At 46.6% G+C, this 138252-nt stretch overlaps 17 protein-coding genes across 19 annotated transcripts in view; 13 read left to right on the top strand and 4 right to left on the bottom strand.

Annotated features, from left to right (window-relative positions):
• Positions 1–1503, bottom strand: part of p2rx2 (purinergic receptor P2X, ligand-gated ion channel, 2) — a gene marked incomplete at its 5' end in the record, with an annotated part of 4477 nt that extends 2974 nt beyond the window's left edge. The window contains 2 exons of the mRNA XM_083674249.1: positions 1–102; positions 1364–1503. The exon at positions 1–102 is cut by the window's left edge and continues 34 nt beyond it. Of these exons, the coding sequence (XP_083530375.1) occupies positions 1–102; positions 1364–1503 (242 nt within the window). The remainder of the gene's footprint in view (positions 103–1363) is intronic.
• A 2508-nt stretch (positions 1504–4011) lies between these two features.
• On the top strand, positions 4012–11674 carry pes (pescadillo). The gene is made up of 15 exons (XM_083672872.1): positions 4012–4168; positions 4537–4616; positions 4781–4934; positions 5104–5213; positions 5332–5503; positions 5818–5907; positions 7082–7198; positions 7379–7456; positions 7782–7871; positions 8230–8360; positions 8552–8677; positions 10177–10361; positions 10461–10627; positions 10730–10897; positions 11260–11674. Exons 1-15 carry the CDS (start codon positions 4145–4147, stop codon positions 11341–11343), a joined length of 1776 nt encoding a protein of 591 aa, XP_083528998.1. The 5' UTR covers positions 4012–4144; the 3' UTR covers positions 11344–11674.
• Positions 11675–16422: 4748 nt separating this feature from the next.
• Positions 16423–17879, top strand: gal3st1a (galactose-3-O-sulfotransferase 1a; the record flags this gene model as incomplete). Its single annotated transcript, XM_083673769.1, has 2 exons — positions 16423–16550; positions 16724–17879. 2 exons carry the CDS (start codon positions 16423–16425, stop codon positions 17877–17879), a joined length of 1284 nt encoding a protein of 427 aa, XP_083529895.1.
• A 2224-nt stretch (positions 17880–20103) lies between these two features.
• On the top strand, positions 20104–28821 carry lztr1 (leucine zipper like post translational regulator 1). The gene is made up of 20 exons (XM_083673696.1): positions 20104–20385; positions 20473–20535; positions 20632–20688; positions 20774–20853; positions 20953–21061; positions 21193–21276; positions 21375–21432; positions 21556–21695; positions 21853–22054; positions 22760–22804; positions 23275–23385; positions 23491–23583; positions 23735–23830; positions 24013–24202; positions 24530–24699; positions 24785–25068; positions 25402–25551; positions 25805–25910; positions 26351–26431; positions 27030–28821. The coding sequence occupies exons 1-20, from the start codon at positions 20234–20236 to the stop codon at positions 27144–27146; spliced, it is 2388 nt and encodes a 795-aa protein (XP_083529822.1). The 5' UTR covers positions 20104–20233; the 3' UTR covers positions 27147–28821.
• Positions 28822–30578: 1757 nt separating this feature from the next.
• cldn26 (claudin 26) lies at positions 30579–31393 on the top strand (the record flags this gene model as incomplete). The annotated part of the gene is given in 3 exon segments (XM_083672822.1): positions 30579–30618; positions 30621–30718; positions 30722–31393. Coding segments are annotated over 3 exon segments (810 nt in total).
• Positions 31394–39764: 8371 nt separating this feature from the next.
• Positions 39765–50375, top strand: aifm3 (AIF family member 3; the record flags this gene model as incomplete). Its single annotated transcript, XM_083673457.1, has 20 exons — positions 39765–39795; positions 43024–43237; positions 43484–43593; positions 43714–43823; positions 43925–43969; positions 44059–44155; positions 44416–44528; positions 44982–45068; positions 45183–45274; positions 45410–45540; positions 46034–46149; positions 46483–46554; positions 47835–47898; positions 48383–48459; positions 48606–48723; positions 48917–49015; positions 49492–49567; positions 49762–49866; positions 50160–50180; positions 50339–50375. 20 exons carry the CDS (start codon positions 39765–39767, stop codon positions 50373–50375), a joined length of 1815 nt encoding a protein of 604 aa, XP_083529583.1.
• Positions 50376–52260: 1885 nt separating this feature from the next.
• On the bottom strand, positions 52261–64620 carry LOC310806564 (uncharacterized protein; the record flags this gene model as incomplete). Its single annotated transcript, XM_083672712.1, has 12 exons — positions 52261–53733; positions 53889–53976; positions 54096–54208; positions 54719–54890; positions 55035–55180; positions 56177–56275; positions 56549–56709; positions 56913–57053; positions 59893–59947; positions 61344–61437; positions 61981–62092; positions 64506–64620. 12 exons carry the CDS (start codon positions 64618–64620, stop codon positions 53680–53682), a joined length of 1350 nt encoding a protein of 449 aa, XP_083528838.1. The 3' UTR covers positions 52261–53679.
• Positions 64621–65871: 1251 nt separating this feature from the next.
• On the top strand, positions 65872–70798 carry slc2a11b (solute carrier family 2 member 11b; the record flags this gene model as incomplete). The annotated part of the gene is made up of 12 exons (XM_083674035.1): positions 65872–65958; positions 66932–67030; positions 67466–67626; positions 67759–67883; positions 68241–68370; positions 68537–68685; positions 68967–69154; positions 69344–69454; positions 69832–69933; positions 70041–70116; positions 70289–70416; positions 70598–70798. 12 exons carry the CDS (start codon positions 65872–65874, stop codon positions 70796–70798), a joined length of 1557 nt encoding a protein of 518 aa, XP_083530161.1.
• Positions 70799–71770: 972 nt separating this feature from the next.
• rbm19 (RNA binding motif protein 19) lies at positions 71771–80607 on the top strand. Of its 2 annotated transcripts, none has more exons than XM_083673444.1 (24): positions 71771–71895; positions 72087–72269; positions 72402–72524; positions 72708–72740; positions 72969–73206; positions 73721–73974; positions 74200–74259; positions 74403–74481; positions 74804–74875; positions 75107–75310; positions 75491–75621; positions 75752–75876; positions 76026–76122; positions 76237–76347; positions 76522–76722; positions 76959–77028; positions 77165–77313; positions 77427–77487; positions 77746–77825; positions 79275–79330; positions 79446–79559; positions 79637–79748; positions 79956–80076; positions 80206–80607. In XM_083673444.1, exons 1-24 carry the CDS (start codon positions 71860–71862, stop codon positions 80286–80288), a joined length of 2793 nt encoding a protein of 930 aa, XP_083529570.1. In that variant the 5' UTR covers positions 71771–71859; the 3' UTR covers positions 80289–80607. The 2 variants fall into 2 exon arrangements, with proteins under 2 accessions (XP_083529570.1, XP_083529569.1); XM_083673443.1 differs by having other exon boundaries at positions 77153–77313.
• Positions 80608–81044: 437 nt separating this feature from the next.
• plbd2 (phospholipase B domain containing 2) lies at positions 81045–86323 on the top strand (the record flags this gene model as incomplete). Its single annotated transcript, XM_083674034.1, has 12 exons — positions 81045–81244; positions 81502–81595; positions 81708–81866; positions 82152–82252; positions 82669–82883; positions 83076–83170; positions 83351–83511; positions 83914–84009; positions 84296–84367; positions 84526–84678; positions 84821–84983; positions 85152–86323. The coding sequence occupies 12 exons, from the start codon at positions 81045–81047 to the stop codon at positions 85320–85322; spliced, it is 1680 nt and encodes a 559-aa protein (XP_083530160.1). The 3' UTR covers positions 85323–86323.
• Positions 86324–86807: 484 nt separating this feature from the next.
• Positions 86808–91303, top strand: LOC310807634 (insulin-like growth factor-binding protein 3 receptor). The gene is made up of 7 exons (XM_083674185.1): positions 86808–86881; positions 88115–88303; positions 88437–88701; positions 88917–89025; positions 89480–89630; positions 89744–89884; positions 90129–91303. Exons 2-7 carry the CDS (start codon positions 88145–88147, stop codon positions 90147–90149), a joined length of 846 nt encoding a protein of 281 aa, XP_083530311.1. The 5' UTR covers positions 86808–86881; positions 88115–88144; the 3' UTR covers positions 90150–91303.
• Positions 91304–91464: 161 nt separating this feature from the next.
• On the top strand, positions 91465–104064 carry morc2 (MORC family CW-type zinc finger 2). Of its 2 annotated transcripts, XM_083673836.1 has the most exons (28): positions 91465–91498; positions 92287–92443; positions 94811–94864; positions 95041–95075; positions 95230–95298; positions 95523–95613; positions 95709–95817; positions 96155–96314; positions 96534–96645; positions 96853–96978; positions 97204–97283; positions 97367–97449; positions 97587–97672; positions 97820–97960; positions 98092–98246; positions 98353–98481; positions 98865–98970; positions 99095–99227; positions 99390–99476; positions 99572–99850; positions 100063–100314; positions 100944–101108; positions 101675–101732; positions 101833–101971; positions 102067–102234; positions 102330–102423; positions 102830–103018; positions 103119–104064. In XM_083673836.1, the coding sequence occupies exons 2-28, from the start codon at positions 92376–92378 to the stop codon at positions 103185–103187; spliced, it is 3237 nt and encodes a 1078-aa protein (XP_083529962.1). In that variant the 5' UTR covers positions 91465–91498; positions 92287–92375; the 3' UTR covers positions 103188–104064. The 2 variants fall into 2 exon arrangements, with proteins under 2 accessions (XP_083529962.1, XP_083529963.1); XM_083673837.1 differs by lacking the exon at positions 100944–101108.
• Positions 104065–104464: 400 nt separating this feature from the next.
• On the top strand, positions 104465–110024 carry LOC310807663 (acyl-CoA dehydrogenase family member 11). Its single transcript, XM_083674225.1, has 15 exons — positions 104465–104535; positions 105078–105451; positions 105631–105854; positions 106171–106270; positions 106404–106521; positions 106814–106956; positions 107103–107255; positions 107340–107434; positions 107539–107638; positions 107753–107893; positions 108027–108119; positions 108349–108456; positions 108797–108968; positions 109155–109221; positions 109460–110024. Exons 2-15 carry the CDS (start codon positions 105092–105094, stop codon positions 109572–109574), a joined length of 1989 nt encoding a protein of 662 aa, XP_083530351.1. The 5' UTR covers positions 104465–104535; positions 105078–105091; the 3' UTR covers positions 109575–110024.
• A 405-nt stretch (positions 110025–110429) lies between these two features.
• slc8b1 (solute carrier family 8 member B1) lies at positions 110430–117201 on the top strand. The gene is made up of 15 exons (XM_083673737.1): positions 110430–110845; positions 111388–111540; positions 111973–112025; positions 112796–112853; positions 113027–113132; positions 113510–113677; positions 113931–114044; positions 114154–114219; positions 114346–114476; positions 114655–114796; positions 115187–115308; positions 115735–115888; positions 115982–116062; positions 116153–116217; positions 116479–117201. The coding sequence occupies exons 1-15, from the start codon at positions 110711–110713 to the stop codon at positions 116662–116664; spliced, it is 1734 nt and encodes a 577-aa protein (XP_083529863.1). The 5' UTR covers positions 110430–110710; the 3' UTR covers positions 116665–117201.
• A 604-nt stretch (positions 117202–117805) lies between these two features.
• tpcn1 (two pore segment channel 1) lies at positions 117806–130683 on the bottom strand. Its single transcript, XM_083673024.1, is given in 28 exon segments — positions 117806–118507; positions 118614–118694; positions 118857–118996; positions 119542–119638; positions 119761–119829; positions 119933–119979; positions 120182–120297; positions 120588–120677; positions 120801–120872; positions 121394–121501; positions 121613–121685; positions 122346–122375; positions 122378–122398; positions 122492–122548; positions 122647–122691; positions 122778–122841; positions 123017–123065; positions 123163–123287; positions 123374–123490; positions 123618–123717; positions 124001–124059; positions 124233–124267; positions 124454–124542; positions 124751–124881; positions 125248–125361; positions 125482–125658; positions 126440–126573; positions 129861–130683. Coding segments are annotated over 28 exon segments (2493 nt in total). The 5' UTR covers positions 129973–130683; the 3' UTR covers positions 117806–118366.
• On the top strand, positions 129894–133464 carry drc10 (dynein regulatory complex subunit 10). Its single transcript, XM_083673025.1, has 6 exons — positions 129894–129934; positions 130706–130823; positions 131154–131839; positions 132139–132372; positions 132609–132680; positions 132861–133464. The coding sequence occupies exons 3-6, from the start codon at positions 131156–131158 to the stop codon at positions 133140–133142; spliced, it is 1272 nt and encodes a 423-aa protein (XP_083529151.1). The 5' UTR covers positions 129894–129934; positions 130706–130823; positions 131154–131155; the 3' UTR covers positions 133143–133464.
• Positions 133465–133826: 362 nt separating this feature from the next.
• Positions 133827–136776, bottom strand: cfap73 (cilia and flagella associated protein 73; the record flags this gene model as incomplete). Its single annotated transcript, XM_083674033.1, has 7 exons — positions 136724–136776; positions 136384–136489; positions 135720–135824; positions 135300–135497; positions 134892–135113; positions 134110–134268; positions 133827–133919 (listed from the first exon to the last, which is right to left on the bottom strand). The coding sequence occupies exons 1-7, from the start codon at positions 136771–136773 to the stop codon at positions 133827–133829; spliced, it is 933 nt and encodes a 310-aa protein (XP_083530159.1). The 5' UTR covers positions 136774–136776.
• Positions 136777–138252: the final 1476 nt, after the last annotated feature.

Here is a 138252-nt window from a genome sequence, read left to right as displayed (position 1 = left end):
ACGTGGTCCCCCTGCAGCGCTATGCCTTTCATCTTGGTGTAGACGGAGCTCTCTGGCCGTGTCTCACTGTCCTGATACGCCTTCTGGCTGATGAACACGTACCTGTAGGACCACACTCAACATTCATATAGAACACGTACCTGTAGGACACACTCAACATTCATATAGAACACGTACCTGTGGGACACACTCAACATTCATATAGAACACGTACCTGTGGGACACACTCAACATTCACATAGAACACGTACCTGTGGGACACACTCAACATTCATATAGAACACGTACCTGTAGGACACACTCAACATTCATATATAATATATATGCCATTTAGCTGGCGCTTTTATCCAAAGCAACTTACATTGCAGTGAGTTCATACATTTCAGTATAGATGGTCCCAGCGGGAATCAAACCCACAACCTAAGCGTTGTTAGCGCCATGCTCTACCAACTGAGCCACAGAGGACCACATCGGTGCATTTAGCATTTCTCACTGATTTCTTCAGGTTCTGACGGTGGATGAGGGATTACTTAGCAATATCTTCAAACACAGTATACTGTATGCCAGTTATTGGGTGTTGTGTGATACTGGAGGTATTTGAAAATTAAAAACTCTGGTCCTCCTCAGTTTTTCTACCTTTTCTCTTGATTTACTGTGAAATCCAATACGGAAACCACTTGTACATAAGAAGACTGACCACTTTCAATACAATTCAGGATGTCCTCTGACAGTAATCTATAACAATGGGATTGGGATCATATTACACAATAATGATCATTAATGGCCAGGGAAGCTGCGCCATCCCTCTAGACGACAGCAGGGACTCAGCAGTTCCATTTCCATCAATTATGCTGTATATTTCTTTGTGAGGTAATTATGCTGTATATTTCTTTGTGAGGTAATTATGCTGTATATTTCTTTGTGAGGTAATTATGCTGTATATTTCTTTGTGAGGTATATTGTAATTATGCTGTATGTTTCTTTGCACTCTAGTTACTCCAAGAACCGAGATTCTCTCTTGAACATATTAAAAAGTCATAAAATAAAGACAAGCATTCTGTTGAAAATGTTGACTAATAAGGACAAGGGGGAAGGGTTGGGAGGGAGGGAGGGGAGGGTTGGGGTGGGTTCACAAGTGTGTAATTATTTTGATAGTGCAGCTGTCCTATACTTGCATACAATGTCATTTAAACTATATGCTGCATATGATTGTATGTTAATTCAATTGAAAAATCAATAAAAAACTGTTTAGCAAAAAAAACCCTCATAAAATAAGATAATTACATCAATATAATTGCATGCTGATTCAAATATATATTTGCTCTTTAAAAAAGGCATGCATAAACAGGAGGCTATAGCTTACCAGATGAAATAGGTGATCACAAAAAACTGAACTGCCCTGTATATGACTCCAAGAGTTTTGTTTTTAACCACCATTACCTTTGGGGTTTCATAATCCCAGAAACCAATAAAATAATCCTTTATAAACGCACGCAGTCCCATTATGATTGATCAGTTTGGAGCTGTCTGTACAGATGTGATGTCCGGTGTTCAGGGTGAAAGGAGATGTTTGGTCGTACGGTACCTGCTGCATTTGCACGCGCGTACATGCACGTGCACGAGAGTAGGCTTATGATAGGTCTGGACTGAAGTATGGAGCGATGTTTCAGCTCAGGGTATGGCAGAATAAACATAATCATAAGATGGGCGGGCGGTCTGGGAGTCCTCCCAGGAAAAATGTGTCACTCTATAAGCGCATTTGATGCAATTCTACATCATTTTCAGCAACATTATAAGCAGCAGTTGGCCAAGCCACAGCACTGTATGTCGTGCCAAGTATCATGGACGCACGCATATTTTACTATTTAGAGGTAGCTTCTCTTTTATTGTTGCTTTGGTTACACAGGACCCTCTCCATGAACTGCTCCAGTGAGGCTGCACAGGCTATTCCATGTAAGGAAGTATGCTATATAATAGGACTACAGAACCGACATAAACAGGGATTTTCAAAAACGATGTGCATAATAACCTAACTTTACGCACACACACACACACACACACACACACACACACACACACACACACACACACACACACACACACACACACACACACACACTCATGCCATGGACTAAAGTGTTTTAATTAGCCTAGACTACTTTTATAATTTGTTCCGGTAGGTGGGTAGCTGCGGGCTGTAAACTTCACCGGTTCTTACCGCTGCGGCTCAGTGCGCCTGGCGCGCCAACAGCTGCGCTGATCCTGGAGACCACCTGTCAGACAACTACAGGGACTATTTCAGACAACTACAGGGACTATTTCAGACAACTACAGGGACTATTTCAGACAACTACAGAGGGCTATTTCAGACAACTACAGGGGGCTATTTCAGACAACTACAGGGGGCTATTTCAGACAACTACAGGGACTATTTCAGACAACTACAGGGGGCTATTTCTAAAAGAAGATTACATCACAGAGGGGAGTGAGACTGTATACATTTATTATTATTGTTGGTTCTCGGAATTCGTCTACTATTTAGTCGGTGTTTTTACGGCGTGGCCTATACCGCCACTATGTATTTGACGGGACGCCGTACCTTACCGGACCGAACAAGTGTCGGGTCAGATATAGTCTTCCCCTGTGAGATAGTGTTCCCCCTATATTAATTGTGGCTTGAAGACCAGGCTAAATTGATTATTATATAGTTGATGTTATAACAATTTGTCAATTTAACACCAACACGAATCAAAATGTTTGACTTGGATGATATAAGATTACAGATGCAATCAATAAAATCTGCAAGCATCAGCAACTTTTTACAGATGAATAAATGAAAAATATGCATATTTTGAATACATAATTATATTCATAGAGACGATCTAAAGTGCATTGGAATATCAAAATCACTGTTATAATATTTACAAAAATGTGATGAACACGGGTATTGACAATAATCCTAAAGGGCATGAATGGAAGCACACTACTGTAATTTCTCACCCCTAAAGTATGTCATCTTAGCTGCATCTCTGATATATTATTTTAAAAGACCTCTCGCCCTGTCCAAACCCCCAATCCAGCCAGGGAGCTATTATGGGATGGACTCTTGATGGGAGACGAAAACCCCCCAAACATTCACTTGTGTCTGTCTGCTACAATGTAATGACAAATGTTTTCCTATTGAGGGGATATTCTCTTATGTAAGTTGATATGCAAAGACAAACACTAAGTAAATGTTCCAAAGAATTCTTACAGGTTACATATGCCCTAAACGAGTCCCTATTGAAGTTACATGGAAACCCCATTGGTTACATGGAGTCCCTTCAGGTTACATGGAAGCCCTCAAATTTGTTACAAAATGTGTTTTTTTTCTCTCTCTCTATGCTTTCATGTGTTGATGTGAAATTAATTTCCATCAGTTTTCTATTAGGCTAATCAATTATTATTTTCCATGGAAACAGAAAATAGTAGTTTAAGTATTGAAGTATAGTGAAAGCCGTTGATAGAAGAGAATATAAATATAAGCACATCGTGGTGGTGAGTTTGCTTCTGTAAAGACCACCAGAGATCAACAGAGAGAGTATCTCCTACCAACAGAGATCAACAGAGAGAGTATCTCCTACCAACAGAGAGAGTATCTCCTATCAACAGAGAGATTATCTCCTACCAACAGAGAGAGTATCTCCTACCAACAGAGAGAGTATCTCCTATCAACAGAGAGATTATCTCCTACCAACAGAGAGAGTATCTCCTACCAACAGAGATCAACAGAGAGAGTATCTCCTACTAACAGAGATCAACAGAGAGAGTATCTCCTACCAACAGAGAGAGTATCTCCTACCAACAGAGAGAGTATCTCCTACCAACAGAGAGAGTATCTCCTACCAACAGAGAGAGTATCTCCTACCAACAGGCGCATCCAGATGAAGCGCAGTTTTATTCAGGCCAACAGCGGACAGCTCCAACCAGCGGGGTCCTGCGGCTCAGTCCACGCATGTGCGGCTCGTCTTCCACGTGTGTCAGAGGTCCGCAGCAGCTCCGGAGGCTAACAGCTAACCGCTAGCTGTTTACATGTCGTGTTGAGAAGCAAGACCGTCTAACAAGCAAAGTGTTTAATAGAACAGCGCCGACATATCATTTGTAAATGGGGGGTCTACAGAAGAAGAAGGTAAGTACATGATGCAGTAATGTCAACTGCTCAGGATAGCTCAGTCAGATCTGTTTCCTAGCAGGGTGAGGGTCAGTAAGACAGGAGGCCACTGCGATGTGAGGTTGAAGAAATAATGATTACCACAATCAGAATCAGAACCACAATCAGAATCAGAACCAGAACCACAATCAGATCAGAATCAGAATTATTTTATTTGGCCAAGTATATTTGCACATACAGGAAATTGACTTGACTTGGTTTGCTGTAATGATGCTACTCAGATATGAACCTGTAATTAGCTAGCCAGCTACATTTCTTGCCAAAGTTTCTTGCCTAAATCCAGGCAGCGTTAACTAACGTACATCTGTCCTGGTATCTGTTACCAGTATGAGAGGGGCTCTGCCACCAACTACATCACCAGGAATAAGGCTCGGAAGAAGCTGCAGCTGAGCTTGGCAGACTTCAGGTAGGCTCCACGTCTCACCCAGAGCGTGCTTGGTTTTTACTAACGGTAACAACACATGGTATTATTTGATTTCATGATTCTTCACCAGCCACTGTATTGTCAAATTGACCGGTTGAAACCCACTGCAATGTTCTAACTTTCCCTCTGTTCCTGTTGTTCCTCAGGCGACTGTGTATTCTGAAAGGCATCTACCCCCACGAGCCCAAACACAAGAAGAAGGTGAACAAAGGTTCCACAGCTCCTCGGACCTTCTACCTGCTCAAAGACATCCGCTTTCTCCTGCACGAACCCATCGTTGGGAAGTTTAGGGAGTACAAGGTAATGTTGATGTCTTGTGGTTAGATATAATTAGAGTTACATGTGTTTTACTGCTCCCCCACATGTGAAGTTAAATTGTCAGTGTCTTAAAGGAAACTGAGAGTTTCATCTGAAGAGTTTCAACTCTTTCAACTCATGTTGTAACATCTCTTGGTTCTGTCATTGGCAGGTGTTTGTGCGTAAACTGAGGAAGGCTTATGGAAAATCAGAATGGACAGGAGTGGAGAGACTGAGAGAAAACAAGCCTGGTTATAAACTTGACCACATCATCAAAGAGAGGTGAGGCTCCATGCAGTGCCAACAGCCAACAGAAGAGGGCGTTTTCGAGCCAACCTGATTGTGGTTGTCTGACGAGTTGCTTGTAGATGTCTCATATGTGTGTTCATGTTTCTGCCAGGTATCCCACATTCATAGATGCTCTTCGTGACGTCGATGATTGCCTCTCCATGTGCTTCCTGTTCTCCACATTTGCGCGAACAGGGAAGTGTCATGTCCAGACCATCCAGCTGTGCCGGCGTCTCTCTGTGGAGTGGATGAACTACATAGTTACGTCTCGCTCACTGAAGAAGGTAGGAACGAGGAACGTCTTCACTGAAGGCTGATGTAGTGCAGGGATATTGATGAAGCGAGGATGATCCTGACTGTGAGCTGTAGAAACGCCTTTCAAATGGATCAGTTAATCAATGAAGGCATGAATGTAACAACCAAGCAGCGTCAGAGAGAGTCTGTTTGGTTGAGAGCTCTGGAACTTGATTGCTTTTAGCACTTGACATTGGATATGTTTGAACAGATTTGCAATTTGGCATGGATTTTGAATGCTTTTGGGCGATGGATAACTGGTGGTCAGATGTATTCCTAAACCCTATTTTGCTTCTCTTGACAGGTTTTCCTCTCCATCAAGGGTATTTACTATCAAGCAGAGGTCCTTGGACAGCTCATCACATGGCTGATTCCCTACCAGTTTGCTCATGATGTAAGTGCTGATTGACAGTATAGCAGCCTAAAGCCTAAAGAGCCAAATTCAAATGCAGTTGTCAGTTTGTCAGGGGTCTTGAGAGTTTAAGATGTTCTTTGTGAAGCGTTAATCACCATCATTCTCCCTTTACTATGGCTCCCATGCAATTGTGTTTTATCAGCCAAAAGAACGGGGTTCAGCATTAACAGATGTGTCGGGACAGTGGCCCAATCGGACCAGTAACTTTCAGCGTGACTTTGGCATTCAATTTCACGAGATTAACAGGCAATGACAGAGGCCTACTGTTAGAGCTAATAGAAGCAAAAGTGCTTTCTACAATGCAATAAAGAATGAAGTCATATTTTTAGAAATTCTACATTACAAAATGTATGTGAGAGACTGCACACGAACCTAAAACCTTGCACGGCGTCCGATGTCGTCCGATACCTCAGCTCAGACGTTCAGTTTGATGCATCAGCTCAGAGTTCAGTTTGTGCCAGTAGATTTCAGGGTTACTGGGTCAGGTTAACGTTGAACCCTGCAGTGACAGTGATACTTGATAGTGATATTTGGCAAACCTTGCTTGTTGACTTAGCATTGATGTTTCAATTGATCTGATCTTGACCTAAAAAGGTAAAAGATAGCAACAAAGTTATATGAAAGACGAGCGAGCCTAACCCTAACCCTTACCCTTATTGGTAAAAGTGAGGTTTGTGACCCCTCTTTGTAAATGGTTGATGGGATGCTTTCCCAGACAGAAAGTGCTGCATTTTGCTTTGTGTAATGTCATGTATTTAAGCAAATAAAAGGACCACATTTTCACTATTAATTCACTAAAGGGAGTTGTGCTTCTAGCACAAGCAGAATCCATAAGACCTCTTCACCCCCACTACCCCTAAGTTTCTCTCCTGTTAATAAATACTAACTAACTAAATAAATCCTTCTAGCATTGTGACTGCCTATGGCCCCTGGTCCGAGCATAGATTACTTTATCTTATGATGACTGATGGATAGATGATTCACTTACTTAAACAAATGTACTTGTTGTAAGTCACTTTGGATAAAGGTGTCTGCTAAATGCCGTAAATGTAAGAATCCCCTGTCCTGTGTTAAACATGCCTTAGGGAACAACCAAAGACATTACATTCAAATGTCTTTAGCCATTAGTTTGAATTGCTTATTTCTCCTTCAGCATCCAACAGATGTAGACTACAGAGTGATGGCCACCTTCACAGAGCTGTACACCACCCTCCTGGGCTTCATCAACTACCGCCTCTACCAGACCCTCAATCTTGTCTACCCACCCAAGGTACACAATACAGCACCGCAGTCTCTGGCCCATTCCAGCAATGGCATTTCACAGCAATTGTTGTGTTTTAAACCATATTTTGTTTAAGTATTACTATATTTGTATTTATAAACTGTAGATTATTGGTCATTGGCCATTTTGTTTCATCATGGCTGTCGCTAATTCCACCACTCTCTTCAGCTGGACAGCAAGGCGGAGTCTGAGGTGAAGGCGGAGAATGAGGAGGACTATGCCATGGATTCTGAGAGTTACTTAGAGGTGGGACTTTGAAAAGTTGTATGGTTTGATAGTGTAATACTTATATTTATTTATTTATATATATATATATATATATATATATATATATATATATATATATATATATATATATATATATATATATATATATATATATATATATATACACACACACATACACACACACACATACATACACACTTGCTGTGTATCTATGACAAACCCGTCTGTATTGTTGTGAGTTACTGGGTATTAAGGGTAGATGTTAATCAGTCTGGAGAGATGAGCAGGTTTGAAGCAGTGTAAACTTGGTCAGTGTATTTCATGTTCTCCTGTTCCCTCCCAGAAACTGTCGGCCCTGAGTGCCAGCCTGGCACGGGTGGTGTCCACAGTCGAAGAGGAGGAGGCTGCGGTCGACCAGTTCCCTTCTGAGGAGGTACAGAGATGCTGGTTAGAAGTACCAGGTTATTCGGATTGTATTCCGACAATTTGGACACACTTCACCTTAATGGACTGGATTTACATATCTCTTTGGTGGATTAAGTTTTTAAAGTGAAAGGCATGTTATGATGAATTATTGTTAGAAAACTTGCAGATAAGATGAAAATCCCTGATAAACTAATTGCCCTCAGAAGGCAAGATTGAGAGACCAAACACCCCTTCACCAAAAGCTTACCGTTATTAGAGGTGTTAGACTGGGGAGCTCAGCTCCATGGTTGCCAGGGGAGAGGTGTTTGTAAACAAAGTGATGAAACTAATCAGATGTCTCCACCTCCTCCCTTCTCTTCCTGTAGGAGGACCTGGGGAAGATGGAGGCCAGAGAGAGGGAGCAGAAAGAACAGGAAGCACAGAAGAGGCTCTTTGAGGGGCTGAAGTTCTTCCTCAACAGGGAAGTGCCCAGAGAACCACTGGCCTTTGTCCTGAGGTTAGTGTTTCTTCCTCTGACCAGGCGCTCTGCCACACGTTGATAAAGGCCACGGAGGGCAAGCGGAACATGCCAAGCTGAGCCTAACCAGGGACTTTTGGACAGATTCCATGCCACTTCATACTTCAAAGGCAGCTTTGATGCACCGTAAATTGAGAGTTCACTTTTCTGTTGATTCCTCTCCTTGTCAGGTGTTTTGGTGCTGAGGTGTCCTGGGACAAGTCCCTCTGCATCGGAGGCACCTATGAGGTGACAGATGAGACCATCACCCATCAGATTGTGGACAGACCGGACATGGACAAGCAGTACATCAACAGGTGTGGGAGCACAATAGATCCTTCAAGTGCATCTGCAGAAGCTTTAAAATACTGCTGTCAGTTTTCTTGCTCTTTCAAATCTCAGTCCAGTCTCAGTTTAAGCTACTCACTCATGCTCTGTGGGGTCCTTCCCTCAGTTCCCTTCAAAGACGGGCTTGGCCCCACAATGCCCCCTTTCAGAGGGACTTTCTGTTCTCATGGCTCAAAGGCTCACTGTTCTCCAGGGCTTCCTTGAGGTGGTGGCTGTGGGTGGAGGGGGTGGTGGCGGAGGTTGTGGAGGGGGTGGTGGGAGGTGGGGGTGGTGGGTGTGGGTGGAGGGGGTGGTGGCGGAGGGTGTGGGTGGAGGGGGTGGTGCGTGTGGGTGGTGGGAGGTGGAGGGGGAGGTGGGGGTGGTGGGTGTGGGTGGAGGGGGTGGTGGCTGTGGGTGGAGGGGGTGGTGGCGGAGGTTGTGGGTGGAGGGGGTGGTGGCGGAGGTTGTGGGTGTGGGTGGAGGGGGTGGTGGAGGGGGTGGTGGCGGAGGTTGTGGGTGTGGGTGGAGGGGGTGGTGGGAGGTGGAGGGGATGGTGGGAGGTGGGTGTGGGTGGAGGGGGGGAGTAGAGTCACACCTGACAGATCTTGACGATGTTTACATGCATATCATAACACAGAATACTGGCCCTTACCAGTGCCCCGGTTTTACCATTTACATATAGTTTTACATATAGTTTTTACATAGTTTTATCATAACATACCCAAATACCACGCCCGCCAATATTCCTGTATACATGATCAAATTGGCTAACATGACTAAGCCCCTCTACGCTAAATATTATGTGGCTGGCTCACAAGCTGCTCTAGGGAGAAGATGCTAGTCTTTGTCAACCTGTGTTTTCCTGTTGGCATTATTGCAGAAGAACAACGATCATGCCGATTCAGAGACAGGCTGAAGCGTGAGGCATTAGGAAATGCATGTTATGAACATTCTGAGCAACCTCTTGTTCATGCCACATCAGAACACTCAGAGACTATCATTACCGACAGACAACTCAACTGCACATACCTGAATCTTCTCTGCCCTCAATGTTCAAACCACAGTTCTTTCTAAATTGTAAGGCTGAGCATGGGCAAACACAAGCTAATTTTCCAGTCAAAGGAGAAACCGGGGTAAGGTGTTCACATGTCTCAGTATTCTGGTTATTAGAGGCATAACCCACATACCTTGGTCTCTCATTACTGGAATAAGGGCTTATAAGTGGTCCTCATCTTCTTTCTTACTGAGCTTAGCTGCACATTGGCTCATTATACCCATCACCTCCAACATGTATTCATGCTTTTGTGATCAATACACACTTTACAAAACATCCTCAACATGACAGTGTGCTTTGCCTTTTGATTTAAGCTAGTGAAAATAATGAAATGCTTTTAAGAGTGTATGATTTGTCTGGGCATACGTAAATGTCAGTGTAAATGTTGACCGTCAGGAAGGCCGTAATGGTTTGTTGTCCCTGTCCTCCTGCCAGGTACTACATCCAGCCCCAGTGGGTGTTTGACTCTGTCAACGCCAAGCTGTGTCTGCCCGTGGAGGACTTCTTCATCGGGGTGACTCTGCCCCCTCACCTGTCGCCCTTCGTGGAGGAGAAGGATGGGGACTACGTGCCTCCAGAAAAGCTGAAGCTCATGGCCCTACAACGAGGAGAAAAGCCTGGTGAGAACCAAGCCCCCCTATGGCAGCTTTATATGGGATCCGTTTTTGTGCATGGATGTATATTGCGTTAATTTAACTTTCACCATTTTCAAACCTCAGTACGAGAACAGGATGAAGAGAGTGAAGAGGAGGAGGAGGATGAAGAGGAGGAAGAAGAAGAAGAGGAGGAGGAAGGGGAGGAGGAGGATGACGACGAGGTAGACAATGAGGAGTTGACAGATGAGAAGAATCTGAAGAAGATGGAGGAGCGGCGGTCCAAGGGCAAGGTAAGAGACTTCTACCCGTCTACCTGTCTACCTGTACACACATTCTGAAACAACATGGTTTCATAGGAGGAACACTTAGTAAGATGATTCTCTCCCCTGCAGTCTCTGCCAGTGAAGGTTACTCCTGGGAAGATGAAGGCAGAGAACCACATGCGTCTGGAGCAGGAGGAGAAAGCCGAGGAGAAGCGCCTGGCCATCATGATGATGAAGAAGAAGGAGAAGTACCTTTACAACAAGATCATGTTTGGGAAGAAGAGAACGGTCCGAGAGGTAAGAGTCCAGACCTGCGTCCCACGGCGACAGTATCCATGGGGATAGATGCTGCAAACTGTGAGCCTGAATGTGGTCACCATGGGAACTGCAGTACTGTAATAAATAGATGAATATACACAGGGGTGTAGAGGAGGAGGCCTTATTATGGGATACAGCCAGAACATTCCATACAGCAACCCCCTAATCTGGTCCCAGTCCCTGCTATGTATCTTGAAGGATAATGGTTAACAGAGTTGGGCCCTGGAAAGCTTGCTTGCTATATGATAGTCCATTTACAGGGCTAATGACCTTGGTGTGTCATACCAACAGGTTCTCTGCTCACTCCACTGTTCATGAACTCTGTCTGCTTTCCCCGACAGGCAAACAAACTGGCCTCCAAGAGAAAAGCCCACGACGAGGCTGGCAAGGCTGAAAAGAAGAAGAAAAAGACCAAGAAACAGTAGTCACCTGACAGGATATCATGGACATGTTTGTATGTAATCAATGGTGTTACATATGTTCATGTTTGACATCAAATGAATCTCATAAGTTGATCATGATACTGGATCCTATTTTGAGTGAGAGGAGTATGTATCATGTGTCATGCAATTAGTTTGCTGGCTGCTTACCATTGTTCCAGAATATTACGTAACCTGTTTCTTTAACCATTGTGAGGAGCATGACCATATTCTGTTTGTGAGAACTCAGATATTCTGGGTAGATTTTCTACTGATACACCCTATTTTAATCTGTTGTATTTGTAATTAAAAGGTGGTCTATGTATGTTCTTCAATAGAAAAACTTGTTTGAGTCGTCTTCTTTTTTGTGTGTGATATTATGTTCTAGATCCTTAGTAGCAAACCAATCACAAGCCCCACAGCCAACAGAGCTTTGAATGCAGCCTTACTTAGAGGGACTCCACCGACTGATTTAGCCATGATTATTCTCCTCATTTTCAAAAAAATGCAACTGAGAACAAGATTTGTTTCTTGGAGGTGTAGTTTTATGAACCATCCAAAAATCAACCTTCAAATTTGTCAGGGAAAGGGGTGCAAATTTGTTAGAAATCTAGGGAGTAAGACTGAACTAGGGAGTAGGACTGAACTAGGGAGTAGGACTGAACTAGGGAGTAAGACTGAACTAGGGAGTAGGACTGAACTAGGGAGTAGGACTGAACTAGACTGAACTAGGGAGTAAGACTGAACTAGGGAGTAGGACTGAACTAGACTGAACTAGACTGAACTAGGGAGTAAGACTGAACTAGGGAGTAGGACTGAACTAGACTGAACTAGGGAGTAAGACTGAACTAGGGAGTAAGACTGAACTAGACTGAACTAGACTGAACTAGGGAGTAAGACTGAACTAGACTGAACTAGACTGAACTAGGGAGTAAGACTGAACTAGACTGAACTAGGGAGTAAGACTGAACTAGACTGAACTAGGGAGTAAGACTGAACTAGGGAGTAAGACTGAACTAGACTGAACTAGGGAGTAAGACTGAACTAGGGAGTAGGACTAAACTAGGGAGTAGGACTAAACTAGGGAGTAAGACTAAACTAGGGAGTAGGACTAAACTAGGGAGTAGGACTAAACTAGGGAGTAAGACTAAACTAGGGAGTAGGACTAAACTAGGGAGTAAGACTAAACTAGGGAGTAGGACTGAACTAGGGAGTAAGACTGAACTAGGGAGTAAGACTGAACTAGGGAGTAAGACTGAACTAGGGAGTAAGACTGAACTAGGGAGTAGGACTGAACTAGACTGAACTAGACTGAACTAGGGAGTAGGACTAAACTAGGGAGTAAGACTAAACTAGGGAGTAGGACTAAACTAGGGAGTAAGACTGAACTAGGGAGTAAGACTGAACTACGGAGTAGGACTGAACTAGACTGAACTAGGGAGTAAGACTGAACTAGGGAGTAAGCGCTTTTTCCGGACCAAAACAGTATTTATAAATGAAACATTCCTTTCAAGGCATACTTACTGTTGCATCAGTCTGTACCACTAGGAGTCAAATCTCTAGGTTGAGAAGGGCAGAATAATTTAGTGGTGCTGGCTGTGTCTCTGCCTAGCAGATGGCAGCCTTCTGGGTTTCACACGTCCTAATGCTGTAGACAGGCCAGCACTGACACCAGAGGTGTGGAATCTGACGCCACGGCCCTGGGAGTCAACACCCTGACAGTGGACAGAGGCTAAGGTCTCCGTGGTGTCAGTGAGAGTGTGTGGGGGGATGAATGATTGGTCAGTGACATGGCCAGTGGGCGGTGACGAGGAAGGAGCGCTACCCCCCAGGCCCTGTGATGGTGCTGTGACCTCTGTGAGCCAAGGCCCAGGCCAGTCATGCCCTCTGCTACTCAATCTCCTCATTCACTGACTGAACCCCCGATCCTCGGCCCCTCCCCACTCACGCGCATGCCTGATCTGCATTCCATGCATGCCCGCCCAGTCCAGGTCTCAGCCTGGCACGCAGGGCGCGTTCATGCAACCCCGCTCAACAAAAGCCTGAGTGTTGTGGTTGGGCAGGGAGGGCGGGATGGTCAGCAGGCTCCCCATGCTGTCTCCCTGCGTACTGGACGGCCACAGTGTGGCCAGAGGGATGGAGCATGACCCCCATACTGTAACGGCCAGTTCTGTATGACCACATCTTGCTACATCCCGGCTCCCTGAGCCAAATAGACTCATCAATCCCTTTCTCAGATGTCTGGCTCATTTTCTGTTGACACCACCTTACTGCAGTTGCTTATTGTATAATGCATAGTTCCAAAGGATAGATAGAGGAGGTGAATAGATGATGTTTTGCCCACTGCTCTAACTGCCTACTGACTGCCCTTTCACAGTATGTCAGTTTCTGTGCATCGCATCTCCTCAATATGGTGTGGAACATTTTTGTTGATGTAACAGAAAATGCAGAATGAATTCAAAACAAAATAATGTTTTTGAACATTCTGTACTGTTCTGTAGCCCACTTACTGTACTCTGCTGTGCTTTGGCTTTAAATCTGTTGGCAATAGATAATGATTGATGTACATTTCAATATTACATAGATCCAAGCTTCAAATAAAATTATCTATACGAAGCTGGCTTGCTAAATAAGCCTTTTAAAAAATGCTGTCAGAGAAAGAGCAGGCTTGATCACAATTGAGGCCTTTGTGTGCAGGCTTTTTGCATTTGTTCTTTTTTTACTATTTACAACTCCTCCTATCAGCTTGCAGTTCAGACTCCAGTGTCTTCTCTCAATAGCCTTCTGTATGCAGCAAGAGGATAGAGCCCATGCCCTCCCCCTCTCTATCCCTCCCCCTATCCATGCCCTCCCCCTATCCATCCCTCCCCCTATCCATCCCTCCCTCTCTCTCTCGCCCTCCCCCTATCCATCCCTCCCTCTCTCTCTCTCTCTCGCCCTCTCTCTCTCTCTCGCACATACTGACAAGTGCAAGTCCCCTGACAGAAAACCTGACGTCACTGGTGACTGGATGAACGTCCCTGTGGTGCTCTGTTCAGCTGGATCAGTTTTGGAATTGAAATTGGAAGAGGCAGTGGTGACCAGAGACGTCAGGTGTGCACAGAGAAAGAGGGAGAGCACCTGCCAGGTGAAGGGGTTCTGGAGTGTCGTACATTAGAAGGAAAGCGCTGGACTATGTGTGGGGTTAATGACAGCATGTGGGACTTGGCGAGATCAGGCAGGAGCCACCAGTGCACTGGACAGCCTATCTGAGACCTCTGGACAGCCTATCTGAGACCTCTGGAGCTGAGAGAGAACGCTGAAGATCATCCCCTTACAACTATGCATTTGGGTAAACAACTGTCATAGGTTTAAACTTCGGCAGCTTTTTCCATCTAACAAGAGGGTAAAGTGTCCAGATATTAATTTTCACAATGAAAGTCAGATACAGTTTGAGTGAGCAAATGAGATTTGCTGTTGACATTGTTGAGTCAACTTTTCTGGTGCATCATTCAGTGTCATTGGAATAAGTAACCAATGTGCCAATGACATGTGTTATGTTATGTTATTCTTGACAGATTATCAAACAGTTATGTGTAATATTCATGAACCACAAATTACAGTACACAGCCCAAACTGTTTAACTAATGTTTACATTTTTGCCAGTTATATCATGCACTCTATGTCAATAATATTCTTGTGTCTGAACTGAAGGTTAGGACATTGGGTACACGTTGTTGGTTATGTGATTCATGATTCATTACTGTCGGCTTTAATACTGTAGTTGCCTTAATCTGAGTTGACTCATTCCTCAACTAGATCTGTACAGTAGATTTGATAAACCATAAAACATTAAAAAATACATAAAAAAAAAACATTCATCTGAGACCTGCCTAAAAAATAATAATTTGTTTACATTTGAATATTGTTTCCAAGGTAAGCAGCCATCTTATCTTAAATGATGACATCAGAGATCTTGGTGTAGGGTAAATCACTGGGGGTTTGCTTTGGAGGCTAATATTCTGTTGTATCCCCGAGGCAGAGGAAATGCTTAGCTAATGAAGCACACATTCATACTGAGGGCCATTTGTGGGCAAAACAGCTCCATCAAAAAACCCTGAATCCAGACTTGCGCCCAAATGCCTCCCATCACCCGGGACTCGGGGGCAGAGAGAATGCCCCCCTCACATTGCCTCTATAATAGCCCCTTCATGGAGCCCAGACAAAGGAGCAGAAAACATGGCCCTTTACTCCATTGCTGCGCCACCAACTTCTATAACAGTCTGTTATCTGTTATAACAATCAAAATGTTTTTCAAATGTTTCAGTTTATGTTTGACCCAGTAGTTCACCATCTCCTATTTCACTTCAGAAACTACTTTTGAAAGAATTACGCTTTAACAAAAAAGAAAACAGATCTTTCATTGGTTTGTTCTATCTCTTGTTCCTCCAGCCTGCTACAGGGGGCAACTGTGTCTCACATGTACTCTGTAATTCTGAGTCAGCTTCTGGGTCAGTACAGATCTGATAACAGACTGCAAGGGGAATGGCTGGAGCCGAACAGGATCACTTTCCATGATACATTATTCATCAGAGAGACAGATGACACAGAAACACAGGGCATACTGTAGTTCACTGCAATTTCAGAACATTTATCTAGCTCTATTAAATAATGAATAAACAAACACACATTTTGTAACACTTGTCCAAGATGAACCCACATGTTGCTGTTGACACACCTTTCACTCATAATAAAGGCAAAACCCAGACGAGTGGACCAGGTGGATGTCTTGAATTACTTCCATTTCAAGAGGCATGATGAGCACCATTTATGCACAGAGTCCTGCCCTCACTGGAAACTTCAATTTGACAGAGCTGCTTCCATTGTCTCATGTGCCCAATCTGTATAATTGGTCACATGAGACCAATAAACCCTCTGACTAATAGATTGTGATGAGCACCTCTCCATGTCCGCCTCAAAAGGAGATCTTTGTTAAAACCTTAGAAGGTTTAAAGACAGCCCTTTACTTTTAGTAAATTGTGATTATGTTGAACTGTTGCCTAATGTTACAATGCTTTTATTCCAGATAACCCTCTATTGGGGACCATGGTTGGCAAGCAAGGGAGGCAATGGAGGTCAATGTGCAAAGGTCTCATCCTGGGGACCCTGCTCACCAGCTGTATGATCCTGCTCTACTGCCTTTCTGCTCCACAAGTCCACTTCAATCAGCCTGAGTAAGACTCAATGTGAAGCATTTTACTGGGCGGACGTTGGTGCAATCCTCCTACTGCAGTAAACTATAGACCTAAAGTTAAAACTATACAGCTGCTGTAAGATGGTATAGGGAATGATTCATGTTAAATTAACGATGGTACTATCAACCTAATTTGTACATCTTTACCTGCAGGGTTCCAGTGCCGTACTCCTGTGCACATCGTCCTGCTCAAGCACACATCCCACCCGTCTCTAACAGCTCCCAGCGTGGTTCTGGACAGGCAGACCTCTGCACTCCTAAAGTGGACATCATGTTCATGAAGACCCACAAGACAGCCAGCAGCACTCTCCTCAACATCTTGTTCCGCTTCGGAGAGAAGCACAGGCTCAAGTTCGCCTTCCCCAACAGTAGAAATGACTTCTCCTACCCCTCACCTTTCCAGCGCTCCCAGGTCAAGGACTACAGGCCTGGAATGTGCTTCAACATCATCTGTAACCACATGCGCTTCAACGGTGCTGAGGTGGCCAAGGTGCTTCCCACAGACACCTCCTACATCACCATCCTGCGAGACCCAGCTGAGCTGTTTGAGTCCTCCTTCCACTATTTTGGGCGTCTGGTGCCTCTGACCTGGAAGATCCCCGGGGAGGACAAGCTGACAGAGTTCCTGACTGACCCCGATCACTACTATGACTCTGAGGGCTTCAACGCATTCTACCTCAAGAATCTGCTGTTCTTTGACTTTGGGCAGGACAACACTCTAGAACCAGGAGACCCGCGGGTGGAGGAGGGGATCAGGTCCATCGCACAGCGGTTCCAGCTGGTGATGATGGTGGAGCATTTTGAGGAGTCACTCATCCTGCTCAAGGCCGCCCTCTGCTGGGAGATGGACGACCTGCTCTTCTTTAAGCTTAACGCACGGAAGGGCTCCACTGTGTCCAAGCTGACACCAGAGCTGAGGGCAAAGGCCCTTGAGTGGAACGCGATAGACTGGAAACTGTACCAACACTTTAATGCCACCTTCTGGCGGAAGGTGGAGGCATACGGGCCTAAGAGAATGGCAGACGACGTGGCCGAGCTGCGGAGGAGGAATGCAGAGATGGCGGCCATCTGTATCGAGGGGGGGCACGCTGTGGAGCCGGGGAGCATCCAGGAGACGGCCATGCAACCCTGGCAGCCCATTGGAGAGAAGTCCATCATGGGCTACAACCTGAAGAAGAACGTGGACAAGGCCCACCACAAGCTGTGCCGTAAGATGCTCACCCCAGAGCTGCAGTACCTGACGGAGCTGGGGGTCAACCTGTGGATCACTAAACTGTGGGGTCATGTGAGAGATGTGATAAACTGGTGAATAGAGAGACATGAGCAAGAGTGGCCAATTCAACATTAAAGAGAGTGTGATGAGAGAGAGAGAGAGAGAGAGAGAGAGTGTGTGTGCATGCGTGTGTGTGTGTGTGTGTGTGTGTGTGTGTGTGTGTGTGTGTGTGTGTGTGTGTGTGTGTGTGTCTACTCTGACCTAAAGGTTTTCGTTTAGTATAGCCTCCTCAATCATAAAAAAAAGTTGTACTTATTTCAGGAGTATTGACTTGTTTACCTTGTACATGATTGTAAAACGTAATGTACTTGATAAGTGCTTCAGAACTGCAAAGTTCACCTCACAATCTGAAGAAAGTCTGCACACCCAGTAACAACATGTCACACTTCCCTGTGTCGCACTACCTGTTTCTGTGGGGCAAATGGTTTCCTATCCTTTTCATCCTATGTACTGATGTTGAACTTGTGTGAAATGAATACTAGTGACTTGAACTTTTCCTCTTCAGTTTTGATCGGTAACAACAACGACGCCAGCAGGTGCTGTTACGCAATCATGAACACATTTTGCAGAAGATAATAAATAGATAAAAAGAGAAATCTTCCTTGCAAAACAAGAAAATACTCAGATGTTCCCCTATCCCATCCACTTTCCCCTCACTCCAGCCAATCATCTGAAATGATAATCTTATTGTATCTTTAAAATAAAAACAAGAAGAAAATAATCTCTGTTGTATCACTTCCAGTAATGTCGTGGAGTGTAAATCCAAGTAAACTTTATTTTTTTGGTGAATAGGGTTTACCCACCTATTCAATTCATGCTGTTCAGGGTTTACCAACCTGTTTGTTTCACCACTACATCCCTGATTACTTCATCAAGAACGTTGTCAAATGTGATATTTCAAATGAGGAGCAGCTCCTTTCACTGCAGGATGAGGAGGTCGAGCGGAGGACAGGTGGGCCACTGTCACTGTGATTGGTTAAACGTTCTTCACTAATAGCCAATGGTAACTTTTGTTATGGTTTCTGGGAAATGGTGTTCTATTGAACATGAGATCCATCAACAACACTACTTAATAAACTACAACTCCCAAAAAAGAAGCTTTTTTAGGGGCGTGGGTGAATTTGTGTTCTCTGAGCTTAAATAAGCGCCATCTAGCAACATTAAGACTTCCGGTGTCGCTTTTCGCCGTTTTCGCGGCTTCAAAATAAAAGCGCGAGTTAAAACATGAATGAAAGTGATGGCATGACAACACTTTATCTTATTTTTGTTGAAATAAGCACACAGTACCCAACAAAAAGTAATTTTGAGCTTTAAAATTTACATATTGGTGGAATTACATGTCATTTTACACATGCCTATTATATTTTTATGAACTGGACTGCAAACTTTTTCAAAGATTGCAATACATCTCTGGTACCACTCTACTCGGGAGCACTTCTAGAATGCATATCAGGTGAGTTTGAATCTAAAGCGATGTCATAGCAAATTTCTCTGGCTATTTACTCGACCATACACCTCAACGTGCCTAATTTGCACCGTGTAGGACATAAAATGGACTGTAAAGAAATATTGAAAAGTAGTGAAATTGTTGGGTAAAGTTGAATTTGTGCTCTTATTTTGAAGAAATCCTCACTTCCACACATTAACGTTGACCGGACGTAGGTGGGCGGAGTTCCACTATTGCAGCTCTGAGAACAGGTCGTGGGCGATTTGGTTGCTAGTTTGTTTTGCTACAAGAAAATGTAATATGCGCGTATTAAATGACTTTTTGATTAATTGCCTCCAAGTCGTTGAAGTATTTTGAGGAAGAAGGTGGACATAGTTGAGCTAACGCTACCATACATTTGTTCCCGATAATGTCATCTTATTTCAGTCAGTGCAGAGGATAGCTAGCTACCTTGCTAATTCCTCCAGTGAGTTCCCAGCCAGTCATCAGCAGCAGGGCTTCATCAGCTTCATCAGCTTCATCAGCTCCATCAGCTTCATCAGCTTCATCAGCTTCATCACCAGCAGGGCTTCATCAGCTTCATCAGCTTCATCAGCTTCATCAGCTTCATCAGCTTCATCAGCTTCATCAGCTTCATCACCAGCAGGGCTTCATCAGCTTCATCAGCTTCATCAGCTTCATCACCAGCAGGGCTTCATCAGCTTCATCAGCTTCATCAGCTCCATCAGCTTCATCACCAGCAGGGCTTCATCAGCTTCATCAGCTTCATCAGCTCCATCAGCTGCTCCTAAAACCATGTAAAACCACCAGACATGGTCGCTTGCTAGGTGCTAGGTGCTCGGTGCTAAGCTAGATAAATGCCAGGCAGCTGGCCGCTTGGCTGTTGATCCCAGCGGACACACCAACAGCTAAGTGGGGTTGAATGTGATGGTCTCCGGCAACCATGTCGTGTAAATCCACCAAAGTCGCCCCGAGTGTTGATTTCGACCATAGCTGCTCGGACAGTGTGGAGTATTTGACACTCAATTTCGGTCCATTTGAGACTGTCCATCGCTGGAGAAGACTCCCACCGTGTGATGAGTTTGTTGGTGCAAGGTAACCAGCTGGAACATGATCTATCTTGACATATTTTTGAAGTGCAGACAGTATTGCTCATCTTTCTACCTCTCTGTTATGATGCAGGCGCAGCAAGCACACTGTTGTGGCATACAGGGATGCCATCTATGTTTTCGGGGGTGATAACGGGTAAGAGGTGTTTTGGTTTGCACTGGCATCCCCTGTGATGGTGGAGTTATAGTTGTGTTTACTAATGTCTTCCCCTTGCCTCAACCCTCCATGCAGGAAGAACATGCTGAATGACCTGTTGCGCTTCGATGTCAAAGATTGCTCGTGGTGTCGGTAAGGATTTTCGGCATCAATTCGTGGAGAAACGTCCCTGTCGGTATTATCATAGGCTTCATCATCTGTGTGATATCTGTTACAGAGCCTTCACCACAGGCACCCCGCCTGCACCCAGGTACCACCACTCTGCTGTTGTGTATGGCAGTAGCATGTTTGTTTTTGGTGAGTTGATATATAGAGATTTCTCTTCCTTTTTCTCCAGTTTGTGCTACATGACTGCATAGGTGTATAATACTGCGTCTTCCATCTAAAACATTTCAGGTGGATACACCGGAGATATCTACTCAAACTCCAATCTGAAAAACAAAAATGACCTTTTTGAATACAAGTTTGCAACCGGACAGTGGACCGAATGGAAGGTGGAAGGCAGGTAATGTATTATCCATAGGAATGTATGCATGTGTCATACACCTGCTGATTAAACCTCAAAATCAGTAGCTGCCCATATAACTTCAGACAGCAGTATTATAACGTTACGACGTTGCTTGGTCTACATTTCAGTTTGCCGGTGGCCAGGTCAGCCCATGGTGCCACAGTCTACAGTGATAAGCTATGGATATTTGCTGGCTACGATGGAAATGCCAGGTAGGTTTGTCTGATGATTTAATATTTATATCTATATTCCTCAACCTATATTTACCTAAAAAATTTAACTTGTCTGTCATTGTTTTCTGTGCCTGCAGGTTGAATGATATGTGGACCATCAGTCTTCAGGATCGAGAGCATGCCTGTTGGGAGGAGGTATGAATCCAGTGCCTTCCTCAGGAGAAGGAACATCTCAAGACTATTCACAATAAATTCAACCACACAAAATGCACATGAGTTGCATCAAGAACTAATGACGTATTTTGGTGTGAACCTCAGATTGAGCAGAGCGGTGAGATTCCCCCCTCCTGCTGCAACTTCCCTGTGGCTGTGTGCAGGGACAAGATGTTTGTGTTCTCTGGCCAGAGTGGAGCCAAGATCACAAACAACCTCTTCCAGTTTGAGTTCAAGGGCCGCATGTGAGTAAGACCCAGTCCAGGTTCCAACTCTTTGGAATTAATTGGCACCCAAGGATGTTTTCTAGACACATTCCTGATTAAAACCACAGGTGTGCTGATCTCAGGGCGTCATGTGTCAGAGATGAGGTTCTTTTCTTTTTTCCATCCCTGTGTTCAGGTGGACACGCATCCCAACAGAGCACCTGCTGCGAGGTTCCCCTCCGCCCCCTCAGAGACGCTACGGTCACACCATGGTGGCCTTCGACCGCCACCTGTACGTGTTTGGAGGGGCCGCTGACAACACCCTGCCCAACGAGCTGCACTCCTACGACGTCGACTCCCAGACCTGGGAGGTGATCCAGCCGAGCCTGGACAGTGAGGTACTGGACGTGAACCAGACGTGACTGAGGAGGGTTGTAGTGACTGCACCACTCACCCGTCTGCTCTGTATCCCAAAAGCAGATGTGGGAGCATGAATCAGAATCAGAATTATTTGGTAGTACATTTGCACATACAGGAAATTGACTTGGTGAGGTTGGTGCATGGCACATAAAAAACAAATGGCAAATATTGACAAGAAATTTACAAAATAGCAAAAATATTAACAAAATAGCAATAACAAATTTACAAAAAAGAGCAGCAGAACAATCCATCTTGTAGGCTGTGTGAGACTAAGTGGCAATGAGGCTAGAGGCTGTGGAGTGGTTATGGGACGTTATTGGTTATGACCTGTGTGTTATCCATGCATTGTTATAGTTTAGGTTGTTTTGAAGAAAGAACCCATGTCTGTGTGTTGGTTAGACTGACGAGACTAAAGAACGTTCCCTACATCCGCTGCAGGGCAGCTTGTTCATTGTGATGTTGTGATGTTGTTCATTGTGACGTTGTTCATGGTGATGTTGTTTGTTGTGATGTTGTTCATTGTGACGTTGTTCATGGTGATGTTGTTTGTTGTGATGTTGTTCATTGTGACGTTGTTCATTGTGATGTTGTTCATTGTGACGTTGTTCATTGTGACGTTGTTTGTTGTGACGTTGTTTGTTGTGGATGTGTTTTGAAGTACTACTGCTCTCTACCTTTTACAGGACCCCTTTGGAAACGAGATGACCTCATCTCAAGGGTCAATCCTGGTAAAAGAGCTTTAATCAAATCTAAAATGTTTCTTCTTATACCTACTTGCTTTCTGTATTTTTTCTTTATTAACATTGAACGTAATCAGCAGCGTATGGTAGTTTCCCCTTGTGAATTACAGACAAGTGGGTTACAGCCTTCAGGTATGTAGTTTTGCCTGATGAAGGGGTCACATTCTATTTTATAGGACATTACCAAACAAATCTGGTCACAAGCTATGGACCACTTAGTCTGTCATTATATGACTGCTCTGTATCCTCCGGACCTGTGTCTATGGATCTGTGCCAATGAGTCACTGCAGGGGATTTTAAAACTAGGCCTGAAGAGCGGAAAAGGACTCTCCTGCCTCTCTTATTAAAGGCTGATCTAATCTGCTGTGCCCTCTTTCCAGTTATTTTGTAAGGATCTCCAGCCAAACCCATGGGGTATTTCCTCTGTCCAGGTTGTTCTGATTTCTGTGTGTCTACAGATGCCCAGCGGCAGACTCTTCCATGCGGCTGCTGTGATTCAGGACGCCATGTACATCTTCGGTGGGACAGTGGACAACAATGTGCGCAGCGGGGAGATGTACAGATTCATGGTAAGAGTCTGTGTAGGGTGGGGTTAGAATTGACAAGCCTCTGCTCTCGGTTTCTACTTTGGTTTCTACTCCTGCTAATCAGTTGTGCTGTTCTTTTTTCTGCAGTTTTCCTGCTACCCGAAGTGCACCCTCCATGAGGACTATGGCAAACTCTTTGAGAACCGGCAGTTCTGTGATGTGGAGTTTATCCTGGGGGAGGTGAGTCCTCATGGCCGTCATGTGCTGTTGGGAGACTGAGCTTCTCTCTCTCTCTCTCTCTCTCTCTTTCTTTCTCTCTCTTTCTCTCTCTCTCTCTCTCTCTCCCCTCACCTCACCTCACCTCCCTGCTGCTGTTTCTGTCACCATGCAGAGGGAGGAGAGAGTCCTGGGTCACATTGCCATTGTGACTGCTAGATGCCAGTGGTTACGTAAGAAGATTCTGCAGGCACGGGATCGGCAGAGACAGGTGAGGCTCCTCCCTCCATCTCATACCGCACCCTTACTGTTTCTCCATGCTTAGAGTTCTCCATCACTGAATGGAAGTGATAAACGGCCAAGACTCAACCACAGCTTGTAAACGCAATCTAGTCTAGTCACTGCTGAAGGCACGTTTCTGTAGTAACTATCTGCTCTCTCCTGTCTCTATAGAAGAGTAAACAGGAGAGCAGTGAGGAGAGTGAGGAAGGGGGGGCCGGAGGTCCAAAGGACGTCCCAGGGGGGACACGGCCGTCTGGGACACAGCCGATGCTGGAGGTGTTCATAAGGGAGGCAGAGGCTCAGCCCTTTGAGGTGCTGATGCAGTTCCTGTACACAGACAAGATCCAGTACCCTCGCCGAGGTCAGCGCTCAGTTACATTTACATTCATGGCATTTAGCAGACGCCTTTATCCAAAGAGACTTACAACAAATACATTTGTCTAAGTAAATAAATCATCTATACATCAGTGGTCATAAGAAAAAGTAATCTATGCTAGGACCAGGGGCTGTTGGCAGTCACAATGGTAGAAGAAGGAAGAAATGTAACACCTGCTCATCCCTGTTGATAACAGTTTATTCTCATATTACTGCCTGAATCATCCAAAGAACCTGAATCATCCAAAGAACCTGAATCATCCAAAGAACCTGAAGTCAAATGACGGCATTTGTCCCCCTCTTGTCTTCTTAGGTCACGTCCAGGACGTCCTCCTGATCATGGACGTCTATAAGCTTGCACTGAGCTTCCAGCTGTCGAGGCTGGAACAGCTCTGTGTGCAGTACATTGAGGCGTCAGTGGACCTCCAGAATGTTCTGAGCGTGTGTGAGAACGCCAACAAGCTGCAGCTGGACCAGCTGAAGGTAGGTCGCTTGAGGAGGTTCAGAACATGACGCAATGATTGTTTCCTGTCGACCCGACCCGACACATTCCCACTTTCTATTTCAGGAGCATTGCCTGAACTTTGTGGTGAAGGAGACGCACTTTAACCAGGTGATCATGACGAAGGAGTTTGAGCATCTGTCCACGCCTCTGATAGTAGAAATAGTTCGGAGGAAGCAGCAGCCTCCACCCAGGGTGTACTCAGACCAGCCTGTGGACATAGGAACGTCCCTGGTGCAGGACATGAAGGCCTACCTCGAGGGAGGCGGCTTGGAGTTCTGTGACATCGTCCTGCTGCTGGACGGACACCCTCGCCCCGCCCATAAAGCCATACTCGCTGCTCGCTCCAGGTACCGTCCAGGTCAAACCTGCAGGCTCGGCTGTTCGGAGTGTGGATGACTCACATTGAGTGACATTGCCTGACTATAGTGGTGTTCATGTATGGAAGTGGTTTGATACGTCTCCTCCCTCTCTCCCTCCCTCCATCTCTCCATCCTCCCTCCCTCCCTCCATCTCTCCATCCTCCCTCCCTCTCTCCATCCTCCCTCCCTCTCTCCATCCTCCCTCCCTCTCTCCCTTCCTCCATCTCTCTCTCCCTCTCTCTCTCTCCCCCTCCCTCCCTCCCTCCCTCCCTCTTCCCATGTATGAAAGTGGTTTGATACGTCTCCTCCTCTCCCCCACAGCTACTTTGAGGCGATGTTCCGGTCCTTCATGCCCGAGGACGGCCAGGTGAACATCTCCATAGGGGAGATGGTGCCCAGTCAGCAGGCCTTTGAGTCCATGCTGCGCTACATCTACTACGGCGACGTCAACATGCCTCCGGAAGATTCTCTGTATCCTCCATCTCATCAGTTTGCAATGAAATAATATGCGGTTATATATATAAACTACGAAGGAACACATATGGAATTATGTAGTAAACAAAAAAGTGTTAAACAAACCAGAATATGGTTTATATTTTAGATTCTTCAAAGTAGCCACCTTTTGATATATATATATAGGCGGTACTTTTACCGCAAATGATGATTCTGTATGTTCTTTAGAGAGGATAAATATGCATATTATTACCTTGACTCTTGTTGACAGTTACCTGTTCGCAGCACCATATTACTATGGTTTCTCCAACAACAGACTACAGGCCTACTGCAAGCACAACCTGGAGATGAACGTCACTGTAGAGAACGTCCTACAGGTACTGGATTTGACAGTCATTACATTACTGTGATCTAATTGCACATGCAGCCAATATGAAATACTCTTCAACTCATTTCCTGGTAAAGATGTTATGTCTGTACAATATTAACTTTCAGGAGGAGGCCCAAGTCATGAGAAGTGTTATTGCTAGACTACATCACTATGCCATGATGTCTGGCAGCACTGTAGTCCTGGTGTTGTGTTTTGAAAAGAATGATCAGTCATGCATCCATGGGCATATTCAACGTAGCACATCCCTCAATTAAATCATTCTGACAAGAGCCCATATCTGCAGAATGATTTAAGTGCATGTGCAGCTCTCTGTGATCAGCTCTCTCTCCTGGTCAGGGCTCACATGGTTCGGTCTGTAGCTATGCAACCTTTGTGTGCCGTTCCAGAGGTATGCAGGTCTTGTCCTCACTCAGTTCATCCTTTCAGATCCTGGAGGCGGCAGACAAAACCCAGGCCCTGGACATGAAGAAGCACTGCCTGCACATTATTGTTCACCAGTTCATCAAGGTGGGTGGGCTGGTGTCTGGAGCCCTGGGGGGCTGCTGCCCCCCACTCTGCAACTAAGCTAGCTAAGCTAACCCCCTAGCCCTTTCTTCCTTGTGGGAAACTGACCCTCTTACCCAGAAGGATTACTCTTCTTCTGTCTGCTCGGAAGAGAGGCGAAACAGCCAGGCTAACCCTAACCCTAACCCAGGCTGGCCTAACCCTAACCCAGGCTAACCCTAACCCTAACCCAGGCTGGCCTAACCCTAACCCTAACCCTAACCCAGGCTGGCCTAACCCTAACCCAGGCTGGCCTAACCCTAACCTAGGCTGGCATTACAAGCCCCTTATCCCTCTCTGCTGTAGGGTCACAGTGCCAATCTGAGCAGAGTTAGTTTAAATGAACCAGTAACAACAGTGCAGTTCTCTTGTTTAACATTATGTTACAGTTAATTCCCTTATGCATCAGCCTTTTTTTGTTTTCTGCAGTTTTCGTTTTTTACCTGCTATATTTTTTACTTTGTCTATCTTTATCTGCCAATTTGGCTTTGCTTGAATATGTTGCTCTCCTGATTGAGGTCTTTATTTACCGTTTTATTTTTGCTTTCCTCCCCCTCCAAAGGTGTCCAAGCTCCCCAACCTGAGGTCCCTCAGTCAGCTGCTGCTGCTGGACATCATCGAGTCCCTGGCCACACACATATCAGACAAACAGTGTGCTGAGATGGGATCCGACATATAGGAGAAGCTGGTGGTCCTCTCAGTGAAGCCCCCCCTTCCCTGTCTCCTTGGCCTTCCCTGTCTCCTTGGCCTTCCCTGTCTCCTTGGCCTTCCCTGTCTCCTTGGCCTTCCCTGTCTCCTTGGCCTTCCCTGTCTCCTTGGCCTTCCCTGTCTCCTTGGCCTCTGCAGCACTTTTCCTCATTCCCAGCTCCAGCACAGATCCTTAGATGTTACTGTGGACCGTCCACTCCTCACATCCTGGCCCTGACATGACCTTTATCTATGCTGGTTTACATTCTATCAGATCTCTTAATTGATCCTGTGTGAATGAGCTGTGGGAGGACTACTGAACTCTGGAAGACGTTACCCAGTACTGTACGTCTGAGCCAGGATGGAGAGTGCTGATCGTGACGATTGCACTAGCTTTAAGGAACCCCCTCATCCTTGTTCATTTAGCTTTGCATGATTTATGACCCTTTGATCTATTTATTCCCTCATTTATTCACCTTATTATTTCAGTGTAAAAACCAAATCACAGTTCAACGGTCCTCTGCACATGTTGAGATGTTACATACACTCATGAAACACTTTATTAGGAACACCTGTACACCTTCTCATGGTGGAGGAACACCTGTACACCTTCTCATGGTGGAGGTGGTGGAATGGTGTGGGGAATGTTTTCTTGGCACACTTTGGGCCCGTTAATACCAATCAAACATCGCTTGAATGCCACAGCCTGTTTGAGTGTTGTTACTGACCATGTGCATCCCTTCATGGCCACAATTGACCCATCTTCTAATGGCTCCTTCCAGCATGATAATGCTCCATGTCACAAAGCTAAAGTCGTCTCAAACTGGTTTGATGAACATGACAATGAGTTCAGTGTTCTTCAGTGGCCTTCCCAGTCACCGGATCTGAATCCAATAGAACACCTTTGGGAGGTGGTAGAACGGGAGATTCACAGCTTGAAAGACCTGAAAAATCTGCAGGAATTGCGTGATACAATCATGTCATCATGGACCAGAATCTCAAAGGAATGAATGAATCAACGCCACGAAGAATTGAGGCTGTTTTGAGAGCAAAGGGAGGCCCTACCCAGTATTAGTATAGTGTTCCTATAAAGTGCTCAGTGAGTGTATATGTATTACCTTTGTCTGACATATGCAGTACAATAATCCATATTGGTTGCACTATAAGAATAATATTCAATATTAAGTTAAGACATACAGTAGTCTCTGTGGAGCTTGTTTTCCCAAGCAGCTGAATCAGAGTTGTTGTTACATGTAATGTACCTTCACTGTTCATTGTAGTATCATGTATTTGTTACCTTTGCTGATGAATGAAGATTATTGCTAGCATTCAACATGGTGATGACAGAATGTGATCACAGCAAGTTTTGAAGTCAAGAAGGCTTCCTGTGAGCTAGCATATGACTCAGCTATTTGTTTTGTTTCCTGTTAGTGGCTTAAATTTACTGAATGTTTGACATTAGCACACAGGACTGATATGTGTCATTACATATAATGAACCAGCTGCTATTACAGTTGGAGGAATAAGAGCTCTGCTACAGTTGGAGGAATAGGAGCTCTGCCCTGTTATTTGATTTATGTCTCTATGACAACAGGATATTTAGTGATGCGTTTGCTCACACTGGCTCCATGTACTCAATGCCTTAATAAATGACCTGTTTAAATTCATCAAGGTACTGTAGCTTTACTTCTGAATTTAGTCCTTGTGTGTCACCCCAACATTTGATTGATTAAACTGTATTTCAGTAGATTTAAACTGTACTGTAAACTGAGGGATAATTTGTTAGGGATAATTTGAGTGGGAAGTCCATGTCCGTGTGTGTGCAGAAGTGTGATGGCTCCTAAAATAGGTGCCCAAAACCCTTCCAAGATAAAATCTGAAGAAATCCCTTTTTTTTAAGAAACCCTGATTCAGTTTAGCTGATCACTTCTAGTCTCTGTCTATTTCACCTGCTGTGTGCTGTCCACCCTGTCAACCGTTCCCTGACCTGAAACATAAGAGTAGAAGAGACTGACTGACTTGATACTAGCACAATGGGTCTCATTCTCTCTGACACAGATGCTCCCGACACTGGTTGCCAGAGTGTGCAATGGACACGGCCTTCAGCCGTCAGGCTGCAGCAATGGACACGGCCTTCAGCCGTCAGGCTGCAGCAATGGACACGGCCTTCAGCCGTCAGGCTGCAGCAAGTGGAGTTATTTGTAATTGGCATCTCTGCTGGCACACGGCAGCCAGGGTCGGGGAGCTTGGTTTCAGCTCCCTCTCCAGATGCTGCCATTCTGCATGACAGACTCATGTGGCATTGAGTTTGACTAAACCCAGAACTATGGGTTCGCCAGTGAGGTGAATATGGTCGCAAACGCCCACTTGAGGAAGATTGTGGACTGATTGTGGACAGCCATTGTCACAGCAGGTGATGGTGGCGTCAGAGCTGAAGGAGACCTCCAACCCAGGTGAAATCATTACCCTTTTTCTCAGCCTATTAGCAATGTCCTGCAGCAGTTTCGGATTCCACAGATATGTGGAAGATAAGCCAGCACAATGCACCTTTCAATGAGGGGGCAAATTCCTGCAATTTAGACCAGGTTATCAAAGGCAAGGCATGGTACAAGTGATCCTGGAACACAAATGTTGATATATTTCTATATGCATGCTGCAACCATGGCAATATCTAGCTAGATCAATCTTAGAGCCAATAGGCAAATCATTATATTCTCTAGTCTGTTCTCCACTCTGTCTAATACGCCTCAGTCCGAGTCTCATCTTCACACTCATCTCCTGGCACGGCTCTTTGAGGATGCTAAATGTGACTCAATTAAAAAGCCCCCAGCTGAATGGCCGGATAGTGTTTCCTGTTCCCTGCCAGCTATACAACAAGATCCCTAAAACCCCACAGTGGACCTCACCAAGTGTTGGGCCCTTTGTAAGTAGTAGTGCTCTGAGCACAAGGTACTATTCATAGTGTTGACACTTGAGCCACTTGGCAAATCAACGGATTTTCTCCAGCTTTCTTAAAAGATGAGAAAAAACTTGACTGCAATTAAGACCCAATCTCATAAGCTCATATCAGTGACTTCAGCACAGAATTCATTTGAAGTAATTAGTGCTACAAGAAGCAGAGTTGAACATTCAACAAGTCTACAGAATTGGGCCGCTCTGGACACCCTTGGGAGAGTTTTTGGCCCTTCATCTTTTTGGTTGTTCCCCATGGCCAAGTTGCTCATGTTTCACTCATTTGAGGCTACTTGTGCAGTGCACACACTCAGCCCATATTCCCACTAGACATATCTGGTTTCATTTAAAAACAGTGCTCATTGTTCTCTATGACGATATTTATCACTACGACAAAACAGTATGTCTGTTGTAATGCCACAGGACCTGGGATAATCTCCCGGTGATCAGGTGCATTTTATTAAGACGCTGGATGAGACGGGCTGACTGGGTCGGTCCAAGTGCTGCCACAGGAGGGGGGACGGGCTACTCAGTCGCTCACAAACCTTTCTTTGGCCCGGACAGAGTAACAGAGAGAGGAGCAGAGAGAAAGAGTGTGAGGGGTGTGAGACATAAGGAGAGACACAGAAGATGGTGTTTCTGACCACGAAAATGATGCAGAGGACTGCACTCTTCGTCTCATTCGGGGGTCTGGTCACTACCCTCATCACCACCTTCCTCCCTCTTTGGAAAACCATGAACTCAGATCTGAATGAGGTGGAGAACTGGTACTCTGGGCTGTGGCACACCTGTATCTTCACTGAGGAGGTTGGAGTGCAGTGCAAGGCCTACGAGTCCATCCTGGTCCTGCCTGTGGACCTGCTGGCTTCCCGGGTGCTCATGCTGGTGTCTATAGGCACTGGTACCCTGGCGGTGGTGGTGGCCTTCCCGGGGCTGGACGGGGTGGAGCTGTGTTCTGGGAGGCAGGGATTGAAGAGAGGGCTCCTCATCCTCAGTGGGGTGCTGTCCTGGGTGTCAGGCCTCACCACCCTGGCTCCGGTCTCTCTGGTGGCCTATGTGACTGTGGTGGAGTTCTGGAATGAGAGCATACCTGACGTGGTGCCACGCTGGGAGTTTGGGGAGGCCATGTTCTCTGGGTGGTTCTCTGGTTTCATCCTGGTCATCGGTGGCACCCTCCTCTTCATAGCTGTGTGCATGGCAGAACATGACCAGCAGCCACCCAGCCTCCCCTACACCCCCCATGAGAAGACAAGGACACAGCACTACTTAAAGACAGAGGTTCTATAGTTTCATTCAAAGATTCAACCATGTGCATGTTGCTAATACCTGATGTAAATTACATTAGAATGCTAAAAGAAGCTATGGTTGACTATGTGAACTGTTTTGAGATGTTCAAAGTCACTTTTGAAATGTTTCAAAGCCATATGTGTACATTTTGATACTGTTGAACATGTATAAAGTATTTCTGATGGAAAAGTGCAATGAAAGCCTTTGTTGGTTCCCTGTCTGCTGTCTTTCATTTGTTATTAGCATGAGCCTGTTGGGTGATGTAATCAGACTCTCCTGCTTCATTCCTGTGAGTCTCTTCTCGTTCATGGAGCTGAATGGATGGTGTCTGTCTCGCTGCGCAGGTTTATCAGCTAACGGGGATAAAAGAGATTGTATCAACTAAATGTCCTTTTAACGTTGAACAGTATTTAAATGAGGTTTAAAGAAAATATGTTCGAAAAAATAGAGGAAAATTAGATAACTTTGAAGTAATGTTTTTCCAGAATCACTAGAACTCTTGATGGTCCCTGATCAATATAACATGATATAGAGGGACTATTTACTTAGCAATGCAAAGCTTTAGTGAAGCCAAGGCCAGTTTGAATAAGCATGGCAATTGCTGAGATTCATTGCACTGGGGAGATAAATCCAATCTCAGCTGAGAACGCCCAGAGTCTGAGCAGTGCCTGTATAGGAGTGAAAGCCCAGAGTCTGAGCAGTGCCTGTATAGGAGTGAAAGCCCAGAGTCTGAGCAGTGCCTGTATAGGAGTGAAAGCCCAGAGTCTGAGCAGTGCCTGTATAGGAGTGAAAGCCCAGAGTCTGAGCAGTGCCTGTATAGGAGTGAAAGGGCATTAAGAGGAGTTTAATAAGAGATGCATTCCAAAGCTGCAGGTCCTGTGTTGTGTTTCGTTTGGGGGAGGGACTTGGTCACACAAGGTTGCCTGGGTTCCTAATGCACATTCTGGCTGAGGGACACTGTACTGCACATTCTGGCTGAGGGACACTGTACTGCACATTCTGGCTGAGGGACACTGTACTGCACACGCTGTGAAGAAACAGTGTAAATGTACAAGAGGAACAATGGCCAAACAATTAAAACATTTTGTCACAAAAAGTGGCATTTGCAACTTGCAAGTTTTACTGTAATGTACAGTTGTGGTTCTGTGTGGTCTAGTATTTGATTCCATTTAGAGAAAGTGACTGTAAGGGTTAACCCCAGACCTCAAGCTGCTGACAGAAGCATTTTGAGAGGCTTTGGTATCATAGCCCATAAATGATTCAATCATGTGGGATACTCCTCTAATCTGGGTTTCTGGAGCGCATGGCGGTCCCCGGGTGACTGTGCGGATTGGAGTACTCCTGTAATTAAATTAAACTGAGTGATGTACTGGTGATGTAATATGGCCCTCCCCCCCCTCCCCCTGCCCCTGCCCTTGGAGAGAGGTGATCAGTCATCTTACTGGCCTTACAGTAACAATACAATGACAGCCACGCGCGCACACACACACACACACCACACACCACACACACACATACACACATACACACACACACACCACACACACACACACATACACACACACACACCACACACGCACACACACCACACACGCACACACACCACACACACGCACACACACACACACACACACACACAGTGGTCCTGTTCTATTCTTTTCTTTGTGACCAGCAGAGGGTACACTGAGCCCAGCCAACACAAGACAAATCAGTGTGTTTCAGCCAAAGCAGAACATGGTTAACATGGTTAACAGAGTTAACATGGGTTCATCTGCAACAATAGGTAGAATGATATAAATGTGTGAGTCTGACAAATCCAACCCCTTTATATAAAATGCTGAATACTTTATGTTTATTTATTACATTAGATATGTAACAATATATCCATGAAAGTAATACCTTTGAAAGGGATGTGAGATTTGACCTTGTCATGATAATATCTAGTAGCTGAATTGAGCACCAACACTGTTCCACTTTATTTCGATGGAAGAAAGCAGAAAGCAGATGCTACCCTGCAGTCAAGAAGAATGATCAATTCATATGATTGGTATTTCCTCCACCCCAATCAAATACACAATGTAATCCACCAAAGAGCCGAGTCCACACCATCCCCTCTTAAATAAACCCTGGCAGAGGCCGGAGGGATTACCTTACCTCGCCATGTTCCCATGCTCTACAGTGAAAATGCTGTATAATACTTTGGTATGGTGTAATATTTTCAAAGCTTGTAGACAGACAAACAAACTTACAGGCAAGTGTCAGTAACAAAAGCTTGAATTTTGGTATTTAAAGTATGTAGACAGTCAGACAAGCTGGTACCGTAGTCAGTCAGATAAGGGTTTATAGTAGGTAGGCAATCCTGCACAAAGACAGGCACACAGGCAGACAGTACACATACACACAAGCAACCCATCAGGCAGGCAGGCAGGCAGGCAGGCAGACCAGGCAGTGCAGGGGGGAGCCCAGCAAGTCTTTGATCAGGCTTAACTGGCAAGTCAGGCCTTTGGCATCTAAAGGCGAGGCTGAAAGGATCTGAGCAGGAGGGGGACTGTGTGTGTGTGTGTGTGTGTGTGTGTGTGTGTGTGTGTGTGTGTGTGTCTGTGTGTAAGAGAGAGGGAGAGAGAGAGAAAGAGAGGGGAGGGGTGGAAAGAAGAGAGCAGAACGCTGTGAGAATTGGTGCTGTGTTAGCATCCCCCAGCAACTCCATCAATACTGCATACAGCTGAGAAACTGGCAAGGGTCCCCTGGTGCTGCATTGGCGGGCGCCGTCAGTGAGAGAGAGCAGCTCCTCCGATCAGCCCTGGTAACTCTGCTGGAAGGGCTTCTCCCAGAGATAGCACCCACCAGAGACTGCTGCTCCCGCTGCATCCAGAGGAAGAGGAGGAGAGAGGGGACGAGTGGAGGAGGGAAGAACAGGAGACACAGAGTGGGAATACTACACAGGAGAGCGAGCCAACCCCAGAGAGGGACGGGATTCTCAGGGGACTGGAGCGCTAGTATGCTACGTTGCGCTGCAGGATAAGCTGAACACTGGGGAGTTTGAGAGGAACTGTATGTACCTGCTCCACACAGGCGACGGTAAGGACCTTTCCTCTTGTTACTGTTTGGAAGAGCTGGTTTTGTGGTTGTGTTTAGTGTGATTCTCTGTGTATCGTTAGACCTGACTGTTTTGTGGTTTGTCTGTGGTACAGCGTTAACAGCCTTAACAAACAGTAGCGCAGTGCCATGGAAGTTACTCCCACCTGCTCCACTTCCACATCTCTGTTCTCTTCCTTGGTGAAGTGGAGCAGCGTGGTGCAGAATATTCATTATACTCAACACAAAATACACCAAACAGCATAGCATTAAAACAAGACTGACTTATTTAGTTTTTCCTCATTTCAACTCAGTGAGTATACTTAAATACAATGTGCGTGCCTGCGTGCGTGCGTGCGTGCCTGCGTGCGTGCGTGCGTGCGTGCCTGCGTGCGTGCCTGCGTGCGTGCCTGCGTGCGTGCGTCCGTGCGTGCGTGCGTGTGTGTGTGTGTGTGTGTGCGCCTGAGAAATTGGTTAATTCAATAGTTGTTTTTGACCGTGGAAGCTGCTCCCCCCAGGAGTGGACACCCCTCTGTAAAATGCAATTCTGGTTTTCCATGACATCACAACTCCTTTGGCCTAATTGAGAAGCAAATGCTGAAAGCAGCACTACAATGCCTGACACTACAATGCCTGACACTACAATGCCTGACACTACAATGCCTGACACTACAATGCCTGACACTACCTGGGACAGTTCAGCTCTAGTACTATTGTAACCTGTCAACCTGTCAACCTGTCAAAAATTCTAATTCAGGCAAAGATTTTCAGGCTTGGCTTATCATGAATAGTAATTTCTTTTTTTCCATGTTGAAAGTATTTGTAGTGATATGGTAAACACAAAGAACTCTCGAATCTATAGTGGAGTATAACTTCTCCAGAATAAAAAATAAGGAAAAGGTTCAACTCTAAATAAAGTTTGGTTTTGATTGATGTATATTAGGGTGCTGTGTAGCCCAAGGTTTATCCAGTAAGTAAATGTCCACAGAGACTGCTGAATATGTAATAAATGATCATTTATGTTTCTATATATGAGACTACTGGCCGTATCATACATTCTCCAGAGCCACGTGGTATCCATGTATTATCCAAAGTGCACTAATGGTTAGCCTCTGAATTCCACAACAAGCTCAACTACATGACCCCTTTAACCTGATAATGGTAAAAACACATTTCAGACATCATACATTACATTCCAGACTTAGCTGTTCTCACCACCTATTGAATGGACGTCTAACTGAGCATTACATATAGTACTGGGCAAATGACACATTTATCATTCTCAATAGATATTATTTCACAAATTAACTTTGATAAAACACGGTACAATAACAATAACATGAGAAATGTTCTATTTTGCTGGGATATAGCTTTCATATACTGCAACAACCTATAGTTACAAATGGTATGAACAAGAACAATGTTTGATTTACATCCTACCTGAAGGACACTTGCAAGAGGCAATAAGCATTCTGGTTTCCTGATGAAAACACATTGAAACAAGCATGCAAACATGTAGTAGACAAAGGGGGAAAGCACATGGTTACAATACAGGCCTGTGATTGCTTCACATGGAAGAGCTTCACATTGGGGAATTTGTTGGGCTATAATTAATCCAATGTTTACACATTAATAGTGTCAGACTGGTAGCCCTGGGAAGTCACTCAAAAGCTTCTTTTCATCCTTTAACAATTAAAACAATTGTTATTATTTCATCAGCTTCTCTGAGCCTGGTCCTTTATTGATCAATCAAGGCAGAGCTACCAGCTAAGTATTTGATAAGCAGGATTTCTAACTTAACAAACAAACACTTCCTGAATGGGTTTAACTTTACAACTTCCTTAGTCCCAGGGCAACATGGTAAACAGCTAATTAACTGTCTTGTACCTAAAGGCTGTTGCTCAAGCAGTGGTTGATGCAATCGTAGGATGATATCTTGTGTTTCACAGCCATTCTGATAGCTGCAGGTGAAAAGGAGGTGGAGGTGTAGTCAAACATTAAGTGGGGTGTTACTTTGTCATGAATGTTGGCCCTTATCAGCTGTGGATCAAAGCACCAGCCCTAATCTTTAACCAAAGGCTTACTTACCTGCAGAACAGGTGTTGCGAGAATGATTGAGACCACTGTTGCCCATGCCATCCAATGACTGAGATGTTCATTCACTCATTGCTAAATGACTTCAGCCATTTGTTTGCTTACCTTGATAACAGTCATTTGGTTTTGTTTACTGACACCAACTGCTAAGCATGCTCTAACCAAAGACCAATAGAAGTCTATGTTTCCTATTTAGCACGAATTTATTTCATGCCCAAATCATCTCAAATTAACTTTGAAAGGGATTGTGTAAATTCTTTAAAGCTTGCTAAATCGGGGGACATTGATTGGTTTTAGTCAGTCAGAAGATGTTAATGTTAGTGGTTGGTGGTCGTGGTTGGTGGTAGTGGTTGGTGGTCGTGGTTGGTGGTCGTGGTTGGTGGTAGTGGTTGGTGGTAGTGGTTGGTGGTCGTGGTTGGTGGTCGTGGTTGGTGGTAGTGGTTGGTGGTCGTGGTTGGTGGTCGTGGTTGGTGGTCGTGGTTGGTGGTCGTGGTTGGTGGTCGTGGTTGGTGGTAGTATGGATTGCAGTCTGTCCTTGTCCATAAACTGCTTTCATGGTGAGGAAATGAATATTACAGTAAGTTGTGCTACTAGGGAGAACTATCCCTTTAATGGACTCATAAATCATCCCACTGATTCACTCCACAGAGAAATATGCTTATATAGAGAAAATGGTTGTATAGAAACCACATCTCCAAATATTCAGTGGTTCAGAATAGAGAATGAGGAGTTTCTGTTTATCTGCAGGGACACACACACATAAACACACATAAACACACATAAACACACATAACCTGTATTTTATCTGTGCTCCTTTTCCTGGAGGGAGCAAAGTTCTCCCTCCCTCTGAGGGGTGGGTGGGGGGGTGGGTGGGCGGGTGGGTGGGTGGTTGGGTGGGGGGGTGGTGATGGTACCTCCCTGAGACGTGGTGGCGTGGTCCGTCCGTCGGGAGCACAACCCCCCAGTTATCAATAGGAGCTGTTTGCTGTTTGCTGTCGTGATGCGTTGCCGCCTCCTCGGTCCAACATCAGGCCGGTCACCACTTACAGCACATCCATACTTAAGGGGGAAACTGCCAAAACATTGAGCCGCAATGGCTAATTCCCTTCTACATTCCAGTAAAAAGTATTACATTTGTGGAGAAGTGAGTGAGACTGACAGCTTGTTTGCAGGAAGGATTATTAGCACTGCTTGGGGACAGGCCCAACGGTGAGAGACTGGGATCTGCGTCATATGTTGTGAGGACCAAATCTGCTTAACCTACTTTGGGTTCGCACAAAATATCTCAGGCTTGCTGCTGGAACCCCAGCAGAGCAGCAGAGCAGCCTTTAGGATCCAATTTTGTGTTCATAAAACGGTCATTTGTATGACATTGTTGACTTGCAACATGCAAGAGGTTTTGAACTGTCATGTTTGATGTGTGTTTGCTGGCTAATTGTTGAGCGTGGTGAAACACTACTCTGCAATGTTTCTCATCAAAGACTTCACCAAGATAGCGTGGATGTAGAATGAACGTACTGTAGGAAAGGATTCATGGTTGCCATGGAGATTTCCATGAATTGTGTAGGAAAAACAGAGACACCCACGTTTGTGCCAGAAGGAAACAGGCTCGTCCACTTGTTTTCATGCTCATGTTGCATTTTAACATTTACAAAAAAATATTTAAAAACATGCTCCTAACTCTCGAGTGTTTCCTCTGAAAAGCTCACAACGTTCCATACGATCTCCTACAGTTCTAGATCATTCTGAGTTATTTTACTGTGACGTGCAGTTTAGTACTTTAAAAATCAACTGAACTAACATTATCACTGTTGTCACACTGACAATATGACAGCAACAGCGGCAGGCCTTTTACTCTATGAAATGTATTTAGTAAATAACATCACAAGAGATCTTTCTATTTATTATTTGGTCTCTGGAACTTTTCTTGAACCACTGCTCCATTCAATAGTGCCCCTTTTCTAACTTCAAGGACATTAGGATGTGATCTGAATATCAAGTACTCCCTTTAGTTGTAATGCCAAAGGATAGTATGCTGGTTAATCACAGTGGTTAATGCTGACTGGTAAACCTGTCCTCTTAATACTGTACTGAATGCTCTCATATTCATATCAACAGCTGTATTGTGGAGTAACTGTGTGGGTGAAATACCATGAATGCTGCCAGGACTGTGTGGGCAATGTGGCAGCAAAACAAGGGTGGTTTGAAACTCATGGGGCCTCTGCTTCCCTTCAAAACACACTGTGACAAGGAAGTTAATAGGTGTCCAAATGGTGTTAATATTTAACAGTTTCCTGTACAACATGCATTCACAAAAGTAACAATGCCCGTGGAAAATGTTTCCAATTACGACCATTACTTCCATGTAAGAGATTTACAAACAAACACACACACAAACACACCACACACACACACACACACACACACACACACACACACACACACACACACACACTTACGCACACACACACACACACACACACACACACACACACACACACACACATACACACACACACACACGCACGTACGCACACACACACACACACACACACACACACACACACACACACACACACACACACACACACACACACTTACGCACACACACACACACACACACACACACCACACACACACACACACACACACACATACACACACACACACACAGACACACACACACACACACACACACAAACAGGGAAAACTTTTTCTCAGGCCTACATTGTTGCCAAATGTGAAAAATAAGTACAACAATATACGTTTCTTGATGAATCAAAGAAGCAGATTGGGGGTCTACCTGCCCTATCACAGACATATCAAAGCATCCCATAATGATCTGTTTACAGCTCAGCGGCAGAGCCTCTCATGAGCTGTTTTGCATCAGAAACAAAGCTGTGAACAGTTCCATTGGAAGTGCTGCAGACAGTGCTGTGAATGCTAATAGTTGTTATTGCTAGCCTAGCGCTGTGCTGATGTTGGGCTCTTCAAACACTGACCTGTTGTTCCGTTTCCCCAGGTGATGTGGAGGAGCTGATGTCTGCTATGGCTGGCCTGGACCTGCAGGTACTGATACCCCCCCTCCAGCACTGTTGTTACCCCCCAACCCAGCAGCCCAACCCCAGGATCTGACCCCCTCCCCCCTCCACCTCCCCTGGGCATCATCAGCCAGGTCTCCTGGTTCTACACTGGGCCCATCATGGGAGGATGCTTCTCCAAACCCAAACCAGGTGACCACCTCCCCCTCGAACCCCCCGTTCTCCTTCAACCTGCCCCACTCCAAATCCTGTAATAATTGGCACTTGTTCTCCAGCTATATATAGGTCATACAAACTGCTCTGCTGACTGCCTTTGTAGGGTTTGTAGCATGGCGTTTTGTCGGGGAGGAATTTTAATGCTCTCAGTTGCATTGCTTTGAAGAGGATTACGTAGTAAAATATGAGTTTCAAATGTAACACAGTATGTCTGTTTCAATACATATGTGATGCTGTTTCAATGCAGCTGATTTGAGGAAGAGGGCATTACATGCTTTAAGTTTAGAACATGATTATTAATATTTATGATAAACAACAGTGCTGCAACAATTTGATCTTGGAGAAAGCGATAGCTTTGGAACAGAATTATTAAAAAACAACAACAACAAAAACAACCAATCCAACACAACACTAACATTGCTGAAATAGTGATTAGTGACTGACGTTGAAGGGGCAGAAAACAGGTCACTAAGGAGAGAGTGTGTCATCAGCAGGAGGAGAGAGTTTGGAGAGTAGAATGACCTGAGTACTAAGGAAAGAGAGTTTTGAGGGTAGAATATGTCCTGCGTCCTCAGGAGAGAGAGTTTTCAGGGTAGAATATGTCCTCAGTACTAAGCAGAGAGAGCGTTGGGGGGGGGGGGGGGTAGCAGAGAGAGCGTTGGGGTGGGGGGGTGGGGGGGGGGGTAGCAGAGAGAGCGTTGGGGGGGGGGGGGTAGCAGAGAGAGCGTTGGGGGGGGGGGTAGCAGAGAGAGCGTTGGGGGGGGGGTAGTGTAGCAGAGAGAGCGTTGGGGGGGGGGGGGGGGGTAGCAGAGAGAGCGTTGGGGGGGGGGGGTAGCAGAGAGAGCGTTGGGGGGGGGGGTAGCAGAGAGAGCGTTGGGGGGGGGGGGGTAGCAGAGAGAGCGTTGGGGGGGGGGGGGGGGGTAGCAGAGAGAGCGTTGGGGGGGGGTAGCAGAGAGAGCGTTGGGGGGGGGGGGTAGCAGAGAGAGCGTTGGGGGGGGGGGGTAGCAGAGAGAGCGTTGGGGGGGGGGGTAGCAGAGAGAGCATTGGGGGGGGGGTAGCAGAGAGAGCGTTGGGGGGGGGGGTAGCAGAGAGAGCGTTGGGGGGGGGGGGGGTAGCAGAGAGAGCGTTGGGGGGGGGGTAGCAGAGAGAGCGTTGGGGGGGGGGTAGTGTAGCAGAGCAGAGGCCCCTCACTGTGGGAGTAAAGGCTCTGAGGTCTAATTAGTCAAAGTCTATTAAACAAATGAGGCCCTGACAGAACCTCTGACCCAGCGGTGACGAGCACTGACCACAAACATTCACTAGACAAAACCTGACCAAAACCTGACCAAAACCTGACCAAAACCTGACCAAAACCTGACCAAAACCTGACCAAACAGCTCCTTACTTTACACAATGTTGTGTGTACGGAGAGGAGGACACAATACCACTCAGTAAGTACAGTAGATACTGTATATTAAAAAATCATATCAGTATGCAAACACAGAGTGAGAAGAATAGCAACAACAACAAGAAAATCTAAATAAATCATAACTTAAACGTTAAACTGGTATCATCCAAGGTGTACTTTGATGTTACTGTGTAAAAAGGCTTCTGAAAGAAGGCCCAGTTGACTGTTTCAGCTCAGTGTGAATCTGTAGTCGGTGAAAAGAGATCTGTCTGTTCATGAGTGGGATCATCTTTACAGTCGTTTATGTTCCAGCTCTGGAAGGTTGTTGCTGATAGAACTCATCATTGCTCAGGAATATGTCACGGTGCTGCTGACTTTACAATGCAGTTATATGTTCATGTTCTTACTCTTTATCTTATATACATTGATATTTGGGAGAGATTTCTCAGCAATTGAGCATATAGTTACTGTAGGTAATCAAGTTTGGATGTGGAACTGTTCTGATCATCCTGTGGATGGGATGGGATGATATAAAGGAATAATCCAAACAAAGTCATTGCCAACGGAAATCTAACACAATATTGAAAATGATCCCACATCTGGTCCTTAATAAGGATCTATCCAGTGAGAGTCTGCCACAGGCAGGAGGCTGTCATCCAGAATAACCCAGGGTGAGTGTGGGGATGGAGTGAGAGTCTGCCACAGGCAGGAGGCTGTCATCCAGAATAACCCAGGGTGAGTGTGGGGCAGGAGGCTGTCATCCAGAATAACCCAGGGTGAGTGTGGGGCAGGAGGCTGTCATCCAGAATAACCCAGGGTGAGTGTGGGGCAGGAGGCTGTCATCCAGAATAACCCAGGGTGAGTGTGGGGCAGGAGGCTGTCATCCAGAATAACCCAGGGTGAGTGTGGGGATGGAGTGCTCTCTCCTTTCCTCTCCTGCAATTGCAGTCACTCTTATGATTTTCCATTGATTTTAATTAAGACTCGCTCAGCAGGTGAAAATTCCAGCCAGATTACTGTGTAAGAACCGGATGGTCAGCACATTTTTCCAGCCGAAGAGATAAAGCTGGCTGCAGTGAAAAAGGGTTACACAACCACCTCTTAAAACGCAGGAATAAAAACCTAAAGGCAACGCGTCAGATGTCATCAGATGCCTCCATATGCCACAGAGACCTGTCACACAAAATGTGCTGAATTTGTACTCTAAAGCTCCAAAGATTTGCACTACATTTACAGTAAATATTCACAATACAGTTTGTCATGGTCAAGTAATTTTAACTTGACAAAGCACTTTCTCCATTAGGATTTTGCTGAATAAAGACCAAAATTGTATGACTATGTAAGCCTGTGTAAGATATCTGTAATGACTGTAGTACGCAGGCAGAGGACTCAAACACACGACTCGGAAACAAAAATCTTGAATCAAAAGAATAGTCTTTACTTTAGAATAGTCTTAAACAAATAACACAAGGATAGATAGCTTTTACGTTTGGCACAAAGGACAAAGATGAACTGGCACAGAGACAGGGGAACACACAGACTAAACACACAGGAGAGGGAAGGATGATGAGGGACAGGTGACACCAGTCAGGGCGGGGTAGACATCACACAGGGGCAGGAAGTGAAGTGTCTGAAACGAGAGACAAGGTGAGAAAAACAAAATAAAACAGGAAACAACAAATGAATGATATGAAACAAAGACAAACATAAACTAAGGAACAGGGCGAGACGTTACAATATCGATTAAAAGGTGTGATTAGGAAAAACTAGGGGAGAGAATAAGAACCTGAGAGGTGATTTTCTAATGTGTCCTACAGTTGAGGTCAAAGTGGAGCTAACCCTCCTGGAGAAAGAAAAGGAAGTGGATGTGATGTCACCAAATGGAAAGGCGAGCCCCTTCTCCGACTGCCGGGCCAACGGGGCGCTGGGACACTGCTCAGACGACGACTCCGCCCCCCTCCGCCTCTACCACCAACCCCGCGACTACGTGGAGGCGTCCGTCTGTCACGTCAAGGATCTGGAGAACGGACAGTAAGATTTATAAAGACAATGTTCTCTATTAACCTGGTACTGATGGGATATCCAGCCAATGAGGCTCATTTACTCCTATATCTAAATCTTTATTGTGCCATGACGTGTGTGTGTGTGTGTGTGTGTGTGTGTGTGTGTGTGTGTGTGTGTGTGTGTGCGTGTGTGCGTGCGTGCGTGCGTGCGTGCGTGCGTGCGTGCGTGCGTGTGTGTGTGTGTGTGTGTGTGTGTGCTCTTATCCCTTTCTAGGATGCGCGAGGTTGATCTGGGGAGTGGCAGAGCTCTGCTAATCAAAGAACATGGAGAGTTCTCTGCCGTTGCTCACAAGTGTCCCCACTACGGAGCCCCGCTGGTCAAAGGTGAGGCACCGTCTCCATCTTATCAACGACCTGTGGAACGTCATCATGGTTTGACTTCTCTGGTGTGAAATGAAGCTTTGGGATTTCATGTTCAGTGGGAAATATCTTCTTGTATTCCAGGTGTCTTGTCCAAAGGGCACGTGCGCTGTCCGTGGCATGGTGCATGTTTCAACATCGCGACAGGAGACATCGAGGACTTCCCTGGACTGGACAGCCTCCCCACCTTCCAGGTGACCTCCCTCGTTTGTGATGTCATTCACATTCCCTGCCTTATCCTGTCTCTGAGCTTCCTCAAAAAAGTGTACACATCGCTCATGTCTGTTTGCTTCAGGTCAGAGTTGAAAAGGACAAGGTGATCATTCGCGCAAACAAACAGGTGAAGACCTTGTGAGTATTTAAACAGATTATTGAGGTGAATTTGGAATCCTGGTTGACCTGCGACCCTGTAAATGTTTCAACCTCCAGGCTCTTCAGTCCCAGAAGAGGTCAAAGCCCATGGCGAGGTGTTCAGCGGTCATCAACTCCAGCACCGGCTTCAGCCACGTTCTCATCATTGGATCAGGTCAGTTGGACGCTCCCATGCTTTGCACTCCCATTGCTAGTAATTCTAATGTCGGTTTTTTTATGTTTGAACTGTTGACATTTGTCCTATTTCCATGTGTTTTGTTGGTTTGTATTCACACCTCAGTAAGAATCTATTACTCTAAATGTGTTGGTTTGTATTCACACCTCAGTAAGAATCTACTACTCTAGATGTGTTGGTTTGTATTCACACCTCAGTAAGAATCTACTACTCTAGATGTGTTGGTTTTGTGTGTCAAGGTCCAGCGGGTCTGGTGTGTGCAGAGACGTTAAGACAAGAGGGCTTCACAGACCGCATCATCATGTGCACCATGGACAAGCACCCTCCCTACGACAGGCCTAAACTGAGTAAGGTTTGTACAGAGACCCAGAACACAACACAGAACACACAGGCTCCTCAGACAGACGCTGTAATCAGAACATTTATTTCAATTGGAAGAATGTTTTGGGAAGAAAACATTGCGAAACCGGCAATGAAAATGGTTTGTCAATCATGCCAACTGTTCATGGTTACAGATTTAATAATCCTCCCATAGATTTCATGCTCAAAGATTCGGTCAATATGATTTTGTTATTGCGACGTAAAATCTTGGTATAACATCATTCCTTGATAGTGTTTATGTTTGGTTACTGTGGGAACAGTCCTTTGATTTTGCAATTCTAATCATGAAAATCACTAACAACTTTACTTTGAGGCTCGTTTGTGTCAGAAAAGCTGCATTTATTCACTCTACGTCACCCATTAGACACGTAGTAAACCACAGGCGTGTGTTGTGATGGGGTGTAACCGACCCTCTCCCCCTCAGTCCCTGGAGAGCACAGCAGAGCAGCTAAAACTGCGCTCCCTGGACTTCCTTCAGACCCACGACATCGAGCTGCTCACAGAGAAGGAGGTGAGACACGGAGGCAGAACTGGTCTCAGACCAGCAGTGAAGAGGAACAAATCCCCCAGTGACAGGGTGGCTAAAAGATGGGTTTTAACTGTGGGATGTCTGAATGTCCTGTAGGCTGTAGCAGTGGATGTCAAAACAAGGGCCGTGACATTTCAAGATGGCTTCAGGATGGAATACAGGAAGCTATTTATTGCTACAGGAAGCAAGTGAGTAACAGTAACAGTTGAAAGTAACAGGTGAACTATCATTCTGTTATTCTGCCTGGCTTACAGAGTATGACCAGTGTTTATATGAGTGATTCCTTTATTGACACTGGTCCACCCCTGACTTCTGTTTGTCAGACCCAAACCAATGAGCTACAAAGGCAAGGACATTGGCAATGTGTTTCACCTCATGACCCCTGAGGACGCCAACAGTGTGGCCAGGCTGGCCAACAACAGGAATGCTGTGGTTGTGGGAACTTCGTTTGTTGGTGAGACACATGACAATATACATGTAAACGGATCTGTAACCATTCAGCTACAATTGAGGAACTTCACATTATGTGCTGCTTATACCTATGTAATAACACTGCAATTACTGTAATAACAACATGGTTAAAGGGGGATCCCAGATGCCCCTTTAATGTGTTGCAATAATTATTATGATTCAGTAACTGCATAGTAATGGAGTTGAGTGAAGACTGTTCCTTGTCCTACTTGTGTAAAGCTGCTCAATACAATTACAATACAATCACAAAGCTTTCACTAAATTGCTATGTTACTACATGTTAATACAATGTTGATACCTGAGTAATATCAGTGTTACTACAACTAACTAACTAACTAACTAACTAACCAAACTGTTCACTAAATTGGTACGGCACACAGAGTGTGGAGTGTGGTTAAGTAGTGTGTGGTTAAGTAGTGTGTGGTTAAGTAGTCACCTGTGAATGTGATACGTGTGTGTGTTCTGTTTTTTATCAGGTATGGAGGTCGCGGCTGCTCTCACAGACAAGGCCCACTCTGTCTCTATCATCGGGATCGAGGCGATCCCCTTCCGCCAAGCTCTTGGGGAGAAAGTAGGGAAAGCCATAATGAAGGTAGGGACACACCCCTGGGAAACCAGGCCGTACACACCCCTGGGAAACCAGGCCGTACACACCCCTGGGAAACCAGGCTGTACACACCCCTGGGAAACCAGGCTGTACACACCCCTGGGAAACCAGGCTGTACACACCCTACTACAGAGCTCATTAGCATTCTTACACAGAAAAAGTGTATTTCAGATAACAATTACATACAGAGTATTCCAGATGAACATAGTAAATAGTAAATAGTAAATAGTAAATAGTAAATGGGAAAAGCCACCATGAGATCAACTTTGAGAAACACCACCGGTGTGTGAACTTTGACCCAGTGCTCTGTGGTTGCAGCTGTTTGAGACGAACCGGGTGAAGTTCTACATGCTGAATGAGGTGGCGGAGATGCTCGGCCAACATGGACAGGTATTCAGAAAGTGAGAGAAACAGCCTGACATGATGCAGTAGGACTCTCTCTCCCCTGACATGATGCAGTAGGACTCTCTCTCCTGACATGATGCAGTAGGACTCTCTCTCCTGACATGATGCAGTAGGACTCTCTCTCCTGACATGATGCAGTAGGACTCTCTCTCTCCTGACATGATGCAGTAGGACTCTCTCTCCTGACATGATGCAGTAGGACTCTCTCTCCCCTGACATGATGCAGTAGGACTCTCTCTCCTGACATGATGCAGTAGGACTCTCTCTCTCCTGACATGATGCAGTAGGACTCTCTCCCCTGACATGATGCAGTAGGACTCTCTCTCTCCTGACATGATGCAGTAGGACTCTCTCTCCCCTGACATGATGCAGTAGGACTCTCTCTCCTGACATGATGCAGTAGGACTCTCTCTCCTGACATGATGCAGTAGGACTCTCTCTCCTGACATGGTGCAGTAGGACTCTCTCTCTCCTGACATGATGCAGTAGGACTCTCTCTCCTGACATGGTGCAGTAGGACTCTCTCTCCCCTGACATGATGCAGTAGGACTCTCTCTCTCCTGACATGATGCAGTAGGACTCTCTCTCCTGACATGGTGCAGTAGGACTCTCTCTCCCCTGACAAGATGCAGTAGGACTCTCTCTCTCCTGACATGATGCAGTAGGACTCTCTCTCCCCTGACATGATGCAGTAGGACTCTCTCTCCTGACATGGTGCAGTAGGACTCTCTCTCTCCTGACATGGTGCAGTAGGACTCTCTCTCTCCTGACATGATGCAGTAGGACTCTCTCTCTCCTGACATGATGCAGTAGGACTCTCTCTCCCCTGACATGATGCAGTAGGACTCTCTCCCCTGACATGATGCAGTAGGACTCTCTCTCCTGACATGGTGCAGTAGGACTCTCTCTCCCCTGACATGATGCAGTAGGACTCTCTCTCTCCTGACATGATGCAGTAGGACTCTCTCTCCTGACATGATGCAGTAGGACTCTCTCTCCCCTGTTCCCTGGTTAATCAAGCCCATTTTTAGAACAAGCATGATTGGCCGAGGTGAAACACAGTGTGTCGGCTAAATCACTGGATTACTGTACGACCAAAACCTCAGTTTGGAGTGTGGCTCAGAAAAGGAGATGTGTGTCAATACTGGTTTAGCAAATATGTGAACTTTGTACCCAGGAACGGAAGTATCACAGCTGTGTAATCTAGTGTTACTGTACGTATGTGGCCTCACTGTTTTTGTCAATGTTGTTTTTACGTTCCACAGTTGAAGGAAGTGGTTCTGAAGAGTGGGAAAGTCCTACGGGCAGATGTGTGTGTCATTGGCACAGGTGAGGCAACCTCTAATCCAGTGGGGCTGGAGGAGCTGAGAGGTGGTTAGGGTTAGGGCTAACCTCCGCAGTCCCAGAGGACACTGACTTCACACACAACTAGATTTGACACACCTGCCACTCAATGTCCATCACTATACAGTACCAGTCAAAAGTTTGGACACACCTTCTCATTCAATGGTTTTTCTTTATTTTTTTATTATTTTCTACATTGTAGATTAATACTGAAGACATCAAAACTATGAAGGAACACATATGGAATTATGTAGTAAACAAAAAAGTGTTAAACAAACCAGAATATGGTTTATATTTTAGATTCTTCAAAGTAGCCACCTTTTGCTTTGATGACAGCCTTGCACACTCTTGGCAAGGTGTGTCCTAACTTTTGACTGGTGCTGTATGTTCTGCTTCATGGCGGTGAAGTATCTAACTTCCCTGCTCTAAGTCATGTGACTATAGCCAATCATATGTCTTCACCCGGCAGGTTCTGGCCCAGCGACGGGCTTCCTGAAACAGAGCGGGGTTCACATGGACTCCAAGGGCTTCATTACCGTCAACAAGGTAAAAACCAAGCAACACCACAACTGTGCATTCATCAAATTTATCTTCATTATCCCATCTTCATTATTACGATGATGTACAGGAATACTATGTTGTTTGCAATGCAGTCATCAACTAACGCAACACTTCCTCTTCTGAACCGTCAGACGATGCAGACGAATGTTGACGGCGTCTACGCTGGAGGTGACGTGGTGACGTTTCCTTTCCCACAGCGCAGCAACAAGAAGGTGAACATCCCTCACTGGCAGATGGCCCATGTGCACGGTGAGAGTTACCATAGAGACCAAACCAGCTGCTTATCTTCTAATGGGCACTGATTAGTATATTGATCATCTGGTTGTCCATAGTTACATTTACATGTACTTACAGTCATTACAGTAAGTACAGTATAAATTACAGTATATATTTGACATGAAGTAGATCATGAGAACACCCTACGCTCGTGTCTGATTGACAGGAAGAGTGGCAGCACTCAGCATGATGGGAAGAGCCGCTGAGATCAAAACGGTGCCTTACTTCTGGTCGGCCATGTTTGGGAAAAGCATCCGCTATGCAGGTAAACAGGCCTTCTCCTCAGGAGAGAAACAACGGCTGTTTTGTTTTTCTACTGTATGATTTCATTAGCTTTCAGTTGGACTGAATATGTGAAATGTAATCTGCAAATCAGTATAAATGTCTCATTGTTTTATGAGTAGTTAAGTAGGCTACACACTCTCTGAATTCCAAATGGGCCCCCAGGCCCCCGCCCCCACCCCTCAGATCCCTCCCCTAGGCACTCCTGGAGATCTGAAGGGATTGGATAGGTATAAGCAATATGGTGAAAACTCAAAGTAGCCTATCAGAGGGCAAGATGTCACCATGTTGCTTACACCGATCCAATCCTTTCAGACCTCCAGGAGTGGCTCAGGGATTGGCCGGTCTGGCCCCCTGATGCATCACTGCCACCTAGCTGTGAGGTCAGAGAGGTGAGTCCTCATGGACATAGAGGTGTGTGTCGGTGTTACAAACCAATTATTCATTTTTATTGTCAAGGTTACGGAGAGGGCTTTGATGATGTCGTAATCCAGGGAGATCTGGACGAGTTGAAATTTGTGGCATTTTATACCAAGTAAGTGTATATATCACCGGCTATCTGCAGGATGGCTGGCATAGAGCAGGCTGTTTCTCCACAGAATTTTCTATTTGTTTTTATGTTTTTAATATACAGTACGCAAGGCATCACTCAGCATTTTTTTCAAAAGATCAGTCATTGCTTCAAACTGCATTTAAAAAATATGTTGCCTTAATCTGCCTCGTCTATAGGGGGGAGGAGGTGGTCGCTGTGGCCAGCATGAACTATGACCCCATTGTATCCCGCGTGGCAGAGGTCTTAGGGTCCGGAAAGACGATTAGGAAGCGAGATGTGGAGTAAGTACATTTCCCCCTCTTAAATCTGGTCTGGGTGACAATGAGGTTTTTATGTTCTTTAGATTTCTCAAGGTTTAATGAGGAAACACACATGCCGATGTTATCACATACTGTAGACATGAGACACTGAAGAGACATGAAACTACTGTACATAACTTCTTCTCCTGGGATACGTCAACTGTACGTGGAACATTGTTTGGATGTTTGTTTAGTGTGTTTCTGTATTTCTGTAAATTGTATTTTTCATGTCTCTCATGTTTATCTCTCATTGTGCATTCACAAAAAAAATGAAGGATGTTAACTCGACCTGGCAAGTATGAAAACATGTGCTTTCCTTGTTCCCCTCAACATGGTTTATGTTCCCCTCAGGATTTATGACAAAGTGCTACCGACTCTATACTATAAACTTCAATGTTGCCTAAAAAGTATAAGCATCCTGTTTAAAGGCTCTTGTCTTCCCTCTGGACTGCAGGACAGGCGATATGTCTTGGTTGATAGATAAAGGCTAGCAGGGACATCTCAAGCTCTCCGTGTCTCTGGGGTCTGCTGGACACAATGGACACTTTTGGTGCTGAGACTCTGAGCAGCTATACTGTGGACTTCCTACTACTGACCCTGTCTGGACCTGTTGGGGTAACCCCCCCCCTGGAGTCAAGGCTGAAACTGTTTGACATATTGTTCTACAGATGTTCTGCATACTGATGGGCTGTACATACTGTATTCTATACTATGAGCCATACACAGTTTTAACATACTCAAATACTGTGGTGGCAAATCTTGTGGTCATGACTGTTTTCTCAGATTTCACAGCGAAGAAATATCAGATTCAGTCTTTGTGCTTCTGCATGATGTATCTACCTGTACACTTTGTTTATAAGGGGCTGGAGAGGGGTATTGACATTTTTTGTACATGCAACTTTGTATATAGCTATAATCCTCAATGCACTGTAACAAAACAGGACTGTACAATTTAAACTGAACTTTTCTAAGTTTGAGATGTTAGTCTTAACATGTAAGACTAATTTGTTTGAGTGCTCATGGGGGTTTTAAAAGGGGATGATTGTGGGATGATCACTTGATAAACCAGGGTGCGTTCCAATTCTCTACCCTTCACCACTACTGCATTGAAAAGCATTCGATTGGTGCAAGCATGGCTGGAGAGTTTCCACCATATTCAACACACCCCCTCATGGACTTCAAAGGAATGGATTGGAGTGTTAGGAGCCCTCAGGAGAAGGGTCGAGAATTGGAACACACCCTGGTTTAACAAGTTATCAACCTGTGATCATCCCCTGTCAAAGTTGGCAGCAATTTGACCCTGATGTTTGCTGAGCTCTAACTAAGATATTGTTATCTACACACTTAAAAACAAAGCTTCAATCAGTCAGCTTTGAATATAGACCTTCAACTGCACAAAGTTCGTCTCAATGCCATGCAAAGTATTGCAACAAGATAAGCTACATAATCTGTAGTTGCAACAGCCACTTGAATGTCCCTTTCCCCATTTGACACACACACACACACACACACACACACACACACACACAAAGCATGACATCCTCACAACACAGCCTGTGTGCTTTAAGATGCTAGCAAATCACTCCTTTTAGTATTATAATGTACCTCTTCCTCTTGGTGACCATTGTTACCTTGCTCGTAGCTTGCACAAATTAAAAATATAAAGGAATTTAAATCTATGTTAATGCTTGCTCAATAGAACAATAGATGTCAGTATTTTCTAACAAAAATGTAATAGTTGTTGTTCTTTTAGATATTATGCAATAGTTGCTGAAGGCTATTTTTGGTAGTTGTCATCTCCCGTGGATGTTCTTTGTTACTAACTCAGGGAACTGAGGTTGAAGGCCTGGTCATATTGGGGTTGGTCCTGTTGCAAAAATATATTAATTTGTTGCTTTTATTTTTTTGCCAGACATTGGTTCTCTGTATTTGAAGTGGTCCTGTCATTTTCATTCACAACTTACTGTTTTCTTTGGTGTGTAGAGGAATAACTATTTCCATTTTCATTTTATTGGCATGTTGAAGATTTCAAAATACTTCAGCCCTAAACACATAATTTTGAAAGGAATATTCTTCATACAGAGAAGCTTGGAATGGTATTTTTATAATGGAAACTTTGAAATAAAAGTATTCAACAATGGCTCCTTACTGCTCATTGAACTGCATGTGTTGATCACAATGACAGCGATTCTTTAAGACAAAGACACAAAGCCTCTCAGTACAGCAGGACGGGCCTGGACACGTGTCTAGAGATGTTGATCAGGATCATCTATTCTGTGTTTTCGTCAATATACTCTACCTCATCATGCATTACAGCATCTATGTAACATCACCACATACATCAGAACAATTATACAAAGAAGAGCAAAAACAAGCTTCAGAAAAAACAGAAAATATTTAATAATCAACTTCAATGACATTGAGGCTTTCTGCGAGGCCTCGTACGTTGAGGTACTGAAACATGTGACAGTTAGCTATCAGTGACAGACAGGTGGGGAGACATTCTATAGGTCAGAAAAGCATCAAAATGCTTCTCAAAAAGGTTAAAACAGAATAAATACATTCACACACAATTAAACAAAGCCGATTATTGAAAAGAGATACTTAGAAAGAGCACCAATACAAAATGAATCCTGAAATACATATCACAGAGATATAGAAGACATATCACAGATATATAGAAGACATTGTTGCACATTTTGTTCACAACTTGTACCACACAAATTCCAAAATATTATTGCAAACAGCCCGAAGAGGCGTTTCTGCATTGTTTGGGTATAAAGTACCTAAAGACTTCCTGTAAGACAACTCTAAATACCAATAAATATAAGGAACTACATGGTATCAATAACTGTCTTAAGTTCTGGTGTTTGAATTGCATTTGATACACTGTCCTAAATAAAACAGGAGAGATTAAGGAAATGTTTACGAAGGAACCAAGGGAAAGGTTAGGGTTCACAAGACATATCCAAAAGATTAAACACACTTAAGTGTATTGAGACTTCACAGTTGACAAACATGAAAACATTTCTCTCACCTTTTTACACTGGACTACTGTGCTGAGTTAGCCATAGTACTGTAGGCTGGACATCTTTATTCTAAAAATAAATACATTATCTTTGGAGGCAGGAGAAAGCACTGGCCATTGTACTTCATTAAGCAGCCATTGGAGAGGTTTAGGTCTGGTAATGATTAGCACTGGCCAGAATACACATGCAAATATCAGTTGAAATTGTGTTTGTGTAAATTATGCTACAAAACAAAGCTTTTTGTGTCTCCATACGATATTTCTGCAGCATTTGTGTTTTTGATTCTTCTTCAGAGTATATAGTAGACATATAACATCACATTAAAGATTGTTGAAGACAGTGAAACACCTTGCTGGCAAATAGGCAGTTGCAAGTGAGTCATGAGGAGAAAGGAGCCTATTAACATGTAAACAGTGTCGTGATTTCAGATGGAAATACACACGCAAAAAAAATAAAAACACATCACATTTTGCTTGTCATAGGAGATTTGCTTGTCATATTTTCACAATCACAGTTTCTATAAAAGGCACGTGGAATCCCGTTCACCTCTGATTACCTCTGAGTGTATTCATATTGCTTATTGAGTCCAGGCTCTAATTTCTTGTTGAGAAAAACTGAAATAAAGCTAATCACAGCTGTGGTATGCTGGGTGTTCTGAGATGGTCCATACCTGTTTAGAGCGTCCAGCTGCTTATGAAGACATCCTACAAAATCACATTCCATGAGAGAGTCCGACATGTAAAGATGACCAACGGATTCCCCCGCGTCACAGGTCGTACTCCGCTGCACACTGCTGGAGGTACTCCTCATACAACTTACACTGTTGAAGGAAGGTAAATACCATGACATGGACCCAGCAAAGCACAAACACTTTTCATGTCTCAGAAATCAATCTAACATCTAAAATACACTGTTGTTTTTTTTGGTTTAATAGTTTCTTCACCCAGAATCAGAATCAATGAAATGAATTCTCACCTTCTTGCCTTTAACGACACCCTGGACATAATCATTATACTCAGCAAGACTCCTCTTCTCCTTCTTCGTAAGAGTCCTATTACCTTGGCTGTGGGCAAAGTCATGTCAACAACTGTCATTCAACAGTGTGTGTGCGTGCGTGCGTGCGTGTGTGTGTGTGTGTGTGTGTGTGTGTGTGCGTGTTTGCATGCGTTTGGTTGTGCTTACCGCGCAAAATACTTGGCAAGAAATAACAAAAGATAGCAGACAGCACCAACAAGGATCACAAACAATATTTGGCCATCCTCTGGTATACAGTCCCATAGAAACACCACTACTGCCTGTTAAAACAAGAACACAACAGAACAGAGCAGAGCTATGATCAATGATCTATGATCTATGAACAGAGCAACGTTTACTCAAAGACACATGTGCAGTAATCATGTACTACACCTGTACTATATCAGTTGTTTGGTCATCTCTAACAGCTGTCCCTCTTAATAAAACAGTATAAATACACCATGTCTTAATAAAACAGTATAAATACACCATGTCTTAATAAAACAGTATAAATACACCATGCCTTAATAAAACAGTATAAATACACCATGTCTTAATAAAACAGTATAAATACACCATGCCTTAATAAAACAGTATAAATACACCATGCCTTAATAAAACAGTATAAATACACCATGACTGCACATTTCTCAAATGCTGCAACAACTGTCGTCTCTTCAGCCTGAACTGCTGACGGGGAGGAAGCAGCACGCAGTGAGAATACGATATGAGGGCTCGGGTCAGGGCTCAGGTCAGGGGTCAGGTCAGGGGTCAGGTCAGGGGTCACATACCGTGGAGAGACTGAGGGCCCGGGCCAGCCCCTCACCCAGCAGGACATCCAGCTCCTCTCTGGAGAACGTGTTGATGATGAAGCTGAGGATGAAGAAGAAGGGCAGGACCACTCCCAGCGCCCCACACAGGAAGGAGTGGAGACGTGTACTGTTGTTGAAGCTCACGTCTGCCCTGCAGGAAGAGGGAGGATGAGGGGGTTCACGGACGTGGAGTGTGAGGGGGTTGTAAATGTATTGGGTTCAATGATCCAAAAATGGGAACTTCCAAAGCCAACATAAGGGAGAGTCACAGAGAGGGAGAGCCTGGCGGTCCTACCTGTCTTGGGCCAGTTTACTGGTGACTGTGGAGCAGATGAGGTCACAGTCCTTCTCCAGCTGGTCCAGCGTCTTCTGGACTGCCTGGTTGATGGTCTTCTCTATGGTCACACACACTCCTTCAATCTGATTCACACACCGGCTCGGCTGGACAAACGGACAGAACGGGAGAAGAATAAGCAACAAAAACACGTTTCAATTGGCCGTGGTTATGAGAGGCGAGGGCATTACAATGTTACAACCTCGAGATTTGACATCATGGACACATGTTTGAAAGTACTGAGGCTGGAAAGTTTGGTGCTAAAATCTAACAAGGGGGTATTGATTGACAGCCTTGTGCACTTTGCAGGGAGAGGGGCTTCAATAACTCAGCGAAAATAAATTGATGCAGGAAGGATACATAAATCCACCAACCACTGCACAGCTTCATTTATGCTTCAGCGCCATTGATCACACGATGGGGGAGCGATTACTCAGGTCTGGGGCTGCTGTTGTCAGAGGTGGCTGATCAGACTGCATGGTTTACAACCACCGTTCCTCCCAGAGACAGCGGACAAGTCTCACAGCTGTCATATCACATGATCTATCCTGTTCTTAGCATCTAAGATCCTGATCTGGAGGAAAATTTACATTCCTGAGCAATCAATGACCACTTAACAGCTGAGATAGCAGAAAGCTTTAAATTCCAACCTTGCCCAAATCTGCTCACAAACTGGAGATCTATTCCAGAGAAGAGTTCCATAACAACTGTACAGCTGGCAGAGGCCTGTGTAATGTGTGATTAAAGCAGAGCATATCCTGCATCATAAAAACGCTTAGTTTAGTAGAGAGATACTGCCAGAAAATGACAAGGGATTCAGTCTCAATGACTTGAATGTCATGTGACCTGCATGTGAGGGGAGCCAATCAGGGGCAGGGGTCAGTACGTCGGCCTGAGTATCCTGTGGAAAGTCCCCTAGCTAATCTTATCATACATTAAAATATCTTTACATACTACACTTTGAGAATGCTGTTCGATCTATATTTGTTACTATACACCGGTTTATAGAATAATACCTACCCTAACTTCTGGAATAAAGACCTCAGTCTAGGGCGAGGTCTGGATAGATTGGTCTACAGTAGTTTTGACCAATGATGTCTTACCTTCTGTGGGTTGGGGATGTATATCGTAGGCATTTCAAAACCACACTTGTTGAGTCCTGGTCGGCGACACAGTTCCTGGACGATCTGCATCATGACCCGCTGTTAGTGAGGACATCAGTTACGGTAAAACAGTTGGAACAGAATGAGTGTTCTAGTGATTCTAGTTATGCAACATTCTCAGCTTGATGTTGTAACACAATTAGCAATGCTGTGTCTAAATGTCTAAATACTACGTCTGTTTGACAAAAATGTTTCACAAGTATTTTCATATGTTTCTAATCTGTCAGTCCAGTCACCCAGGCTACATGGAAAACAAGGATCTGAATCCAGGTTAAATGAGGATGTATTGACAGACAGTTGAAATGTATTGACCTGTCTGTCCGTCTCCCGCCCAGCTTCATCTGCCTTGCTGAGGTAGAAGAGCAGCTTGTCTGCACACTTCTCACTCAGCTTCTCCACGATGTTGAGTGTGCGTTTGCAGAGCGCCTGGCCCATGGGGTCAAAGAAGACAAAGATCAGGTCCGCCTGCTCCCCTGGAGAGACACGTGGGCAGGAAGGACACAGATACCTTTACAGTACACAGCTTGTGATTCATGAAGAGTTGAATAATATGTTATTACAATGTTGTTACCACAATAATAAAAGCATAACATTTTAATAGACTGTTGTTACTACAGTAATTACAGTGTTACTGCACAGTTAGGGGCAACTCCGATGTAAAGTGTTGCACACTTACCAAACGAGGTGATAGCCTTGTTGACATCAAAAGGATAGATCATGTCCCCGTCTACCAGGCCTGGGGTGTCTACGAACGTCACCAGGCTGAACTTCTTCTGCTTGGAGGTGGAGATTTCAGCCGACAGGTAGTCTGTGACACCTACAACACACATAGAGGCTGGTGGAGGCAGAAATCTGATGACAGGCTTGTTGTAATGCATGGAATGGAGCATGGAATGGAGTAAGGAATGGTATCAAACACGTGCCGTCCTCCGATTTCTACCTCCTCCAGCCTCCCTGACAAACTGTGCACACAGTACAGGATGCTAGACTACAGGACCCCTTCAGGAGAAGTTCAGCGCTGAAGGCTGTCAGCGACAATGTCTGTTTTATGTGTTATTCAAAGCCGCAGTGTGGTCAATACTTGAAGCTCGCGGACACAGAGGCACTCGGAGCCAGTGACAGATTTTTCCATTCCCAAAAAAGCCAATCTTTCTGAATTGTTCAGATATAATAAGGCTGGAATGGGTTGACATACATCTGAGAAGTTACATATGTTACGTCCTCATAGATCGACCCTCAATTTGACTCTCGCAGCCCAATTTGTCAGGACTGAATTTCCTGACCATCCTCTCTGCAGAGAGGTCTGTTGTCATGGTTACCCACAACAGCTATTCAACTGGCAGCTTTAGGGTGGAGAGTGAGACATAAAGCTAGCCAGTGAAGAACGACTGTGAAGCAACGCACAGCTCAGCCTGAGCCCCCCCACCCCCACCCCCTCCCTCTGAGCCCCCCCACCCCCACCCCCTCCCTCTGAGCAGCAGAACAGAATGGCTGTTGAAAGACCACATCACCCACCACACCCCCCCTTCCCCAACACCCACACCCCCCCACCCCCTCCTATGGGTGCCTTGGGATGACACTGGGTCTTTTTCATAGCAAGAGGCAGGTGTTAACAACCAGTACAAATCACACCCTTGTACTGCTGCTGCTGCTGCTGTTGTCACACATTAGCATTCCCTTAAGGTTCTCCTACATCATCATGGCTGCTTTGCTAAAGCATCAATCTCCTCCTCCCTGTCTCCAACAGACCTCCGTGCAGAGGCCATCACCGTTTCCCAAAGCTGACTCAAGAGACTCCGGCAAGGCCTGATACAGCTTGACTTAACAACATAATATCTACATAAGAAAGATCTGTCTCCACAGCGCCACAGAGGGGCACTTCAACACAGTGACATCACTCAGGGGGTCCAGGCAGTTACAGTTACAGCATTCAATGGTGGAGGAGATCCAGTTATGAGACATTAAATATGAAACAGTCCCGTCTGCCCCTACAGGCATTGTGGGAGAAGACCTCCGTGACCGTCGTCTTTAGGCAAGAACATCTAAGAATAGCTAACCAGATCCAGACACGCTGCCCCATAGGTGATCCAGCCCATAAGCCTCTTGAAAGGTGAAAAGGTAATGAGAGTGATATCTCTCCCTGCTGGCTCCGGCTGCCTCAGACAGGGATACATGGCATATCCAATGCACCAGGAAAAGGGCAAAGGCTGCAAATAATGCTGCATCACCCAAGACCAGGACCACACGGACACGAGAGACAGCACAGGACAGAGCCTCCCAGGTGAAACCGGATCAAACCAGATCCCTGAATAATGTGGATACCACAACTACAGACTGGAAATGGTTTCAAGTACATCAAAGTTGATACGTGAAGTAAGCTCTTAACGACAGATTGGTACAAGACTGGAACTATGACACCACATTGCTAAAAACCGCTCTGCAGAATTCTACACTTGCTGTTCTAATCCCAAATTCTCAATCATCGTTTACATCAAAGCATACTGGAATGACTTCAGCAAATATAGAAACACACATCCTGATAGCCTATAGGCCAGCAAACAAGCTACGTGAACAAGGCCATATCACAAAAGGATATAAAATAGCATTTTGATGAGTCATCCTGAGGCGCATTGATTGATGAGTTCACATCTTAAGATGTTGTTTTAAAGAGGCGTCAGTGATGTTGGGTTGGAAGGCTGTATCTCCGTCCTCCGCCCTGGGCCTGTGGCTCCTCGGTGGAGGTGATGTTGGGTTGTAAGGCTGTATCTCCGTCCTCCGCCCTGGGCCTGTGGCTCCTCGGTGGAGGTGCTGCTGGAGCTTCTGGCTGCGCGTGCCGTCTCTAATGGCCGTGACATTTCTCAGCAGCTCCTCCTAACTCAACCACACTGCTGTCAGTGGGGTGTGTGAGTCACACGCTATATAACGTTCTCTGGGCACCCAGTGAACTCCCGCTCCTACACTGTCAGCATGGAGCCACACTGCCCTCCTCAGAGACAAGCCAGTCACACCCTGACCTTATCTACATTATCTACATTATCTACCACCTTCCCCACTACACTGGAGCTCAACTATGTATACATTAAGCGTGGATATCTTTTAATCATGTTAGTTGATTCCCACCTTAGCAGATCACACTCCATGAATGACTGTGAAGAAGCACGAACACACAGTCTGCACTGATCTACGGTGAAGTGAGGAACTGATGCCCCCAGAGGCTTTGACTCAGAGTATTAGTCATCCAGAGGAAGCATCTAAGCTCTACCTTCTATCAGAAAGACAGGCCAGGTAGGGAACCGAAAACACATACAGTGAAACTGGCATCTTTGGACTAAGGTGCTTGAGACCAGTTGAATCTGTGTCACAGGCCGTACAAAGAGACATTTGAAAAAGAAAACATTGCATTCCTTACAGATATAATGAAAATTGATATTCAAATGTATGATATTCAAAAATGTCTAATAATTCAAATCAATTACTGTAGTTTTATACAAACTAACATGCCTTATTCCACTGCGAGTCACTGCACCAAAAATATTTTGGTCAAGTAATCTTAACAGTCAATTATTTGTCATGCAGGAAAAAGAGATGAATAGTTCCTCAAACAGACACCCACCTCTGGAACCCTAGAGGGATTTAAACCCTGGGGGAAGTCCTACCTTTAAACTCCAGGAGCGGCCGGAAGTGTGGGTATAGATGTAGCGTTGCATTTCCCTGAAGAGAGAAGATAGTGAGAGAGATGATAATAAAATGCTGAACATGTCTACTTGTGGACTAAGGAGCCCAGCTCCACAGGACAGACTCCTCTCCTCCTCGAACCCAGCTCCACAGGACAGACTCCTCTCCTCCTCGCACCCCAAACGACACCAGAGGTCTCACTGCCAGAGGTCTCACTGCCAGAGGTCTCACTGCCAGAGGCTTTGCTGCAGCTAGCAACTCCTGTGAGCGCCTGCTTTAAGCCCCGACTGTATATAGCAGATAATCCTTCCAGTCAAGACCTTCACTGTAATTATTTCATTCATCTCCTTCATCAGAGTTGGGAAGAGGGAGAGAGATGGAAGGAGAGAGAGAGAGAGATAGAAGGAGAAAGAGAGAGAGAGATAGAAGGAGAAAGAGAGAGAAAGAGAGAGAGAGATAGAAGGAGAAAGAGAGAGAGGGAGAGAGGCAGAGAGAGAGAGAGAGAGATGGAAGGAGAGAGAGAAAGAGAGAGAGATGGAAGGAGAGAGAGAGAGAGAGAGAGGAGAGAGAGATATGGAAGGAGGAAGAGAGAGAGAAAGAGAGAGAGAGAGAGATGGAAGGAGAAAGAGAGAGAGAGCTTTTTCCCTGGTCTTGTTTTACTGCAGAGACGCCTCTCTCTCTTTTCCTATGTGTATGTGTGTGTGTGTGTGTGTGTGTGTGTGCAGCCCAGCCCCTCTGAGGAGCAGCATGCAGACTGAGCCTTCATCACCACATACAGAGAGAGGGGGAGGGAGAGGGAGAGGGAGGGAGAGGAGCCACGAGCACAGCCATGCATCACCTCACCAGGCCACGCAAGTGGCCTCACACTGAAGCTCTTGTTGCATGTCTGCGACTGCTGCATTTCCAACGCATTTAAAGACATTATTCAAGTCCCACACAACACTGCGTCGAGAGACACAGGGACAAAAAGCTGTTCTGAATATGGAATATTGATGATTAACCAGCTCCAGTAATTACAGCCATGGCAGTTATTAGTCTATAGCAGTAATGAAAGCATTGAGATGGAGCCTGAAAAACTAAACCACTGGTAAGCAATCATCATTATTATTATTATTATCATTATGACACTGTAAAGACAAGGCTTACTGTGCTCTTCAAACCCCCCTGAGTGAAAACACAGTGAGTTACGGAGCACGGTTAGAAAGTGCTTAAGTGGGGCGCGTTCAGTGGCGTAGCACACTAAGGTGCATACCATATAATCGCAAGGTTCCTGGTTCGATTCCGGCCATCGACATATCTTGCATGTCGTCCCTCCTCTCTCTCTCTCATCCTTCCTGTCAATCTCTACTATCTCTATCCCAATGAAGCAGAAATGCCCTAAAAACATATTTAAAAAAAAAAAAAAAAAAAAAGTGCTGAAGGACCACCTTACCGTCAGCGATTCTCTTTTCCGTCCGCTTGTGATGAAAGTAAAACCCTGCGTTTCGATGGCGACGCCTGTCTTCTGGATATGCTCTTCCACATACCTGGAACGGCAGCAGTTTGAGATGGCTCAGAATTGGGTGGGTAACAAGACATGTATGACATAATGTGCATTGAACATAATCCAGTGATTCGCACAGATATGAGGTCTACCACAGACTCTTACATCCAATGAGACAATATTGATTCCACATTTCAAATAATAATAAACCATTTAGGATACAGTGAAATCAATCAAAAACTCACTTAAAACAAATGTACACCTAGCAACTAAACCTTTTCACATCTTATGTACAATATATCAAAACAAACACTTGAGCACTTGGTACCATGACTAAGGTTGCTTGACATCTTTTCTATGTCTCAGGTGCTCTCCTGGTTGAGTAGCTACAGTATCTGGGCTCATGTTGCAGCACCTCCATGTCCACTGAGGTCACTGGCCTCCTCTTTTATTACTCATTTAATAGAACACCTCCTCCTTCCATCATTCCTTCATTCCTTCCTGAATTCATTCTCACACACTTCCTCAGCTCCTGATCCTGGCCTGGTCTGGCAGTAATGAAGGTAATGAGGGGTTACAGTATTACCAGTTGATGAAGGAACTCTTTCCAGCAGAGTGGTTCCCCATTATCATCACAATGATCTTCTTCCGGGGAGGAAGGAGGCGGACACCCAGACTGCTTGCAATCTTCACCAGTCCTGAACACACACACACGCAAGCAAGCACACACACATAAATGTTTAGCAGCATGTAGAGGCATGTTTGACAGAAGAGGTTAAAGGGGGAATATGATCACTTCAAACTAAATACTGGGTCAAGTAAAAAAAAACCTGTAGCGTAGCTTTATCATAGAGGAACTAGAACACTGACAAAAACTAAATGGAATTCAAAGTGAGTCGGAAAGTAAGCATCACATAAAGACGACAGAACCCTGGTTGGTGGGCGTCCTCTCCTCTCCTCAGCCAGTTCCCCATATTACCAGTCTTACCAGACAGCCTAAGTGTCTGTGTCAGCCATTGATATGTGTGATTAAGTCACTAGGTGTTTACAGAGACAGGACAGGCAGGTCTCCTCTACAGGAGGTATTAGAGCTATCTACAACAGAAAGGGAAAAAAGAAGAAGAAAATCCACTTAAGGTGATCCAATGAACTACAAATGGCAAGATCATCTGTTATAATACCACTCTCTTTAATCTGACACCTGCTGCTGGCTCGTGGATACAGATCTAGAAGCCAAGGACAATACGTCCTTAAGTCTTGGCTGAGTCAAATACAGAAGAAATGTCTACATGAAATAAAGTCTGTCGTTGAGAGCTGCCTCACTGTTAAACACCACAGGCTGCTGTGTCTGATAGATAGGGTTAGGGTTAGGGTTAGGGTTAGATAGCTGAGCCACTATCAGCATGCCCAGAGATACTCTGACCTAGCCAGCTGATCTGAGAAAAACAGTGAAATAAATTACACATAAATAAGCAACAATGTAATAAAGTGCCTTTGCATATTGAAAATAGGTGCCAAAACCACACTGACTAAACTGACTACGGAATAGAAGAAGAAGCACAGAAGTTAACCACTGTGAACTAGGCCTACTGTTGATTCATGTTAGTCCAGTACTAGCCCTGTTGATTCATGTTAGTCCAGTACTAGCCCTACTGTTGATTCATGTTAGTCCAGTACTAGCCCTGTTGATTAATGATAGTCCAGTACTAGCCCTGTTGATTCATGTTAGTCCAGTACTAGCCCTACTGCTGATTCATGTTAGTCCAGTATTAGCCCTGTTGATTCATGTTAGTCCAGTACTAGCCCTACTGTTGATTCATGTTAGTCCAGTACTAGCCCTACTGCTGATTCATGTTAGTCCAGTACTAGCCCTGTTGATTAATGTTAGTCCAGTACTAGCCCTACTGCTGATTCATGTTAGTCCAGTACTAGCCCTACAGCTGATTAATGTTAGTCCAGTACTAGCCCTACAGCTGATTCATGTTAGTCCAGTACTAGCCCTGTTGATTCATGTTAGTCCAGTACTAGCCCTACTGCTGATTCATGTTAGTCCAGTACTAGCCCTACAGCTGATTAATGTTAGTCCAGTACTAGCCCTACAGCTGATTCATGTTAGTCCAGTACTAGCCCTGTTGATTAATGTTAGTCCAGTACTAGCCCTACTGCTGATTCATGTTAGTCCAGTATTAGCCCTACTGTTGATTCATGTTAGTCCAGTACTAGCCCTGTTGATTCATGTTAGTCCAGTACTAGCCCTACTGTTGATTCATGTTAGTCCAGTACTAGCCCTGTTGATTAATGTTAGTCCAGTACTAGCCCTACTGCTGATTCATGTTAGTCCAGTACTAGCCCTACTGTTGATTAATGTTAGTCCAGTACTAGCCCTGTTGATTCATGTTAGTCCAGTACTAGCCCTGTTGATTAATGATAGTCCAGTACTAGCCCTACTGTTGATTAATGTTAGTCCAGTACTAGCCCTGTTGATTCATGTTAGTCCAGTACTAGCCCTGTTGATTCATGTTAGTCCAGTACTAGCCCTGTTGATTAATGATAGTCCAGTACTAGCCCTGTTGATTCATGTTAGTCCAGTACTAGCCCTACTGTTGATTCATGTTAGTCCAGTACTAGCCCTGTTGATTCATGTTAGTCCAGTACTAGCCCTGTTGATTCATGTTAGTCCAGTACTAGCCCTGTTGATTCATGTTAGTCCAGTACTAGCCCTACTGTTGATTCATGTTAGTCCAGTACTAGCCCTACTGTTGATTCATGTTAGTCCAGTACTAGCCCTACTGCTGATTCATGTTAGTCCAGTACTAGCCCTGTTTATTAATGTTAGTCCAGTATTAGCCCTGTTGATTCATGTTAGTCCAGTATTAGAACTACAGCAACGGCCCAAGTGTCAGTGTCGCCAGCAGGTGACAGACATGTCAGCTTGTTGAGTAGTTTAGATACGAGCCCACAGTAAAGACCTGTAGAAACTTCTGAGTCAGAGGAAACTTTGGAATGAATCTGGCTACTTTGTTGCATAAGCCTGCCAGCCTCCGCAGGCTGTTCGCTGTGTAGGTTACTGGAGATGTGCGTTAGTTAGTTAGTTAGGAGGTCGTTCATTACCGTGTTCGCTGTCGATATATAAACTGTGGCATTCTCTCAGAATCCGTTCACTGGGTGTGGTGATCGCAGATTCCAGAGGGTTTGCTACCGAACGGGGCTTTTTACGGCCCGACATTATGGCAGTAGAAGAACTACCTTTCACCAGGTTCAGAAGGAGAGGGGGAACAGTTACAGTGTTACACCAAACCTGGGTAACTGGACCTACAGCGCCGCCCTGAGACCAAACATGGCAACTACAACCTGGAGAATGGAGATGGTGATTCCAGCTCCAGGGATTCTAGGAGTAGAAGCAAAAGTGCCCGAGATATTGTTCAAAGTTGCCACACTCACATTGTTCAAATACCATTAGCTTTCAAGGGTAAAGTAAGGTGAAACAAAGTATTTCCTCAAAATACTTTGTTGTATAGGCCAATGAAATGAAGGAAGTTGTTTCAAATGTTCTTGAAGCTTTTATTAAAAGGTAATAATATCTCCAGTAACTGGAAGGGTCGGCTGGTGGCCAAGAGGCTTAAAGCTTTGTTGGTTACTTGACTCCAGAAACAATGAGGTCTTTGATCAAAGAAGACTGCACTTATTACCAGAACATTTTGGTAAAATGTGTCAATAATGTAACTTTTAGAATTGTTATACTTGTTATACAGGTCAGATGGAGGTTCACTGGTGTTTTTTCACTCTTTCCACTCTGATTTCAAATGATATTTAGGTCAGTGCTGTGCGCAAAACGAATGGAATGTTTGAGGACTACTTTAGACCACCCCAGGGTGTCTGAATAAAAAATCTGCTACAATAATAAAATCACATCATGTAAATAGGCTGCCCTCGCGCCACACCGTTTTAATCAGTACGCTGGAGAGGCAAAACTTTACTAAATTGAATTTTGCTTCAATTAACGACTTTTAAAATGAATAGCAATATAGAGTCTCCAGAATTAAAGAAAAAGGTAACTGATTTTGTTTTTACTATTATTAGGCTAGAAAATATAAGAAATACTGGCCAACTATTTGATGACTTCACGAAATGGATTATCTGTGGCTGGTGGGAGACGGAGACGCGCCTGTTCTTTAATTGATTTTAATGCTGCGTCTGTAGAGAGCTGAATTACGCACAAGAAACAAATCGTGTAATTCAATGTCATGCTAATAGATAAGGGAAACATCGGTCATGCTCAGGACAAATGATCAGTTGTATCATCCTCGTTATTTATACTGAGCATCCGACCTGGTCCTCGACATCGCTCAGGATGAGCGCCTTTGACAGAGAGAACTGGGTTACAGACTTGTAAGATTGTGGTGGACAGAAAAAAACTACTGACGCGTTTACAAAGTCATCAGAAAAATAGTTAGATAAAACGAAAACAGGGTTCAGAATGACCAAAAGAAATGGGGATACGTATGGGGATACGGAATATCAACCTTTGCTCAAAGATACTAAAGAATCAAAAGGGAAAATTAAGGTATGTATGTCTAATAATAATAATAATAATAATAATAATAATAATAATAATAATAATAATAATAACAACAATAACAATAATAATAATAGTAATAGCAACAATAATAATAATAATAATAATAATAATAATAATAATAATAATAATAATAATAATAATAACTCTAATACTGAGTTTAGGCTACATGTGAATGGGCCTACAAACTGTAATCAGTAGCCTATCGATAATTCCTGAAGGCCTGTGCAGTATAGGCGGTGTAGGCGGTATAGGCGGTGTAGGCGGTATAGGCAGTGTAGGCGGTGTAGGCGGTGTAGGCGGTATAGGCGGTGTAGGCGGTATAGGCGGTATAGGCGGTGTAGGCGGTGTAGGCGGTATAGGCGGTGTAGGCGGTGTAGGGGGTATAGGCGGTGTAGGCGGTATAGGCGGTGTAGGGGGTATAGGCGGTGTAGGCGGTATAGGCGGTGTAGGGGGTATAGGCGGTGTAGGCGGTATAGGCGGTATAGGCGGTGTAGGCGGTGTAGGCGGTATAGGCGGTGTAGGCGGTATAGGCGGTGTAGGCGGTATAGGCAGTATAGGCGGTGTAGGCGGTGTAGGCGGTATAGGCGGTGTAGGCGTAGGTGAACTAAACCACAGTACAGTCGCAGGTCTACGTGTCTTTCTGTGAACTAAACCGTTGAGTCGTTACACAGCAAATGGGCCTCAAGTTAGAATTTAATTATGAAAATACAATCTATCAAATGTCTTGGTTGTAATACACATTAGGCATGTATTGCAGGCTTTTTGACCATTTCAATTTTGAATACCAAATGGTGTCTAAATGGTCAAATATGGTGATGATTATTGCTGCTGAAGCTATTCCCCATCGTTATCATGTTCGGCATGGGACGTTCAACACGCTCTTATTATAGAAATGATATGTGCATATTTTTAATCACTCAAAATGTGATTCTCACCAACTGTATTTATTTGGTTACAGTGTCCTAACAAATCACTTCTACTGGCGGTTTGTGCGGCTTGCATCGGAGGGACCTTCCAGTATGGTTATAATGTTTCTGTCATCAATGCCCCCACAAAGGTAACACATGTTTGTCAACATGAATTGAACATAAGAATATTAATACTATTGAAATGATGATTTCTGCTGAAAGTAATACTTGTTTTCTGTCCTGTCCTCATTTGCCCAGCATGTGTGTGCACATTTACTGAGGCAGTCACATGCAGCCCTTGAGGTTCAGTGAATCTTGGGTCCCACCACATGACCATGGCTTGTTCTAAACATTTGACTCGCAGGCCCCATGCAAAGTAGACTTTTTTTTAAAACAAGAAGAGCTATGTGATTGTGGTGGCCTAGCTGTGCAACTTTTGTTTGTTTCATACATTTCTCACACACATTCAGAGGTACTGTACGATTTGAATACTCAAATCATGCACTTGAAATTCAGATTGAATTGACCAATTAATCTCTTTTTAAATGAATGTTGTATTGAGTGAGTGGTCCTCTTTTGTTCAGTCTATACAGAATTTCATCAACCAAACCTGGCTGGATCGCTATGACTCTGACATCCCAGAGCAGGTCCTGACTCTCCTGTGGTCCACTATCGTGTCCATTTTCACTGTAGGAGGATTTGTTGGAGCATCTATAGGTGGAACCCTGGGCATTAAATTTGGGAGGTATTCAGAAGTATTTTGCAATTTTAAACAATTTTCAGTTTAAGATCTGGCAAATGTAATTTCACTGCTGGCTTTCACATACATGGCACATTTACTATATTGTTAATCAATTGTGAATATTACCTGTCACAGAAAAGGGACGTTGTTGGTCAACAACATACTTGCCTTACTGGCTGCTCTGTTGATGGGCCTGAGCTCCCCTACTGGAGCATTTGAGCTGCTCATCGTTGGACGCTTTTTCATAGGATTAAATGCGGGTAAATATGTTAGTATGGGGATTGTGTGGTTCATCTGTGAAGGGTTGATATCAGCAGTCATTGATGTCTTTATTTCTAGAATATGATGCAGAGGCGTATTTTCTTCTATAAGTAGATTTATTGAATGTTCTATGTGAAATCCCAGTGTAGTTACTGAGCTTATGCACACAGAAGGATAATTCTAAACTGAAGCAGATGGCACATAGTTTGAGAAAAAGCAGAGATATTAGTTTTTGGTTTATTGACTTGCACGCATGTGTAAACAAAAGAGGGACATTTTGAGAGTCATATGCAGGGGAGAGTTAAGAGATCCAACAGAGGCTTATTTATATTTCTTATGATTTTACTGATTGGCAGGAATTGCCGTATGCGTGCAGCCTCTGTATTTGGGGGAAATTGCCCCAAGGGCACTTCGTGGTGCCATGGCGATGGGAACCTCCATTTTCCTCACTGGGGGGATCCTAACTGGACAGGTGATTGGGCTCAAGTAAGTAAAGACTGTACCACCCTTGACTCTTGCAGAGTAGCTGCTTGAAAAAGCACAAACAGGTGCATTATGTTTTGATAGAGGCTTGTGTTCTTTCTCCTACTGAGTTTCTATGGTCCTTTAGTGAGCTTCTATGGTCCTTTAGTGAGTTTCTATGGTCCTTTAGAGAGCTTCTAGGAAAAGAAGAGCACTGGCCCATCCTGCTCGCCACCACCTGTATCCCAGCATTCCTCCAACTCCTCATCCTGCCCTGGTTCCCAGAGAGCCCTCGCTACCTGCTGATTGACAGAGGAGATGACCTTGCATGTCAAAAAGGTACATTAACAGAGGAATTGCATATTTAATCAATTTGAGAACTCTTAAGACAGACGAACAAACCTATATATTTGTTTTTTAGCCTTTATTTGTTTAATAAAGAGGGCTGACGCCCTAAGACCGTTTATAGTGATTAAACATGGTGCACATGACAGGAAGTTCAGATCAGCAGGTCAGCAGATGACAGATGGAGAGAATGTTTCCACTAAACTCAAGCACATGACTGAATACTGAAAATCTGCCTTATTAGACACAGAAATGTTATGCTTTGACCCCCACAGCAATGCAAAAACTGCATGGTTCAGATAACTTTGACAGTGAGCGGGAAGACATGGAGAGGGAGAGGATCAGCGCTATGGGGATTAAACCCAAGAAGCCCTGGGAGCTGTTCTCCGACAGGAACCTCCGCTGGCAGCTCCTGACCATCATCCTGCTGAACTCCGCCCAGCAGCTCAACGGCATCAACGCTGTACGTCAGCAGCCCTGCGGCGCCCCCTCCAGGCCAACGCCCCCTCCAGGCCGACTGATCTATCACTATCAAACACAAGTCACAGACTAGAAATAGAGTATTCTAATCAGTCGATGTAACTTGCTTGACATTAATGTTTGGTGCACCTTTGTTTGATGTGTTTTCCTCTCTGTTAATTCTCTGTTGCAGATTTATTTCTATGCAGATTATGTGTTCACCCAGTCTGGCATTCCAGCCAATATGATCCCGTACGTTACTATAGGAACCGGAGCCTGTGAGTGTCTCACTGCCCTGACCTGTGTAAGTAGCAACGGTCATCATATACACATTTCCTAGTATTCAGAATCCACATGAATTATCCCTCATTTCTTTATGTTTTGGTTTGTTAGCCACCGTATGTCTACCTAGTGTCCTCATTGAAAACAATGATAGTTCTATGTTTGGTGATAGTTCTATGTTTGGTGATAGTTCTATGTTTGGTGATAGTTCTATGTTTGGTGAGAGTTCTATGTTTGGTGATAGTTCTATGTTTGGTGTATGTCATGCATACCAGTGGTGTGATGTTGTCAGTAGATGATATATGTCAGTAGATTACTGATTCTAAGGTCAATTAGAAAACCTCACATTTCTCCATACTTGGTCTGCTGGAATGTCATGTGAGATGGCGTGTCTTTCAGGGCATGCTGATCGAATCTCTGGGAAGGAAAGTGCTTATCATCGGAGGGTACACACTTATGACCGTCTGGTGCATTTTCTTCACTCTGACCCTCACATTTCAAGTAAAACATCTTTGATCTACCAATCCCATTTCATTTTCCACCCTACTGAAATATGTATAAAACGTGGGTTTCTGAGTGCATTGTGGTGCTCTTTTCTCTCCACACAGGACGCCAGCCCGTGGGCACCTTATCTTAGTATGGCATGCGTCTTTGCTTTCATTCTGAGCTTTGGCTTGGGACCAGGTAACTAACAGAACATATCACAACTTTAGGCTAGTATCTCCAAGCTGAGGGTGTGTGTAATCTCCAAGCTGAGGGTGTGTGTGATCTGGAGAAACCATGATTTTACTGTTGGTAATGAGCGATATTGATGAGTCGTTTTAAACTGACGCTGTACCCTTACTGTGTCTTGCAGGTGGTGTGACAAACATCTTGACCACTGAGTTGTTCACACAAACCACACGGCCGGCTGCCTACATGATTGGAGGTTCTGTCAACTGGCTCAGCTTCTTCTTCATAGGCATGGTGTTCCCATTTATCGTGGTAGGTGCCAGCTGGGTTTCTCTCTTCAAGCCTGGTGTTCCCATGAATATTCTACCATTAACATATAGCTTATATGGTTCTTGATAATATAGAATGCTTTTTAAGAAGAAGCGGAGACTAACACAGAGGTAAGATAAATATGTTTAAAGCTGATCCTAAATCTGCTCTTTTACTTCCACAGACTGGGCTGCAGCAATATTGTTTCCTGGTGTTCTTGGTCATTTGTTGCTTGGTGGCAATATACATATTCTTTGTTGTTCCTGAGACCAAGAACAAGACGTTCTTGGAGATCCATACAGAATTTCAATCCAGAGAAAAGAGGAAGCCGTCCAAAGCTGACGCCACGGAGCGCCAGAAGATAACAATGTCAACCCCTCTGTAGAACACAACCTCAGTGCTGCTACACAACAACTGACAATGCAATGTATATTCCACTGTTATAAGAACACAATCAACATTGTCATTTAGACCAAGAAAACAACACAATAACTATTTTAAGTGCTATTCTTTTTGATGTCCAGGTCCTCCAAACATTATAACTGTTATGATAATGGATATACAACATAATCATGAATAAGTTAGTGGTTTGTACTGTTGTTTACACACCTGTGTTTTTAAGTCCTCAAAATGTTCATCTTTATGAAAATATTGAAAGTTGTCAATAATAATGTGTTTCAGTAAATTGCCCTTTGAGATGTCTATTAATATCTTTTAATAAAAATAAAATAACAACTTGTCAGTCTGATATACACTGCAGAATTAATATTGCTTAGTTTATGGTGAAAGTGATCAAATATTAATCAATATAAATGTTTACCAACACCATACATCTAACTAAGTTCCAAACCAACTCTCTCTGCATAACTGTTTTAGATATTGTGAGAATCTAATATAATGTGTTACTTTGCATGACTTTTAATTTGAGGTTTTGGAAAAGAAGAGTGTAAATGATGGTCACGTGATCAGGAGGTACACTCGAGTCAAAAAGAAGCAAATGCCATTTGGACTTTAAAGGAATAGAAATAAAACAGCGGGGAACATTGTGACAACATTGTGATTTATTTGGTGCAGCTTTCTAAATCTAATTACTGCGATGCATTATACGCATTATAGACAAGTCATAGATAATGAGCATCTTGACAAAAAAGAAGAAATCGTCTGAGGTCATATAACAGCTCAAGCAACAACAAGTATCCATTCTTAAATGGATCAAATGTCAAAGGAGGTCCAACCAGACAGTTGTGGTGTGATGTCCACCACCGCTCTGACAGAAGCAGAGTCATCGTTCCATCGTGTTTCTGAGCTCGACTCCTCCCGCCTGGCTGCTTCCCCAGGCCCCGCCCACTAGAACAACATGGCCGCGAGCAGACGTCCACGCGTGTTTGTTGACATGGACATTTAGTCATTATTTCAGAGTATTGATGAGATAGATAGTTCCCAACAATGTCGAGATTAATAGTCAAAAACCTTCCAAACGGGGTAAGTAAGCGAGAACACTTTTATTTGAGCTAACTTCTTACAATAACGCACCCCTCAGTGTAACCTAGTCAGTGAGTGTTACCAGCTAGTTGGCTAACCATGTTACTGGGAACGGGAGGTAAAGTGTGTGTTTGTGGTTGTGTTTGTGGTTGTGGTTGTGGTTGTGGTTGCGGTTGTGGTTGTGGTTGCAGATGAAGGAGGAGAGGTTCCGAGGGATGTTCGCCGCCTTCGGAACCCTGACAGACTGCACTCTGAAGTTCACCAAGGACGGCAAGTTCCGCAAGTTCGCCTTCGTGGGTTTCAAGGCTGAGGAAGACGCCGAGAAGGCGCTGAAGCATTTCAACAAGAGCTTCGTGGACACGTCCAGAGTGACGGTAAAACAGATCCTCCCACAGGCGACTAGGAGCGTTTGGTGCCGCGAGATGAACTCCTTCGTTATGCCAGACACGGTCCTGTCTCACGGTCCTGTCTCACGGTCTGTGTTGTGTGTTGTGTGTTGTGTACAGGTGGAGATGTGCAAGTCTTTTGGAGACCCCACCAAGGCCAGAGCATGGAGCAAACACACCCAGAGCTCAGGCCCAGCTTCAGTCCCTGGCCCGGCCACCAAAGAGCCCAGGGAGGATAAGAAGGTATAGGACCGCGTTTTGATATGTTCTCAATGTTTTTTATGTTTCCCCAGATGTGTCTCAGATGTGGTGTCTACAGTATGACCATAATATGTGGTAAATGATACTAAAACCTCACAGGATATTGTGTTGCATAACTGCTTGAGATTGATCTGTGATTGTCTTTCCTTGTGTGCTCTTTGCCAGATGAAAAAGGAACTTCCCAGTGTCCTGGGCAAAGTAAGTCCATGTTTGCTACTTTGATAGAGTAATCACAGTGTGTCATTTCAAAAAGATACTCCTTTATTTATTAAGCTGTGTGAGAGAGAGAATACTCATGGACCACCTGGGAAAGCAGTACTGGGTGAGGAGAGAGACACAGGTGGAGAGATCCTCCTTGTCTCTTTGGTGCACTGTTTAACTGTGTGTGTGTGTGTGTGTGTGTGTGTGTGTGTGTGTGTGTGTCAGCTGGAGGAGGACCAGGGTTTCAAGGAGTTTGTGTCAGTACATCAGAATCGCAGCCAGGCGCCCACCTGGGCCAATGACGACCAGTTAGCCGCCCCTGAAACAGATCAAAAGAAGAAGGTGAAGAATCAGGAGAAGGAGAAGAAGAAGAAGCCCTCTTCTGATGATTACCTCAACTTTGATTCAGACCAGTCAGAGGAGGAGGGAGAGAAGGATGAGGAAGAGGAAGAGGAAGATCAGGGTAAGTACACCTACACACAGGCCCAGCCGCTGGTGGGGCTGTCTCTATGTTTGCTGGCGGGGGTTAGGGTTAGGGTGTGTCTTTAACAGTGTGTTTTAGGGTTAGGGTTAGGCTGTGTCTTTAACAGTGTGTTTTAGGGTTAGGGTTAGGCTGTGTCTTTAACAGTGTGTTTTAGGGTTAGGCTGTGTCTTTAACAGTGTGTTTTAGGGTTAGGCTGTGTCTTTAACAGTGTGTTTTAGGGTTAGGGTGTGTCTTTAACAGTGTGTTTTAGCGTTAGGGTGTGTCTTTAACAGTGTGTTTTAGCATTAGGGTGTGTCTTTAATAGTGTGTTTTAGGGTTAGGGTGTGTCTTTAACAGTGTGTTTTAGGGTTAGGGTGTGTCTTTAACAGTGTGTTTTAGGGTTAGGGTGTGTCTTTAACAGTGTGTTTTAGGGTTAGGGTTAGGCTGTGTCTTTAACAGTGTGTTTTAGGGTTAGGGTTAGGGTGTGTCTTTAACAGTGTGTTTTAACTGACAGGTGCTGCTAAGAAGGCTCTGGAATCTGGCTTGTCTGACATGGAGTACCTGCGCTCCAAAGTGGCACAGACAGGGGGCGCCGTTGAGCAGAGTGAGGAGGAGGAGGAGGAGGAAAATGATGAAGAAGAGCGTGGCCGCGTGCCTCAGACAGACAGTGCCTATGAGAGTGGAGACAGAGACCTCCAGAAGGCCAGAACAGCAGCTCCCTCCCTGGATAAAAAACAAGGCAAAGCCAGCAAGCCTGTCAAACTGGAGGTAAGATCTCCCCCCTTCCCACACATGGTCCCCCGGACTTACCCCAAACATTTACCTCTCTGACCCAGAACGTTTAACCATTTAAGGCTTAACCCTAAGCCCCTGAATCAGAGAGTATGAGACTGGTGCTCTATTGGTGCTCTATTGCTGTAACATTGCAGGTAAAACCAGGTAGCGTAGTGTTTCTGGAACAGTGTGATTATTTTCTCTCTCTCTGCTCCACAGTTTGAGCCCACCACAGAGTTCACAGTGAAGCTGAGAGGTGCTCCATTCAATGTCAAAGAGGTGAGGTGTGTGTGTGTGTGTGGGCAAAGGAAGAGTGGAGAGATTTATCATGAATATGCGCCCACAGCTTTATTCCTTAAATTGTAGTTCTTGTATCTTCTGAGGGTGTGACAGCTTTGGTTTTGTTTGTTTGACATTAACAGCAACAAGTTCGAGAGTTCATGACCCCTCTGAAGCCTGTTGCCATCCGAATAGCCAAGAACGAAAGCGGCAACAAAACAGGTGTGTGTGTGTGTGTGTGTGTGTGTGTGTGTGTGTGTGTGTGTGTGTGTGTGTGTGTGTGTGTGTGTGTGTGTGTGTGTGTGTGTGTGTGTGTGTGTGTGTGTGTGTGTGTGTTCAGGTCACTCTTCTCCTCTCATATCTGCTACTATGTTGACAGATATTTTTCTGGTTGTATATCTGTCTCAGGTTATATATGTGTATATATGAAAGTATATATCTGTCTCAGGTTATATGAATGTGTATATCTGTCTCAAGTTATATATATGTATATATGAAAGTATATATCTGTCTCAGAGTGTATGAATGTGTATATCTGTCTCAGGTTATATATATGTGGACCTGCGGTCTGAGGAAGAAGTGGAAAAGGCCCTGAAGAAGAACAAAGATTACATGGGTAAGTAAATCAGCCGGTGTGTGTGTTGGTGTGTGCGTGCGTGTGTGTGTGTGTGTTGGTGTACTCTACACACTTAGAATCTTAAAGGTACAGTCTGTGATATGACACAGCCACGAAAAAGTGGGGAGACTACCGGCAGAGAGAATTCGCCAAATTCATTGAAGCATAAACCATGGAAACGTGGTATCACTGAGTCTACCTGAGGTGTTGAGTGTGTTTGTGTGGTGTTAGGGGGCCGCTACATCGAGGTGTTCCGGGTGTCTGTGTGGCAGGCCCGGACGGACAAACGGGAGAAGGGGAGCGAGAAGAACTTCACCAGGGAGCTGAAGGATGATGAGGAAGAGGAGGATGTAGCAGACTCTGGACGACTCTTCATCAGGAACCTGCCCTACACCTGCACCGAAGAGGAGCTCAGAGACATATTCTCCAAGCATGGTGTGTTTCTCTCAGTTCAACAGTCTTTATTAGCATTAACAAACACGTGTTTACATTGCCAAAGCATCACAAACAATCAGAAAGTATTGCCAAATGGTAATAATGATGGAAATAATGATGTCAATGATAGTATCTCTTACACACAAACTCAGCCCAGCTCTGTAACTCTGTGTCCTGCAGGTCCCCTGTCTGAGGTGGTCTTTCCCATCGACAATCTTACTAAGAGGCCTAAAGGATTTGCCTTTGTCACCTACATGATTCCAGAGAATGCTGTGTCAGCACTGGCTCAGCTAGATGGACACGTGTTCCAGGTAACTTCTAGTCTTTTGCCAATACTCTCTCTTATTGACAGTTGAAAAGTGCAAGCTTGATCATAGAGGACACATAACTCTGTTATTCTCACAAATACATTCTCTCTTTCTCTCCACCTCTCTTTCTCAGGGCAGGATGCTGCACCTGCTTCCCTCCACACTGAAGAAGGAGAAGACTGACTCCTCCCACTCTGGCCCTGGCTCCTCCTCCTATAAACGCCAGAAAGATGCCAAGGACAAAGCAGCTGGAGCCAGGTCAGTCTGACACCAACCAATCACCAACCACTCACCAACCACTCACCAACCAACCACTCACCAACCAAGGTTACGTTCCAGTGTTGGAGTGCTCCAGTGATGTTGTTGTCTCTGTGTTTTTTAATGCTATGACGTTCCCTCCCCTCCAGCTCCCATAACTGGAACACGCTGTTTCTGGGCACCAGTGCCGTTGCAGACGCCATTGCTGAGAGATACAACACCACTAAGAGCCAAGTGCTTGACCACGTGAGTCCTGCTCCTTCTACCGTCCTCCACGCGTACACACCCCGTACATCCTAACATGTGACTGAATAGGCTGCATTACGAGTCAGCGCACATGTCCTGTGTCTCCCCCTGTAGGAGTCCAAAGGTAGTGTTGCAGTACGGATGGCTCTAGGTGAGACTCAGATCGTCCAGGAGACTCGCCAGTTTCTACTGGACAACCAAGTGTGTCTGGACTCCTTCAGTCAGGTAGGTGTCTGTCTGTCTGTCTCTCTCTGTCTGTCTGTCTCTGTCTGTCTCTGTCTGTGTCTGTCTGTGTCTGTCTGTCTGTCTCAGATTGACTTTTGATACTTTTTTGTATTTGTCATAATGTGTGTGTGTGTGTGTGTGTGTGTGTGTGTGTGTGTGTGTGTGTGTGTTTAGGCGGCGGCAGGCAGGAGTTCGTGTGTGTTCCTGGTGAAGAACCTCCCCGCTGGAGTGACGGTGTCGGAGCTGGAGGCGCTGTTCTCCCCCCACGGTACCCTGGGTAGAGTGCTTATGCCCCCTGCTGGGCTGACCGCCATCGTAGAATACCTGGAGCCGACCGAGGCGAAACGGGCTTTCACAAGACTGGCCTACAGCAAGGTGTGTGTGTGTGTGTGTGCATGGGGGTGTGGGGCTGGGCTGGCTGGCTGGTTGGCTGATTGGCGGCTGGGTGGCTGGCTGATTGGCTGGCTGGCTGGCTGGGTGATTGGCTGGCTGGCTGGCTGGCTGATTGGCTGGCTGGCTGATTGGCTGGCTGGCTGATTGGCTGCTGTCAGTATTGAGCAAAGGAAGAGCAGAGAGATGTTTTCTCCCTAAAGTTTTCTCTCTTTTTCTAGTTTCAACACGTCCCTCTGTATTTGGAGTGGGCCCCTGTAGGAGTGTTTACAGCAGCCAGACCTGACCCAGGTAAACCCACATCATCATCATCATCATCATCATCATCTGGCTGGCTTGGCTTCTCCAGTTCCCCCTGTATCACAAACACAACACGTCAGTGTGTACAGTGAATGACATACAGTTTATTAATCAGAGTGTCTCTCAGACCCAAAGTCCAACCCCGAAGCCCCAGCACCAGAGAAAGAGGGGAAGGAAGAAGAGGAGGAGGAGGAGGAGGAAGAAGAGAGTGCTCCTGGGTCCACACTCTTCATCAAGAACCTCAATTTCAGCACAGCAGAGGAGACGCTGCATGAGGTAGGGTCAAGATGAGGGGTTAAGGTTCAGACTTATGAAATAATGAGGTTTAGAAGATGATGAGTTGGGCCTTGTTGAATGTCTCATGTTGGTGGTTTCTCTCTCTTTCTCAGACCTTCTCCAAATGTGGCAAAGTGAAAACCTGCACCATTTCCAAGAAGAAAGATAAGACAGGTACTGAACCTTTAGATATATAATAATATATGCCATTTAGCTGACTCTTTTATCCAAAGTGACTTACATTGCAGGGAGTTCATACATCTCAGTAAAGATGGTCCCAGCGGGAATCAAACCCATAACCTAAGCGTTGTTAGCGCCATGCTCTACCAACTGAGCCACAGAGGACATATTTAGGCTTACTGGATAAATACTATAAAAGCTTCAGTGATGAGTGATATCTCAGTACTGTTTGTCATCTGTGGGCTCCTGTAGGCAAGCTGTTGTCCATGGGCTATGGCTTTGTCCAGTACCAGACCCCCGAGGCCGCACAGAAGGCCATGAGGCAGCTCCAGGTACTAACCTGAACCCTACACATACTGACCTTAACCACAAACCCAACCCTACAGGTGATTCCTCAGTCAAACAAAAGACAGAATCATCCTGTTAAAGGTGTGAAATGACCTGACCATTCTACCTGACCATCCTACCTTACCCTGACCATCCTACCTTACCCTGACCATCCTACCTGACCATCCTACCTTACCCTGACCATCCTACCTTACCCTTACCATCCTACCTTACCATCCTACCTTACCCTGACCATCCTACCTTACCCTTACCATCCTACCTTACCATCCTACCTTACCCTGACCATCCTACCTTACCCTTACCATCCTACCTTACCATCCTACCTTACCCTGACCATCCTACCTTACCATCCTACCTTACCCTGACCATCCTACCTTACCCTGACCATCCTACCTTACCCTGGCCATCCTACCTTACCCTTACCATCCTACCTTACCATCCTACCTTACCCTGACCATCCTACCTTACCCTGACCATCCTACCTTACCCTGGCCATCCTACCTTACCATCCTACCTTACCCTGACCATCCTACCTTACCCTGGCCATCCTACCTTACCATCCTACCTTACCCTGACCATCCTACCTTACCCTGACCATCCTACCTTACCATCCTACCTTACCCTGACCATCCTACCTTACCATCCTACCTTACCATCCTACCTTACCCTGACCATCCTACCTTACCCTGACCATCCTACCTTACCCTGGCCATCCTACCTTACCATCCTACCTTACCATCCTACCTTACCCTGACCATCCTACCTTACCCTGACCATCCTACCTTACCCTGGCCATCCTACCATACCCTGACCATCCTACCTTACCATCCTACCTTACCCTGACCATCCTACCTTACCATCCTACCTTACCCTGGCCATCCTACCTTACCCTGACCATCCTACCTTACCATCCTACCATACCCTGACCATCCTACCTTACCCTGGCCATCCTACCATACCCTGACCATCCTACCTTACCCTGACCATCCTACCTTACCCTGACCATCCTACCTTACCATCCTACCTTACCCTGGCCATCCTACCTTACCCTGACCATCCTACCTTACCATCCTACCATACCCTGACCATCCTACCTTACCCTGGCCATCCTACCATACCCTGACCATCCTACCTTACCCTGGCCATCCTACCTTACCCTGACCATCCTACCTTACCATCCTACCTTACCCTGGCCATCCTACCATACCCTGACCATCCTACCTTACCCTGACCATCCTACCTTACCCTGACCATCCTACCTTACCATCCTACCTTACCCTGACCATCCTACCTTACCCTGACCATCCTACCTTACCATCCTACCTTACCCTGACCATCCTACCTTACCCTGACCATCCTACCTTACCCTGACCCTCCTGCTACAGTCAAACGTTTGTCATAACTCGTGTTTTCTCCCTCTCTCTCTCTCTCAGCACTGCAGGGTGGATGATCACCAGTTAGAGCTGAAAGTGTCTGAAAAAGCCACCAAGTGAGTCACTCTAAACCACAATAGAGATCATTCTGACTGTGGAACCGTACCCCCCCCCCCCCGTGTTAATATGGTTAAATAATATGGTTCTCTCTCTCTCTCTCTCTCTCTTCAGGTCTGCGACAATGTCTCGCAAGAAGCAGTCAGAGAAGAAACAGACCAGTTCCAAGATCCTCGTACGCAATGTCCCCTTCCAAGCCACCGTCAGGGAGATCCGAGAGCTCTTCTGGTAACACACATCCACACACATCACAGTGAACCGGTTTGTTCAGGATGAGAGAATGATGGTGATGTGTCTTCCCTCAGCACGTTTGGGGAGCTGAAGACGGTTCGTCTGCCAAAGAAAGCGTCTGCTGCTGGATCAGGATCTCACCGTGGGTTCGGCTTCGTCGACTTCCTCACCAAACAGGATGCCAAGGTGAGTGTGTCTGGGAGCATGCTTTTGTCTAAAAAAAAAAATAATAATAATAATTATACTAGAAGTTCACAACTCCAGGTTACAGTTCCAGGTTATTCCCATAAAATACTTTTTTATAATATAACCTAAAATAGATTGATAAAACTAAATGTCGCCACGTGTTTGACTGATGAACATGCTGTCTGCTGCGTTGTGCGTGGTCTGTAGAACGCCTTCACGGCGCTGTGCCACAGCACCCATCTGTACGGACGCCGGCTGGTGCTGGAGTGGGCCGACGCGGAGGACACCGTGGAGGCGCTGCGCAGGAAGACCGCACAACATTTCCATGGTAACACCCAACACACACACACACACAAATTGAAGTTCCCTTCACTACCAGTTCCTCATCCTCTCTCTCTCTCTCTCTCTCTCTCTCTCTCTCTCTCTCTCTCTCTCTCTCTCTCTCTCTCTCTCTCAGACGATCCAAAGAAGCGGAGGCAGGCCGAGGTGATGGAGGGGATTCTGGAGGCGATGGAGGTGGGAGGGAAGGAGGCGGACTGACCCCCTAAACACCACCCTCCAATCATCACCCTTCACCCTGATTGCTACTCTGTGGCCACACGCGGGTGTGACTGGCTACATATGGACCTGATTGATCAGAATCAGACTGATGGCATCCAATCCAGCAGACGCCTTCCCAGGACTTTTAGTATTTTTGTGACGTTGGACTTTTCCCTCTTATGGACTCCTGTGACACGCTGTTCCCTGAGTGTTTGATCAGTTGTGGCTTAGAATCATAGATGAAATCATGTATGAGAGAGAGGGGGAGGAGCTGTGGGATGACTTGTGGTCATTCAACTAAATAAATGTACTTATTTGATATAGTGGATTTTAAAACAGTTTTGTGTTTGAATTTTAGAGGTGTAGTTATTTTGTCTTATATGTGATATTAAACTAGTTGTCAATAGGTATTATCATAGTCATGTCATATGGGCAAAACTTGATGTAACCAAGATTATGTGAGTGTGTTCAATTGTGTGATTGAATGTGTTTGTGTGATTGGTATGTGGTTGTGGTGCAAAAGGCAAAATGCAGTGCTTCAGTGATATTATTTTGAATGCATTTGATAACAGAACGTCAAAGCACAAATAATGCAGACATGTATGACCCCTTAAGTACATGTAAACAAATAGTAGTTCTACAGTATATTGCTCAACAGTCACCTTTGGACCTGGTTGACAGTCAGGAGGGACTCTTATTTTGAAACGCCACTTCCAGTCGTCACCTGACGCGGTCATATGACTCGTCTTTGTCAAGATGGCGCTCACAGTCACGTCAACAACATTGGGAAACATTTCAATATTTTTTTTTGTTTTGTGTTTTTCATTGACTTCTATTCGAGCCGACATTTATTCCGCAGTCCTCGATGAACAATCTGGCCAATTGTCTTTGCACGAAGGCTACCGTAGCGACTATGTCGCCTGGGCGAACTTTACCGACGACATCCACAACTCCGGGTAAGTACAGCAGTGAAGAGGGGAGAATAGATCAGATATTATCTCTGTTTCTAACTCGTATCTCTAGTTACTGTCATGGACGTGTGGGAGCTGCGCCACTTATTCCGGATCATAATAAAGCCCATGAACTCGACGAATTGAATTCAATTTTCCTGGCAATGGCATGTATTTTGCTCTCAGCATCCACATTCAGCAGTGCCTAGGCTGGAGTTCGGGGTAGAGCTTCCTTTGGTTAATGTTGCGTCCTCCTCTCTCAGCTGGGCGTTTCTTGAGGTGACCACCAGTGGGCGCTATAACGACAGCCTCCAGGCGTACACAGCAGGAGCCGTGGAGGCTGCGGTTACCTCCCAGGTCAGGACCATCCCCAAATCAACTCAGCAACTCTAAGCCACTGTGCTAATTTCCTATTTGTTCTGCTTCACATACTGCTTATCTAAATCTGTTGCGTGTGCGTGTCTCACAGCTCATCTATAAGCACTGGATGAACACTCTGATGGGGTACTGCGGGCCTTATAAGTTTGAGACAGGTTACTGCGAGCGTCTGAAGGGTTACATCACAGCCAACCTGCAGTGGCTCAGAGAGCAGATAGAGGAGCAGCCACAGTCATCCTACTGGCACCAGGTAGTCATTAGTGTGTGTGTGTATGCGTGCATGCTCTTCATGGTCCAAACTGGCACAACACACACTCTCTCTCTCTCTCTCCCTCCCTCCCTCCCCCTCTCTCCCTCTCCCTCCCTCTCTCTCTCTCTCTCTCTCTCTCTCTCTCTCTCTCTCTCTCTCTCTCCCTCTCTCCCTCTCCCTCCCTCTCTCTCTCTCTCCCCCTCTCTCCCTCCCTCTCTCTCTCTCTCCCCCTCTCTCTCTCTCTCTCCCTCCCTCCCTCTCCCTCTCTCTCTCTCTCTCTCTCAGGTGCGTTTGGCTCTGTTGCAGCTGAAGGGACTAGAGGACAGTTATAATGACCAGCTGCTGTTTCCCAAAGGCCCTTTCTTCCTCAACCCCTTTGGCTTCCTGTAAGTGATGTCACAGTTGTTGTCAGAAAGGTTGGTCATGGTATCTCGTTCCAGGCCCTTTCACACAGGAACCCTGTTCCCTGCATCTCTGTGTGTGTGTGTCTCTCTCTCTCTCTCTCTCTCACACACACACACACACACACACAAAGACCAAGAGACATTATTCTTTGACATGGTGAATAGATCCAGTCTATCTATATACAGCTTTTCACCCTTCTGAACCCACCCTAGTCATCCCAGTTCTGACCCCCCCCCTCTCTGTGAACCCACCCTAGTCATCCCAGTTCTGACCCCCCCCCCCCCCCCCCTCTCTGTGAACCCACCCTAGTCATCCCAGTTCTGACCCCCCCCCCCCTCTCTGTGAACCCACCCTAGTCATCCCAGTTCTGACCCCCCCCCCCCCTCTCTGTGGCCAGACTGTTCCAGATGGGTGGAGATCTGGAGGATTTGGAGTCGGCCCTAAACAAATCCAGTCAATCACAACCGCTAGGCTCTGGATCATGTTCTGCTCTCATCAAGCTGTTGCCTGGCAACAAGGACCTGCTGGTGTCACATGATACCTGGAACACCTACCAATCCATGCTCCGCATCATGAAGAAATACAGCTTTGCCTATCAAGTGTCCCCTACAGGTAACTAACCTCCTAACTCCCTAACCCTCTCAGAGAGATATGCTACCCCAGTGTATCTCCTACAGGTAACTAACCCCGACCCCTCCAGTAACCTCATTCAGACTGTCTTCATGAACCCTCTCATATAGACCATGACTGTGTGGTTCTGTGCCCTGAGTCCTGGGTTCTGGGTTCTGTGTTCTGTGTTCTCAGACAGGGATATTCTCCCCGGAGGAACCCAGGCGTTCTCCTCCTACCCCGGATCCATCTTCTCTGGTGATGACTTCTACATTCTCAGCAGCGGGCTGGTGAGAGCTGTGTGTGTGTGTGTGTGTGTGTGTGTGTGTGTGTGTGTGTGTGTGTGTGTGTGTGTGTGTGTGTGTGTGGTTTGCACTGCATGGTAAACACTAACTGTCATAGAACTGTTTTAAGTAAATGGGATAGTTTAGCTAACTGAACTCATCCCATGTTCCTCGATTCCTCCACAGGTTACTTTGGAAACCACTATTGGCAACAGCAACCCCGCCCTCTGGAAGTTTGTTCGACCAACTGGAGCTGTCCTGGAGTGGTTGAGGAATATTGTGGCCAATCGGCTAGCTACAAATGGAAAGGAGTGGGCAGAGATTTTCAGCATGTACAATAGTGGAACGTGAGTGAACACACTTAGAATCTGTCCCTCCTAACCCCCCCAACCTCCACAACCTCCTCACCTTCCCAACCCCCCCTCTAGAGTGAACCTCTACAAGGAGTGAAGGAGGGCAGTTAGAGTCTTGGAACTGATGAATGTGAGCCAACATCACATGAGGTCAGCTGAGCTGTATGTGCGTGTTTGAGTCAGCTGACAGTTTTATCTCTCTGAGTCTTGCCCTCTTGTGTGTGTCAGAACTGATTTAGACCTACAGATCTCTCTCTCTCTCTCACACACACACACTCACACTCTCAGCCCTGGGACTTCTCAGTTAGAATTACTCAGGCCAGAGTTCAAAGGTGAATATCAGGCTGTTATCTCAGAGCTGCTGCGTTGTCATGTTGTTGTGTGTGTTTTGTGAAGGTACAATAACCAGTGGATGATCGTGGACTATAAACACTTCACCCCGGGGAAGACGGATATTAAGGAGCAACTCTTCACTGTGCTGGAGCAGATTCCGTAAGTCTGTGTACACACACAATGAACGCAAACCCACCCACCATGAACACCTCAACACACCCACCCTGTCCTCACATCAGCCCCTAACCAGCTTCTCAACACACCCACCCTGTCCTCACATCAGCCCCTAACCAGCTTCTCAACGCCATCCAACCCCTGAGACACCATGAACACCTCAACACACCCACCCTGTCCTCACATCAGCCCCTAACCAGCTTCTCAACGCCATCCAACCCCTGAGACACCATGTATGTCTCTCATCTCTCCCATGTCGTCACTGTTGTAGGGGGCTGGTCGTTTACTCCGATAAAACCCAGGAGCTGTTGGAGAAGGGCTACTGGGCCAGTTACAACATCCCGTAAGTACCAAGAACCACATCCTTCATTATGAATTAATTAAACTACAGAATGCAGGAATAGAGACTCAGAACCTCTCGTTTATTATTATTTCCATGAGATGTGATGCACACTGTGTGTGTGTGTGTGTGTGTGTGTGTGTGTGTGTGTGTGCGTGCAGGTACTATGAGGAGGTGTTTAACACCAGCGGCTGTAGAGAGCTGGTAGAGAAGTTTGGCCCGTGGTTCTCCCTGGACCAGAACCCCAGAGCTCAGATCTTCAGACGGAACCAGACGGAAGTCACAGACATGGACTCCATGGTCCGCCTCATGAGGTATGGCCAGCCAATAAGAAGCCTCACGTCAGATGTGTGACAGGAGGAGCTGGTAAAGACATGAGCACCATGCTAGTTCTGTGCTGCTGCCATCGTCCCTGCGTTACGACCCACTCATGAGTATCTGCCTCTCTCCTCACAGGTATAATAACTTCCAGGAGGACCCGTTGTCCCGGTGCGAGGGCTGCAACCCGCCTGCTAACGGGGAGAATGCCATCTCAGCCCGGTCCGACCTGAACCCTGCTAACGGGACGTATCCCTTCGGAGCCCTGAGACAGAGACCACACGGGGGAACAGACATGAAGGTATGCCTTTCTCTCTCACTCTCTGAACTCATTCAGACAGTCTGATGTCAGGTGTGATCTGAGGTCAGGTGTTCAGAGCAGTGACATCATGCCTCCTACATTGTATGTTAGTCTCTAGTGAGGCACTGATTGGCTGGTCTTTGTGTGTGTGTGTGTGTACTTGTGCAGGTGACGTCATATGGAATGTTCCGTGACTTTGGTCTGCTAGCGGTGAACGGGCCTACCTGGGACCAGGTACCACCCTTCCAGTGGAGCTCCTCCCCCTACAGTGACCTGATGCACATGGGCCACCCTGACACCTGGACCTTCACACCTGTACATGTCACCTGGTCCCCCTAACCCGGACCCCTCACCCCCCCTCACCCCTGGGCCTTCACAGACCTGTACATGTCACCTGGTCCCCCTAACCCGACCCCTCACCCCCCCTCACCCCTGGGCCTTCACAGACCTGTATACGTCACCTGGTCCCCCTCACCCCTGGGCCTTCACAGACCTGTATACGTCACCTGGTCCCCCTCACCCCTGGGCCTTCACAGACCTGTATACGTCACCTGGTCCCCCTCACCCCTGGGCCTTCACAGACCTGTATACGTCACCTGGTCCCCCTCACCCCTGGGCCTTCACAGACCTGTATACGTCACCTGGTCCCCCTCACCCCTGGGCCTTCACAGACCTGTATACGTCACCTGGTCCCCCTCACCCCTGGGCCTTCACAGACCTGTATACGTCACCTGGTCCCCCTCACCCCTGGGCCTTCACAGACCTGTATACGTCACCTGGTCCCCCTCACCCCTGGGCCTTCACAGACCTGTACATGTCACCTGGTCCCCCTCACTCCTGGGCCTTCACAGACCTGTATACGTCAACTGTAGACTTCTCTCTTACCGCTGTCCTTAACGCACTGTGATGTGTTTTATATCAAAAGGGAAAGGAATCCTAAAAGTGTTCTAGAATGCAGTACACTAGACCTGAAGATATGCGTGCATTTTCAGGTTAGCATGTTTATCTACAGCTCTGGTGTAACTGCATGTTAACGGATGTTATAACATACAACATATCTAGTCATGTGATATGACATCTGCTAAATCTCAGTTTTCAGTAAGAATGGATTTTCCAGTGCAAATGTAGAACATAAAACTTCAGATGCAATGAATTGCACTAGCCTATTAATTTAGGCAATATGAAATAAGATATTCTGGGTGCCATGATTAGATTTGAAAGGAATATTGCTGCTATGGTACTATTTTAATTTGAAGCATATCTCTACAATGACAATGTGATTTGATTTTTACTTGTTTTCATTTGATAAATGATTGTGCCATTAAAGATTTTTAATTTTATATGAATTGCTATGCTCTTCATTCTTAGTGTATTTACTTGTGGTCTGATTCTCATTTTGGGCCAATGTCAAACTTATGACGCCTTTCTGATATCAAAGACTTCAGATTCTGTTTGTCAGACAACATATAATATGACCTCAATTCTGTAATAATGTATATTGATCATCTGTGTAAAAAAAAAAAAAAACCGTTATATTGTCTGAGACTAAAAGAGGAACAACCTTAAAGAGACGCTACACGATTTTTGTTGCTAATTCTTCGATAACATTTTAGGTTAAGTGTTGATTATATGGTTCATGATATAATGTTAATCAGTCTCTTATCTCGTTAGACCATTCTTCCGTTCAAGGCCAACAAACTTTAGTAAAGTAATAATCTGCTCCTGGTCGTGGTGAAGTGTGCTCCCTTGAACCGGCGAGGGGGACTCTTACTCTGAAAGGTGGTCTCTGCTAGCTGGCTCGACCTTCCAGAGATGATCAGCTGAGCCGACAGTCTGCCTCGTCCTCCTTGGTGTCTGATTGCTCCTCCAAAACGGTTCGCTTCAAGATATGTCCAAAGGTAAATGCAACTTCGTCATGACTGGTTTTGTCGTTCAGAAAGCCTTTAGCAAGCTAGCTGACCTGTCGGATGGTTAGCTAACTTTTCCCAGCTAGCTCAGGTAGAAAGTTGCAGGCCTGCTGTTCTTCTTGTACTTTAACCGGAGGTGAACCCGCTGGAGAGGCTGAACACAGACCAGATAACAGGACAATCATTAACTCTGACTGACGAACACACGTATGTACGAGCAGCAACGGACGAGACCGTCAGTGTGGATGTGGAAGCTGGAGCGCCGATTCATCAGTTGTCCTGTCTCTGATGATGATGATGATGTTGTCCTGTCTCTGATGATGATGATGATGATGTTGTCCTGTCTCTGATGATGTTGTCCTGTCTCTGATGATGATGATGATGATGATGTTGTCCTGTCTCTGATGATGTTGTCCTGTCTCTGATGATGTTGTCCTGTCTCTGATGATGTTGTCCTGTCTCTGATGATGATGATGATGATGTTGTCCTGTCTCTGATGATGTTGTCCTGTCTCTGATGATGATGATGATGATGTTGTCCTGTCTCTGATGATGATGATGATGATGTTGTGGTGATGATGATGTGGTGATGATGATGATGTTGTGGTGATGATGCTTTTCTGCAGCACGCAGGAATACTGTTGCAGTGTGATGATAATGATCATGGAAGCTGGTGCTCGATATTAAATGAAGAGCTGCAGTTTGGCCAGAACAGTGACTGTGATGTTAACAGTGATGTTAGCCTGGCAGTCATCTGAACTATATGATTGTAGCACAGGCTGTACCATGCTTGTTATAGCTAGTCTGTATTGATAGCTAAGAGAACAGTAAGCCTAGTTCTCTCTCTGACAGGAGCTGTAACAGGAGTGATGACGGCTTAGTACCTCAAACCCGTTAGTGTTGATACAGTAGTTGAGTAGTTTTAACATGCAAGAGTAGCCCTACTAACCTGGTTAGTAAATTAGACCTGTATTTAAGTAGGGATAAGTGGTCATCGGTGGTGGTGATGAGAGGGATAGGACAGCGGTTCTGACCGGTACTGTTGATGAAAGGCCACTCGTTCTGGGCCACACAGGCCACTAAGATCTGTGGCGACAGCCCCGAGTCAGAGAGATGTGAGAGAGTCTGGGACTAAGTGAATTTTTGGAATAACCTGTATTTCAAGTGAATGACCTTTCTGTATGACCTCAACACTGGTGTAACAGGTGTTTGTGTTGTGTTCCAGGTGTGTGGAACGTGTGTGTGTGTGTGAGAGATGGGTTCCTGGCAGCCGGTCGCTAATTTGAGAGACTTCTTCTCCCAGCATCCTCCAGGAGTGACCTTCTTCCTGTGTCTGCTGACCCTGGCCCTCTCCCTCTTCTTCTTCAGCTCCTACAGTCACACACACACCCTGGCCAACCCTGATACTACACAGGTAAGAGTGTGTGTGTGTGTGTGTGTGTGTGTGTGTGTGTGTGTGTGTCTCTGGGTTTGCCCAATTCAGACACTACATGTGTATGTGCCTGAGGTGTATTGATATCTGATTTGTGAACACTGTTTCCTGTTAGGATTGGAACCAATTCCTGGCTTCTTTGTCCCGCTTCCAGCTGTGTACGACAGCCAATGTGACGGCGGCAGAGCCAGGTTATCTGGTCACCACGCCTCTGATTGGTGAAAAGACAGGCGGAACACCATTGGCTAACTCCTCCCAAGGCCTTTTTGCGTATCTGTCCCTGCAGGTGCCTCTGGCTCTGACACAAAGGTCAGCGAGCCGACCCCTGGGAGACCTGGGGCTACACACCAGCCTCTTGGCTCATCAGCTAGGCCTCACGGGTCAGTGTCTTCCTTCCACACACACACACACACAGAACTAACCAGAATAGCTTGAATAACCATTAAGTAGTGTTTGTTCTTAGACACAATCTCTATCTCAGAGCTCACACATGCCGGAACTCCAGACATAAGGAGTGTGTGAGTGTGTGTGTGTGTGTGAGAGAAGTTAAGTCCTCAGTAGGTGTATAAGCTTGTATTGCTGTTTCCTTCCTCAGGTGATGAGGTCGTGAACGTGACGATAAGAGTGTTCTCTCAGCCTGCAGGGGGCGGCCCTCTCACCTGCCTCACCATTACTGCCCCAGCACACATACTGCCCCCGACCCCGTGAGTTCCTCAGACATCTGTACTTCTGGACACAACGTGTGTGTGTGTGTGTGTAAAACCTTGTTTCTACTTGAACTCTGGAGCCGAGCCTATATATCGACTTGGCCCTCAATTTCTATTTCAGTTTCCATAATCTGTGTTGAAAACCAGTTGATGCTATAATGCTGTTTGCTAGCTGGCCCTCTCACAGAAAGCACTTAGTGGGATGTGGGGGCAGAATAGGCCTATAGTCATTCAGTTGAGATTTTTTTTTTTTTTACTTTCATCATAAACCAATACTTTTCAGTTTCAAGTTTATTTGTTACGTCTCATACACAAGTGCAGGGAGTAACATTTTTGGGCTCAGTTCCTTGACAATGCAGGATACAATACAAATAATACAAATACGCAGTAGTGCAACCTGAGTCTTTAGACCGCTCTAAATCCTGTATTGTAAAAACCGCTCTGTGTTTAGATTGCCCCCGGAGTGTCCAGCCAATGAGAAGATGGTATCTCCTGTCTCAGTGGTTGCTATGGAGATGACCAGTCAGAAGCCCTTAGTGACACAGACCTGTTACAGCCTACAGTCCACTTTCGACCCCGCATTCACAGCCATGCTGACGCAGGTACACACACACACACACACACGACTTCATACTCAAACTCACAGCTATGCTGCCTCATTTCTCTACTCTCACACTACCCTCTAATCTGGTGTGTGTGTGTGTGTGTTGTGCAGGAGCAGCAGGGTGTAGCAGAGCAGCACTTGTTGGAGGTGAGCGTGTGTCTGCTGGGAGTGTGTTTGCTGATGTGTCTCTCCGCCAGCTTCACACAGTCTCACACGCGCCGTTACCACAGTAATGGACTGGACCTGCACAGGGTAACACCGTTTTCAATACTGGAGGAGTAAATGGACATGTTTTACTGTTTGACATGTTTAGGTTAGTTAGGTGCATTTATCAAACCCATTCTTTACGTGTCATGTGCCCTTGGTGTTCTTCTCTTCTGTCCTGGTGCATTTGAACTCCAACCTGATGTCCAGGCCAGCGTGATGTTTGGGTGATGTTTGTGTACTATGCTGTCTGAGTTTTTAATCCAGGTGTCACGGTATGATTTCATTACAGGAGCCTCTAATAGACTCCTGAACCTCCCCACCACTCTGCAGCAATCAGCAGGACATGGAGGGAGGAAGAGAGGATGGTGGTGCAAAGGATGAAGGAAGGAGGGAAGGAGGCATAGTTGGATGAAGAAAAGATGGATGAATTGTTGTAAGAAGGACTGTAATAGTTAAAGTTAGTTACCATAGGGACCAGGCTGCCAACAAACAGTGCTTTCTGATTGGCTGTAATTTTAGACTGATTCTACTCTGGGAGTAGCTTGAGAACATTGTTACATTTGATTTATTAAACTTAATTTTTGAACAGGTTGTTACATCTCAAGTGTTTTTCATGAACATACTCATTTCAAATCTAATGCATCACTGAAAGGCTGACAGTCCAGAGCGCTGTGGCTTCATCAGATCAGACTCCACATCGGAGGTGTTACCTGACCTGCAGGGCAGAGGGGAACAGCTCCTCAAACTCAAACCATGACTGTCACAAACACACTGTTCTTTCATCTTGGGCCACTTGGCACTTCCATCCCGGTGGTGATATCCACTCACACTGGTCAGAGAGAAGAGTTGTCCTACCACTAATGGAATAATTTCCCGACAGCTGAGTAGCTGCCCAGCTTCTGCCAGTCTGAAAGCCTCTTGGTCATTTCTGATTGTGGTATGTTGTTGTTTCAACAACCTCTGTTGAATGCACCTATTATTATATGAGACTTTGTAGAAAACCTGTAACGTTTGTGCAAAATATACTGTTAACTCGATTGTACCGGACCTGCTGCTGAAAGCTCAGCTGGACAGCCACGATGTCCCAGTCAGTTACAGACAGTCAGTTAACTCTCAGTAGCAACGAGGAAGTCTGGTGGCGCTGCGTTGCTACACCTCCCTTCCCCAGGGAGGGTCATCAGTCTGGAGGAGGCTTAAGCACAAGTCCAGCAAACTACAGACATGTTATTCACACATTTCCTGTAACATATCTTTACGTTGAGGATGAACAACACAACGAGCTGGCTGGAGGTTTCAGAATAACACGTGGTTCTCCCTCTGACTACTGCCGCCGAAAAGAAATGAATACTATTAATAATAGTGCCCGTAACACTTTTGTGGACATACAATTCTCTGCTCACATTTTCAGGTGTAAGAAAAGTGGAATTGTATTCCTTCGAACAGCGAGTATCAGGTTCTCATCGCCGTCGCTTATCTTCGAAGCTGGAACATCTCACTTCCTGATCGGCCAGCAAAACAAACCAGACGGCTTCTGATTGGCTGGCGACGCAGGAGGGAGGCGGGTGTTTCCGTCCGGCGCCACGCCCCTCGTCCTGCTCCTCTCTGCGCATGTCTGAGACGGAGACGGACTGAGCCATTTCGCGGCCTTCTCCGGAGCTGGTGTGTGTGTGTGCATTCCGAAATTATTCTGTTTGTCGCTTCATTGTTTGCCGACGGATGTTTTACATTGACCGTAACTCTATCTGAACTCGCTGGCGTTTTAAACGGTTTGCAAAGTGGACCAGTACTTGCTAACCGGGCCTTTCCAGGTGTTTACTCGACTAGGAGGCTACATGAGGATGTCGCTGTAATGAGAGAATGTGGGTGGGTTGGGGGATATGACTGCTAGTTAGCGTTTTAAATCAGTGTACCAACCTTTTCTCGAAGACTGACTCGACATTACTGCCTGCCAACGTTGCCAACAGTCTCTTGTTGTACTTCCTCATCCATACTTGAGTAATAAAGCGGCGTCCGGACGAGTCTTTAGGAAGGTTGTTACATCTCGACCATGTCACCCCGCAGCCTCCCACGTGAGAGGGGCGGCTTCAGGGCGGCTTCCTTTGAAAGTGAAGCGGTTCACCTGGCGCGCGGTACGGTGGCGGAGGGGGGGGGGGGGTGCGGTGGCGGAGGGGGTGCGGGGGGGGCGGTGGCGGAGGGGGCGGTGCGGTGGCGGTGCACGGGGGGGGGGTAGAGAGTAGACCTAAACAGTCTTAACGAAGCCTAAACACTACCCCATGTAGACAAGGCTGCAGCAGTATGTCAACCATTCCAGGGATTAATCAGTGATTTAGTTGTTTCCTCTCTATGTATTATGCTCTGCATGAACGCACATTATCTCAGACCATTGTTTTTCCCCCATCCAAATACTTTTGTTTTGTTTAAACCAGTGAACTGTTGTGATTCTGTAGGTTCTCATGAACAGATCCACTCCACTGGACTGAAAGGAAGTCAGAAGGAAGACCAGGAAGAGAATAAGTAGTAGTTTTAGTGAGTGGTAATGGCCTACTCTAACTACAGCAGCCTGAATAGGGCTCAGCTCACCTTTGAGTATCTACACACCAACTCGTAAGTACCATCTTGGGGGGAAAATACACCCAATACAGACCACACATGCATCACACCCAGACCAATTCTCACACCACCAATGTTCACTTTGCCCAACATGCCGACTAATGCTTCCAGGGTTTCCTCGGCCCATGGGATAACTGTTTACTGATGACTGCAGTCAGCTGTGGTTGTACTGTATCAGTTTTACCCTCAGTCTGCGACTTGCACTGCACATGATCCACAACACAAGGTGGCCTGCGTGATTCAAAAGGAAAAACAGAGCTCTGAACATGAACCATGTGTATGCTGGTGGATTTTGAGAGGAGGCCACTCACTAGTGGTCTCCTGAGCCCAGGGCTTCACTGCCTCATCAGTGTAATCCAGGATGATGGGGCTCCAACCCCTTTCAAAGGCGAAGTTAGACACTATGAATATGAAACCTGCTTTCTGAGCATCACTGTGAGTCTGAAGACAATGGAAGGACAGAAAAAAGGAATGACGTTGACTGTTATGGAACAATGAACAATGAATCTGAGCAACACCTGTTGGACACCTCTGTGGACCTCTGGGATGTTTGGTGTTGTGTAATTGATTTGGGTGCTGATGTTATCAGTTCCAAGGTCACTGCTATGTGAGAGAGCCAGACAGGAGACTCTTTCTGCAGCTGCTGTGTCTTACAAAACAAGATTAGACAGAAGGAAGCACCATAGAGGCCAGGAGGAGCCGGGACATTAACACCATCAAACAATACTGCAAGGATCAACGTTATCTTATGCCACCTGGCGCATGTAAGGCCCCTTTTCAATGTGCATGAGCATGGACCTCTCAATCATTAGGGATAAGAGTATAAACATGATCCAAGAGTATTCAGGAACATGGTCCAAGATTGGTACGGTCCAAGACAAATACCAGTGGCAGATCATCACTCCTCATTGAACAGTGTTTTTGTATTTCCTGTATCAAGAATGAGCTGACACTATCCATCCCCTCCAATAATCAAAAGGAAAATACTAAGGTATGTTAAACGTAATGGGATGAAGGAGTCTGACAGGCCAGATGAGGCTCTTATGGAGAGGACAGGAGAGGGACCACCATGGAATGTCAATGAAGCCCCAGTACCCACAGGAGAAGAAACTCCTTGCAATGTTGAAAAGACTCCAAGACGCAGGAGAGGGAAGCAGCGCTCTTGGGAAGCAGTTGAGACTTGTTGCTGATATTCAACGTGTCAGTGCAGAGAGAAACAGCTAAATGTTTGTCTTCAAATCAATCAAATGTTATGAGAACTGTGGATCATCATAATTATCAAACTTTGCACAAGAGAAAGTTGTTTCAATCACAAGCAGATGAATTAGACTTGGAGCTTTCTAGATATACCACGGTTGAGAGAGCACAGAGAACCCAAATGCTTCTTAAATGTTGCCTGAGCCAATCCCAGTGGGACATTCATGCTGGGAATCTCAGCCAGCCACTGGGTAGCAGACGTGTATCAGCTAGATAGCGTTGGCTTCTACTATTGTGTGATAGCGTCCTTCTCTGGAGCTTTTAAACCCAAATATCGCTCGGCAACAAGGATGACTTCCGCAAGCAGAAGATTCAGGGTCAATCCCCACGGTCTCTGTGGAGGAGGTCAAAAGGTGGCGATTGCAGCAGTGTTGGCTTTACTATTGTGCCGGAACGTCACTCCCTGGAGACATGGAAGCCCAAATGAGGATGACATTATGTAGTAAATGAAGGAATGTGGCCTAGAGATGCTGTGATGACTTTCCACAGTAAATTCCGATGTCCAATGAAGCCTGTTGATGGATGGGTGGCGTGATGTTAATACTGTATGAGGAAGACTCTGGAGTAAGAAAAGGTTCTAGGCCTTCATCTTCTCTGTAAAGGATGAAAAAAGAAACAGCCGTAAGAAAAAGTGCTGATGTGATTTATCATATGAGGCAATTTTCTACAACAGTTTTTTGGCAACAGTCATTCGGGAGTTTTGATCTTCTTTTTGTCCTTGCTGCTGGTCCCCTGGGTCCTACCTACACAGCCAGACCCCCCCATCCCTGGCCACCACCAACCAGACCCCCCCATCCCTGGCCACCACCAACCAGACCCCCCCATCCCTGGCCACCACCAACCAGACCCCCCCATCCCTGGCCACCACCAACCAGACCCCCCCATCCCTGGCCACCACCAACCAGACCCCCCCATCCCTGGCCACCACCAACCAGACCCCCCCATCCCTGGCCACCACCAACCAGACCCCCCCATCCCTGGCCACCACCAATACCCCATAATCATTTCATACTCCCTGCCCGCCACTACCCAGACTCTCTTTGCCATTCTGCATTATTGCTCCTTATGGGATAAATAAATATGGCTGTTGTACTGTGTTTCCAGGACAACCCACGAGTTTCTTTTTGGAGCTCTGGCAGAGCTGGTGGACAACTCCAGGTACTGCTAATGAGTTGAACCACTCTTCTGTTAACTAAACACACTCTACTGTACCTGTATATGTGCTGCTAAATCACTTAAAATAAAACTTCATATAGGAGGAACAGTGACATGTAGCAGTGTCTGGTTATGCTTACCCTGATTGGTCATACACCTGTCGATCATCTGTCCTACAGGGATGCAAATGCAACCCGGATCGACATCTACACAGGTACACTATGCACACATATACACACACACACACACACACACACTGCAAATCCAACACATACACACACATACACATACACACACACACACTGCAACTCCAACACACACCTACCGTCATGTTCTAACCTGTGTATTGCACCTCCCCTGGCTGACAGAGAAGAGACAAGACCTCCGTGGAGGCTACATGCTCAGTTTCCTCGACGACGGGACAGGAATGGATCCCAGTGAGTGCCACACTGACGTCACTCATACAACGACTACAGTAGACAGGGTTCTACCTCACAGAGACTGAGGTCCAAGTTATACTAGCATGCCTCATGGTAGGGTGAGTCAAACAAGTCAGTCTTAGGTCTGCAGCTTTGAACCACGCTAATCGTTGTCTCTTTCTCTACATCTCTCTCTCTCTCTCTCTCCAACTGTCACTCTCTTCTCCATCCTTCACTCTCAGGTGAAGCTACTCATGTGATTCAGTTTGGGAAGTCCAGTAAGCGAACTCCAGAGTCCACTCACATCGGCCAGTATGGCAACGGGCTCAAATCGTAAGAGACTCCCAGATGAAGCTGACACAGTCCCCACTAGATGTGTTGTGTCTTTGGAGGTTATTGACTTACTGTGGTGTGTCTGTGTTCTTTAGGGGCTCCATGCGTATTGGGAAGGACTTCATCTTGTTCACTAAGAAGGAGAACACACTCACCTGCCTGTTCCTGTCTAGAACATTCCATGAAGAGGAGGGGCTGGATGAGGTCAGGGTCAGGGGTCAGGGGTCAGCTCTAGGGGTTTAATCTGGCAGTAAAGCGTAGGATGTCTTTTGCTGAATCCCAAATGGACTCCTAGCACCCAGGCTCTTTATGTAGATCTGAAAGGACTGCAGAGGTGTATCCAATAGGGCCATGATTTCACCAATTTCTGTTGCTTCTACCTGTCTAATCCATTCAGCATGTATGGCCTGTACAGTAACGCTGCTGTTCTTCCCTGTAGTCTGAGTGACTGGCTCTGTCAGGTGATGAGGGTAGGACTCAGTAAGATGGAGGCTGTCCTTAAAGCCTTTGTGTAACCTTCAGTTATTCTCCCCTCTGTCAGGTGATCGTGCCTCTCCCCACCTGGGACCTGAAGACCAGGCAGCCAATCACAGCGGACCCTGAGAAGTATGCCATTGAGACAGAGCTCATCTACAAGTACTCTCCTTTTAAAACGGAACAACAGCTGATGGAGCAGTTCAACAAGATAGAGGGGAGCAGTGGTAAGTTATATATATATATATATATATACATTTGTCGTTTAATTGACGCTTTTATCCAAAGCAACTTCCATTGCAGTGAGTGCATACATTTCAGTATATATGGTCCCAATGGGAATCAAACCCACAACCTAAGCGTTGTTAACGCCATGCTCTACCAACTGAGCCACAGAGGACATTCTGGGTGTGGATGGGGGTGTTTTAATAGTCGTGTGTGTGTAGGTACTCTGGTGATCATCTATAATCTGAAGCTGATGGATACTAGAGAGCCAGAGTTGGATGTAGAGACAGACCACCAGGATATTCTGATGGCTGGGACCCCAGCAGAGGGAGTGTGAGTACTACTCTGTGTGTGTGTGTGTGTGTGTGTGTGTGCGTGTGCTTTCTTGCGTGCCTGTGTGAGTAAAAACAACCATAAACATGAGGGAAAGGTCATATTTTGGATAAACATTAGCAGTGTAAAGGTGCATGACTAGCCTGTCCTTACGGTGGTGATCAGGACTGTGTGTGCGTGGTGATGACATCACTTCCATCCCCTCAGTAAGCCAGAGCGCCGATCATTCCGAGCCTACGCAGCGGTTCTGTACATTGACCCACGCATGAGGATCTTCATTCAGGGACACAAAGTCAGGACCAAGAGACTGTCCTGCTGCCTTTATAAACCTAGGTAACACACACACACACACACACACACACACACACACACACTTCACAAAGAGATGTTCGTGCACCTCATAGAAATCCAGGTGCTCTACTCTAGTACAGTTTATACAACAACTGTGTCTGTGTGTCTGTGTGTCTGTGTGTGTGTGTGTGTCTGTGTCTGTGTGTCTGTGTGTCTGTGTGTCGTGTGTGTGTGTGCGTGCGTGCGTGCGTGCGCGCGTGTCGTCAGGGTGTACAAGTACACGTCAACTCGTTTCAAAACCCGTGCTGAGCAGGAAGTGAAGAAGGCTGACCACCTCGCAAAAATCGGTGAGTCTCCATTAGACAGAACTGTCCCAACCTGTTCTACCCACGTATCTCTCCTGTGCTGTGGCTGACTGTCTGTCTTTCAGCGGAGGAGAAGGCTCGCGAGGCGGAGAGCAAGAGTTTTGCTCTGGAGGCCAAGCATGGCGATGACCTGTCCAGAGATGCACGGGTAAGAACACACACACACACACACACACACACACAAAATGAACCATCACAGTGTTACATGGAAGTTGTTCTCTTAATTCTATAAACATGGCAATATCTTGACCCACTTGCAAAATGGTGCCCGGTCCTCTTCCCCAGGCGATGCTGAGGAAGGCCCAGGAGTCGGCCATGATGCTTCGTGGAGATGCAGACATGAAGAGGAAGATCCAGGAGACCAAACAGAAGTCAGTTGAAACAACCAACAACAAAAACAATTGTTTAAATACAACATGAATAAAATTAAGTTAGTCACAACTATAAAACGTACACACCCCTCCTCCTCCTCTCTCTCTCTCTCTCTCTCTCTCTCTCTCTCTCTCTGCCCCTCTCAGAGCGTTAAAGGAGCCTAAGGAGCTGAGTTTCATCTTTGGGCTGAACATCGAGCAGAGGGACCTGGATGGGATGTTTGTGTACAACTGTTCTCGCCTCATCAAACTGTACGAGAAGACAGGACCTCAACTGGAGGGAGGCATGTGAGTTACACACACACACACACACACACACACACACACGTATGTAACTGAAGAGGAAATGTGCTAATTGTGGACTTAATGCTTAAGTCTACTATCAACTAGAAATGCATGTTTGTTTGTGTGTCTGTCAGGGCGTGTGGAGGCGTGGTGGGGGTTGTGGATGTTCCCTACCTGGTTCTGGAGCCCACTCACAACAAGCAGGACTTTGCAGACGCTAAAGAGTATCGACATCTTCTGAAAGCCATGGGAGAACACCTGGCCCAGTACTGGAAGGACAGCAGCATCGGTGAGACCCACGCAGCAGAACACAGTCACCCTGACACAACCGCTTAACCACTGTAGAATGGTTACAAATGTTTATGTGTTTGTTTGTGTGTGTGTGTGTGTTGTAGCTCAGAAGGGCATCGTTAAGTTTTGGGATGAGTTTGGGTACCTGTCTGCCAGCTGGTCCTCGGCCCCCTCCTCAGAGCAGAGGTACAAGAGACGTCGGGCCATGGAGATTCCCCTCACTATACAGTGTGGTAAGTTGCCATGGAGATTCCCCTCACTATACAGTGTGGTAAGTTGCCATGGAGATTCCCCTCACTATACAGTGTGGTAAGTTGCCATGGAGATTCCCCTCACTATACAGTGTGGTAAGTTGCCATGGAGATAGCCCTCACTATACAGTGTGGTAAGTTGCCATGGAGAGTCCCCTCACTATACAGTGTGGTAAGTTGCCATGGAGATTCCCCTCACTATACAGTGTGGTAAGTTGCCATGGAGATAGCCCTCACTATACAGTGTGGTAAGTTGCACTCAGGCACACAGTAACATTCAGTACAGAAACAAGGACACTGATCCCCTTCTCCCCTCCTCCCCTTCTCCTCTTCTCCCCTCCTCCCCTTCTCCCCTTCCTCTCCAGATAAGTGTTTAAAGTGGAGAACTCTGCCGTTCCAAATGGATGCAGTGGACAAACGTTATCCAGACAGCTGGGTGTGTCTGATGAATCCTGACAGCACCCAGGACAGGTACACACAGACACACTCACTGTTACATATCTGTATGTGCTACAGCAAGGATATGAGGGAACTATTGGCATCATTGTGTGTGTGTGTGTGTGTGTGTGTGTGTGTGTGTGTGTGTGTGTTTTAGGTGTGATGCAGCAGAGCAGAAGCAGAACGTACCGTGTGGAGTTCTAAGGAAGGACAAGCAGACATCTGAGGATAAACAGAAAGAGCTCACAGACAAGATCAAACAGCAGCAGGAGAAACTTCAGGCCCTTCAGGTAGACACACAGTTACAGTTAGAGACATGCACTCCTTTTTCAGAGGGGAACTCTCATGTTTGTTGAATAAACTAACTTGAGCCTAAACTGTTGGTGATGAATGGCGTAAATCTGCACCCCCTAACGTGTGTGTGTGTGTGTGTGTGTGTGTCCTCTCCTCAGAAAACTAGCACTGTCAGATCTTCAACAGACGTGAAGAAGTTACCTTTCGACATCAGCTTGAGACCAAACACAGAGAGCTCTCCTCAGGTACCTCACACTGGAACATTCTCTCTCTCTCTCTCTCTTTCTAGATATAATATAATATATATATGAATGACTCTTCTGTTCTCTGTGTCTCCTAGGCAACCAGGTCGTCAGAGCGAGTGACACGACCCCGCTCCCCTCCCTTACCTGCCGTCCTCAAAAACCCCCCAAGCTTCCCTCCGTCCCTCAGCCGCAAACCCACTAATGCCCCGCGGCCCTCCCGGACTGCTGCTGCACCCCCCCCTCCCTCCCCTGCCCCCAAAGCTGACCTATCTAAAGCCAGAGCCGCAACAAAGGCCTCACCCCCAGCTGCAAAACCCACCCCCAAGGCCCCGGCCAAGACCCCTGCCAAGACCCCTTCATCCAGCCGCACTCGGGTAAGTGTGTGGTCGGTCATTAGCTTGCTGGGGTTTAGTTTTTGTGACTATTGCATTGGTTTATATTTCAGTCAAAAGTGCACCTGAGGTAACAAAGAAAACCAATTCCATTTGAACTAGATATACACCAGGCAGGCTAGGTGAACAGTAGGATGCGTGACATTGGACAGAAAGCAGAAATGATGGTAGTAATATCCATGTTCTCTCTGCAGACTCCAGCCAAATCCTCTCCTGCCAAACCAACCACAGCTGCCAGCAGCCAACGCAAGAGAGTGATAGAGCAGGAAGAGAGTGAGGAAGAAGAAGAGGAGGAAGAGGAGGAGGAGGAGGAAGAAGAGGAGGAGGAGGAGGAGGAAGATGAAGAGGAACCACAGCCCAAGAAATCCAAGATGGCATCGGCAGTTGGGAATCGTGGTAAAGCGGTTGAGAAGGCATCTCCAGGCAAATGGGGCAAGGTGACAGAGGTACGTGTACACACACACACACACACACACACACACTAAACTACTTCTCAGACTTCCAAGTGTGTTGATGAGCATCCATCTTTCTCTGTTAAGACCCGGGTCAAGTCGCTGCTCAGCAGATTCAGGCTCAGTTCTGTGTTGTTTTGTTTTGTGTCAATTCAACACATTTTTCAGTTCAGTTCCAGCAAGAAGAACCTCTTGCTTTGCACGCATAGACAGACCAAAAGATGGAGAGACCTCGTTAAGGAGGGAGGAGGTGAATGAGGGCACATGAAAAGGAAAAAGGATGGAGTAAAGTTAGAGGAAGAAAAAGAAGGCTGCCTTGGCTGAGGAGAAGTGGAGGTCCTTCAAAAACGACTGAGAAAGGAGATGTAGAAGCACGTCAGTCCATTGCGCACGTGTCAGAAGTGAGCAGGCCTCTATCAAGTAGTAAAGCAGAGCGACATGGAGGGGAGTTTATTAGAAATTATCTAGAAATATGCTTTTTCAAGTCCCCAAACAGAGATAGCAAATGGAGAGAGGGCTAGAGTTCCACAGCGCCCCGTGGTGCAGGTCTTCTTCATGCAGCGTTGAAGTGGAACAGCGAGGCTGCAGCTGCAATCAGACCCACTCTGCTGTTGACCCTGTAGGTGGCCAAGCTCCCTCCCAGTGCTAAGCTCCCCCAGCCTGAGAAGAGGAGCGTAACCATGGCAACATCCCGGCCGACCCCTGCGACGCCACCCCCAACCAGCAGAGCGTTGCCCTCCTCCACCCCTAAACTCACCCCCACCCCACAGCCTGGGGCTAAAGTCAAGGTACACACACACACCTTCCACCCTTCAGCTGAGGACCAAGGTATTCACTACTGTAACCCTCACCTTCAGCCGAGACCAAGGGCTCCTCTCCTTCTCAACTAACTCAACTAGGAAATAGAATGGGTCCTGTCTTCTACTAACTCTGCTGTACATGGAAGGGGTCCTCTCCAGCTCTCCTTAATGACCTGAAATGAAACAGGTCTTCTCAAATTTAACTCTAAAGGTGATGGGTCCTGTCCTTCTCCCCTAACTCCACTCTAAATGGAATGGGTCCTGTCCTACTCTCCTGTCTACTCTAAATGGAATGGGTCCTGTCCTACTCTCCTGTCTACTCTTTATGGAATTGTCTCGACTCTAAATGGAATGCGTCCTCTCCTTCTCACTTTGGAGTTTGCTGTCTCTTTTCTATTTCCATCCTTGGGTTTCCTGCACAGATGTAACGGTGTCGGGACCAGCCCGACAGGACACGCTGACTGACTGTCCAGTGGATAGGTTCTGGTGGGATTCTGGGTTGTGAGTGTTTTTAATGTACTGCGTTTTCACGGACTGTGTTGTGCATCTTTCAGGTGTCTGATAGTGATGGAGAGGAGGGCCCAGAAAAGGCTCTGAAGAATCCTCAGAAAGGTGAGAGATGAGTTCCACTGCTCTCAGACTGAACACAGACAGTGGGACAGCGGGACAGCGGGACCTGGGCTGTAATGAAGCTGTGTGTTCCCTCCTGCAGATAAGGGTCTGCTGGTGGAGGTGCGTGTGAGCAAGGAGTGGTACACAGGCCGAGTGGTTGCCGTGGAGACCAGTAAGCAGAGTGTCCGCTGGAAGGTGAAGTTCGACTACGTGCCCAGATCCACCCCCAAGGACCGCTGGTACGGACACACACACACACGCACACACACACACACACAGAAATATATATGTGTGCATTCTGTCTGTTGTCTTACCCGTCTGTGTGCGTTTGTAGGGTGTTTAAGGGCAGTGAGGAGGTGAGGTTGATGCGGCCCCCCTCCCCCGTCACTCAGACCCCTGACACACAGCAGGAGACAGAGAAAGGAACCGCCCCCATGGAACCTGACACCACCCAACCAGGAACCAGCCGAGAGGTGACTGACAGCCTGGTCACCATGATGAGGTAACCTAATGATGTCATCGCTGGTCTTTTCTCTGTCCCTTGGATATGATGTCACCGCTGCTGTGTGATGGTGTGTGTGCATGTTCTCTCTCCAGGACACTGCTCCGTTATTTCTTTCCCCCTGATTTCCGGATCCCAAAAGATGACGTCAACAGTATGACAGCAGAGGAGCTGGTGGCCTTCCCCATGGTAAGACTGACCCCTGACCCCCACAACCCTTACCCTAATCCTCAATTACAGAGATCTAATCTGGTCTCTCCAGGCTTTGATCTGCAAGGTTCTGAAAGCCTGGTCAGACTCTGCTTTTCAGTCAGTTCTCCAGACGAATCATCATGTCATGGAGGTGAGGCTCCAGATGGAAAAATCCTGGGATGTTTTCATAATTCGACTTGGTCAGTTTAAGTTTCATTTGGTTTCTTTACATCGTGAGGTAGATGGCTACAAGCACGCTGAAGAAGGTGAAGTTAGAGGGAACGGATCTGGAGAAGTTAAACAAAGCTGAGTTGGAAACAGGAAGAGATGGGTTATCACGAATGGAAGAGAGGCATGCGTGAGTACTGTGTCTGTATCTGATCCTGTCCCCGTGTCCCTGTAGAAGGAGTACTTCCAACAGTATGAGTTGGGTCTCCAGTCACTTTGTAACTCGTACCAGAGCAGAGCTGACGCCAGGGCCAAAGCCGTGGAGGAGAAGAGCAGCAGCGCGGAGACTAAGCTGAGGGAGGCCGATGAGAAACTACAGAAACTACGAACCAACATTGTAGCTCTGCTACAGAAAGTACAGGAGGTAGTTATACACACACTGTCTCTCTCACACGTGCGTACACACACACACATACATGTACAGTCATACACTGAATACTAACGTCTCTCCTTCCCTCCTGCAGGACATTGACATAAACACAGATGATGAACTGGACGCTTACATTGAAGACTTGCTCACCAAGGGAGATTAGAAAGGAGAGGAGGAGAGAAGGATGAACAGAGACACACACAGACACACAGACAGAGTGCAGCCTCCACTCGGTTCCTGACTCACAAGACAGCTCTCCACTCTCTCCTATTGTAGACTCTGGTTGGTCTGTGCCTCTGTTCATGTGGGATTGATGGTGAGGGCGTCCATGTTTGTGGAGCAGAGGGTGTGGCTGATACAGGCTGACCTCATCTGAGGATGCCCTCTGTCGTTTGGTTTGTTTTTATAAAACTGCAGTATCTTTATCTTTCTGTTTCTGTTAAGTTAGCGTCTCCATCCTCTCTGGGTTTGTACAGGTTTTATGGTGGTCCCACTGAAGCTAGCCCGTTAGCGTGTAGCGCATGTCTCATTTTAGTCTTTTTATATAGCCGATATGTATGCTAATCTGTATTAAACCAACAAGTCTTGATTGACTGTAGAACAAAACTGTCTTGAATAGGTTATATCCCAGTATTCCCATCCCATCCCTAAAGCTTATCAGGTTTACCAACCAAACTATTGGAGGTGTTTAACACCCACAAGACTAAGCTACTTACTGCGTTTTATCAGTATGATTATTCCCCCAATACTTCATCTTGACTCGACTGTTCACTTGTTCACTGTTTTCATTTTGGTCTCAAAGTTATTGTCTGGATTTCAAATAACCGGCTTTTCTGTTTTGAGTTATTTAAAATGATTTGTTCATAGTATCAAAGAGGATGCATCAGTGGCCAAGTTTCTTCTAACGGACATTTTTAACATGTCATGGAAAGTTTTATTAAAAGATGGACGTCATGTTGGCCGTTCTCATCGGAACAAAAGATGCTGTATTTTTGACTAATCTCTATATGAAGCAACAATAAAAACAGGTTCCCAGACAACTCTACTACATGTCTATTATATCCATATCTTGAATATCATTATTACTGTTTAGTTTTTTTATAATGTGACTGGGCACTTCAATTGTATACAGTACCAGTCAAAAGTTTGGACACACCTTCTCATTCAATGGTTTTTCTTTATTTTGTAGATTAATATTGAAGACATCAAAACTATGAAGGAACACATATGGAATTATGTAGTAAACAAAAAAGTATTAAACAAACCAGAATATGGTTTATATTTTAGATTCTTCAAAGTATCCACCTTTTGCTTTGATGACAGCTTTGCACACTCTTGGCAAGGTGTGTCCAAACTTATGACTGGTCCTGTATGTCCTGGTGAATCTGTTGACACCCCGAGACGTTTTGGGCTTTTATTTTGAAGGCCTGAGCCAGAGACCTGGTGAGGGAGCTGTCAGTCATCTGGATCGGGGGGAAGACCGACGAGAAACTACAAGTTTGTTGTTTAAGGTTCATGATTTTCTTGCTATTTGCTTCTGGTTCGCAAACGCGTATTCCAAGTATTCACTTCGCGGTGTAAAAATGACGGCTATTTAGTAACAATGTCAACTAAAAGTAACTTAAACATGAAGACGAGCGACAACAAACAGAAGGACGCAGCTCCGTGGTGTTGGATCAGCCTGCAGGGCTGCTGAACTTTCACCTAGTTTTGACCACAAGGCTGTAAAGTGTATTTTGTGAACAGTAATGTTTATGGATCTCAACGGTTTCCTCTGGAGACACATTGAAACATTGGCCATTTGCAACATTATTATGTAGCGTAGTGTCGCCATTCTCATTTACCGCATAAAAAGACCTGTCCCTGGTTGCTGGTGTCAGATAATGTAACGAGATCAGACAGAAAGGCTGGTTTATTAATCCAATGGAAATGATTGGATATGCTGTATTTGCGTTAGAAAATGCCATTTGCTTTATTGTTTTTATTGGTGTTGGTGGCGGGCAGAAATGAGTGACTTTACCTTTAACCAATATCAATCATTATTATATTATAGGTCAGCTGTTAACGATGCCCGCCGTGAGCCGGCTGTTCCTCAGCCGACCGGTCACCGGGAACATTCACCGGGTGGTCCTCAGCCGACCGGTCACCGGGAACATTCACCGGGTTGTCCTCAGCCGACCGGTCACCGGGAACATTCACCGGGGGTTCCCTGGACTGTTGTGGTCGCTCCGGCGCAGCTGGTCAGACGGCGGGGGCCAGCGGGGGGCCGTCCGGTCACCGGAGGACGATCACTGGGAGGCAGAGGGACACCCTGTTTTCTCACGAGCCGGGATCGGTGCGTTTTTCCAAGAGAGGCCGGTGCTGAAGAATCCATTCCTGGAGGATGCGCTGCTGAGAAGTTACCTGAGCAGACACCTGCCTAAGGAGGTGAGGAGGACTGGGGTGAAGGGTCAGGGTTAGGGCCCTGCCCAGAAACAGGAGCTCCAGTGGGGTTAAAGGACACAGGGGATTGTGTTTTTAAATCTGTGGCTTCACTGAGTGTGTGTGTGTGTGTGTGTGTGTGTGTGTGTGTGTGTGTGTGTGTGTGTGTGTGTGTGTGTTCTCAGGCGGTGTTCTCAGACCTCTGTGTGTTCGGGGAGCGGTTGGTGTGTGAGGTGGATGGGTGGGGTCGGGACTGTGAGGTCACGCCTCCCCGGTTGGTGCACTTCGACCCCTGGGGTCGCCGTGTTGACCAGATCGTGACCTCTCCCGCCTGGCGACGCATGAAGGACCTGTCCGCACAGGAAGGGCTGGTTGCTATTGGCTACGAGAGGGCCTATGGAGAATGGAGGTGAGGCGACACACATCTGACATCACAGGATGAGTCGACCAGGACTGTAGTTCTGATACCTCATATATACCCCATTTATTTCATCCAAAGAGACTTCCATTGCAGTGAGTTCATACATTTCAGTATATATGGTCCCAGCGGGAATCGAACCCACAACCTCAGCGTTGTTAGCGCCATGCTCTACCAGCTGAGCCACAATCCTGTAAACCTCTCTCACTGTTGGTGTGTCTGTATGCCTGTATGTGTGTTTCAGTCGTGTGTACCAGATGACTAAGCTCTACCTGTTTCTGCCTGTTTCTGTTTCTACCTGTTTCAGTCGGGTGTACCAGATGAGTAAGCTCTACCTGTTCGCCCCGTCCTCTGGTCTGTTCTCCTGTCCTCTGGCCATGACTGACGGAGCCGCCAAGGTCATCCAGGTGTGTTTCAGTAGGAGACAAACGCACAACAGACGTACTTTGAGTTGTGTCTATTATAGTGATACAACTGCTTTTCTGTGTGTGTGTGTGTGTGTGTGTGTGTGTGTGTGTGTGTGTGTGTGTGTGTGTGTAGTCTCTAGGTGTGTCCTGGCCGGTAGCGGAGGCATTCAGCCGTTTGACCTCTCGTGACCCTGAGCAGTTCTGGACGTCTGGACAGTGGATGACTGAGCGGAGGGGTGGCTCTGATGTGGGTCAGTGAGCACACACTCAACTCACACACACACACACACTCAACTCACACACACTCAACTCACACACACACACACTCAACTCACACACTCAACTCACACACACTCAACTCACACACTCAACTCACACACTCAACTCACACACACAGACACTCAACTCAGCCCTGCTGGGGAAGAGGTTAGTGAATTTTTGCTATAGTGATTTTAAAAACCAAGATCCTAACATGCCTTTTATGTGTGTGTGTGTGTGTGTGTGTATGTGTGTGTGTGCGTGTGCGTGTGCGTGTACCTCTAGGCAGTGGGACAGAGACGTTGGCTTTGCCCCAGGGTGATGGTTCATACAGACTACATGGCTTTAAGTGGTTCACCTCTGCTACAGACGCAGACATGAGCCTCACGCTGGCCAGAGTCTCAGACAGAGAAGGAACGACCACACCGGTACCCCTCCCTGTTCATCCTCACAACACATCCTCCTTCACCTCCTCTCTCTCTCTCTCTCCAACCCCTACTCACACATGGAACCTTTCTACTCATGTGTGTGTGTGTGTGTGTGTGTGTGTGTGTGTGTGTGTGCCTCTCCTCAGGGCAGTAGGGGTTTGTCTCTGTTCTATGCGGAGGTCAGGCGAGACCAGGAGGGGAGGTTGGAGGGCATCGAAGTCCAGAGACTGAAGGACAAACTGGGTACCAGACAGATGCCCACTGCTGAGCTCCTGCTGGACGGGCTGCCTGCTCACAGGGTCAGTCAGACACTTCTACCAAACTAATACTGACACGCATCCCCCCCCGCCCCCCCTCATACCCGTTCCTCTGTCTCTGTGCAGCTGTCAGATGAGGGGAGGGGCGTGGCCTCCATCGCCAACATGCTGACCGTGACTCGGATCCACAACAGTGTGGCTGCAGTCGCCGCCATGAGGAGGTATGACATCACTCCTACTTCCTGTTGTTCTGAGGGTCAGGAGTGTGTTCTCTGAGTGAGTGTGTGTGTGTGTGTGTGTGTGTGTGTGTGTTAACGTCCTGCAGGGTGGTCCAGCTGGCTCGTGACTACGCTGGTCGGCGCTCTGCCTTTGGGAAGCTCCTGAGAGACCACCCCCTCCACATGCAGACCCTTGCCAGGATGGAGGTCAGCTGACCTTAGAGACCTAAAACCTTTCATCTCAACACAGAAATGTGGAAAAGATGAGGTCATCCTTCCAATCCTTATTTTCTGCATCCTGCTTCTCTCCCTCCCCCGCAGATGGAGACGCGGGGGGCGTTTCTACTGGTTATGGAAGTGTGTCGTCTGATTGGCAGAGAGGAAACAGGCCACGCCTCCGATCTGGAGACACACCTACTACGCTTGCTTACGCCTGTGGCCAAACTCTATACAGGGAAACAGGTACACACACACACACACACACACACACCACACACACCACACACACACCACACACACACACACACACACACACTACACCGGTAAACATGAATGGGCTGTACTGATGTCCCTGAACCATCCTCTGCCGTTTCAGGCAGTTGCTGTGGTTTCAGAGGGTCTGGAAAGTTTTGGTGGGCAGGGCTACATCGAGGACACAGGGTTACCCTCAATACTCAGGGATGCTCAGGTAGGTTACCTGACATATTTCAGTCTTTCTTTGCAAAGGTCACGATATGAGAGGTTATAATTCTGATTGGCTGAGGAGTCTTACTTGGCTCCCCCTTGTGTCTAACAACTGGCCTTGACAACATTCATCACATCCCCCAGCCTCCAGCCAGGGGCCAGGGGCCAGTTTTACTGAATATAGAACCCTAATCATATTTGATTCTTTTCCCAACTCTCTCTCTCTCCCTCAGGTGTTGAGCATATGGGAAGGAACTACAAACATACTGTCTCTGGATGTTCTGCGCTGTGTGAGCCGAAGCTCAGGACTGGTCCTGCAAGCCTACTTCACTCAGACCAAGGTCAGAGGGGGCCGAGGGGGTCAGGCAGAGGTCAGGGGGGGCCGAGGGGGTCAGACAGAGGTCAGGGGGGGCCGAGGGGGTCAGACAGAGGTCAGAGGGGGCCGAGGGGGGTCAGACAGAGGTCAGAGGGGGCCGAGGGGGTCAGACAGAGGTCAGAGGGGGCCGAGGGGGTCAGACAGAGGTCATAGGGGGACCGAGGGGGGGCCGAGGGGGTCAGACAGAGGTCAGGGGGGGGGCCGAGGGGGTCAGACCGAGGGGGTCAGGGGGGGGCCGAGGGGGTCAGACCATATATTTGAAGCTTGTTACACTGTGAGTATGTTTAAGTCTGTTTCCCCCCCAGTCCATGCTAGCAGCAGCCTCCAGTGTCCCCTCCCTGGCCCCAGCTGTGAGAGCAGTAGACAGCGCCCTCTCTGGTCTGGGGGAGTTTGTACAGGCGGCAGCCAACAGACCACCAGGGTACCTGGAGCTGGCAGCCAGAGACCTGGCATACAGCCTGGCACGCATCTATATGGGTACTGTACACACACACACACACACACACACACACACACACACACAAAAAGTTCACCATCATCGCCATCACCATCAAGTAGCCTGCACTGAGCAGTATTGTTACTGTGTGTGTGTGTGTGTGTGTGTGTGTGTGTGTGTGTGTGTGTGTGTGTGTGTGTGTGTGTGTGTGTGTGTGTGTGTTTCAGGTGCTCTGCTCATAGACCATGCTTCATGGGATGGAGCGTCTCACAGTGACTCCTATGCAGCTCTCAGGTAAAGTCACTCATACAGTGTGTCTGCTGCTGCTGCTGGACAGACAGGCTTGATTAAAACACTAAAAAGCTTCCCTGATGACCCACACGTTGTCTATCAGTCCTCAGTGATGTAGGTGTGTTGGCATGTGCTGCAGGTTGTGTGAGCTGAGCAGTAGCATAGGTATGTTCATATGCGTCTTTGAAACGTGTGTCTGTATGTGTGTGTGTATGTGTGTGTGTGCGTGCGCGCGCTGTAGGTGGTGTGAGCAGGACTTGTGTCCGGTGATCGGCAGGGAGGCCCGAGGCTGGTACGACCCAGAGACTCCACCACTTGATGCTGCCCTGGTGTACGATAAGCCAATCAGAGACTGAGCGTAGGAGGGAGAGCCAATCACAGCGTGGATGGATCACCAGAGGTTGAGAGCTGAGGGGGGAAGGAGGGGCTTGTCGAGTGGTCCCTGCTGCACTATATGTTGTTGCCCTCCAATCTGACACTGTTGCCCGTGTCTCGTAGCCCTGGGGGTTATTCACAACATTTAGACCGTTGCAGACTGATGCCTTCCTTTGCCCTCCTGGCTTGGTAAGACATGTGGCTCAGACTGATGCCTTCCTTTGCCCTCCTGGCTTGGTAAGACATGTGGCTCAGAGGGGTGATTCTGTATCTTGGGTGGAGGACGGCAGGCATGTGTGGAATATAATGTCATGTAACATGTTTATGATAATCGCCTGTTATCTTTGTGAGTTCTTCATGTACAAAATCATTTTGATAACTCACACATGCAGTCAGTTTGTTCGTGCCATTTATATTAAAATTGTTTGTACATTGTTTATCTTGCTGTGTGTGTGTCTGTGTCTGTGTCTGTGTCTGTGTCTGTGTCTGTGTCTGTGTCTGTGTCTGTGTCTGTGTGTATACTTTAGCCAGTGCAATACTAATAGGAGCAGTTCACTGTGGCCACTAGTTTTGTCAAGATACCAACATGTTGACTTTAATACCGACACCAGCTGCGGTACCACGATTTCCATTCTTAAACGATATGATAGTATAGAACCGTTTTCAAAGCAGGGGATCGTGATACTTTTGTGCAACACTAGTGGCCACTAGATGAAGTTTGATATTGTGAACGTATTTCCAAAGCAGGGAGGGACTGAAATCCAGAAGTGTTGCAACGTCACTTAAAGGAGGCAGCGTGTGTGACGTTTCAGGAGAGTCCGCAAGTTGGGGTTGTTTTCTGGTTTGTACATAATGTTCAACTACGACTATCAGATATAGAATAACATCAGCATCAGAGACTCCCCCAGCGGCACATCTACCTCCTCGGTTGCGCGGAATGTACAGTAGATAAAGAATACGCGCTGTCAGGGTCGTTGACGAGTTATTGTAGAAAAATGGTGTTTTAGTCAACCACTGATATAAAGGTTTAAACCGCAGGGAGATCTGACCTACCTACATACTGCTGTATGTCCCGGGAAAAAAGGATCGGAATGGACTCATTTCCTGGTCGGAGTGAATGCTGATATGTGTGGATTGTGGTGATGTGAATGTCGCCATGTCTCAGACGCAGCTCAGGTCGTTTATTCTACCCAACTGGACCTCGTCTGAAGCGACGCGCTCCGAAATGCTGTTCCAGGGTAATACAGATGAGGTTAGTGAGATAACTAATTGGATTTACGAAGTGTGCATTTCCCTAATTCATTTCCCCAGCAGGTGCACGCCGTACAGTGTTGCCTACTATAACAGTCGTCAACAGGCAACATGTTGTTGATTTAATCATTTGCTATGTTCGATGTTGCACAACACTGCTGACAGGTCTGAAGTTTCCAGGCACTGATCTCGGATCAGGTTACCTTCCCCAACTCCTGATCAGTCTTGTTTTTCCTGCTCTCATATGAGTGTAGTTGGGTTATGCTTGAACTGCCGTTATGTAAATCTTGGTGCCCATGGAGACATTGGTGGATAGGGTGAATGGTCCTTAAAGTGGCCTCCTCTTCTTCCCCTTCCTTCATCTGCACAGATATGAGCAAATAGGACATGAAAGCAGATGTGAGAGAACATAAATGAAAGCAGAATATCTAGTAAGGATCTATATTGCACCTGTGTTACAGACGAAGGAGAGGAAGCCCTCTTTAATCTTGCCACTCTATCATTGTGTGTGTGTGTGTGTGTGTGTGTGTTTGTTTTCCTCAGTGTGACATGGTGATGAACCTCAGTGCGGCTGACCGCTGTGCATTTGTAAAGAACACGCCGGACTGCGACCTGGAGAACAGCTTCATCAACTACCTCCGCCTGGCCTTCTGCCTGCTGCCCCCCAACCTCACACCCCTCACTGTCACACTCTGTGTAAGTGTGCGTGTGCGTGTGCGTGTGTGTGTGTGTGTGTTTTCCCTGACTGGTGTGTGCGTGCGCCCGCAGTCTGTCTACCGCCTTCTGTCTACTATGCAGCTCAGGTTCAAGACCCTGATCTCTGTGTGTGTGTGTGTGTGTGTGTGTGTGTGTGTGTGTGTGTGTGTGTGTGTGTGTGTGTGTGTGTGTGTGTGTGTGTGTGTGTGTGTGTGTGTGTGTGTGTGTGTGTGTGTGTAGGCACGTGCTCTCACCCACCGGGTCAATGAAGCAGGAAGTGTCTGGTGAGGGGGGTTGGTCAGAGAACGTGCCCTGAAAGAAGGAACACACCACTTCCCCTCAGCTCCAAGTGAACAGGATGCATTTGCTGAGTCGTATGGTCAATCTCATCAGAAAGACAAAAAGTGAATTTCTCTCTCTCTCTCTCTGTAGGTTCTCTGGCTGTTCTTCTTGTTCATGGTTCTGGGAATCACTGCATCTAAGTTGTAAGTCTCAGGATCTCCTGGTATTGCTGCTGTTTCATTTATGATTGTACAAGAAGTCATTGTCATGCTGTGGCTTTACTGCCTGCTGGTGGCTTCCCGCCTGCTGACAGAGGGAGTGTGTGTCTGCTCTATCTGACAGAGGGAGTGTGTGTCTGCTCTATCTGACAGAGGGAGTGTGTGTCTGCTCTATCTGACAGAGGGAGTGTGTGTCTGCTCTATCTGACAGAGGGAGTGTGTGTCTGCTCTATCTGACAGAGGGAGTGTGTGTCTGCTCTATCTGACAGAGGGAGTGTGTGTCTGCTCTATCTGACAGAGGGAGTGTGTGTCTGCTCTATCTGACAGAGGGAGTGTGTGTCTGCTCTATCTGACAGAGGGAGTGTGTGTCTGCTCTATCTGACAGAGGGAGTGTGTGTCTGCTCTATCTGACAGAGGGAGTGTGTGTCTGCTCTATCTGACAGAGGGAGTGTGTCTGCTCTATCTGACAGAGGGAGTGTGTGTCTGCTCTATCTGACAGAGGGAGTGTGTGTCTGCTCTATCTGACAGAGGGAGTGTGTGTCTGCTCTATCTGACAGACTGCAGCAGTCTCAGTTTAATGTGTTTTCAAAGTGCTGAGTCTGTCAGCTCACTGGTCACATGGAGGCTTATCATATCACATGATCTCAGGGAATTTGGTGTGTGGTTTCACTCAGAGAGAGAGAGAGTGAGAGTGAGAGAGTGTAGGAATGTTGGTTATTGATTAGTGAGGGTGTTTCTGTGTGTGTTTCTCTCAGTTTTTGTCCCAACCTCTCCGCCATCTCCTCCTCCCTTCGACTCTCACACAACGTGGCCGTATCCTTTTAACACACATACACACTCGCACTTAATTCCTGACTTGTGTGTGTGTGTTTTCCCTGACTTGTGTGTGTGTGTGTGTGTGTGTGTGTTTTCCTTGACTGGTGTGTGTGTGTGTGTGTGTGTGTGTGTGTGTGTGTGTGTGTTTTCCTTGACTGGTGTGTGTTGAGGGTGTGACGTTTCTGGCATTTGGAAATGGAGCTCCAGATGTCTTCAGTGCCATGGTGGCTTTTTCCCGCCCACACACTGCTGGTCTGGCCATAGGGGCACTGTTCGGTAAGAGCACTGGTTCACACACACACACACACACACACACACACACACACTTCTTTAGATTATTGAGTTGCACCCTAGTTTCCCCTCGTCCTCAAATGACTGAAATCCATCCCCCTCTCTCCCTCCCTCCCTCTCTCTCTCTCTCTCTCTCCCTCTCCTTTTTATCCCTCCTCCTCCCTGCCTCTCCGTCCATCCCTCCCTCCCTCCCTCTCTCTCTCTCCGTCCATCCCTCCCTCCCTCTCTCTCTCTCTCTCTCCGTCCATCCCTCCCTCCCTCTCTCTCTCTCTCTCTCCGTCCATCCCTCCCTCCCTCCCTCTCTCTCTCTCCGTCCATCCCTCCCTCCCTCTCTCTCTCTCCGTCCATCCCTCCCTCTGTAGGTGCCGGTATCTTCGTAACCACGGTAGTGGCTGGGAGTGTGTCATTGGTCAAGCCCTTTACTGTTGCCTCCCGGCCCTTCCTGCGTGATGTGATCTTCTACATGGTAGCCGTGTTCTGGACCTTTCTCATCCTGTACAGAGGAACGATATCACTGGGAGAAGCACTGGGTACACACCTTCTACCCTCTAACCTGACTTATGTTGTGTTGGTAATGTTGTCAGAATGGTAATGTTGTCAGAATGGTAATGTTGTCAGAATCATGTTCATCTACATTATCCAAGGATTGTCACTAGGCTCATCCATCCATTTTTACACTAGGCAGGAGGTGGTGAAATGGTAATGGTCTCTGTGTGTGTGTGTGTGTGTGTGTGTGTGTGTGTGTGTGTGTGTGTGTGTGTGTGTGTGTGTGTGTGTGTGTAGGGTACCTGGGCCTGTATGTGGTATATGTGTTGACCGTCATTGTGAGCGCGTACATCTACAACCGTCAGAAACACTCAGCGACAGCAGCCATCCAGAGCTCAACGCACGTACCAGGTGACACACACACACACACACACACACACACACACACATACACAGACACACACACACAGATTAGGTGACAGTCTAACTGCACGCATAATGACATGTCTTCCCCTGGCAGAGTTCCAGTCCTCTGACTCAGATGATGAAGTTCCCTGTTTAACCAACAACAGCATCCAGGAGTACGGTGAGACACCAGCCACACTATAGTAGTTTATACATGACTGAAGTATGCTATTCACACACGTATATAATTGTGTGTGTGTGTGTGTGTGTGTGTGTGTGTGTGTGTGTGTGTGTGTGTGTGTTGTAGAGGCTGAATACAGGCCCCTCCTGCCCTACTCTGAGTCGACCAGTCAGATCCTGCTGAGCTCTCTCAACCCAGTGGATAACAGGAAATGGAGGAGGAAGTCTCGGGCCTGGAGAATCCTCAAAGTACTAAAGGTGTGTGTCTGTGTGTGTGTGTGTGTCTGTGTCTGTCTGTCTGTCTGTGTGTCTGTCTGTGTGTGTGTGTGTGTGTGTGTGTGTGTGTGTGTGTGTAACACGGGAAGTGTAACCAGATTGTTGTCCTTATTGGTGCCGTCAGTGTCACTGAGCTGCAGTTGTGTCGTCTGTCCACCAGGTGCCGCTGGAGGTGCTGCTGCTGCTGACGGTCCCTGTAGTCGACCCGGATAAAGAAGACAGGAACTGGAGCCGACCCTTAAACTGCCTCCACCTGGTCACCGCCCCGCTGGTGTGTGTGCTCACCTTCCAGTCTGGAGTGTGTAAGTCAGCCTGGGAGGGAGGGACGGAGGGCGAGAGAGAGGGAGGGAGGGAGAGACAGGGAGAGAGAGAGAGAGAGAGAGAGAGAGAGAGAGAGAGAGTGTGTGTTTGTGTTCTCAGCTGTGGAATCCCTTGATGGTTTTGCCAGTCATAATCATACCAAAGACACCTGAAGGCTTTTTTAGGGGCAATAAAGTTCTTAATTCCCCCATCTCTCTCCCACCTCCTCCCACATCTACCCCCTCCTCCTCCATCTCTCTCTCCCCTCCTCCTCCATCTCTCTCTCCCCTCCTCCCACATCTCTCTCTCTCCTCCTCCCCCATCTCCCCTCCCCTCCTCCCCTCCCCTCCTCCCCCATCTCCCCTCCCCTCCTCCCCTCCTCTCCTCTCTAGACGGTGTGTACCTGGTCCAAGGGGAGGTTCCAGTCTGGCTGTTGACTCTCCTGCTGGGCCTCTTCCTGTCCGCCATCGTATTCTGTACTACCAGCAACGACAGACCCCCATGCTACCATTCAGTAAGTGTGTGTGTGTGTGTGTGTGTGTGTGTGTGTGTGTGTGTGTGTGTGTGTGTGTGTGTGTGTGTGTGTGTGTTCTGGTGCCTCCCTCTGTGCACTGGGTGTGTGTGTAGTCATATTGTATGTATGTGAGCATGTGTACTTCACTCTAGTTATTTGATCTGTTTTATGGTGTGTGTGTGTATAATGTGTGTGTGTTTAGTTGTTTTCGTTGTTAGGGTTTGTGGTGTGTGTATATAATGTGTGTGTGTGTGTGTAGTTGTTTTCGTTGTTAGGGTTTGTGGTGTGTGTATATAATGTGTGTGTGTGTGTAGTTGTTCTCGTTGTTAGGGTTTGTGGTGTGTGTGTGTGTATAATGTGTGTGTGTGTAGTTGTTTTCGTTGTTAGGGTTTGTGGTGTGTGTATATAATGTGTGTGTGTGTGTAGTTGTTCTCGTTGTTAGGGTTTGTGGTGAGTGCCATTGTGATCAGTGCTGCAGCCTCTGAGGTGGTCAGTCTTCTGCACATGCTTGGTGTCGTCCTGAGTCTCAGCAACACTGTACTGGGACTGACCCTACTGGCCTGGGGGAACAGCATCGGGGGTGAGACACACACACACACACACACACACACACACACACACACCTCAGGAAACCCGCTGCCACAGTAGTGCTGAGTCTGTGTTGTTCTTTCAGACTGTTTCTCTGACATCACTATTGCGAGACAGGGTTACCCAAGGATGGCCATATCTGCCTGCTTTGGTGGCATCATCTTCAGTATCCTTTTGTGTGTGTGTGTGTGTGTGTGTGTGTGTGTGTGTGCGTGATGTACAAAGGTATATGGCTGTCCTTGACTGTTCCTCTCAGACATGTTGTTTGGTGTAGGCGTGGGCTGTCTGCTGCAGATGTATAACAACCAGTCTGTCGTACAGGTACAGTACCAGTACCCTCCACTAGTACCCTCCACTAGTACCTCCACTCCTCTCCTTACCTACAAGGTGATACAGGTCGTGTACAGAACCTTCGAGGCCACACATTCAGGAGGCGCATGCCTGTTTGAGCCAAGGATTATGGGATGGGATGTTGCCTTGTTCAGTGCCAAGCGCTGACATCTTTTCATGAATCAACTGCTGTAAGATGTCAAATCATTGTTGTGACTGTCACCTCACCCACCCTCTCTCCCCCTCCCCTAGTTGGAGCCAGAGGGTTTGTTGCCCTGGATTCTAGCAGGTTCTCTTGGTCTGTCTCTGGTTCTGTCCTTTGTCATCGTTCCTCTGCGCGGGTTCCGCATGGGTCGGGCTAACGGGATCTTCCTCATGGTCTTCTACGCCATCTTCCTCCTGATCGCGCTGCTCACAGAGTTCGGCGAGATTCACTGAAACCCTGGAGCGCTGAGGGAGTGAGGAAGAACCTCCTGTCATCCCTCACATACACACGTACTTTGGACCAGAACCCTCTTCCCCATATGCGCCTCTGTTGACCTGGCTGTAGTGTCCTGTATGGGGCGTAGGGATTGGGTCACTAGTCGGGAATAGTGTCATTTAAGACACAGGGAGAGGAGCCACCTCAGGGACAGCTGTAGCCAATCACATTGTGCCGTTACTGAGCATCTGTTTGCACATCTGACTGCAGCTGCAGTAGCACTGTGACTAGGGGCCAGGAGTTTTTCCTGGTTAGTTCACTAAACACTGGTATTGCTGTAATTTAAATCAATGACAATATGGTCATGGCCGTGGTGGAGAGGGGTATGTTTGTAACAATCAATGTAAGTCAATATTAATGTCAACACAGTGTTGTAAACTGGGTTCCTAGTTCCCTCTGCTTGCTTAGAGGGACTCACTGATCTGTCTGGTGATGATTAATGTGGGACATTTGTCAAGGCTGTCATGAGTGTGTAAATAAATGTTATTGAAAGATATCCATAAAATGTATGTGGAAATGATGCAGTGTATGGGTTAACGGTGTGAAAACCTCTGGAGTGTGTCTGAAATATTATTGCTATTTTCAAGGCCAGAATTTTTCAGCGCAACTGATGGCAGGTCACCTGCTCATCGTCATGACGACGCTCCAGCACTGTGCTCATTTCAACTTTCACAGCCGACACAAATTGTCGATTCGCCTCCGTTTTGCACCGGCTGAAAATAGAGCGGAACCCTCTGGTTCACTGAACCTCACTGAGCACGGTGGTCAACACACTGAACCTCACTGAGCACGGTGGTCAACACACTGAACCTCTCTGAGCACGGTGGTCAACACACTGAACCTCTCTGAGCACGGTGGTCAACACACTGAACCTCTCTGAGCACGGTGGTCAACACACTGAACCTCACTGAGCACGGTGGTCAACACACTGAACCTCACTGAGCACGGTGGTCAACACACTGAACCTCTCTGAGCACGGTGGTCAACACACTGAACCTCACTGAGCACGGTGGTCAACACACTGAGCACTTCAACCTAGTCGGCAACCTTTTCACTTCTCAACTCCAGCACCGGTACAAACATGCACTTGACAAAGGGAACAGTTTATTAAAATGATTCCTTATTTAATACACCAAATACATTATAATACATTTACAGAATAACAAGTTATAAAAGTAAAGTCTTCTTCTCTTCAGTCTGTTGAGACACTGGTTAGGAGATATACTGTAGCTGGGGGGTTACAGGGCTGGATCTGGGGGGGGGGCTGAGGGGAGTGTGTGTGTGGGGGGGTTATACTGAGATCAGCCGTTAAACCAGGGCATCAGGTAAGAAAAGAGAGAACATGATCAACATGATGTCCCAACACACTGCCTCAAAATACCTTAGTATACGCCGGGGGCGAGGCGGGGCAGGGCAGGGTAGGGGGCTCCAGGATCCAGCCTCTTAAGCAGCAATGTCTGTCTGTCTGAGGTGAGCCCTCTAGGCAGGCGTGAGTCTGTGGTCCCTGCTCTCCCCCTCCCCTCAGTCCTTACCCACAAGGCCACATGGCAGAGATGGTGGGGGGAGGGAGGTGAGGACTGGGGGAGAGAGATGGAGTGATTTGGGCTTCTTTGTGTTTGTACCATGATGGCTCCTGTCAGATGTGTGTGTGTGTGTGTGTTAGTTGATGTAGTGAGGTCCTGGCTGTGAGTTGAGTTGGGGTTCTGGGGGGGGGTTAGATGGGGCTGGGCTGTCCAGCGCTCTCTCCAAGCTTTGGTCTGACTGGGGCAGGTTCTCCCTGGAGTACTCTGCATACCACTCCTACAAACAAACAAACACACACAAATAAAACACGTTTTCCACCTCAGACACCCTCACCGTGACCATGTCGGTCATGGTTCCTATTGCCATGGAAACAGAGCCTCACCTGGATCTCCTCCTCGTACATCTTCATGCTGAGATCACTCTTGGTCCTTGACCTTCGACCCAGGTACACTAAGGATGAATGCTGCAGCACACACAGGATATTTTAGTGTGTTTCTCTTTCAGTGACTTGATAAAGATGTACTATTTTTGACCAGTTCAGAGAACAGATTTTGAGCCCTCTGTAAAGCGCTGAGGCAGTGCAATGTGTGTGTGTGTGTGTGTGTGTGTGTGTGTGTGGTCTCACCCCACTCCTGTCCATGGCCAGTAATACTCCTTGTATAGAGTTGAGGGAGGAGAGTCCAGGGCAGGTCTGCTTATACAGCTCCAGAGTGGCCAAAGCTTCGTCTCGACTCACCTCTGCTTCAAACACGATACCGTTCTCATCTATACACACACACACACACACACACACACACACACACACACACACACACACACGCCTTAGACTCTGACACTTACCTATGCCTTAAACACAGGCTAAGCAATGTTGCATTGTTACACAGTCAGTCAGTCAGTCAGTCAGTCAGTCAGTCAGTCAGTCAGTCAGCCCGCCCGCCCGTCAGCCAGTCAGAGGACCAGTCAGTCAGCCCGCCCGCCCGTCAGCCAGTCAGAGGACCAGCCAGTCAGAGGACCAGTCAGTCAGCCCGCCCGCCCGTCAGTCAGTCAGAGGACCAGTCAGTCAGCCAGCCAGCCAGCCAGCCAGTCAGAGGACCAGTCAGTCAGAGGACCAGTCAGTCAGCCCGCCCGCCCGCCCGTCAGCCAGTCAGAGGACCAGTCAGTCAGCCAGCCAGCCAGCCAGCCAGTCAGAGGACCAGTCAGTCAGAGGACCAGTCAGTCAGTCAGCCAGCCAGCCAGCCAGCCAGTCAGAGGACCAGTCAGTCAGAGGACCAGTCAGTCAGAGGACCAGTCAGTCTGTCCGTCCGTCCTACCCTCAGGGTCCTCGACTGGTTCTCTGTTCTTGCGGCTGTAGTTCATACGAAACACAAAGGCATCCAGGATGAACGCCACGATGATGGTCATCACAACCTGGAGGGACAGAGACAAACTAGGTTATGTATGCACACGCACACGCACACGCACACGCACACACCTCTCACTCCCTCTCTCACTCTCACTCCCTCTCTCTCACACACACACACACACCTCACCATGGTAACGATGTAGAAGGTCATGAAGTACAGACGGCTCCAGTGGGTTGTCATGGAAGTCACTCCTTCCTGTGAGGGAGGGGATAGCAGTCATCCAACCAGACACCAGTAACAAGGTTGGACATGCGTGGCAGGGAGTATATCTGTATGTACACTAGATGACATGATTTACCATGGTGATGTACCAGTTGTTAACCACAGTCAGCTCAAACAAGGTCACTACACAGGGGGAGAGAGAGAGAGAGAGAGGGGGGGGGGGGGGAGAGAGAGAGAATAGTAGGAGAATGTTTCAGTTATGCACATGTACAGGTTTTGTTGCTCTTATTCCATATCGTGGTTGTTATTGTTTGCTTGCTGGATAAAGCAGCATTTAAATCCGGTTTCCTGTGTTTGACTCAGGTGTGGTGGTCCGGGGTCTTACCAAAGCTGCTGAGGATGTTGTTGAAGTTGTTGAGATAGTAGTATCCTTCCTCCAGCACCGTCCGGTTCCCCACCGTCACGTTGAGCTGTCTGTAGGAGTCTGCCACCGTGCTGGTGCTGGGGGTCAGAGGGAGGTCAGCGGTGGGGATACACAGTTTCAAGTTTTCAAGTTTATTGTTACGTCTCAAACAGGAGTGCAGGAGGAACATTCTTTGGCTCGGTTCCATGACAATGCAGCATACAAAATACAAATAATACAAATACGCAGTAGTGCAATGAAATAAGGACAAGACAATAAGTGACATAGTACAGATAAGTGAGACAGTTGGACAGTGACGATTGTGTTTTTTGTTTTTGTTATTCACAGGCCAAATACCAAAGGCTTTGTGACGTGTGGACAGACTCACTTGCAGCAGTTGGGGAAGATGACATCAGCGAAGAACTCCATCCCCACGATAGCAAAGGAGTAGTAGAAGATGATCAACGTCAGCCCGAGACTGCAAACACACACACACACACACACACACACTCAGTCATTCCTAAAGACACACAAGATGATTGGAAGATGATCAACAGAGCGTAGGTGTGGTGTAGGGTCAGGGGTCAGGGATAGGTGTTACCTGGCCATCCTGGGGAAGAGCTCAAACATGGTGTCTAACACGTTACGATATCTCTGCTTTATCTTAAACAACCTGAGAGAGAGAGAGAGAGGGAGACAGAGAGAGAGAGAGACAGACAGAGAGAGAAACAGAGAGAAAGAGGGAGACAGGGAGAGAGAGAGACAGAGAGAGAGGGAGACAGGGAGGGAGAGAGAGAGAGGGAGAGAGAGAGAGAGGGAGAGAGAGACAGAGAGAGAGGGAGAGAGAGAGAGGGAGAGAGAGACAGAGAGAGAGAGAGAGAGAGAGAGAGAGAGACAGGGAGACAGACAGGGAGAGGGAGACAGAGAGAGAGAGAGAGAGAGGGAGAGAGAGAGAGGGAGAGAGAGACAGAGAGAGAGAGAGAGAGAGAGAGAGAGAGACAGAGAGAGAGGATGCATATTTAGAGATAATGGTGCTCCACATGCATATGAATATATACAAACAACACACACCAACACTTCTACATACACACGTCAAGAAGAGCCCTCACAGACAGTGTTCTTCCATTCTGACCCTCACAGACAGTGTTCTTCCATTCTGACCCTCACAGACAGTGTTCTTCCATTCTGACCAACCTTAGCAGCTGCAGCGGTCTGAGCACCACAATGAAGTAGAAAGGTTCCATGTCGAAGGCCAGGGCAATCAATCCCAGAAAGGCAAACACTGTCACTGAGAAGTCAAACCTGCTCAGACGAACACAGAGACATGAATGACACTGCAGTCATTCACAGGTAGAGCTCCTTATGTATGTTCCTTGAGAAGAGGCCATGGGAAGGGCTGGGGTCAGTACTTACAGGTTCCAGCCAGAGCTGAAGTAGGCCATCGGCCCAAAGCCTGTGATCTTCAGCAATACCTCCACACCATAGACTAGAGAGAGAGACAGAGAGAGAGACAGAGAGAGAGAGAGAGAGAGAGAGAGAGAGAGACAGAGAGAGAGAGAGAGAGAGAGACAGAGAGAGAGAGAGAGAGAGAGAGACAGAGAGAGAGAGAGAGAGAGAGACAGAGAGAGACAGAGAGAGAGAGAGAGAGAGAGAGACAGAGAGAGAGAGAGAGACAGAGAGAGACAGAGAGAGAGAGAGAGAGAGAGACAGAGAGAGACAGAGAGAGAGAGAGAGAGAGAGACAGAGAGAGAGACAGAGAGAGACAGAGAGAGAGAGAGACAGAGAGAGAGAGAGACAGAGAGAGAGACAGAGAGAGAGAGAGAGACAGAGAGAGGAGAGAGAGAGACAGAGAGAGACAGAGAGAGAGAGAGAGAGAGAGACAGAGAGAGACAGAGAGAGAGAGAGAGACAGAGAGAGAGACAGAGAGAGAGACAGAGAGAGACAGAGAGAGAGAAGAGACAGAGAGAGAGAGAGACAGAGAGAGAGACAGAGAGAGAGAGAGAGACAGAGAGAGAGAGAGACAGAGAGAGAGAGAGACAGAGAGAGAGAAGCTATTTCAGCTGCTTTGCGTCCTTGAGATAACCATTTAACTCTGTGTGTGTGTGTGTGTGTGTGTGTGTGTGTGTGTGTGTGTGTGTGTACTTACTAGTGAGGAAGACAATGTAACTCCAGGGACGAATCTGGACCAGGAGAATCCACCTGGGGGGGGGGGGGGGGGGGGGGGGGGCAAGGGTTAGGGATGAAATATACATAATAACAGAGTGTGTGTGTGTGTGACTAAGAGGGTCTTACTGTTCAGCATGTAGGTCTCTACTAGGATCCATACACCATTGACAGCAACCACAACATCTGCAGGGAGAAGAGAGGAGGTTGAGGGCTTCCTACATCCTGAATGAGGACCACCACAAAGCGTCTCTGAACCACCATGGAAGGATGAAACCACTCACACATGGAGTACTGAAAGGCCTTGGACTTCACCAGCAGGTTGATGCCTGTTAGGAAGATGAGCGGAGGGATCAGAGGCTCAGCAGAGGAGGAACAGGAGAACAGTGGAATAAAAACCAATATGACAACTTGCCTTTGAAGATGAGGAAGGTGGTGTGTGGAAGATCATCAAACCAGTGTTCCCCACTCCGCCGTGCCTGCAACACACACATCCACAGTGAGGGTATAGACTATAGACTATGGTTATAGTACATCCACACTGAGGGTATACACCATAGACTATGGTTATAGTACATCCACACTGAGGGTATAGACTATAGACTATGGTTATAGTACATACACGCAGGAAAGATGGACATAAAGGAAGCTTACCTTCCATTTCAGGCCGATGACCTCATAGAACTTATAGAAGTCCTCCAGACTGCAAGAGAAGAACAGATCTGACTACGTTAAGACTTAGACTGTGTGTACACAGATAACTGCTGGATTGGTCCCCAAAGCGTGCGTGCGTGCGTTACCTGAGCATAGGGTCCCCTGCGGTGTTAAGGGCTTTGTAAGTGAGGAAACGGTCTCTAGCGGACATACGAGGTCTGTAGAAACGCATAAGGCCATCAAACTGCTTCAGAGACACACCCATCGGCCTCTGGGGAGACAACGACACCACAATCCATACTGCAGGGAGTGGGAGTGGAAGTGTGTGTGTGTGTGTGTGTGTGTGTGTGTGTGTACCTGTCGGCTGACGAGTAGTTGGAAGGCGTGGTCGATAGCAGAGCGTTTATGAAGCAGCAGAGATTTAAACTTCATCTTCTCTACACCGTTAAACGTGTCAAACACCACCGCCAGGAGCTGCAGGGACGTCACAGGACAAGAGGTGGCAACAACATTTCACACATCAGTCCCAAAGGTTTCATGACTGGACAATCCCATCCTACAGTCAGAGAGTGTGTGTGTGTGTGTGTGTGTGTGTGTGTACCAGGTTCATGATGAAGTAGAGCTCTATAGAGAGGTAAACGATGAAGAAGACACAGGACCACCGGTTCCTGGAGTACGCCGGCATCATCACGTCAGGGAAACTACCAAAAACAAAACACACTCTTCATCTCAACAGCTAATGGAAACTAGACAGAGTGAGGAGGTGTGTGTGTGTGTGTGTGTGTGTGTGTGTGTGTGTGTAAAGGTGTGTTTAGGTTGGTTGAGGTGTGTGTGTGTGTGTGTGTGTGTGTGTGTGTGTGTGTGTGTGTGTGTGTGTGTGTGTGTGTGTAAAGGTGTGTTTAGGTTGGTTGAGGTGTGTGTGTGTGTGTGTGTGTGTGTGTGTGTGTGTGTGTGTGTAAAGGTGTGTCAGTGGTGTGTTCGTACTTTGCTGTGGTCAGGAGCACAAACAGACTGACGATGCTGTTCTCCAGGGTGTTAAAGTACTGAGAGAAAAACAGACAGAACAAACGTCAGAAGACCAGAAGACCACCAGACCACCAGACCACCCAGAAGAGAAATAGAGCACTAGAATAGACCACCCAGTTAGCACCAGAGCAGCCAATAGTGATACACACCAAATCCAGTTAATGTCAGTCAGGCTGTCTGAGCCACTTACCGGGTCAGAAGTGTTTGGGGAGAACAGACAGAAGCCTGTAGGAAGACAACCCATATTAGAAGATATAATATTGTTTCACATAACGTTTCACATAACGTTTCACATAACGTACTTAACAACAAAACATTTCTGGGGGGGGGGGTATCTCCCTCTAAGGCTAACTGAGCATGTGATGTGTGTGTGTGTGTGTGTGTGTGTGTGTGTGTGTGTGTGTGTCTCACCCAGGATAGCAAAGATGACCATGAAGAAGAGTAGCAGCAAAAGAATGTCGATGAAGGGGGGGAGGGACTGGAAGATCTGACGTAGGTTCCTGATTGGAGGAGAGGAACAATCCGACAATGACATGAGGTTCTGGCTATCCGATGTTTGTGTGTGTGTGTGTGTGTGTGTGGGTGTGTGTGTGTGTGTGTGTGTCTGTGTGTGTGGGTGTGTGTGTGTGTGTGTGTGGGTGTGTGTGTGTGTGTGTGTGTGGGTGTCTGTGTGTGTGTGTGGGTGTGTGTGGGTGTGTGTGTGTGTACCTGCGAACAGCACCACAGTATCTGCAGTCTACCAGGAATATAGGTCTGAGAGCCCTGGTCACCCGCAGGTGAGACGTCTGCCGGATCAGAACCACAATCGCCTCCACAAATTGAAGCAGCAACACACACGTCTACGCACGCACACACACACACACACACAGAGGAGAGAGCATTTAGAACAGTAGAGAACCTGCTTCCAGTCAAGTGAGATGGTGAAACTACAGCAGACTTCTACTAGTGAGTGAGTGAGTGAGTGAGTGAGTGAGTGAGTGAGTGAGTGAGTGAGTGAGTGAGTGAGTGAGTGAGTGAGTGAGTGAGTGAGTGAGTGAGTGAGTGAGTGAGTGAGGGAGGGAGGGAGGGAGGGAGGGAGGGAGGGAGTGAGTGAGTGAGTGAGTGAGTGAGTGAGTGAGTGAGTGAGTGAGTGAGTGAGTGAGTGAGTGAGTGAGTGTGTGTGTGTGTGAGTGAGTGTGTGTGTGTGTGTGTGTGTGTGTGTTTACCTTCACCATGGTCCTCTTGTGTCGTATGAAGGTGTGGAAACCGAGCCAGCGCACCTTCATACACAGTTCAAACGCCACCATGACCAACGCCAGCAGCTCCAGAGTGGCATGGACCTGCAGAGAACACACACACACACACCTTCAAACCTCTAGGAACTTTATCTGTGTGTGTGTGTGTGTGTGTGTGTGTGTGTGTGTGTGTGTGTGTGTGTGTGTGTGTGTGTGTGTACGTACGTAGACATCTAGGCGTAGTGATGGCACAGCAGGAGCCTCACACAGAGACAGCACCATCAGCAGCAGGCTTGTTAGGAGCTCCATCATGTAGAACAGGTGGTTGTGGGCAAACAGGTAAGCTGCCAAGGCCTTGGGGTTCCGTGGGTGTGTGAAGAACTTATCGTTGTTCTCTCCTTCCTACGAACCACAGGTGCACACGCACACGCACACGCAACAGACAACACATTATCTTTTTATCTGAGTAATGACACACATTTTAAAATAGTCATCCAAAACATCTCCAGTTGTGTAACAGTCAGCTGAGCAGCAGGTATCCACTTAACAGGTACAAGGTTGAGGTTTTATAGACACTGCTCAAACAAGTTTATGAACCATCACATGACTGCATCAACTACCTCTTCATGCAGGTACAATTTGAAAGTACCTGGTAACAAATGTTACAACACAGTGCTTGTTTCAATGAGTCACAAATAGTCCTGTGTGGATGAGTTGATGTTAGCATGCCGCTTGTTCTGCTTAGACTGTGGGATCGGGGGGCTTCGTGGCGTACCACACTAATGTGCAGACCACATAACCACAAGGTTCCTGGTTCCATTCCGACCCTCGACATATCCTGCATTTCATCCCTCCTCTCTCTCTCCCATCCTTCCTGTCAATCTCTACTGTCTCTATCCCAATAAAGCAGAAATGCCCTAAGAACATATTTCGATTCCCACTGGGACCCTATATACAAAACCTGCATTCAATCATTGAGTGTTGCTATGGATAAACTTGTCTGCTAAAAGGCATATATCACATTACTATATTACAGTAGTGATTAGGTCATAACTACGCAAGTACTATGTTACTATGGAAATACCGGGTTAAAAGTACACAGTAATGCAATAGAAAACATTTCAGAATCCCAGCGTGTGTGTGTAAGTGTGTGTGAGTGTGTGTAAGTGTGTGTTGGTGATACCTGTAGGTAGATAGCTGCCTCTTGGTAGTTCATCTCCCAGCTGTGCTGCAGCGAGGCATGCTGGGATCTGTGGTTCTGTGGCCCCGGCGTTGGAATGACTGCGTTATTCACTATATCATAACCCCCTCCTCCATCTGGTGAACAAGAGAAGCAGGTGTGTCAGCTGAGAGGAAGCTGCTGAAGAACACAGAAGTGCAGACCCATATCCCACAAGTGCAGAATATCTCCCAACTCCTTCCCAGACACCTCCACACATACCCAGACAGTCTAGCTCTTGCTCCAGGATGTACGAGGAGATTATGACTGGGTTCTCCTCCAGGGTCAGGTTGTCATAGATACCAGCTGTTTCCGCCTGCACGGACGAGCACTCCATGGTTCTGTTGACGTCCAGGTGTGTGTGTGTGTGTGTGTTTGTGTACCAGTTTGTATGTGGAGATCCCTAGGGTCTGCTACAGCAGTGTGTGTCATTCACAGTCCACAGCACCAACGTCCACACACCTCCAGGGACACACACACGCTAACATGCCACTCCACACAAAAACACACGTCAGAGAAACGCTGATATGGTCACTGAGAGGCGGGGCTTCCACAGCGACCCGTACACATGCACAAGTGTTAAGAGCACACTAAGAGCTGGTGTGAACAACAGTCCACATGACCGCGTCTCTCATGGCAACCGCAGGACAGAGGAACCACAGCTGCTGTGACTAGAATAGTCACAATGGTCAGAGAAAGCTTTCCACAGACCGGCAGACAAGCTGCACTGTCACTCTTTCACTGGAGTCACAGTTCCCTCTCTCTCTGCACAGTGGAGTTTGAACTATGAACCCTGTGCTTTTTATTGCATTTGTGTGTGCGTGTGCATGTGTGTGCTTGTGTGTGTGTGTGTGTGTAGCTTTTCTTTTTCCGACTACCCTCTTCAGCAAAGACGCCACTCTGCCTGAGAAGTATCCTTCCTGCTCTAGACAGGATGTGAGGATGTCTGGTTGTGCAAAGCAGCCACAGGCAAACTCATGTGACAGAAAGACCAAAGAGACTCCTTCACTAGAAGTGACTGATGTCTGGTTGTTTGGCTTTCGTGGGGGAAAATGGAGAGTGACACCTTAGTGTCTATGGTCAATGTTGGTGGTTGAATCTGACAGACAGACCAATGAAAAAACGGTACCAGCTACAGGGCTTAACTAATTATCCAAAACACTTTCAATATAACTTCAGTCTTTGACACAATGATGAACACAATCCATAATTAACTAACCTCACTACAGTAATGGCAACACCTACCTTATCATTTCACTCAATTAAAATCCATAATTAAACATGCTAAAGTTACATTAAAAACACACTTTTACATTAACTTAGATCAGAGTTTTAAAAATAATTAGCAGAATTTTCCCCCCACAAATCACAGAAATTAAAGGTGTTCTTCTCTCTGCTGTCTCCCCACCATCTTTGGCAGGCACTCTGGACGAGAATCAGTGAATCAGTCAGCGTGTCTACTGACTGTCTGTCTCAAGTGCGAGTGCCTCTCTCAGACCTGTGTGGCTGTGTCTGGGCCCTCTCACAACCACATGTCTCATGTCCCTGTGTGTGACTGCTCAGAGTAGAGACCAGAGGAGTAGAGATCAGGAGAAGAGACCAGACCAGGAGAAACCAGAGACCCAAATAGTAGAAACCAGAGTAGAGATCAGAGCAAAAGAGATCAGGGTAATAGAGATCAGAGTAGTAGATATCAGACTCCGGTCAGTAGAAGGCTGAGGTAAACTCAGCTCAGCAGTGTGTGTTCCGTCTGCTGTGGTGGAAAGACCAAACTCCAGTTCACCGATAGTCCTGCTGAGGGTCCGCAGGCTGAGGCCTCTAGCGTTGCCGTGACAGCAGAGCGGCCTGTATCTGCTGTGTACAATCCCAGCCCCTCATTTGTTTGAGAACAATCAAACGTTCAGTGTTATGAGCTCCCCGTCAACAACATGGGGAGGTCAAGCCCAGTGCCTGCTCTTCCCCAGGGCACAGACACGAACATACATGCACACTGGACAGTCCTGGGCTGTACTGTGTAGTCCTTCCAAATATAATAGAAATACTACAGAAATGATCTGTCCTCCACAGGGGGGTCCTTCCACAGAATCACGATAGCAGCATACCCAAACCCAGCACCTTGATCATGTCCTGAGTCCCCTCCAGCCTGGGAGAGTGTAGAGTGAGCTGTGTCCTCTGACTGAGGGCTTCTGTCTCCGGTGGCCACGTTCACACTTCCCCCTCTCTCCAGCAAACTCCTACCACAGCAAGCAGGAGCTCTCTTCTCTACCCTTCCATCAGGGAAGCCACCACTCCCAGGAAAACAGCTCTCCTCTTCCTGTTCACTTCCAGAGCAGGAAAAACCGAGAGCTAAAACACACACACTCCGTCCCACAAACAGGGTCAGGGGCTGCAGAGACACACACACACATACACACTGCCCCAGAGCATGGGGGCCACTCACACACACACTGCTGAGGCTGCAGTTTCCAACGTATGTGTGAGAGGTAGTTTGCAGAGTGTGTGTGTGAGAGGTACAAAGGCTGCGGGATTACTGGAGTGGACACACACACACACGTGATCTCAGGGTCGGGGGACACCTCTCTTATTTCGGTTTTTAAAGTGGCAGCACTGCCTTTGCCTGAGGGCTGATGGCAAACAACTGAACCTCAAAACACATCACCTCTCTCAGCGCCCAAATGAGCATCCATGGTAAGTGTGGACGGAATGGCTACAAACTCAAACCTATTGAATATATCTGTATCGTATTGTTACATTTGTGTTACTCTCTTTGATTTATGAGTTATGACATTCTATAGCACTGGTTCTATAGAACGGCAGTTGAGGGACTGGTGCTGTTTCCCATGTTCATGTCATGCAACCATTATGCAGCATTCTCTGAAGTCGGAATCCAGTTAGTTGAGTTGATTTCACTTTGTCATATTATTTACCCATAGGCTATAGTGACCCATCCAAAATTCTGAACTAGGTAATGAATTGCACTTCAACGATTAGGAAACTCGGCTCATCCTTGCTTGGTTCCCTGTGCTTCAATTTGAAAAGGGTCATCAGTCGTGGGGTGTTGACTGAACCTATCCCAGCCAGTGTCAGCAAAACATCGCCTAAATGAATTTGCTATGTTTAATCAGGTCCCAAACGAACATCGACTTTGACACACGTCAACTGTTAGATAAACGTTACTCAGCACTCAGCTAATGGAGGACCTCATTTATCACGGGGGGAAAAAGATATACCAGGACATACATTCATCAAAACTGCATGAAAGAGGATTTTATTGTGGGTCGTATTGTCATGGTAAAGGGATGCAGCCCCTCACTGTAAGGCTGAAGACTGCTGTCATAGCAAGCAAAGTAATGCGATGTTGGATCTGGTGTCAACAGAAACTTACTCTCGTCTCCCCGCTCCGTCTCCCTCTCCGTCTCCGTCTCCTCGCTCAGCAAGCCGCTGTTCGCGTCGTCCCAGGTCAGGATGAGAGGCACGTCGTCATCATTTGCCTCCATTCTCCCGGGGAGAGAGGCAATCCAATCCAAACTAAACACTTCCAAGAATCCTAGCAAATAAAGTCCCCCTAGGCTAGCTAGCGTTAGCCCCTTCGCCTTGGTTTACGGAGGAGCAGCTGCTATGCTAAAACCACCCAGACACTGTTAGCATGCTAGCTAGTTAGCATACCGATAACGTAACGTTCGTTATCTCCGACACTGACGATCCAGAAACGTACTTAGTTAGCTAGCTAGCCAGCTACTAGGTAGTTATGGGTTAGCATTATTGAAGTGGTAACTTTGTTGTTTGGAGCGGGAGAGCGGCTGTGTTATTGATGATGCGCATGTTGGTCTTGAGTTTACATCATTGGCCAAAGACCAAGCTAGCTGCTGTCCATCAACCAGCTAACGGCTAGCTAGCGATAAACTCCTGGTTGCTCGCTGACAAGTTACACGTTATTTGTCTACCTCTCGTTAAGTTTGTTTGAGTTGACAGGTTAGTGGGAGGTTGTGTAAAGCAGGGTACTCTGACATGTTGCAGGTTACTGCATGTCTCAGTGGTGAAAGACGGCGCTGCTAGCCTGCTACTCAACAACCTGTCTCAACACTACTTCCGGCTTAGCGACAACTTCAAAATAAAAGCGCTTGATCAAAATATAAACATTGAATAAATCATTGAAAATGTGTCTATATTTGTACATTGTTTTGTGGCTGGATTTGATGCTGTAACTAACACATATGAATATTCATCAAGGAGATGTCCTACGCGTTACTGCTGTACCTGGCGTGTATCGGTCTCTTAGCAACCAACATGTCAACTTTCAACAACACGACCTGAAGAAGTTCCTGCTGATCCCGACCAGATCAACCAGGTACTGGTCCGTTCACAGAGGACACTCAGCTGTGGAGTTTACTTCAAAGTCAATATTTACTTCTGTACTGTACCACACTGTGACAGCCAGGTTCAAGCTACCAGTCACAATATCTTCATTTCCTCTTTGCAAAGATGAAATAGGCTAGCGTGAAATCAGTGAATAATTCTGAATGAAAAGACAATGACTGTCTTGTTGACATTTGTTTGTGTGACTGGACCTGAGTGATAACATGCCACACATCTTCATTATGGCATGATGTGAAATAATGTGTTCATCAAATTAAATTCATCTTCTCCCTTTTCCTCTGTCTGTCTAACATGTTTGCAGAGATGGCCACCTTGACCCCGGAGAATGTCAGCCCCCAGATGCTGTTCCCCAGTCCCCAGCCCAGGGCCAAGGTGCTCCGGGAGGACTCCCTGAAGATCCTGGACCCCTCGCGGAAGAAGCTCTCGTCCCTGGAGACGCAGCGCATTGCAGGGGTGCTGGATGACTGCATTGACCGGGTGGAGACAGTGGCCCTGCTGCCGGCTGTGATGGCACACCTGGGGGAGCTGTCTGGGGGACTGGGCGAGGAACTGACTGGGGCCCTGAGGGAGCACCAATGCCTGGGGGGGAAGCTAGAGGGCCTGGGGCCAAGGCCGGCCGAGGGGGAGGAGGGGGAGGCAGAGGTGAGGGAGAGGGACAGGGCTCAGCTGGAGAGGGCCATCCAGGGCTCCACGCGGAACGTGTTGCGGTTGCTGCAGACTCATCCGTCTGCTGCCCGCGCACTGAGGGGGGAGGCGGAGAGGGGGGAGGGCTGTCTGAGAGAGGTGAGTGAGGGACTGCAAGGTGTAGTGGGGGGGCTGAAGGAGCTTCAGGGGGTCCTGCTGGAGAAGCTGCTGACCAGCCCGGCCGAGGAGCGGGAGCGGAGCTGCTACATGCAAGAGGTGTCTCTGCGCCATGGCAACAACATGGAGCTGGTAGCTACGCTGGAAATGGAGGTGGCGGCCGCCATCAGGGACAGAGATGCAGAGGTGACTCGCTATTAACCCTTCTCAGTCTAGTCATTTGGCATAGCTGATGATGGCTCTGGTTTGTCAAGAATATGCTTCCTGTGAGAATACAGCTCAGAGGTTTTCATAAAGGAGGTTTTGAGACAAGAGGATCACAGTTGCAAAGTTTAACAGTTGTTGTCCTGCTTCAGAAGTGTCTCAAAGACAATCAATGTCCATGTTTGACATGTCTACTCTAGATCCTGCAAGCCATCGATACTTAAATCTCAATTATATATCTGCTAATGATGACTCTGGTCCTTCGGTCTCCCCTCTCTCAGATTTCTAAGAAGAATGAGGTGATCAGGAAGTTGAAGAGCTCTCTGCACCAGATGGAGAAGATCTCAGAGGACTTTGTCTTGCGAACGCAGCAGGATGCAGACAAGCAAAGCCAATCAGACACCAAGACCTCTGAGGGGAGGCAGACCCGCATGAAGCAAGAGGCCAACCAGATGAAAGTTCAGCTCAACAACCTAATAGCTGAAAACCGAGAGGGAGAGACCACACTCCGCAAGGTGACAGGTTTAACCCTGACCACATAGACTCCTGAACAAACAGGCCTAGACCTACAGAGTATCCACTCAGTAACACTAACCCTGACCCTCTATTGCAATTCCAGCTTGTTATCTTCATTTTAGCAGCTTGTGTGTGTGTGTGTGTGTGTGTGTGTGTGTGTGTGTGTGTGTGTGGTAGAATCCCACACACAAAGAGAGACAATCTAAAGTGTTCTTGTCCTCCTCCCCTCTGGCAGAAAAAGTACAAGGTGGAGACGGAGATAGAGAACTGGATCCAGAAGTATGATGCGGAAATGGGAGAGAAACAGGTAGAGTCTCAGTAATGAACCAGGACATGTTTGTAACCTCCTCTGAGTGGCAGCAGTCAACCAGAGGAAACACATGCTATTACTGATGTTCAGAAAAACTGTCTCTGTCCATCTCTCATTGTCTCTCTCTGTCTCTGTATCTCTCCTCTCCCTGTTCCTCCATCTCTACACCTTCCTCAGTTGGAGCTGGAGGAAATGACGGCCATCTTTGAGGAGGAGAAGGAGGAGCTGAGGGAGCTGGAGGAAGCCTACGCTGTCTTGGAGCTGGAATACAGTCAGATCCAGGAGGAGCAGCGCCTGGCTGAGGAGAGGAGGGAGGAGGAGAAGAAGGAGCTGGTTCTGAGGAACAAGGCTGCCACGCTGATCCAGGCCCTGTGGAGGGGCCACCATGTACGCAAGGCCATGAGGGGCAAGGGCAAGGCTAAGAAGGGCAAGAAGGGCAAAGGCAAGAAAGGTAAATAAAGCCTTCTGGTCTGGTGAGAACCCCTCTGCTATTGTGGACCACTCGGCCTGCCACTCAACTGTACATTGTTCTCTCGTGTGAGAGAAAGTGGCAGCTTTCAAAACACATTTTACACTTTTTTGTATGTGTCAGAGTTTAGATGTCAGAGTTTATTCCATTAAATACAATGATACTGCACTGATACATTTCTGGTTAGTTTTGTTTGATTTTTGTTTGTTTGTCTGTTTGTATAAAAGCACTGCCAAAGGGTCATAGAATGTAGACATTTTTAACCTCATTTAACCAATATTTATTGGTAATGATCAAATCAACAGTTATTAACAAATGAATGAAGGACTATGCAATGTTGTATCAATATTAGGCTATGCAAAACTTGACATTGTCAGAATAACAGATCATTGGCATTGTGCAGCAAAAGCTTGGCACTCCAGATGTATTTGACATGTTCTTCTGTTCACCACAAGATGGCAGAGGTTTTATTCTGTAGTTGTCAAGGCACGTTTGCTAGACAACCAGACCTTCCTGTTTCAGGGGAAGGAATGTAAGAATTATTATGTTCCTTATTTTAGAGAAACAGCTGCAAAACAGATCTGCATGAAAATAAACAAGTGAAGCATCAACTTCTCCCCTAACAGTAAACTCTACAGTCTCCTCTGTCCACTGGAGCGGCTGTCCGTATGGTTTCAGCTCTCTCCTCCGGGGCTTGGTTTAGAAGTAGACTTCAGGGGTCTGATGTCATTCACTATGGCAGACTGGTCCTTTATGAAGAGCTGGATCTGCAGAGGAGACCACAGAGTTCTCATAGTAGCTGGGGAGTGTGTCTGTCCATGCATGCTATAGGTATTAGCTGGCTCTCTGTTTCTGTTTTAGCCATGACCATACAAACAGAGCTGACTGAAGCAGAGACAGAGTCGTAACCAGGCCATGAATGGCACCATACTGTGACATTACTGCGGCATCACTAACCTTCTCCAGCTGTGTCTCGGTGTCTTCAATGGCCACCCCCTCTTCCTGCCCAGTCTCCCCACCCGTCATGTGATAAAGGTTGAGGGTCACGACCTTGATCTGACCCAACAGGAGAGTCTCCTTCGCCGCGGTGGTCTGGATGTGGTTCCAAATGCTCTCCTAAACAAGATCAAACATCAGACCTAAAAAATCTCTTTGAAATGCAGAAATCAAATAGCGACTGAAGCCCCAGAGAAGGACGTTCAGTAGAACGTCTGTGAGTGATTGGTCAGTAGAACGTCTGTGAGTGATTGGTCAGTAGAACGGTCTGTGAGTGATTGGTCAGTAGAACGGTCTGTGAGTGATTGGTCAGTAGAACGGTCTGTGAGTGATTGGTCAGTAGAACGGTCTGTGAGTGATTGGTCAGTAGAACGGTCTGTGAGTGATTGGTCAGTAGAACGGACTGTGAGTGATTGGTCAGTAGAACGGTCTGTGAGTGATTGGTCAAGTCTAGTGCTCATTTGAGAGTCTGTGATGGTGTGATGAAGGGGCTGTTAGCGGCTGCTCTGTGACTGTTTGATCAGGTCTGTGTGATCAGGTCTGTGTGATCAGGTCTGTGTGATCAGGTCTGTATGATCTGGTCTGTGTGATCAGGTCTGTGTGATCAGGTCTGTATGATCTGGTCTGTGTGATCAGGTCTGTGTGATCAGGTCTGTATGATCAGGTCTGTGTGATCAGGTCTGTATGATCAGGTCTGTATGATCAGGTCTGTGTGATCAGGTCTGTGTGATCAGGTCTCATACCCATCTGAGGATGTTAGAGCGTATCTGGTCCAGCTGTGTCTGTAGTTGAGACAGCAGGTTGTTGTTGTGGAGCAGCAGGCAGCTCTGCTGGTCTGTGTATCTCTGTAGCGCCCCCCGGTGGCCGTCTACCTTCTCCTGCACCTCGCTCCCTCTTTGCTCCAGCTGTTCTTTGGTCACCAGCAGGGTCTCAAAACGACCCAACAACTCCCACACCTCCTCAAACTGTAACACAGGGCCACACACACACACACACACACACACACACACATACATGCACACACACGCACGCACGCACACACACACACACAAATACAAAATATTTACCTAATTCTGACCACAGTTTCCAATTCCCCAAAATGCTTTAAATGGATTTAGAATAAGTTTATCTTGAGTTCCGAGCTGCAGTACCTTGGACAGTTTGAGGACCTGCTCCAGGAAAGTCCAGTAGAGGGCGCTCCTCTCTACCCTCCGCTTCAGCCTCTGCCTCCTGGCGTCCAGAGCAGCAGACTCCTCCCTCAGCCTCTCTATTTCCGCCTCCTTCTGACGCACGGCCTCCTTCTCTCTCTCTGCCTTCTTTACACCTCGACTGCGCTTGGCATCGTTCTCCTGGGGAGGTGGTGGAGGCGGTTGAACATCAACTTATGTCCTGATGAAATCCAATAACAACAGTATACTATATATGATATATAACAACAGATCTACTATATATAATATATAACAACAGATCTACTGTATATAATGTATAACAACAGATCTTATATACTACTATAATCTACTGTATAAAACCAGTGTGTTAGTCCTGGGCAGGTAGAGTCATCAGCCACCTACTTTGAGGAACTTGTCAAACTTGAGCAAAGACTCCTTCAGTTTCTCTTCCTTTGTCAGCACTTCCTCTCTACGCTGTCTCAACCTCTCCCTCTTCAGCTTGAACTCCTGCAGTAACACACACACACACACACACACACACACACACACACACACACACACCACACACCACACACCACACACACACCGCACACACACACACCACACACACACACACACACCACACACACACACCACACGCACGCACACACACCACACACACACACACCACACGCACGCACACACACCACACACCACACACCACACACACACGCGCACACACACACACACACACACACACACACACACACACACACACACACACACACACACACACACACACACATATCAGAGAGAATACCCAGCTTAAAACAGAATACCTTGACAGAGAATCAGGTAGTTTATTTTCACTAAACTCCAATTCAATTCAACAAGATGGGAAGGTTAAATATATGCTCAGTGATGATACATTATCTGTCACTGGTATGATTTCTATACCAGTATTAAATTTGGCCATGTTGTTAAAAGTGTGTGTTGTCCACTGTGTTGCTGTAATCCGTGGTTAATGTGAAGTAAGAACAACGACTGCTAAATCCTAAATCCATCCTCATGGTAGAAGAACGGTCACCTCTCTGTGTGTCCTGAGCTGTTGGTCCACCAGAGCAATCTCTTTCTGTTTCTCCAGCATGCGTGTGGCCCCTGTCATCAGACCTCTGTCCTGCACAGGCTCCTTGCTACCAACACACACACAGATACACAAACCAGCTCACTTACAAACACGCATCACACACAAATCACACACACACACACACACACACATCACACACAAATCACACACAAATCACACACGCATCACACACAAATCACACACGCATCACACACAAATCACACACAAATCACACACACACACACACACACACACACACACACACACACACACACACACACACACACACACACATACTCACATTAAGAGTTGTTCCTCAAACACCTTCCGGAAATAGTCCTCCAAATCCATGTCAGATGTTATGATGTTATGATGTTATGATCTTCAGCTTGTGTTTCTTGTGTTTCTACCAACTTTGAAAACTTTCTCCTCACCCACTGATCTCCCCTGCTGCATATCTCTGTTTCTACGGTAACACAGAAACAAAGGCTCTTTACTGCCCCCGGTGGCTGAGATCAGGATCCCGGCTCCTCTGGACCTCAGTCAGGATCCAGACACACTGACCACTGCCTCAGCTCCAGATACAACACAGCCGTTTAGGATCTTGGTGTATTTCTGGTATGTTGTGAAACCAGTTTACATCCCTAATGTGTGTGTGTGTCCAAGGTCTCCCTCAATTTCTTTTTCTTATTTACCTTTTAATCTTGTTCTCTAGACCTTTTGCTCAAATGCTCTTTGCACAATAGCCTGGGGACAAGGTCACCGCCCCCCCCCCCACCCCCCCTCCACCACCACCCCCCACCAACCTATGGCATTACTCATTGCAATGTCACAGGAGACAGATGGGGCTGTTATTAATATGTTCATAATGGAAATGCTCTGTGCTGTTATTTCTGCATGTTGAACGTCTGGTGTGTGATGTGTTGAAGCAGGCGAGGCAGACAGCAGCAGAACCAGAGAAATGCATCTGCAAATGCAAATGTGAGACACACACACACGCACGCACGCACGCACACACACACACACACACACACACACACACACACACACACACACATACACAGACATGCACGACCCAGGGTCAGCGAAGGGGAAAAACAACACAGAGAGTGGAGGGCAGAGATCAGGGGAGGCTGGTGGAGGTAGAAATCGGAGGACGGGCTCATTGTAATGCATGGAATGGAATGTGTGTTTGATCCCATTCCTCATTCCACACGTGTGTTTGATACCATTCCTCAGTCCATTCCATGCATTACAATGAGCCTGTCCTCCGATGTCTACCTCCACCAGCCTCCACTGGCAGAGATACAGCTGTATGCATTTTTGATGAGCAGATCGCATGCAAGATCTCCTCCCCCCCGCACATACACACACACACACACACACACACAAACACACATACACACACACACACACTTTATTAATGCTAATGGGAAGCTGCTATTAGAAGAGAAGCATGTTGTAGTGGGTTGACAAGGACAGTGTGGGGCTGCAGAGACGCAGAGATCACACCCCTGTAACTGTCACCAGACCTTTTAACAGCCAGGCTGCAGAGGACACCAGGAAGATTTGAAGGCATCTATGTTTATGACTGAGGTTGATTCTCTGGGATTGTTTGCAGTTTTCTGCTCTTTCCATAACTTGTCTCCCTTTCTGGCTCGACCCCCAGGGACAGAGGGGGGGCCCCCACTCCAGACCCTTACTTAACTAACATTGATTGGGGCAAAGGATGAAATAATAGATGGCTACTACTGTATATCACATTCATCACCAAGGGTCATTCACTTATTACAACTCACTTATTCTAATTCACTCAGCCAGCAGCTACAC

This window comes from Argentina silus, assembly GCF_951799395.1.
Source record: "Argentina silus genome assembly, chromosome: 7".
Classification (NCBI taxonomy): domain Eukaryota; kingdom Metazoa; phylum Chordata; class Actinopteri; order Argentiniformes; family Argentinidae; genus Argentina; species Argentina silus.
This window is presented reverse-complemented; position numbering and strand designations above follow the sequence as displayed.

Bases quoted from the DNA above. Each gene is read 5' to 3' on its own strand.
- LOC310807663 (XM_083674225.1), top strand. From the start codon at position 105,092: ATGCCCGCCGTGAGCCGGCTGTTCCTCAGCCGACCGGTCACCGGGAAC. The intron at 106,522-106,813 runs GTCAGTGAGCAC...GTGTACCTCTAG, and splicing joins GAGGGGTGGCTCTGATGTGG to GCAGTGGGACAGAGACGTTG. The intron at 108,120-108,348 runs GTAGGTTACCTG...TCTCTCCCTCAG, and splicing joins CAATACTCAGGGATGCTCAG to GTGTTGAGCATATGGGAAGG.
- LOC310807634 (XM_083674185.1), top strand. From the start codon at position 88,145: ATGGGTTCCTGGCAGCCGGTCGCTAATTTGAGAGACTTCTTCTCCCAG. The intron at 88,304-88,436 runs GTAAGAGTGTGT...GTTTCCTGTTAG, and splicing joins CCAACCCTGATACTACACAG to GATTGGAACCAATTCCTGGC. The intron at 89,631-89,743 runs GTACACACACAC...TGTGTTGTGCAG, and splicing joins TCACAGCCATGCTGACGCAG to GAGCAGCAGGGTGTAGCAGA.
- rbm19 (XM_083673443.1), top strand. From the start codon at position 71,860: ATGTCGAGATTAATAGTCAAAAACCTTCCAAACGGG. The intron at 74,260-74,402 runs GTGAGGTGTGTG...TGACATTAACAG, and splicing joins CTCCATTCAATGTCAAAGAG to CAACAAGTTCGAGAGTTCAT. The intron at 77,826-79,274 runs GTACTAACCTGA...TCTCTCTCTCAG, and splicing joins AGGCCATGAGGCAGCTCCAG to CACTGCAGGGTGGATGATCA.
- drc10 (XM_083673025.1), top strand. From the start codon at position 131,156: ATGGCCACCTTGACCCCGGAGAATGTCAGCCCCCAGATGCTGTTCCCC. The intron at 131,840-132,138 runs GTGACTCGCTAT...CCCCTCTCTCAG, and splicing joins TCAGGGACAGAGATGCAGAG to ATTTCTAAGAAGAATGAGGT. The intron at 132,373-132,608 runs GTGACAGGTTTA...CCCCTCTGGCAG, and splicing joins GAGAGACCACACTCCGCAAG to AAAAAGTACAAGGTGGAGAC.
- slc8b1 (XM_083673737.1), top strand. From the start codon at position 110,711: ATGCTGATATGTGTGGATTGTGGTGATGTGAATGTCGCCATGTCTCAG. The intron at 111,541-111,972 runs GTAAGTGTGCGT...CTCTCTCTGTAG, and splicing joins CCCTCACTGTCACACTCTGT to GTTCTCTGGCTGTTCTTCTT. The intron at 112,854-113,026 runs GTATCCTTTTAA...GTGTGTGTTGAG, and splicing joins GACTCTCACACAACGTGGCC to GGTGTGACGTTTCTGGCATT.
- pes (XM_083672872.1), top strand. From the start codon at position 4,145: ATGGGGGGTCTACAGAAGAAGAAG. The intron at 5,504-5,817 runs GTAGGAACGAGG...TTCTCTTGACAG, and splicing joins CGTCTCGCTCACTGAAGAAG to GTTTTCCTCTCCATCAAGGG. The intron at 10,362-10,460 runs GTGAGAACCAAG...TTCAAACCTCAG, and splicing joins ACAACGAGGAGAAAAGCCTG to TACGAGAACAGGATGAAGAG.
- morc2 (XM_083673836.1), top strand. From the start codon at position 92,376: ATGGCCTACTCTAACTACAGCAGCCTGAATAGGGCTCAGCTCACCTTT. The intron at 96,315-96,533 runs GTAAGTTATATA...GTGTGTGTGTAG, and splicing joins CAAGATAGAGGGGAGCAGTG to GTACTCTGGTGATCATCTAT. The intron at 97,961-98,091 runs GTGAGTTACACA...TGTGTCTGTCAG, and splicing joins CCTCAACTGGAGGGAGGCAT to GGCGTGTGGAGGCGTGGTGG.
- lztr1 (XM_083673696.1), top strand. From the start codon at position 20,234: ATGTCGTGTAAATCCACCAAAGTCGCCCCGAGTGTTGATTTCGACCAT. The intron at 23,386-23,490 runs GTAAGAGTCTGT...TTTTTTCTGCAG, and splicing joins GGGAGATGTACAGATTCATG to TTTTCCTGCTACCCGAAGTG. The intron at 24,700-24,784 runs GTAGGTCGCTTG...TTTCTATTTCAG, and splicing joins TGCAGCTGGACCAGCTGAAG to GAGCATTGCCTGAACTTTGT.